This window comes from Cucumis sativus, chromosome 5 (assembly GCF_000004075.3).
Source record: "Cucumis sativus cultivar 9930 chromosome 5, Cucumber_9930_V3, whole genome shotgun sequence".
Lineage (NCBI taxonomy): Eukaryota > Viridiplantae > Streptophyta > Magnoliopsida > Cucurbitales > Cucurbitaceae > Cucumis > Cucumis sativus.
Window position 1 is genome coordinate 25282283 of NC_026659.2, and position 141642 is coordinate 25423924.

The 141642-nt window shown below is 31.5% G+C and overlaps 17 protein-coding genes, 1 non-coding gene and 2 pseudogenes across 25 annotated transcripts; 12 read left to right on the forward strand and 8 right to left on the reverse strand.

The window, feature by feature from the left end:
- The first annotated feature begins 67 nt into the window (after window positions 1-67).
- On the forward strand, window positions 68-2295 carry LOC101215975 (cytochrome P450 71B37). The gene is made up of 2 exons (XM_004135449.3): window positions 68-1055; window positions 1549-2295. Exons 1-2 carry the CDS (start codon window positions 141-143, stop codon window positions 2161-2163), a joined length of 1530 nt encoding a protein of 509 aa, XP_004135497.3. The 5' UTR covers window positions 68-140; the 3' UTR covers window positions 2164-2295.
- A 1830-nt stretch (window positions 2296-4125) lies between these two features.
- On the reverse strand, window positions 4126-6446 carry LOC116401644 (cytochrome P450 71B2-like). The gene is made up of 2 exons (XM_031885164.1): window positions 5442-6446; window positions 4126-4960 (listed from the first exon to the last, which is right to left on the reverse strand). Exons 1-2 carry the CDS (start codon window positions 6354-6356, stop codon window positions 4346-4348), a joined length of 1530 nt encoding a protein of 509 aa, XP_031741024.1. The 5' UTR covers window positions 6357-6446; the 3' UTR covers window positions 4126-4345.
- Window positions 6447-9407: 2961 nt separating this feature from the next.
- LOC101204104 (cytochrome P450 71B37) lies at window positions 9408-11682 on the reverse strand. The gene is made up of 2 exons (XM_011657295.2): window positions 10657-11682; window positions 9408-10160 (listed from the first exon to the last, which is right to left on the reverse strand). Exons 1-2 carry the CDS (start codon window positions 11578-11580, stop codon window positions 9543-9545), a joined length of 1542 nt encoding a protein of 513 aa, XP_011655597.2. The 5' UTR covers window positions 11581-11682; the 3' UTR covers window positions 9408-9542.
- Window positions 11683-16541: 4859 nt separating this feature from the next.
- On the reverse strand, window positions 16542-19325 carry LOC101203617 (cytochrome P450 71B26). Its single transcript, XM_004135233.3, has 2 exons — window positions 18279-19325; window positions 16542-17228 (listed from the first exon to the last, which is right to left on the reverse strand). The coding sequence occupies exons 1-2, from the start codon at window positions 19203-19205 to the stop codon at window positions 16617-16619; spliced, it is 1539 nt and encodes a 512-aa protein (XP_004135281.3). The 5' UTR covers window positions 19206-19325; the 3' UTR covers window positions 16542-16616.
- Window positions 19326-27617: 8292 nt separating this feature from the next.
- On the forward strand, window positions 27618-30366 carry LOC101215503 (cytochrome P450 71B10-like). Its single transcript, XM_004135447.3, has 2 exons — window positions 27618-28601; window positions 29486-30366. The coding sequence occupies exons 1-2, from the start codon at window positions 27648-27650 to the stop codon at window positions 30092-30094; spliced, it is 1563 nt and encodes a 520-aa protein (XP_004135495.3). The 5' UTR covers window positions 27618-27647; the 3' UTR covers window positions 30095-30366.
- Window positions 30367-33827: 3461 nt separating this feature from the next.
- On the reverse strand, window positions 33828-36183 carry LOC101203858 (cytochrome P450 71B37). The gene is made up of 2 exons (XM_004135234.3): window positions 35159-36183; window positions 33828-34659 (listed from the first exon to the last, which is right to left on the reverse strand). Exons 1-2 carry the CDS (start codon window positions 36080-36082, stop codon window positions 34042-34044), a joined length of 1542 nt encoding a protein of 513 aa, XP_004135282.3. The 5' UTR covers window positions 36083-36183; the 3' UTR covers window positions 33828-34041.
- A 7077-nt stretch (window positions 36184-43260) lies between these two features.
- On the forward strand, window positions 43261-48274 carry LOC105435699 (annotated as a pseudogene).
- A 4027-nt stretch (window positions 48275-52301) lies between these two features.
- Window positions 52302-54965, forward strand: LOC101215261 (annotated as a pseudogene).
- Window positions 54966-56066: 1101 nt separating this feature from the next.
- TRNAE-UUC lies at window positions 56067-56138 on the forward strand. The gene has a single exon. It is a non-coding gene; the product is annotated as a tRNA-Glu (tRNA).
- An 860-nt stretch (window positions 56139-56998) lies between these two features.
- LOC101215018 (pistil-specific extensin-like protein) lies at window positions 56999-58677 on the reverse strand. Its single transcript, XM_004135445.3, has one exon. The coding sequence runs from the start codon at window positions 58304-58306 to the stop codon at window positions 57245-57247; it is 1062 nt and encodes a 353-aa protein (XP_004135493.1). The 5' UTR covers window positions 58307-58677; the 3' UTR covers window positions 56999-57244.
- Window positions 58678-58832: 155 nt separating this feature from the next.
- Window positions 58833-63597, reverse strand: LOC101214780 (pentatricopeptide repeat-containing protein At1g13040, mitochondrial). Its single transcript, XM_004135444.3, has 4 exons — window positions 61695-63597; window positions 60640-60736; window positions 60229-60475; window positions 58833-59196 (listed from the first exon to the last, which is right to left on the reverse strand). Exon 1 carries the CDS (start codon window positions 63248-63250, stop codon window positions 61706-61708), a length of 1545 nt encoding a protein of 514 aa, XP_004135492.1. The 5' UTR covers window positions 63251-63597; the 3' UTR covers window positions 58833-59196; window positions 60229-60475; window positions 60640-60736; window positions 61695-61705.
- Window positions 63598-68009: 4412 nt separating this feature from the next.
- On the reverse strand, window positions 68010-78324 carry LOC101214537 (coilin). 2 transcript variants are annotated; one of them, XM_031885265.1, is made up of 14 exons: window positions 77958-78324; window positions 77636-77700; window positions 77302-77559; window positions 76618-76857; window positions 76127-76193; window positions 75534-75605; window positions 75118-75247; window positions 74891-74937; window positions 74594-74803; window positions 73924-73995; window positions 73689-73838; window positions 73300-73453; window positions 72320-73210; window positions 68010-68225 (listed from the first exon to the last, which is right to left on the reverse strand). In XM_031885265.1, the coding sequence occupies exons 1-13, from the start codon at window positions 78141-78143 to the stop codon at window positions 73023-73025; spliced, it is 1839 nt and encodes a 612-aa protein (XP_031741125.1). In that variant the 5' UTR covers window positions 78144-78324; the 3' UTR covers window positions 68010-68225; window positions 72320-73022. The 2 variants fall into 2 exon arrangements, with proteins under 2 accessions (XP_031741125.1, XP_031741126.1); XM_031885266.1 differs by lacking the exon at window positions 68010-68225 and having other exon boundaries at window positions 72601-73210; window positions 75118-75241.
- On the forward strand, window positions 68253-72634 carry LOC101203370 (protein-tyrosine-phosphatase MKP1). The gene is made up of 3 exons (XM_031885264.1): window positions 68253-68638; window positions 68875-71553; window positions 72262-72634. The coding sequence occupies exons 2-3, from the start codon at window positions 69073-69075 to the stop codon at window positions 72361-72363; spliced, it is 2583 nt and encodes an 860-aa protein (XP_031741124.1). The 5' UTR covers window positions 68253-68638; window positions 68875-69072; the 3' UTR covers window positions 72364-72634.
- Window positions 78325-81259: 2935 nt separating the features above from the next.
- On the forward strand, window positions 81260-86600 carry LOC101203125 (protein PECTIC ARABINOGALACTAN SYNTHESIS-RELATED). Of its 2 annotated transcripts, XM_004135231.3 has the most exons (11): window positions 81271-81735; window positions 82101-82151; window positions 82225-82315; window positions 82427-82503; window positions 82592-82680; window positions 83590-83709; window positions 84105-84221; window positions 84333-84476; window positions 84551-84674; window positions 84788-84979; window positions 85567-86600. In XM_004135231.3, the coding sequence occupies exons 1-11, from the start codon at window positions 81442-81444 to the stop codon at window positions 85924-85926; spliced, it is 1659 nt and encodes a 552-aa protein (XP_004135279.1). In that variant the 5' UTR covers window positions 81271-81441; the 3' UTR covers window positions 85927-86600. The 2 variants fall into 2 exon arrangements, with proteins under 2 accessions (XP_031741864.1, XP_004135279.1); XM_031886004.1 differs by lacking the exon at window positions 85567-86600 and having other exon boundaries at window positions 81260-81735; window positions 84551-84686; window positions 84788-84894.
- Window positions 86601-87326: 726 nt separating this feature from the next.
- LOC101202891 (GDSL esterase/lipase At3g26430) lies at window positions 87327-90260 on the forward strand. Its single transcript, XM_004135230.3, has 5 exons — window positions 87327-87740; window positions 88036-88245; window positions 88337-88509; window positions 88885-89155; window positions 89848-90260. Exons 1-5 carry the CDS (start codon window positions 87500-87502, stop codon window positions 90105-90107), a joined length of 1155 nt encoding a protein of 384 aa, XP_004135278.1. The 5' UTR covers window positions 87327-87499; the 3' UTR covers window positions 90108-90260.
- A 135-nt stretch (window positions 90261-90395) lies between these two features.
- On the forward strand, window positions 90396-94692 carry LOC101223159 (chloroplast sensor kinase, chloroplastic). 2 transcript variants are annotated; one of them, XM_004135229.3, is made up of 9 exons: window positions 90693-91328; window positions 91434-91595; window positions 91682-91996; window positions 92154-92219; window positions 92309-92377; window positions 92458-92550; window positions 93176-93393; window positions 93701-93974; window positions 94065-94692. In XM_004135229.3, the coding sequence occupies exons 1-9, from the start codon at window positions 90903-90905 to the stop codon at window positions 94323-94325; spliced, it is 1884 nt and encodes a 627-aa protein (XP_004135277.1). In that variant the 5' UTR covers window positions 90693-90902; the 3' UTR covers window positions 94326-94692. The 2 variants fall into 2 exon arrangements, with proteins under 2 accessions (XP_031741643.1, XP_004135277.1); XM_031885783.1 differs by lacking the exon at window positions 94065-94692 and having other exon boundaries at window positions 90396-91328; window positions 93697-93861.
- Window positions 94693-99896: 5204 nt separating this feature from the next.
- Window positions 99897-104831, forward strand: LOC101222926 (hypothetical protein). 3 transcript variants are annotated; one of them, XM_031884999.1, is made up of 15 exons: window positions 99897-100194; window positions 101354-101436; window positions 101527-101638; window positions 101755-101910; window positions 102859-102963; window positions 103041-103124; window positions 103206-103321; window positions 103401-103502; window positions 103585-103698; window positions 103809-103865; window positions 103963-104029; window positions 104114-104167; window positions 104263-104337; window positions 104424-104459; window positions 104593-104831. In XM_031884999.1, the coding sequence occupies exons 2-15, from the start codon at window positions 101417-101419 to the stop codon at window positions 104704-104706; spliced, it is 1212 nt and encodes a 403-aa protein (XP_031740859.1). In that variant the 5' UTR covers window positions 99897-100194; window positions 101354-101416; the 3' UTR covers window positions 104707-104831. The 3 variants fall into 3 exon arrangements, with proteins under 3 accessions (XP_031740859.1, XP_031740858.1, XP_011655601.1); XM_031884998.1 differs by lacking the exon at window positions 99897-100194 and adding an exon at window positions 100533-100665 and having other exon boundaries at window positions 101352-101436; XM_011657299.2 differs by lacking the exon at window positions 99897-100194 and adding an exon at window positions 100834-101097 and having other exon boundaries at window positions 101352-101436.
- A 2008-nt stretch (window positions 104832-106839) lies between these two features.
- On the forward strand, window positions 106840-108368 carry LOC101214299 (probable E3 ubiquitin-protein ligase XERICO). The gene has a single exon (XM_011657300.2). It carries the CDS (start codon window positions 107117-107119, stop codon window positions 107531-107533), a length of 417 nt encoding a protein of 138 aa, XP_011655602.1. The 5' UTR covers window positions 106840-107116; the 3' UTR covers window positions 107534-108368.
- A 1595-nt stretch (window positions 108369-109963) lies between these two features.
- LOC101222690 (hypothetical protein) lies at window positions 109964-113017 on the reverse strand. 2 transcript variants are annotated; one of them, NM_001308853.1, is given in 5 exon segments: window positions 109993-111090; window positions 111092-111099; window positions 111102-111503; window positions 112283-112566; window positions 112610-113008. In NM_001308853.1, coding segments are annotated over 4 exon segments (1176 nt in total). In that variant the 5' UTR covers window positions 112364-112566; window positions 112610-113008; the 3' UTR covers window positions 109993-110405.
- A 21552-nt stretch (window positions 113018-134569) lies between these two features.
- Window positions 134570-140141, forward strand: LOC101222450 (BTB/POZ domain-containing protein At1g67900). 2 transcript variants are annotated; one of them, XM_011657301.2, is made up of 6 exons: window positions 134570-134727; window positions 135047-135140; window positions 136671-137247; window positions 137349-137418; window positions 137512-138768; window positions 139376-139873. In XM_011657301.2, the coding sequence occupies exons 3-6, from the start codon at window positions 137189-137191 to the stop codon at window positions 139871-139873; spliced, it is 1884 nt and encodes a 627-aa protein (XP_011655603.1). In that variant the 5' UTR covers window positions 134570-134727; window positions 135047-135140; window positions 136671-137188. The 2 variants fall into 2 exon arrangements, with proteins under 2 accessions (XP_011655603.1, XP_004135274.1); XM_004135226.3 differs by having other exon boundaries at window positions 134575-134727; window positions 136401-137247; window positions 139376-140141.
- Window positions 140142-141642: the final 1501 nt, after the last annotated feature.

Consider the following 141642-nt stretch of genomic DNA (forward strand, 5'->3'; position numbering starts at 1 on the left):
ATGACAAAATCATTGTACAATAAAGTGAGATACAAGTTATATTGATTTATATTTCCTATATATAACCCTGCCAACAATGTCCATTACTTTGTGCCTTTCTTTCTCTTCCTCTCTCAGATGCTATAGTTGATTCATACACTATGCTTAGCCTTTACGTTTTTGTTCTCTTTTTCTTATGTTCTCTACTCCTCCTAAAAACCAAGAAAAATGTTGAACTTAAACACAACGATGACCATAAATTTCTTCCTCCTCCAAGCCCTCTAAAGCTTCCTTTGTTAGGTCATTTACACCTCCTTGGCTCTCACCCTCATCGCTCCTTGTGGAACCTTTCGAGAACACACAGCCCTGTTATGCTCCTCAAATTCGGCTTTGTCCCGACCGTCATCATTTCCTCCGCAAAGGTTGCAGAAGAGTTGTTCAAACGTCATGACCTTGCTTCATGTAGCCGCCCTTGCTTAGCGGCCACTGCAAAATATTCATACAACTTCTTGGACTTGATTTTTTCCTCTTACAATGATCACTGGAGGGAGCTTCGTAAGATTTGTATCGTCGAGCTCTTTAGTGCAAAACGTGTGCAATCTTTTCAACATATTAGAGAAGAGGGAGTGAATCAACTTATGAATTCCATCTCTCAATCCTCATCTTCTTCAACTCTATTTGATTTTACAGTAAAATCGTATTCTCTCACTGCTAATATCTTGACTAGGATTGTGTTTGGGAAGAGTATTAGAGAGAGTAAAAGTGAACTAGATGATAGTGATGTTGAGGGGGTTATACAAAAAGCGAGCATGGCAATGGGAAGATTCTCGGCAAGTGATTTCTTTCCTAGTTTCGGATGGATTATTGATCGGCTCACTGGTGTTCATGAGCAGCTTGAGAAAAACTTTCAGGAGTTGGATGCTTTTTTAGAACATGTAATCGAGGATCGTATTAACTTTAGGGCAGCTTGTCAAAAAGAAGAAAACATTCTTGATGTTTTGTTGAGAATGGAGAGAGATTGCTATGAATTTGGTTCAATCAAATTCACTCGAGATTGCATTAAGGCAGTTGGCATGGTAAATCTTAAATTTGTTATGCATAACACATAGTAATTTTATCTCAAAATCGTTTAAATTATTTTCTAAACCTATGAGGATCTTTATTAATCTTTTAATGTAAATTTTCTAACAAAGCCGATTGGTTTTGGTACAGTAATATTCAAAAGGTTTTATGTAATATTTATTGATTGTTTTAAAAGATAAAAAATTTACAATTAAGTTTGGAAACCAATTTTTTATAAATGAGAAATCCAAACAAGTAACAAGAGAGGTTACCAAAATCAATTTTTCTAACTTTGCATAGCATGCCAAGGTAATTAATTTTCTTGGTAGCTTACTTCGACTATCATACGAGAGTAATAGTAATTATGAGAACTGTGTGCAATGTCATTGTACATCAATATATGTTTAGTTTTTTCAATGAACATGGTCAAAGACCAAATTTTCCATATTATGAAATGAAAAATTTTAAATTCTTATGTTCATTTTCTTTTGGTGTGTGTGATTTAAGAATTTATTTTTAGCTGGAGTGGAAACAGGAGCAAACACACTTGTTTGGACAATGACAGAGCTAGTTAAAAATTCAAAAATAATGAAGAAGCTACAACATGAAATTAGAAGTACCATCATTCAACAAGATCAAGTGAAGGAGAACGAGCTCGAAAAGCTTCAATATCTAAAAATGGTGGTGAAAGAGGCTTTACGGCTTCATCCACCCATCCCACTTCTTCCAAGAGAAACCATGTCTCATTTTAAACTCAATGGTTATGATATCAATCCAAAAACTCGTATTCATGTGAATGCATGGGCAATTGGAAGAGACCCTGATTGTTGGAAAAATCCACAAGAATTTTGTCCAGAGAGATTTATGGAAAGTAATATTGATTACAAAGGACAAAACTTCGAGTTAATTCCATTTGGAGCTGGTAGAAGAGTATGTCCGGGTGTGAATATGGGGATTGCAACAGTAGAGTTAGCATTGGCTAATATGCTACTGTGTTTTGATTGGAAATTACCAAATGGAATGAAAGAAGAAGATTTAGATATGGAAGAGGAATTTGGTCTTTCAGTTTGGAAGAAATCACCTCTTCAACTTCTTCCAATTCCTTACATAAACTCCAATTAACACTCATTTCATCTTCATGTCATGGATAAAGCAAGCATGCTGTAATGTTGGGTTTTCCCTCTTTAGTTTATATTATTGTAATTTGCAATAATGATAATATATTGGTCATAAAATCAACTCTTATATTGGTCTTATTTATGCCTTTTTTTTTCTTTTTCATATTCTTTCTTTTTTGAAAAAAATATTAACTATAAGTACATATTAAACTTAAAAGTAAAATTACCTTTTCTATCTATCTTGCGTTTTTAGCTATAGGTTATTCGCCAATTTCACTGGAAAAAGATAGTAAATTTATAATTTGAAAATAGGAGAGTTTGCAAAAATGACAAAAAAAAAAAAAAAAATTGAGATTAAAAGAACTTATGTCATTATATTTTCTAAATTTATTTTTTTAGTAGAAAAACGACTATTTCATTTAATTTAGGATAACCGAACTTATGTCATTAGTTATTTTTTTTAAAAAAAATTTTGTCATCTAATGTAATTTTTGGTTGAAAAGGAATGCAAGATGAAATTAGATTTTATAGTAGATGACTTTTCTGAATTAAAATATCAAACATATAGCAATTATTTAAACAATTTGCAAATATAACAAATTATTTTTATTTTTTAATTATTTCAAAATTGTCCTTGGCTCTGTTTTATATGTGAAGGGTATAGTGGTAATTTGGCTCAAATGGTAAATTTGTAAATCTTTCATTCTCCTCCTCAGGTTTTTTTTAAGAAAAAGAAAAAAGAAAAGAGAGGATACAACCAACAAAACACAGTGAGAGAGGTGGAGGGTCCGAACAGTTACCCACTTTACGACGTTGAGTTCCAGTTGACGGCGAACGGCAGTGGTGCTACGGTATTAGTTCGGTGTCAGGGTTCGAGCGTTTTTCGGCGTTTCAGAGTCGTTTTTTAGCGTTGGGTTTCGGCGGGTCCGTTTCAACATTGGGTTTCCGACGGGTCTGTTTCAGCGTTGGAACCAATCTCGATATCGGAGCCATTTCAGTCGAACGTGAGTCTCTCAGTTTTTCTTGGCATTTGGTCGACGGTACAGTTGGATTTGTATTGTGGTTAATAACAGATTGCTATTTTGTTGAATTCTGTAATTGGTCGTTAATATGATAGTAATGATCTATTAGTTAATATGAGCACAGTGATATTAGTCTATGAATGATAGACTTGTATCTATCTAGTAGTCTATCAATGATATTTAGTCAATCGATGATATACTCTATCTTTTATAAATGATATATATGAGTGTAAGGCTAAGATGATAATTATATATATATTTTTTTCTTTTTTTACAGTAATTTATAATTATGATTAATGACTGTGATGGGTGTAACACTACCTCATTTGCAAGCTTCATACTGTAAAAAGGCCACGAAAACAAAATCATTTGCAAGCTTCATACTGTAAAAAGGCCACGAAAACAAAAGAAATATGATTGATGAGAAGATGAGGTCACAACTGCAAAAGTGCACACTTTCACTATTTTTACAACGATGTAACATTATGTTCTTGAGATAAGAATAATTTTGCTTGAAGATTAAGAACGTTTTTTTGTTAGCACTAAATACATTTTATTTGTTTGACTAAAACCTTACATAAGAACTTACCTTTACATGTAGGTGGCTTTCTCGTGTCCATACAAGTGGCAACCCCTTCAAAAAAATCAAAAGCACAACTTCAAACAGATTGGCATATAGACCATACGACGTCCACCACATAATGAAAAGCTTCAAACAAAATATTCATAATTAAGCAACGGCCCTAACAACATATCATCATCTTCAAGATCTAGAAATAGACACAACCAGAGATTTAATAGGGAAAACATGTTCCCCATTCAAAATCTACAAAGCATCAACAAATTAGAAACAATCCAGAAAATAATGAGTATACAGAATTTTTTAGATAATGAAAAATGAAGTCTGCAGAATAATATATCTACATATTCTAGAAGACATTGTGTGAGACACAATATAATTTCTGTATAAATATCACTAAAACAATCCGAGAAACAAAACTCAAACATTCTTGAACAGAGACCATAGCCAATTCCATAATCCATAACACCATGCAGTACTACATATGATTACATTTCATACAACATTAACTAATTTGTTATATCTACATTTGGGGTAATAATTATTCATTATTATTCTTCAATATATAGATAGCGATTAAACTATTAATCCAAACTTAAGTAAGGGATTGGAATAAGTTGAAGAGGCAGTTTCTTGGAAGCTGAAAGACCAGCATCTTCTTCCATATCCACATCTTCCTCCTTCACTCCTTTTGGCAATTTCCAATCAAAACACAACAACATGTTTGCCAATGCAAGTTCCACAATAATAATCCCCATAGTCATCCCTGCACAAATTCTTCGACCAGCTCCAAAAGGAATTAACTCAAAGTTTTGTCCTTTATAATCAATATTACTTTCTATAAACCTTTCTGGAAAAAACTCCAGTGGGTTTTTCCAAGATTCTCGGTCTCTTCCAATTGCCCATACATTCACGTAAATATGAGTTTTTGGATGAATATCATAACCATTTAGCTTAAAATGTGACGTGGCCTCTCTGGGTAACAAAAGTGGGACTGGTGGATGAAGCCTTAAAACTTCTTTAATCACCATGTTTAGATATTGAAGGTTTTGGAGATCGCTCTCCTTCACTCGATCTTCTTTAATGGTGCTTCGGATCTCATCTTGTAGCTTTTTCATTACCCTTGGATTTTTAATAAGTTCTGTCATTGCCCAAACTATGCTGTTTTCTCCTGTTTCTACTCCTGCTAGAAATATATCCTTGATGCAAACACACACCCCAAACAAAGGAAAAGAAAATTAGCTCAGGTAAAAATTAAAAGCAGAAAAGTATTTAGGTGTATCCTAAATTACTACAGGGATGCTCGTGTGTCCCACTAAAATTAAGTTTATTTTTATTCCATTTCTTAAATAGTTCCCATTTTAAAAAAAAAAAATTTATTGACACCTGTTAAAAGATTTTTTTTTTTAAAAAAAAAGTCTTAATTTCACTGAATTTTTTGAAACTTTGGTAGAAAGAGGATATAACAAAGTAAAAATTTAAAGGTGGAATAGGATGACTTATAGACTTGAGTTTCAAAGATGAAAAACAGAAAACCAAATAATTAGTCGCCATCTAAATTTAAGAAAGGTTTTTTCTTGTGTTTAACAAGTTAAAAAATTATAAACATATATCAATTTATGAGTTAGGAGTGTATTATTAGATATATAAAAGAAAGAAAGAAAAAAGTTAAAAATTTACCATGATAAGTGCCTTGACACACTCGTGTGTAAATTTCACAGTATCAAATTCGGAGCTATCTCTCTCCATTCTCAACAAAACATCAACAATATTTTCTTCACTTGATCGATAACTTTCCTTAAACTTGATTCGATCATCGACCACTTTTTGAAAAATTGCATCCATTTCACCAAAACTCTTCTCCAATGTCCCATAAGCTCCACTAATCCAATCAACAAGCCAACCCACACGAGGGAAAAAATCACTCACAAAAAAGCTTCCCAATGCAACCATTGATCTACGAATAATATGTTGAAAATTCTCATTATCTAATTCTCCACCACTGAACTTTTTCCCAAAAGCCATTCTAAAGATTACATTTGCAGTGAGAGCATATGAGGTTTTAGCCAAATCAATTGGAGTGCCAAGAGATGAGGAATTAGATATAAATTTTAATAGCTTATCAATTTCCTCTTCTCTTATATGATAAAATGATTGCACTCGTTTAGTACTAAATAGCTCGGTCATGAAAATCTTTCGAAGCTCTCTCCAACGCTCCCCGTGTGGGGATAAATTCAGATCTTGAAAGTTGTATGAAAATCTTCCAGTTCCCGTTAAGCGAGGGCGACTGCAAGATGCGAGATCGTGGTGTTTGAATAGCTCTCTGGCGGCTGTTGCAGAAGAGATGGCGATGGTTGGGACGGAACCGAGTTTCAGGAGCATGATGGGGCCATTTTTTTGTGAAAGGTTGTATAAAGAGCGATGAGGGTGGGAGCCAAGGAGGTGTAAATGACCTAATAAAGGAAGCTTTGGAGGGCTTGGAGGAGGATTAACAAGGTTGTTGTTTTTGTTGTGAAGAAGCTTTTTTGTTAAGAGAAAGAGGAGAGGAAGCCAAATGAAAATGCTACTCATCATTATCTCAATGTGATAATGCATTTTTCTTAAAGGTCTCTACTCTTTAGAGGGAGAAGGGGGACGATGTGTGGAATGAAGAAGTTGGGCAAATTAGTCTATATAGAGGGTCGTTTCTTCTATCATACTCATTATATATTGGGAAAAAATTAGTCTATATAGGTAACTTGCAAACTTTGATTTATGATGTTTGAAAATTGTGTGGCTAATAAATTTTGAGGAAATAATAAATGTGTACGTAAGAGAAATGTTGAAATTTTCTCTATATTTTTAGAAGTTAAATCAATGAGATATTAATTGAAAATTGTGTAATTGATCAGGCAAACAAGAAAAAGTAAGTGATTTGTAACATGACATATAATAGTTGAAGAAAAATACATATATTTGTGTTGGAAAAATACTTACAAAGTGGACATCCCATATGCATAAAAATTATCTAATCAATAATATGTTAGGTGACAATTTTTTTTCATTTCTCTTTAGATAATTCAATTTTTTTTTTGTGGGTATAATGGAAATGCGATACATATAGATATCAGTGCATTAAATGCACTCATTTACTGCTCTTTGTATCATTTAATTTACTTGGTTGCATTTGATTGAGTTTATTTTTCACATCGTTGAACTTTTTTTATCTTTTGCAGCAGATTCAACTCTATCTACCAATATATCACATAGCGAAATTATTATTATTATTATAATAGAAAAAGAATGAAGAAAAGAGTTTACTAGAAAATTGTAATGAAATACTGAATTATACCTAATATTGTTTTGGGTAATGTTAATTATTGGTAGCATATTTTCCAAGATAATAAGTACATAGGGAGAATCTAAAAAAAATTGTAAATGCCTATGGAGGTATCAATGTGAGCCAAAATCTCTATGGAGATCTGGGAGATTTTTCACAGAAAGGAAATGATAGCAGCTCAAATGCTCCTTGGAGATCCATACATAAAAGGATTGAGTGGTATATAAAAGCAACATGAAATGGAAAGTGAATGATGGTAAATACATAGCTAGTTTTCTGGCATGGAGCATGGAATTCTGAAATACCGCTGAAAATCAAGGATTCTTGACTGTTTGCTCTCTCAATGATCAAGAATGGAACAATCGCAGATGCATGGAATGAGAATATTGGTGATTGGTATATCAAGCCAAAAAGATCTTTTAATGATAGGGAAAACAATGCTTGGAATTCCATAAAAGCATCTTTTCCTAATATATCTAGCCATAGAGGTATAGACAAGTCTAGATGAAAGTGGAACAAACGTAGGGCTTTCTCTAACATGTCTCTATAAGAAGCCACATCCACTCCTCCATGCTAATTATGGCCACATAAACATCACTCTACATGCATTTATGGAAATCCAAAATCTCAAAAAATGTAAAGATTTTTTTATGGACTTTACTGCATAATGATGTTTTGTCCTCGAATTTGATTAAAAAAATAATCAAAATAGTGTGCTTAAGTCCAAGTTGGTGTGTTATGCGCAAATAAAGTAATGAATCTATCGAGCATCTCTTCATCCAATGTCGTACAACGCAATATCTATGGAACAAGACTGACATTACACAAGGATTACAACGCATCTCGGCTCCTCCAAATAGCCTTCCCAACAAAACCTCTAACAACCCAAAGTACAAAAGAGGTGCTATTTGACTCAATTTTGTGGTTGTTGTTCTATAGGTCATATGGTTGGAAAGCTCTATCAAGTTATGAAAGGATATATGCAATTATAGAGGCCTATGGACTTCAAAAGGCAAGTTTTTTTTTTTTTTTTTGTTAATTACACACTTTCTATCATATCAATACTTTGTTATTGTTGTATGGGTTTATCTCTAGCTTTAGAACATTTTGTTCCCCTATGCTTTAATGAATATATATTGGGTATGATAGAGGTTCTAAAAAGGTGTCCACCTAGTAGGAGCTTGGGTGCACCTACTAATCCACCGTTGGTATCCTTTTAAAAAAGAACAATAAACTAATTAACTATGAATAGTATTTTGAAGGATTTTGAAAGTTGAATATATATTATATACATTATTTAGAGGTAGCCTTTTAGAAAATGGGTGATTTGTAATACATATATATATAACCCAATCAAGAAGAGAAGTGAAGTAGAAAGCAACGAAACTTTCACATGGAGCGTTGAATTTTGGAAAAAAACTTGGTTGCGCAATCGGGATTAATAAAGTTCTTTATATCGTATACGTTGCTTTCAAATGAACTTCATTTCTAAATTTTTGAAGGACAATAGAGGACGTGATTGGAGAGTGATTAGTCACCGAAAGCAGGATTTGAACAACAACAGTAGTAGCAAATATTATCAACATTCAACCCAATTAGCTAACCTATATCTCCATCATCATATCGTCCTTTACTTTATTTTCAATTGATATAAATTGTCCATTACTTGTTTCCAATGCAAACAGCGGGTCCACTTCCAGAAAGCTCTAAAAATTGAAAGAGACTATAAGAAATGAAGTGATGTATATTATTTGAATTATTGAGGACAGTACTCTCCAATAATAAGAAAGAAGCCAAGCTAACAAAATATATATCTCATGCCTCCGTCCAAAAAACGAGCACAGACGTATTTCACGTGGAAGCATTATATTATTCATATTCCATTGGTCTGTTCTTATAATTGTGAACTAGAATTCACTGAGTATTTGATATATATGGGAATAGAAATTGGAATTGTTGTGAAGATAAAGTTAGTTTTGTCTTGTATATATTTGATGGATTTGATATGTATGAAGAAACATCTCCAACTTTATATTAATTAAAATCAAGGATGTAAAAATGAAACTTCAATCTGCAGTTTTAGGACTAGCCAGGGACATTAGTTTTTATTTATATAATTTGATGTAGTTTTATTATCTACCACCATCTACAAGTTACATTCTTTTTCAAATCATAAATTTATTATTTTAGACAAGTCAAATTAAGGTGTGTTTTTTATTGGTCAAATTGACAACAATAGAATAACGAACAGCTAAAAACTCAAGGATAGAAAAGATGCTTTAATATATGATAGTTGATTTTTTTCAAAGAAAAAAAAGAAACATAAATAAGACAAATATAAGAGTTGATTTTATGGCCAATATAATGTCGTTGCAAATTACAATAATATAACAAAATAGGGGAAGACCCAATACTAGAGCAAGTTTTAGGTTTGTATCCATGACAGGAAGATGAAATGAGTATTAATTGGAGTTGAAGTAAGGAATTGGAAGAAGTTGAAGAGGTGATTTCTTGGAAACTGTAATACCAAATTCCTCTTCCATGTCTAAATCTTCTTCTTTCATTCCATTTGGTAATTTCCAATCAAAACACATTAACATATTAGCCAACGTCAACTCTACCGTTGCAATCCCCATATTCACACCTGGACATATTCTTCTACCAGCTCCAAATGGAATTAACTCGAAGTTTTGTCCTTTGTAATCAATATTACTTTCCATAAACCTCTCTGGACAAAACTCTTCTGGGTTTTTCCACGAATCAGTGTCTCTTCCAATTGCCCATGCATTCACATGAATACGAGTTTTTGGATCGATATTGTAACCATTGAGTTTAAAATGAGACGTGGTTTCTCTTGGAAGCAAAAGTGGGACAGGTGGATGAAGCCTTAAAACCTCTTTCAAAACCAATTTTAGATATTGAAGCTTTTCGAGCTCGTTCTCCTTCACTTTATCTTGCCCAATTATGGTGCTTCTGATTTCATGTTGTAGCTTCTTCATTACTTTTGAATTTCTAACTAGCTCTGACATTGTCCAAACAAGTGTGTTTGCTTCTGTTTCTACTCCAGCTAGAAATAAATCCTTAAAACACACACACCAAAAAGATGAACACGAGTGTGCTTGATCATGTCAGTTGAAAAAACTAAATATATATAGATGTACAATGACATTGGAGACACACATATGATTGGGGGTAGGAAAGTTCAAAACATAGTTTTCACAATTACTAACACGCTCGGATGCAAGTTGAACTAAGCTACAAGAGAAAATTACTTACCTTGATATGCCATGCAAATTTTAAAAAAATCATTTTGTAACCTCTCTTGTTACTTGTTTGGAATTCTCATTTATACATATTAAAAAAAAAAATTCCAAACTTATTTATAATTTTGTATCTTTTAAAACAAACAATAATAAATATGACATGAAACTTTTGAATATTAGTATACCAAAACTAATGGGTTTTGTTAGAGAATCTGCATTCAAAAATTAAAAATGATCCTCACAAGTTTTAAGAAATAATTTAAACGATTTTGAAATGAAACTAAATGTCATGCATAAGAAATTTAAGATTTACCATGACAACTGCCTTAATGCAATCTCGAGTGAATTTGATTGAACCAAATTCATAGCAATCTCTCTCCATTCTCAACAAAACATCAAGAATGTTTTCTTCTTTTTGACAAACTGTCCTAAAGTTAATACGATCCTCAATTACATGTTCTAAAAACGCATCCAACTCCTCAAAGTTTTTCTCGAGCCGCCCATGAACACCGGTGAGCCGATCAATAATCCATCCGAAGCTGGGAAAGAAATCACTTGCCGAGAAGCATCCGATCGCCGCGCTCGCTCTTTGTATAACCCCCTCAACATTACCATCATCTAGTTCACTTTCACTCCCTCTAATACTCTTTCCAAACGCAATCCTAGTAAGGATATTAGACGTGAGAGAATACGATTTTACTGTAAAATCAAATAGAGTTGAAGAAGATGAGGATTGAGAGATGGAATTCACAAGTTGATTCACTTCCTCTTCTCTAATATGCTGAAAAGATTGCACACGTTTGGGACTAAAGAGCTCAGAGATATAAATCTTACGAAGCTCCCTCCAGTGATCGTCGTAAGAGGAAAAAATCAAATCTAAGAAGTTGTATGAATATTTTGCGGTCGCCGCTAAGCGAGGGCGGCTACAAGAAGCAAGGTCATGGCATTTGAACAGCTCTTTTGCAATCTTTGCAGAAGAAATGATGACAGTCGGGACAGAGCCAAATTTGAGGAGCATAATGGGACTGTGGGTTCTGGAAAGGTTCCATAAGGAGCGATGGGGGTGAGAGCCAAGGAGGTGTAAATGACCTAACAAAGGAAGCTTGGGAGGGCTTGGAGGAGGAAGAAATTTATGGTTATTGTTGTGTTTAAGTTCAACATTTTTCTTGGTTTTTAGAAGGATCAGAGAACATAAGAAAAAGAGAAGAGAAAGGACACAAATGGAAAGGCTATTCATATTGTATGACTCAACTATAGCATTTGAGAGATGAAGATCAAAAAGAAAGGTACAAAGTAATGGACATTGTGTTGGTAGGGTTATATAGGAAATATAAGTCAATTATATCTATATCTATATATATATATATTCGAATTCAATATAACTTGTATATCTCTTTATTGTGCACTATTGTAATAATTAATTCTTTTTTGTACACTTGATAGAAAATGGAAAGTCTTTCAACCTTCTTCTGATCTTTCAGTTTCTACTCTGCCAGAAAAAATATAATTTGCAAAAGATGTGAGGGATATGACTTAATAAACTAAACCATTTTCGATGTATTTTGAAATTTATTTTCTTGTTACCCAATATTTTTCACTTCTCTAATAGGGTAAAGGAAAGAGTGATGATATTATTGCAAATCATACATTTTTCTTTTTTCATTAAATTTATCACCATTCCTATCTTTTCATACTTTCTTATTTCTACTTTTCTTTTTCCTTTTACATAGATTTGTTGTTCCTCCTTTTGACACTCTTCCTCTCCCCTCCTCTATCTCTTTCATTCTCAATGTAATACCAAAAGATTGTGTCCATTTAATCACTTGAAAAAGGAGAACCATAAGTCTTGATTTACATAATAATACTTAACTTAATTAATTAGTTAATCACATTTAGTAAACTCTTGATTTGGATATCTTGTAGGGCTGATGTAGGCATTCCTGGAGAAAAAATGAATTGGGGTATAAGTTTGGAGATTCGTGAAAAGTTGTAGGATTTCTATAATTATATATTGTAACTTCAATAAGAAGATTATCATTAATGAAAAGTTGTTTCCACACACGTCTTGAACACATTTATTTTACATAAAAGTTTAAGAAAGATGATGATACTAACACTAAGAAATGGAATTTGTCATTATCATCTACTCCATCTTTATCCATTTTCAGTATTAGGCAACCAATTTTAGTCTCTTAATTTCTTCCAAAAAACCTAATCATCTTCTCTTTATCATCCAAACAAAACGCAACCCATCTACTTTTACTTTATTAACTTACTAACTACCATTTCAATTAATTATATTTCTTTTCCTTATGAAAAAAAAAGTAAATAGTAAATAGCTCTACTAATGGATAAATTTTTAAAAATGTCAAATCCATTCTTAACTGTCTATCCTTGATAGTCGCTAAAATCAACTCATACCACATCTCTCAAATTTACGTATTTATATAAATTATATTTATCATATATGCTTATGGTTTAATTTTCATCATTTGTGTGTTTAAATTTTATAGTTATGGCAACTTTGGGAGTTTAATTTTAACACATTTAGAAATTTAATTTTTCAATCATTGCTATTATTGAAAGTTTATGCACCATATGTTTGGGGCAGTTTTTGCATTGTACATCATTAAAGACACTCCTCACTTTAGGGTTCAAAATATAAAAAAGTCCAACAAGCGAAAATGAATATTAATTATTAAAGAGAAAGTAATACCTGCTGTGATATTATTCATATAACTAATTAATTCAAAAGTTAAGTTGATAGGTGAAGATGAATTTAATCGTATATTATTTAGAAAGGAATTTGGGCAAATTGACTAAAAAGAAGTGCTTAAAGCCTACCAAGAAGATTCAAAGGGAGAATGCATAATTGTAGACACGGGTACGTATCAAACTACTTCATTAATCAATGTCATACCCTTCGTGTTTGAATCAAATTTGTTTGTCCAATCAATTATTTGTTGAACTATGTAAATTGATGTAATCATGGCATTTAATCTATGAGACACACTAAACTAAAGATAATATAGATATTCATATAACATGGAAAATATGAGTTAGACAAAACTTACTTATTGAGTTCTTCGACTCATAATCTTATATATAGATGATTGAAACACAAACAAATATACAAATATATACATACATACATATGACAGACACTTTTGGTGATCCTCATCCTCAAGAGTTACGACTCGAAACAAATAATAGGCACAAGGCTTGTGGGTGTGGGAGGAAGATATAATGACTTTATTGGACTTATTTCTCATCTTCTCATATCACATCACCAACCTCGTTGAAAAAGATCCATCAGAAATAAAATCAAAACAAACATTGTGATATTTTCAAATACAATCTAAACAACAAAAATTTCACACATTGGACAGCCATAGAATTACACGTGATATTTTATTATAAGTGAAAATATATTTTTGTTTTAAAATAACTTTTATATATCAAAATAAGTTATTAATAGTTATAATGAAAATAAAGATAACTAGATTAAAGAAGTATTTTTAAAAATAACAAAATAAATTAAAATATTTATAAATTATACTAAAATTTTAGATTTTATATGATATTAGAAGTATATCAATGTCTATTATTGAAAATTATATTATATGTTGTAAATATTTTATCAAATCTATTATTTTTGACAATTCTTCCAAATTAAATAAGTCATCATCTATCAGTAATCTGTTATTGTCTGTCCAGCAGCTAGGAGATTTGGCTTTCACACCCAGGAGATCCGGGTTCATATATAAGTTTGGATTAATAGTTTAATCGCTATCCATTGAAGAATTATAATGAATTGATCAAAATGTAGGTAACAAATTAATCAATGTCATGTTGTATTAAATATAATCATATGTACTGCATGTGTTATAGATTATGGAATTGGCCACAGTATCTGTTTAATGATAATGTTTGAGTTTGTTCCTCGGATTGTTTTAGTGATATTTAATACAGAAATTATATATATTGTTTGTCTCTCCCAACACATTCAAGAATACGTAGATATATATTATTATGCAGAGACGACTTTAATTTTCTTTATCTGAAAAAAAGTTATGTATACTTATTATTTTATGGATTGTTTCTAATTTGTTTATCCTTTGTAGATTTTGAAAGGGGACCAATATGTTTTCCCGTGTTGTGTCTATTTAAATCTCGAAGAAGATGGTGTAAGTTGTATACTTACTTTAGGTTTCTTGGTAGCTAAAGATGTCAATGTTTATTCTTTTTGTATGTAAACTACATGGTTATTAGTCAATCCCTAGTGTACGAATATTACAATAAATAAGGCGCCATAAGACGGGTTCGAAGGCGCCTCCAAAGTCAAATTCTCTAATGGGCAATATTCTTTGCACCTTCCAGTCGCTTCGCGCCTTTGTAGTTAATAATGGGGATATGCTCATTCATATGGATCAAAATGAGTCATTCGCTCAATATCCTTTGAGCCTAACGATCAAAGAGAAATTCATACTATCAAGAATGACCGAAGCGAAGGTTCAACTTCATTCCTAGGGCATGCTCGAAGGACTATGAACCATATATTCGCTTGTGAGAAGGGGAGGACTCCTAGAAATAAGAAAATCTGATGATTATCTAATATAGGTTGGCCGTACTTGTGATGGTTCCCAAGGATCCAATATGACCACTTAGGTTTAGCGGGCAAGCTCGGCCTGGTTTTTTTGTCTCGCAACAACAGATAAAAGATGCACATTAAACTAAAACATCTAATAAAAATCCAACACAAACAAGTTAAACATCTTTCAAGTTGATAGAATCATATCACTGGAAGCTAAACAATAGCACATAAAAATGTACATTAAACTAAATCAAGTGCTAACATCCTGATAGTCTATCAGTGATATAAACATATCACCTATAGAACTTAACTTTAAGTAACAATACACAAATGGAAAAAAATAGCATAACCAAACAGAAAATGAAGAAATTGATTTCAAACAAATAGAAAAAGAAGAAAATCTATTTCAAACAGACTACGACCAAACGAAAAAGAAAGATATCGGAAGAACGAAAATATAACTTACAATTTCAAACGAAAAGCAAAGAAGTCTGGAGATGATGAAGTGGAGAAATCGAAAACAACATAGACGATGGAACAAAGGTACTGGCGGGAAGACCAAATGAAAGATGAAGAAATGAGAAGAAAGTGGAAGATGGAAGGAAAATGTGAAGCGGTGGAAGCGTACATGAAGGCACCAGAATTGGAAGATGAAGAATTGGAAGATGAAGAAATCAAAAGTGTGTTTGAAATTGGAATATGAAGTGGTGGAAGCGTGAGATGGATCTTCTCTTTTTGTTGTAGGGGTATTTTGGTATTTTACCTTAGGGTTGTAGTTGAAATTTGTCATATTTGCAACTTTTTACTCTTTGTTATATATGATAGTTGCAAATTTAGCAATTAGATTCAAAATAAAAAAATTGTAAATATAGCAAAATTTGTTAAATTCTATCAATGATATAAGTCTATCACCGATAGACCATGTTGCAAATATTGATCTATCGCTGATAGAAAATACGAAGAAGTCTATCAGTGATAGTTTTGCTATATTTGCAACTTTTTTTAAATGTTGTTATATCATAAATTATTATTCCTAAAATGGTCATCAATTGCAATTTCCATTGTTATATCCTAATTAATTAATTTAGAGTCAAATGTTATATCCCTAGTTGGCCCCTCAAATTAATTAAACAATAAATAATGTCCCATGCCAGTTCTAAAATGACACGATTGATTGAAGTTCATTTTTACATCTTTGATTTTAGTTAATATATAGTTTGAGACGTTTCTTAATACAATATCAAATCTATCACAATAAGACAAAACTAACTTATCCTTATAACAATTCCAATTCTTGTATATAATATCAACTTCTGACTGAATTCTAGTACACAATTATAAGAACAAACCAATTATACCAATCAACATACGTAACAATGCTTTCGGGTAAAATTCGTTGTCCTCATTTTTTAGACAGTGTGTTGAAAGTGTTGACGAGCCTACTCTAATTCACTTTAACTCTCACAATTTTTTAAAAGAATAAACTTGTTCTCTTATAAAACTCAAAAACACACAAGAGAAAGAATATTGTTCTCTCGAAACTCACACTCTTTTTCTAAACTTCAATATGCTTCAATTGATTTGATTTTCTTTTCTTTCTTGGATAGAAAGGAAATGAACTTTTTATTTGATCAATATATGTTTATTTCGTTCGGATAACAAATAAACTAAAAGGTAGTTTAAGCTATGTAAGGGATGGGAACAAGTTTAAGTGGTGATTTTTTGGCAACACTAATACCAAAAAAATCCTCTTCCATATCTACATCTTCTTCTTTCATTCCATCTCCCAATTTCCAATCAAAACAAAGTAACAAATTAGCCAATGTCAACTCTACTGTAAAGATTCCCATATTCATTCCTGGACAAACTCTTCTACCACCTCCAAAAGGTAATAATTCATAATTTTGTCCTTTATAATCAATATTATTTTCTATAAACCTTTCTGGGATAAACTCTTCAGGGTTAACCCAACACTCTGGATCTCGTCCAATGGCCCATACATTGACATGAAGATGAGCCTTTGGATGTATATCATAACCATTAAGCTTAAAATGAGACGTGGTTTCTCTTGGAATGAGAAGTGGGACTGGTGGGTGCAACCTTAGAACCTCTTTCACTACCATTTTTAGATATGGAAGCCTTTCAAGGTCCGTTTCTTTTACTTGTTCCTTTTTTATGTAGCTTCTAATTTGGTCTTGTAGCTTTTTCATTACTCTAGGCTTTCTAATTAGCTCTGCCATTGCCCAAACAATGGTGTTTGCTCCAGTTTCCACTCCTGCTATAAAGATATCCTAAAAAGAACAACACTTAAAATGAAACTTGAATTTTGTTTGATAGCAATAAGATTAAAAAATGAAAGTTGAATTTTGTTTGATAACAATTAACTTTTTTTTAAAAAAAAAAAAATTTAAAAGAATAATATTGACACACCCATTTTTATGTGTTAGACTCTTTCTAAGCCTACCGAAAAAACAATCAAAATAACTTAAAAGTAAAGTAAAGAATATCGAATAGTTTAATAGGATGGACAAAGGTATAGATGCACCTAAATCTTTCTATTTTGAAAATTAAACTTATGAACGTTATTTTATATCTTACATCTTTTTTTTTGTTATCTAATAATTTTTTCACAAATATTTCATAAAACCATTCAAAGTTCTGAAAACTAAATACCGCCACGTGCTAGAGACGATGCGGAACGGCCAACGTCCTCAAAAGAGCTATTTTTAAAAGAAAATAGGAGTTTTAATCTCTTGACACTAGTCTCCTTTTTTTAAAAAAAAAATTATGTTTAGACACATTTAGATGGGTTGCAGAAAATAAGTGATGCATGCATATAATTAGACACACTTATGTTTTTTTACGAGGAAAAAAAGACTTAGATACAACGTCAGATTGTACCTATTACAAAAAGAAGAAAAAAAAGATTAAAAACAAAAATTCATAACTTATGATTAGACACATTTAGATGAGTTGCACAACACTAACTGATGCATGCTAAAAAATATAGTTGGACGATGGGTAGGTTGGACCCATCTAATTTATGCAACTTTACTCAATTAAAAATTTTAATGTGACCCAAGTAATTTTGTGTGTGTGTGTGTGTTTTTTTTTATTGAATTGTTATTTTTTTGCTGTATAATATATATATGACAGCTCGGAGATAACTACTAATTGCCATTTTTCTTTTTGACTTTAGTTAAGAATTTAAATGTTTCTAAGGATGAACTGACCCCTCTATTATTGTTCCCATGTGAAAAAATCTAACTAATTTTCAAGAATGAAATGATTATAAAATACAGAACCACGTAATTAAAATTTTAAAATATTTAGCTTATTACCTTGATTATTGCTTTAATGCAATCTTGTGTAAGGATGAGTGCATCAGATTGAAAGCCGTCTCTCTTCATTCTCAACAAAACATCAACAATGTTTTCTTCATTTCCAGAAGTTCCCTTGTCCATGTTTATACGATCATCGACTACCTTTTGAAAAAAAGCATCCATCTCACCAAAGCTCTTCTCCAGCTTCCCATGAACACCACTGATTCGATCAACAATCCAACCGAAACTCGGAAAGAAATCGCTAATTGAGAAGCCTTTAATGGCGTCAATTGTTCTGCGCATAACCTTTTGAAAATTTTGGTTATCTAGTTCACCCCCTCTAAAGCTCTTCCCAAAAGCAATTCTTGTCGTAATATTGGCAGTAAGAGAATAGCTTTTGTCACCCAAATCAATTGGATTTGAAGAAAATTTTAAGGATTGTTGAGAGATTGAGTTTATGAGCAAACTCACTTCCTCTTCTCTGATATGATGAAATGATTGCACTCGTTTAGTACTAAAGAGCTCGAGTATGAAAATCTTTCGAAGCTCTCTCCAACGCTCGCCATATGGAGACAAACTCAGGTCTTGAAAGTTATAGGAAAATCTTGCACTTCCCATTAAGCGAGGGCGGCTGCAAGATGCGAGATCATGGTGTTTGAATAGCTCTCTCGCGGCTGTTGCGGAAGAAATGACGACGGTCGGGATGGAGCCGAGTTTCAGAAGCATGATGGGACCGTATGTTCGTGAAAGGTTGCATAAAGAGTGATGAGGGTGGGAGCCAAGGAGGTGTAAATGACCCAATAAAGGAAGCTTTGGAGGGCTTGGAGGAGGATTAGTAATAAGCTTCTTGTTGTTGCTGTGAATAAGCTTTTTTGTTTTGAGAAGAAGTAGAGAAGTTAAGAGAAAAAGGAGAGGAAACCATATGAGAATGCTATTCATCATCATCTCTCAACAGTGTAATAATGCATTTCCAATGTTTGGGCAAAGTCTATATATATAGGGAACTTTTATCATATATGTTTTTAAATACACAAGTGCACTAAGTAACTTACTGAATCTTCGACTTTGAGATGGAAGTCATGTCCATACCACCTAGACAAGCTCAGTCTACGACAAACACTTCTATCGTGCTCGTTATTTAAAAAAAAAAAAAAGAAGATAAATTTACCAGCGAGTGAAGCTACCTTACGAGTCTGGTAAAAATTAAATAAAATAGCACTTAATCATAAAAATTAAAATTAAAAGAAAAATTGTATTTGATAGCAAAAATAACCAACCATTTGAGATAATGAGATATTGTTGAGATATTTGCAATCTTGTCTCCAATAATTTTCACCTTTCCAAAGCTATTAGCGTCTGCATCCTAAAAACTCCATGAATTTTGATAGTTAAAGGATGACCACACACCACACTTAAAAGGGACAGCAATAGCCATTTTTAACAGGAAGGTCATGCTGCCTATAAGTGAATTATTGAGGTCAGTCTAAAAAGTCATCAAAGCAAGCTAACAAATATGTGTTCACAGAGCCAATCCAAACATCTCTGTTAGGGAGCATATATATATATATATGACACTATGTATACCCTTTCAGTCTTTTACCTGATCTTGTAATTAATTTTTAAAACTAAAAAGAATATGATAAATTATTTTAAGTAACAAAACTTTTGAATATATTAATAAATATAGCAAAGTATATTACAAAGGGTAATCTATCTTGATTTATATTCATTGTTCATTGTAAATAGACTATCATATCTTACTATATTTAAAAATAATAATCATTTTAATTAATTAGCTGTCGTTAATTCATCATTGCTATTAAAATTAAGTATAAAACGTTCTTCATTTTAAATTAATTAACTAAAAATAATTAATGTCAAAGATTAGAGAGTGAGGCATTAGCTAACACTTTTTTAGTGCAACGGGGATAAAAATCAAACCTTCAAAATATTGGTAAGAAGTTCATATTAATTATTATTGTTGTGTTAAATTAATTTTGATTATTGCACATGAACTTTATTTGGCTTCGTTGATGGCTCTAATCCAAAACCTGCAAGAATTCTTGCAGAAACTACCATGGGTGTCTCTCCATCTTCTTCATTCGACCCAACCGCTTCTGCCCAAACAACAACACCCACCCAACCAAACCCACTCCATGATGAATGGATTGCCAAAGATCATGCCTTCATCACCCTCATCAATGCTACCCCTCTCTTCCAGTGCCCTCTTGCCTACATTTATTGGCTGCTCCGCATCCAAAGATATATATGGCATACCCTAGAGAAACACTACCTATCCAACTCTCAAGTCAATGTGGTGAACCTCAAATTTGAACTCCAAACCATCTCCAAAGAAAGCAAGCGAATCAATAAACTTCTACATTTGAATGCATCAAAGAACTAAAAGATAAGTTGTCCAATGTATGTGTTATTATTGATTATGAAGTTCTTGCTATTTATACCATGAATGGATTACCCTCTAAATATAATATCTTTCGAACCTCAATGCGCAATCAGATCTACCTCAGTATCCTTTGAAAAACTCCATGTTCTTCTAATATCATAAGAATCTGCCATTAAGAAACAGATCACTACATGTGTTCTAAAATGGAATTTGTTGTTCTTTGTCATGTGCTAATAAGAAAAGAATACTAATGACATAAATAATATGGGACAAGTCTTAATATTGGAGGTTAACTTCCAAACATATATAAGCTTTTACGGGACAAATCTAGCTATATCCTAAATCCTTTACAATGTAATTTTTCTTTACTTATCTTTTTCTCCTATTAATTACTTTCAGTACCCATGACACCTCCCTTCACATGTGTGGTAAATTTAAGAAGAAACAAATATATATTGAACAAAAATTATTTTTTAAGAATTGACTTATATACAAGCTTAGTCTCTAGATTTTAAAACTTATATTTGGTGTATGAACCTTAAGAGAATGTTGTTGAACTTAATTTTAAGTTGTGAGGATTAAATCTTAGTTTTAAAATTTTGTGTCCAATCAATTTGATAGCGTTTTCCTTCACGGTTATTTTGTGTGCTATAAATTAATGCTATTGGGGATTGTGGTTTTGTTGTGGGTTTTTTATTGCTCCTTTAATGAAAGTTTATTTTTATTTTCAAAATAATAATAATTGCAATACTTAATTAATATTAATTTAGAGAAGAAAATAAATGGGATGTTGATACCCAAATATCTTTCTCATTTAATTATTACTTTCGATACATTATCTAAAATTTCAACGTTCAATTAGCTAAATGTTTGGAATATATTATGTGTGTGTATGTATGTATGAGAAATTAGGTGGCTGTCTTTCTCTAATCACACTAATTAATTATTCGTAACAAATATGGACAAAAACGTAAGAGTCTTTTCTCAATGATAACTATACAAGATAATCTTTTTTTTTCCCTCTACCCTCTTGTACTAAACTATAAATAAATCACATATATTTTGTTACTCTTAATCTTTTAAATTAAATTTGAATTAAATTTGTTAAATTTTTTATTTATTATGTGAATCACTTGAAAATTGGATATTTAATACCAAAAGATTGTGTCCATTTAATCACTTGAAAAAGGAGAACCATAAGTCTTGATTTACATAATAATACTTAACTTAATTAATTAGTTAACCACATTTAGTAAACTCTTGATTTGGATATCTTGTAGGGCTGATGTAGGCATTCCTGGAGAAAAAATGAATTGGGGTATAAGTTTGGAGATTCGTGAAAAGTTGTAGGATTTCTATAATTATGTATTGTAACTTCAATAAGAAGATTATCATTAATGAAAAGTTGTTTCCACACACGTCTTGAACACATTTATTTTACATAAGAGTTTAAGAAAGATGATGATACTAACACTAAGAAATGGAATTTGTCATTATCATCTACTCCCATCTTTATCCATTTTCAGTATTAGGCAACCAATTTACGTGTTTGTATCAATTATATTTATCATATAAGTTCACAGTTTAATTTTCATCCTTTGTGATTTCAAATTTTATAGTTATGGTAATTTTGGGAGTTTAATTTTAACACATTTAGAAATTTAATTTCTCAATCATGCTATTATTGAAAAGTTTAAAATGTTTCCAACCATACCACCATATGTTTGGGGCAGTTTTTGCATTGTACATCATTAAAGACTATCATCACACCCTAATATGGTTGATGACGACTTCAAATCTATTTATTTATTAAAATTAAATAAATGGAGAGGTCGGCCGTTATGCGTAGCGATCACGTCGCGACAAAGTTGATAGGTGAAGGTGAATTTAGTCGTATATTATTTAAGACATATAGTAGCTGATGCAAATTACGAACAAATATACAAATATATTGAAACACGAACAAATATACAAATACATACATACATATGACGACACTTTGGTGATCCTCAAGAGTTACGACTCCAAACAAATAATAGCCCCACAAGGCTTGTGGGTGTGGGAGGAAGATCTAATGACTTTATTGGACTTATTTCTCAATCTTCTCATATCACATCACCAACCTCGTTGAAAACGATCCATCAGAAATAAAATCAAAACAAACATTGTGATATTTTCAAATACAATCTAAACAACAATAATTTCACACATTGGACAGCCATAGAATTATATGTGATATTTTATTATAAGTGAAAATGTATTTTTTATTTAAAATAATTTTTATATATCAAAGTAAATTATTGAATAGTTATAATGAAAAATAAAGATAACTAAATTAAAGGTGCATTTCATACAATAACAAAATAGATTAAAATATTTAAAAACTATACAAATTTTTTGAATTATATTATCTGTTTAATGATAATGTTTGAGTTTGTTTCTCGCATTGTTTTAGTGATATTTAATACATAAATTATATATATTGTAAGTCTCACACAATATATTCTAGAATCTGTAGATATATACTATTACGTAGAGACAACTTTAATTTTCTTTATCTGAAAAAAGTTGTGTATACTTATTATTTTCTCCATTGTTTCTAATTTGTCTATCCTTTGTAGATTTTGAATGCCTATTCTCTCGTGTTGTGTCTATTTAAATCTTGAAGAAGATGGTGTAAGTTGTATACTTATTTTAGGTTTGTTGGTAGCTAAAGATGCCAATGTTTATTCTTTTTGTATGTAAACTACGTTTAACAGACGATGGTTATTAGTCAATCCTAGTGTACGAATATTACAAACTATATCATAACGTATATATATTAAAATGTTGACTATTTGTTTTTATATGAGTGCAATTTATTATAACAACTTTGTGATTGAACTGGTTAGCAAGACATATATTTTATTGTAAAAAAAATGTAGTAATTGAGAAATATACGACAGAAAAAAATGTCATAATATATTAGTTCATTACATTTTGTAACTGTCATCAATATAATGACATTTTATTTTATAGAAACGGTCACGATTTGCATATCCTTGACAGAGAAAAATGTTATATTATATGAATTAGTGACATTTTATAACTGTCGTCATAAAATAAAATATGACAGTTATTTGTTGTCATAAAATATTAAATAATAACATCTATTTTATGTCATGAAAATATTCATTGTGGCCATTTTTTAAAACGGTCATAGAAAAACTTTCTAAAACAATTATTATATTAAATATTACTGAATATATATTCTTTTTTTAAAAAATGTTGGATAAAAATGTTTTTCAAAAAACTTTTTAAAAAATAGTGCTGAAATACATAAAGAAAAGTTGTTGATTTCTCTTTAATTTTTTTGTTTTTTTTGAAATATAAAAAATACTCCAAGTTACTAAGATGTCAATTCATTAACAAAAAATCAAAATTGACAAATGAAATGTTGTTAACCTTTGTTAAAAAAATTCATGCAAATGTGATAATTGAACCAACTTAAGTTAAAAAAATCAATGAATGAAATTAAAAATAAATACATGTGTAAATGCATACAAGATTTAAAAGTGATGTTAATTTTAAAATTTCTAAATGATAAAGGTTTCCAATATAGTCAAAGTCATACATGACGACGAATTGACCAAGTTAAGTGAGAATTTTTCATGAGACTGCACGGAAGCATAAGATTCTCGAAGGTCAACACTACTCCGTTCTCAATTCTAATCTTATGAAAGTAAAATCTGGTAGGAAGCTCGTGATTGTGTGTAATAATTAAATGCATAATAAATTTAGAATAAAATTAAAGACTAAAATAATTCAAGATAAAAGAGAAAATGGTCAAACTCTCGAGGTAAAGCCTCCTTTCCCCAGCAGAGTTGTCAAGCTGTCGCCACGTGCCCGAGACAACGCGGAGCGGCCGACGTCCTCAAAAGAGTTAGTTTTAAAAGAAAATAAGAGTCGTGACCAATTTTTTTTACGGTGTGATTGGACACTTATAAAATAAATAGTTTTTAAAAAAAATGGTCTGCGAAGAATAGAGTTGAGTTCGAGAGTCATTTGTGTGTGGGGAAGGTATTAGTACCCACAACACCCATTTAGAAAAACGGTGGTCAAATTTCAAATCTTGAATTGAAAATATTTTTTAATTTATTTTAAAACCAATGTCTTATTTTACCCTTTATTACTCCAATGTTTGTAGCAATAATCTCATAAAATAAGTAGAATAATATTCCATTAATTATACTATATATTGAAGAAAAGTTTCACACCTTAAGAAAATGAGAAATTATTACAATTTCTCAAAATCTATCATAGGACTAGTCTTTGAATAAAGATTTTTTTAAAATATTGATTGAATTCATTTTTTCTTGGGATCAAATCTCGGACTCCCAAGGAATTTTGATCCCTCACCTCAAGAAATCTAGAAAATTAGACTTCCAAATTTCCTAGATTTCGTCGTAGAATTTTGTTTAACGAAAACAGTATAAGTTTTTAGAAAATATTGATTTAGAAAACCTTATGAAATCATAGGTTAAATTTTGAAGGTTTTGAAAAAACATAAAACATTTATAGCATTAGCGACAAATTTGCTAAATGATTAAAAAAAACTTTATTTTAAAACATTAAAAAATTTAAATACAAACAGTATCTAACAAATAATTATTATGATTTTAACGTGAATAAGTAATAGAAAAGAAACATCGTAACAACAAATAATAACAACAAACAAAATGGGGAAATAAAAAAAGGTAAAAGGAAAAGAATAAGGAAAGTATAAATTAAGAAAGAAAGAAAAGAAAACAGCAACATGTATAAAATTAAAAACAAAAATGAAGAGAATAATAGTAATAAATTACAATTATAATTATTAATAAGAAGAAGAATAATAGGTAAAAAAGAAAACAAAACAGTAATAGTAATAAAATAGTAATAATAACCATAAAAGAAAACAGTAATAATAAAAAAACAATAATGATAATAGCTATAATAATAATAAATTTTCATCTATCCTCGTCTTTCCCTCTATATTTTAGAGAAGAAAATAAAAGTTAAGAGCTGGAATAAGAAAAAAGTAAAGAAATATGTATTGTTATTGATGATTTTTGCATTCGTTGTTGAAGTTGAGTTTTCTATAACTATGGTAGATCTCCGGAGAGAGATTGTTAATTCAATATAGTATTTAGGGAAGCGTAAATATGATGAAAGTGAAGGGATCTCATTCTTAGAGGGAGCCATCTTGTCATATATTTTTGTGACGTTGTGCTTGATATTATGTTCTGTATTAAATACGTTTGCCTTTTCATATATGACATTTTCATTTCTCGTAAAAAATGAGTTTAACTCTAAAACATTTTTCTATATTAATAAATATTTACATTACTTAAAATAATTTCTCATTTTCTTTTTTATTTTACAAATTAATTACTAGATCACGTTAATATAAAGGACCGAAAGCGTATACATAGTGAACAAATGAATTAATAAATCTTCAAAATGTAAATTTTAAAAACTTTTTCACTGAAAGCAAACAAAACTCAAGGGTAAAAGTTCTGTATTCTAGATTTTTGGATTGGCTACTGTGAACACATATATTTGTTAGCTTCCTTTCGATGACTTTTAGACTGACCTCAATAATTAACTTATAGCAGCCTTCTTCCTGCTAAAAATGGCTACTGCTGTCCCTTTAAGTGTGCTGTGTGGCCATCCTTTAAGTATCAAAATTCATGGAGTTTTCAAGATGCAGATGTACCTGGCTACATATGTTTTACACCAGAATATAATGGGCCAATTGTCTTCAAAAGAGAACGAAGGACTCTACCTATTCATCAATGATGGTCCAATCTAGTAATTGTACTATCTAGCTTTTTTGAAAATATTAAGGTGGCACCCAATAAAAAAATGTGACATGTGACACTTTTTAAAAAAATTATTTGTTAATATTTTTTTTCTGTGGGTAAAGGTGAGGAAGAGAACAAATTCGACTGCAGGTAAAGAGAAATGTCTATGAGGAGCTAGCTCATACAATTTTAACGTCATTCCTTACGTATACCATATTTTACTAGAAACGTGCGCATCCAATCGAAGTTCCACATTGGTTAGATAAGGAGATAATCTTTGGTATATAAGTGAGAACAACTATCCTCATTGGGATGAGGTCTTTTGAAATGATATCAAAATCACAAGTCATGAGATCATGAGAGTGTATAACCAAAGTGGATAATATCATACATTTGTAGAGATATTTAGAGGTTTGCTATCCTAACAAAACGTCTAATATTAAGATAACAACTCTAAAAATATCTTCGTAGTTATTTTTTTATATTATTCATTTTGATGGCTAAAATTAATAGTCGTTGTAATGATTTAAATAAGACTTTTGTACCCATGTAACCTAAATATATTCATCTTAATTACACAATTGTCTAAGAATATTAATCATATATTATTCCTCTTTCTCAATATTTCATTCCAGCATATATCATGCAAGACTTTCTCTAATCAGTGATGGTAACAAAAATATAAACTAAATAATATAATTCTATAAGTATGCAAGACCAAAAGTAGATAGACAAGAAACTTAAATGTGCATGAAAGGTAAGAATTTTTTTTATAAATTTTAAGAATTGTTCAACATTGTCAAAAAAAATTTTTTAACAATATCTCAAATGGAAGTTAATAGCTTTGCAAAGGTGAAAATTATTGGAGACAAGATTGTAAATAATATGGTTTGTTGTTTTTACTATCCAATACAACTTTTCTTTTAATTTAAACTTTTATGATTGTGTACAATTTTAATTAATTTTTACCAGACTTGTAACATTGCTTCACTGGTTGGTAAATTTAATTATCATTTTTTTAAATAACGAGCACCATAGAAGTGCTTGTCATAGATTGAACTTGTCTAAGTGGTATTGTCATGACTTCCATCTCAGTGAGCTTCCTCATTCCACTTGTGTATTAAATATATATATATATGATAAAAGATCCCTATATATATGACCTTGGAAATGCACTGTTACATTGTTGAGATGAAGATTGATAGCATTTTCATATGGTTTCCTCTCCTCTTTCTCTCAACTTCTCTACTTCTTCTCAAAACCAAAAGGCTTATTTACAGCAACAACAAGAAGCTTATCATTAATCCTCCTCCAAGCCCTCCGAAGCTTCCTTTATTGGGTCATTTACATCTCCTTGGCTCCCACCCTCATCGCTCTTTATGCAACCTTTCACGAACACACGGCCCCATCATGCTCCTGAAACTCGGTTCTATCCCGACCGTCGTCATCTCTTCCGCAACAGCCGCGAGAGAGCTATTCAAACACCACAATCTCGCATCTTGCAACCGCCCTCGCTTAACAGGAAGTGGAAGATTATCCTACAACTTCCAAGACCTGGCTTTTTCCCCATATGGTGAGCGTTTTAGAGAGCTTCGAAAGATTTTCATACTCGAGCTCTTTAGTACTAAACAATCATTTCATCGTATTAGAGAAGAGGAAGTGAGTTTGCTCATAAACTCAATCTCTCAACAATCCATAAACTTTTCTTCAAATCCAATTGATTTGAGTGAAAAAAGCTATTCTCTTACTGCCAATATTACAACAAGAATTGCTTTTGGGAAGAGCTTTAGAGGGGGTGAATTAGATAACCAAAATTTTCGAAAGGTTATGCATAGAATAACTGGTGTCCTAAAAAGCTTCTCCATTACCGATTTCTTTCCGAGTTTCGGTTGGATTGTTGATCGAATCAGTGGTGTTCATGGGAAGTTGGAGAAGAGCTTTGGTGAGATGGATGCTTTTTTTCAAAAGGTAGTTGATGATCGTATAAACATGGACAAGGCAACTTCTGGAAATGAAGAAAACATTGTTGATGTTTTGTTGAGAATGAAGAGAGATGGCTTTCAATTTGATGAACTCGTCCTTACTCAAGATTGCATTAAAGCACTAATCATGGTAATAAGCTAAATATTTTAAAATTTTGATTAGATGGTTCTATATTTTATAATCATTTCATTCTTAAAAATTAATTAGATTTTTTCACATTCGAACAATTACAGAGTGATCAGTTCATCCTTAGAAACATTTAACTTAACTAAAGAAAAAAAGAAAAACGGCAATTTGTAGTGGTCTCCCATTGGAGCTGTAATATAGTATATAGCAAAAAATATTACTTAGGTTAGATGAAAAAATTTTATGGAGTAAAGTTGCATCAAGATGGGTGCAACATAGCCAGAAACCCAGATATACATATTTTATCATGCATCACTTATTTTTGTAATATGTTTAATCACAAGTTATGATAAACTTAACTTTACTTTTAAAAAAAAAATTATCATTTTATCTTTTTTTTCTTTTGTGACAGGTACATAATATGATATTGCATCTAACATATTTTTTCCTCGTAATATATATATATAGAATTTTTATAATAGTAGATTTTACAAAATATTTACAACATATAGCAAATTCTATCAACAATTCTATCAGTGATAGTTATTGATATTTTTTTTATCAATGATAGAATAAATTTTTTTATTATAACTTGTAAATATTTTAATTTATTTTTCTAATTTTAAAAATGTCTCTATATATATTCGTTTTCAAAATATATAAATGTTTAGGTGCATCTAATGTTTATGCATTTTATAAAATTATTCAAGTAGATTATTTACTTCTCTTTTAAGTTATTTTAATTATTTTTTTGGTAGGGTTAGAAAGAGTCTAACATAAAAATGTGTGTGTCAATATTCTATTTTAAGATTTTTAAAGCAAAAAAATCAAACCAAATTCAAGTTTCATTTTTTCTTTTTATCTCAAAGAAGTGTTGTTCTTTTTAGGATATCTTTTTAGCTGGAGTGGAAACAGGAGCAACCACCATTGTTTGGGCAATGACAGAGTTAATTAGAAACCCAAGAATAATGAAAAGGCTACAAACTCATATCAGAAGCCACATAAAAAAAGATCAAGTAAAAGAAAAGGACCTGGAAAGGCTTCCCTATCTAAAAATGGTAGTGAAAGAGGTTCTAAGGTTGCATCCACCAGCCCCACTTCTCCTTTCAAGAGAAATCACATCTCATTTTAAGCTTAATGGTTATGATATACATCCCAAGGCTCATCTTCATGTTAATGTGTGGGCCATTGGACGAGATCCAGAATGTTGGGATAACCCTGAAGAGTTTATCCCAGAAAGATTTATGGAAAATAACATTGATTATAAAGGACAGAATTATGAATTATTACCTTTCGGAGGTGGTAGAAGAGTTTGTCCAGGAATGAATATGGGAATCTTTACAATAGAGTTGACATTGGCTAATTTGTTACTTTGTTTTGATTGGAAATTGGGAGATGGAATGAAAGAAGAAGATGTAGATATGGAAGAGAATTTTGGTCTTGCTGTTGCCAAAAAGTTACCTCTAACACTTGTTCCCGTCCCTTACTTAGCTTAAACTACCTCTTAGTTTATTTGCTACCCTAATGGAATAAATATGTTGCTCAAATGGACCACCCTAGCTTTTAGTTATATATTGTAATTTAGAGTTCTAAAATGTTTATATGATAACCTACCTCTCTCTATATATATAAGAACTTATGTTAGAAGAAGATACATTTTTGGTTTTGGGGTTAGATTTAGTTATTTATTAATATTTTGTTTGTATGCTTATTTCACCCCTCAGATGGGAATTTAATTTCTATTATATGCCTAACTCTTTTAAAATGATATGTTTTTTTTTCTTTTAAGTTTTGAGTTTTTTTTTTTTTTTCTATTATCAACAATTGATCAAGTAAGGGTAAAAATTGCAACATTTGTTTAAGTTATTTAATGTTTAATTAATATGACGATGAAGTTAGAAGTGTTGATGGCAAAATCTAGACAAAGAGAGTCTATTGATCGACCTTTACCTGTCATGAATTTGTATTTTGGAAAGAGGTCACTTGCAAAGCAGCCAAAATAACATATCTTGATGTTTGCTTGCTCAAAGGCACTCTAAATTTTAAGTTGATTAGTCTTTGAGTAAGAAATTTAGGAGATGAGTTTATTCGATATGAAAGTTTAAAGGATTTAGACTTCATTTATCCTTTCAAAAATAAGACTCTGTCTGGGTTGGGTTGGACTAAACATATATAATAGTTGAAGAAAAATACATATATTTGTCTTGAAAAAATACTTACAAACTGCACATCCCATATGCATAAAAATTATCTAATCAATGATATGTTAGGTGACAATTTTTTTTCATTTCCGTTTAGATAATTCAATTCTTTTTTTTGTGGGTATAATGGAAATGCGATACATATAGATATCAGTGCATTAAATGCACTCATTTACTACTCTTTGTATCATTTAATTTACTTGGTTGCATTTCATTTAGTTTATTTTTCACATCGTTGAACTTTTTTTATCTTTTGCAGCAGATTCAACTCTATCTACCAATATATCACATAGCAAAATTATTATTACTACTATTATTATTATAATAGAAGAAGAATGAAGAAAAGAGTTTACTAGAAAATTGTAATGAAATACTGAATTATACCTAATATTGTTTTGGGTAATGTTAATCAATGGTAGCAATATTTTCCAAGATAATAAGTATATAGGGAGAACTGTTATCAATCCAAAAGATAAAGATTGGCCTTGGCATTACGTTAATCTCAGACACAAATTTCGCTCTACTAACCAAATGTCTATGGATGTATCAATGTGAGCCAAAATCTGTATGGAGATCTATCATAGATGCTATTCCAACTTGTTGGGAGATTTTTCACATAAAGGAAATGATAGCAGCTCAAATGCTCCTTGGAGATCCATACATAAAAGGATTGAGTGGTATATAAAAGCAACATGAAATGGAAAGTGAATAATGATAAATAATAGAGGCCTATCGACTTCAAAAGGCAAGTTTTTTTTTTTTTTTTGTTAATTACACACTCTCTATTATATCTCTAAATATCAATGTTTTGTTATAGTCGTATGGGCTTATCTCTAGCTTTTGAACTTTTTGTTCCCTTGCGCTTTTATGAATATATATTGGGTATGATAGAGGTTCATTTAGTATCTTTAAAAGGGTGCACCTACTAACCCACCGTTCGTATCCTTTTTAAAAAAGAACAATAAACTAATCAACAATGAATAACATTTTGAAGGATTTTCAACATTGAATATATATTATATACATTATTTAGAGGTAGCCTCTTGGAAAATTGGTGATTTGTCATGTAGCCACCTATTTTTATCCTACCAATAATTTTCTCTAAAAATAATATTAGTAATAATGGTTAAACTTTTATTTATTTATTTTTAGAAAAAAAGGTAAAAAATTTAGTAATAACATATATTATTGATATCTCATTTTCATTATTTTAGGACATAAAAATAAATCAACTTATTTTAAATAAAATATTTTAATATCACATCTATATTATTTGTACTATTTAAAGAAAAAAATAAATGAATTTGTTTTAAATAAAATCTTCTAATATCAATTTTAAGTATTTTATATCATTTTAGGAAAAAAAAGAAAATTAATTTCAAAAAAAAAAATCTTTTAATATCCATTTAATTTATTTATTTATTTTACAAAATCTCAAAAAATCGCATTTAGTTTAGTTTATTTATTTTAGGAAAATGAAATTTACCTTATTAATATAATATCAAATTTGGATTATTCTTTTCTTATTTTTTTTATTGTTATTATGTTTCCATTCTTTTACCATTCACGTTCATATATCATAATTATTGTTATATGCACTTAAATGTAACTCTTTGTATTTAAATTTTTTAATGTTTTAAAATTCTTCCAATTTAAAATTCTTTATGTTTTAAATAAAAGACATTTTTTTATAAAAAAAATCATTTAGCAAATTTGTCTCTAATGCTATAAATGTTTCATGTTTTTTCAAAACCTTCAAAATTTAACATATGATTTCATAAGATTTCCTAAACCAGTCTTTTCTAAAAACTTATACCGTTTTCCTTAAAAAAAATCCTACGATGGAATCTAAAACTTTCTGGAAGTCCGTTATTTCTAGATTTTTGAGGTGAGGGATCAATATATTTGGAAGTCCGAGATTTAATCTCAAGAAAAAATGAATTTAATTAGTATTTTAAAAAAATCTTTATTCAAAGACTAGCCTAGGATAGATTTTGAGAAATTGTAATAATTTCTCATTTTCTTAAGGTGAGAAATTTTAAATTTGTAATCTTAATTAATGGAATATTATTCCACGCTTCAAACATTGAAGCAATAGGGTAAAATAAGACATTAGTTTAAAAATAAATTAAAACATATTTTCAATTTAAGATTTTAAATTTGGGCACCGTTTTTTAAATGGGTGTTGTGAGGTGCTAATAACTTCCCCACACAAATGACTCCCGAACTCAATTCAATTTTTTTCGCAGACAATTTTTTTTGTTTACTTTATTTCGGTATCCAATCACACCGTAAGAAAGATTGGTGGCGACTCTTATTTTATTTTTAAACTAACTCTTTTAAGGACGTCGGCCGCTCCGCTTCGTCTCGGGCACATGGCGACATGTCATATATATATATATATATATATATATATATATATATATATATAACCTAATCAACAAGAGAAGTGAAGTAGAAAGCAACGACACTTTCACATGGAGCGTTGAATTTTGGAAAAAAACTTGGTTGCAATCGGGATTAATAAAGTTCTTTATATCGTATACGTTGCTTTCAAATGAACTTCATTTCTAAATTTTTGAAGGACAATAGAGGACGTGATTGGAGAGTGATTAGTCACCGAAAGCAGGATTTGAACAACTACAATAGCAGCAAATATTATCAACATTCAACCCAATTAGCTAACCTATATCTACATCATCGTCCTTTACTTTATTTTCAATTGATATAAATTGTCCATTACTTGTTCCCAATCCAAACAGCGGGTCCACTTCCAGAAAGCTCTAAAAATTGAAAGACACTATAAGAAATGAAGTGATGTATATTATTTGAATTATTGAGGACAGTAACCCAATCATCGTCCTTTATTTATATAATTTGATGTAGTTTTATTATCTACCACCATCTACATGTTACATTCTTTCTCAAATTATAAATTTATTATTTTAGACAAATCAAATTAAGGTGTGTTTTTTATTGGTCAAATTGAGTACAACAATAGAATAACCAACAGCTAAAAACTCAAGGATAGAAAAGATGCTTTCATATATGATACTTGATTTTTTTCAAAAGAAAAAAAAGAAGGAATATGAAAAAAAGAAACATAAATAAGACAAATATAAGAGTTGATTTTATGGCCAATATAATGTCGTTGCAAATTACAATAATATAACAAAACAGGGGAAGACCCAATATTAGAGCAAGTTTAGGTTTGTATCCATGACAGGAAGATGAAATGAGTATTAATTGGAGTTGAAGCAAGGAATTGGAAGAAGTTGAAGAGGTGATTTCTTGGAAACTGTAATACCAAATTCCTCTTCCATGTCTAAATCTTCTTCTTTCATTCCATTTGGTAATTTCCAATCAAAACACATTAACATATTAGCCAACGTCAACTCTACCGTTGCAATCCCCATATTCACACCTGGACATATTCTTCTACCAGCTCCAAATGGAATTAACTCGAAGTTTTGTCCTTTGTAATCAATATTACTTTCCATAAACCTCTCTGGACAAAACTCTTCTGGGTTTTTCCAAGAATCAGTGTCTCTTCCAATTGCCCATGCATTCACATGAATACGAGTTTTTGGATCGATATTGTAACCATTGAGCTTAAAATGAGACATGGTTTCTCTTGGAAGCAACATTGGGGCGGGTGGATGAAGCCTCAAAGCCTCCTTCACCACCAATTTTAGATATGGAAGCTTTTCGATCTCGTTCTCCTTCACTTGATCTTGCCCAATTATGGTGCTTCGGATTTCATGTTGTAGCTTCTTCATTACTTTTGAATTTCTAACTAGCTCCGACATTGTCCAAACAAGTGTGTTTGCTCCTGTTTCTACTCCAGCTAGAAATAAATTCTTAAATCACACACATCAAAAAGATAAACATAAGTGTGTTTGATCATGTCAGTTGAAAAAAACTAAACATATATAGATGTACAATGACATTGAGACACACCTATGATTGGGGGTAGGGAAGTTTGAATCATAGTTTTCACAAGTACTAATACGCTCGGATGCTAGTTGAACTATGTTACAAGAGAAAATTACTTACCTTGATATGCCATGCAAACTTTAAAATTTTCATTTTGTAACCTCTCTTGTTACTTGTTTGGAATTCTCATTTATATATTTTTTTTAAAAAAAAAAGTTTCCGAACTTATTTGTAATTTTTTATTTTTTTAAAACAAACAATAAATATGACATAAAATCTTTTGAATATTACCTTGCCAAAACTAATGGGTTTTGTTAGAGAATCTGCATTAAAAAATTAAAAAGATCCTCACAAATTATAAGAAATAATTTAAACGATTTTGGGATGAAACTAAATGTTATGCCTAAGAAATTTAAGATTTACCATGACAACTGCCTTGATGCAATCTCGAGTGAATTTCATTGAACCAAATTCATAGCAATCTCTCTCCATTCTCAACAAAACATCAAGAATGTTTTCTTCTTTTTGACAAACTGTCCTAAAGTTAATACGATCCTCAATTACATGTTCTAAAAAAGCATCCAACTCCTTAAAGTTTTTCTCTAGTCGTCCATGAACACCGGTGAGCCGATCAATAATCCATCCGAAACTAGGAAAGAAATCACTTGCCGAGAAGCATCCGATCGCCGCACTCGCTCTTTGTATAACCCCCTCAACATTACCATCATCTAGTTCACTTTCACTCCCTCTAGTACTCTTTCCAAACGCAATCCTAGTAATGATATTAGACGTGAGAGAATACGATTTTGTTGTAAAATCAAATAGAGTTGAAGAAGATGAGGATTGAGAGATGGAATTCACAAGTTGATTCACTTCCTCTTCTCTAATATGTTGAAAAGATTGCACACGTTTGGGACTAAAGAGCTCAGCGATATAAATCTTACGAAGCTCCCTCCAGTGATCGTCGTAAGAGGAAAAAATCAAATCTAAGAAGTTGTATGAATATTTTGCGGTCGCCGCTAAGCGAGGGCGGCTACAAGAAGCAAGGTCATGACATTTGAACAACTCTTTTGCAATCTTTGCAGAAGAAATGATGACGGTCGGGACGGAGCCAAATTTGAGGAGCATAATGGGACTGTGGGTTCTGGAAAGGTTCCATAAGGAGCGATGGGGGTGAGAGCCAAGGAGGTGTAAATGACCTAACAAAGGAAGCTTGGGAGGGCTTGGAGGAGGAAGAAATTTATGGTTATTGTTGTGTTTAAGTTCAACATTTTTCTTGGTTTTTAGAAGGATCAGAGAACATAAGAAAAAGAGAAGAGAAAGGACACAAATGGAAAGGCTATTCATATTGTATGACTCAACTATAGCATTTGAGAGATGAAGATCAAAAAGAAAGGTACAAAGTAATGGACATTGTGTTGGTAGGGTTATATAGGAAATATAAGTCAATTATATCTATATCTATATATATATACACACATGCATTCGGATTCAATATAACTTGTATATCACTTTATTGTGCACTTTATAATACTATGTAAATTTTTATCTAAAGGGAAATGGGGTTGAATTTAACTCCATACAACGCCCATTTTTTAACAAAAACAATAATTAATTTTTTTCGTCACATGACATATTTTAATTGGCTAAACCCTTTTGTACTTGAGATTTTTTGAGTTTACAAGAAAAAAGAAAAAAAATGATAATACATTTTTTATAAGTACCAAAATTTACTCCATAGTTTTTAAATAATTTATGAAAAAATGACGCTTTTAGCGTATTTAGTTGGGATCCTCTAATACCTACTAATGATCACACCAGCTTCGTATCTTCCTTCTGAAGTAGACAATCATAATAGAGTGATGATAATTAAAACTTAGTTATCATTAACCCGATCTTAATACTAATAACATAAGTTAACGTGGATTTGATACTTTAGATAAAATTTCAACTTTCAATTAACCAAATCTTTGTAATATATGTGTATGTATGTATGAGAAATTAGGTCGCTGTCTTTCTCCAATCACACTAATTAATTATTGGTAACAAATATGGACAAAAACGTAAGAGAATCTTTTCTGAATGACAACTATACAAGATAATCTTTTTTTTTTTCCTCTACCCTCTTGTACTCTATCAATATAGATTTATTTGTTTTTTTCCAAATTGAAGAATTAGGTTTGAACAGTGTTGCAAAAGTGAATGATTTGATTCCCCCAATTATATGTATATGGTTCTACAATTTTGGAAAGTTTTGGTCATTTTTTCTTTTTCTTTCATCCTTATTTAAAGAAATCAACCTTTTCAAATATAACAAAATTAATCAATATTTACCAAATTTTCATAGTGTTTTAGAGGTTGATCTGTAGAGTTGGTCATACTAGAAAAAGATTATGATCACCAAGTGTTCATCTATTAAGATGACATATTTTGCACATGTTATGCTTAGTTCTAAAAGCAATTTTTTATATACAAACATGGTGGATTTGAACTACTCGATGTGTAAGTTAAGCTAAATTCTTGATGTGATCATTTTTTTGATATATATTATAACCTATTTAAAATTTATATTAATGAACATATTTAATTTTTTATGGTTATTTAGGGTGATGATCCTAAGGTTCAGAGAAGTACTTGATGGAAAATTTAGATATATGCAGCGGAAATCGATCGAATTTTATTTACTTCATTGTTGTTTAATTTGCTTGTACTGTGTTATTTCAATTGTTTTATGAAGGTCACCTATTTTTCTATAATACAGATCTACTGTTGGTTGGTGCACATAATTAAGATCAGAGATTAGTCTCTTTGTCAAAAAAATTTCAACAACATTTTCTATGTCATCAAATTAGACATTAAACTTAAATAAATGTTAAGTTTTTTGTTTCTAAAGGTCGTCACGTGCTCGATTGAAACGAAGCATAGTGGTCGACGTCCTCAAAGTGTGTTAATTTTAAAATAAAACAAAAAAAAGTCGCTAACAATCTTTTTACAGTGTGATTGGACACCCAAATAAAGTAAAGTTTAAAATAAAATCATAAAAAAATGGTATGCAAAAAACTAGATTGAGTTGAGTTCAAATGAGGAAGGTGTTGGCATCCCACAACACCACTTTAAAAAGTCGTGGCTAAATTTCAAATCTGAATTTGAAAATATTCAATTTTTTAAAATTAATGTCTTATTTTATCCCACATTACTTCAATGTTTGAAGCAATGATTTCATAAAATAAGTGGAAAACATTCCATCAATTATGCTATATTGAAGAAAATTTTCTCACATCAAGAGAGTGAAAAATCAGTACAGATTTTCAAAATATGTCGTACAAATAGCTTTCTAATAAAGAGATTTTTAAAAAAAATAATTAAAATCAGTTTTTTTTATTGAATCTCGAACTCCCAAAGATGTAATCTCACACCTCAAGAATTCTAAAAATTCAAACTCCCAAATTTTCTAGATTTTTTTTGTTTAAAAAAAATTATATAAGTTATTAGAAAAAATTGATTGAAAAACGAATTAAATCATAAATAATTAAATTTGGAACGTTTGTAAATACATAAAAATTATAACTTCAAAGAAATTAAATTTCTGAATGATTTTTGAAAGAAAAAAATTGTAAAAGAATTTAAATGACAACGACTTAAAAAAAAATTCTAATGATTTTGAAAGGTTGTGAAATGAGCTATGGGGAAGAGAGGCAATTAAAATGAGTTGTCAATGGCCTAAGAAAGGAAGCATTGGAGGGGATGGAGGAGGAAGGAAAATTTTGTTTGTTCTTCTAATATTTACTTTATTTCGGTGTCTAATCACACCTTTTTAAGAGAGGCAATTTGGTTTGTGTTTATCTTGAAAAAGAGTAAAGAAGATAAGAGGAAGGTTATAAGGATATGGAAGAATCCATATGAAGTAAAATGGTATTATGCATTATCATGTGAAGATGACTATTTGGTCAATTTCTTAGTGACTTAGTTTAATGAAAAGTTAATGTATTTATGGAAAGAACGACGACCAGAAAAACATATAGGAGATTAATTTTCAGCCCTACAAAACAAAACCCTACATGATTTCTTTTTATATCATGTTCAAATGGTTAATTATAGTCTAATTAAATCATAACAAAAATTTCATTAACTAATTATAATATCACTTTATATCATATATTTTTTTAAGATTGAAACTCTTATATTTTTATTGACATCGATATTGTCGCCACGTGCCCAAGACGACGCGGAGCGGCCGACGTCCTCAAAAGAGCTAGTTTTAAAATATAACAGAAGTCGCCATCAATCTTTTTTACTGTGTGATTGGACACCGAAATAAAATAAACAATTTTAAAAAAATGGTCTGCAAAAAAATTGAGTTGAGTCCGAGGGTCATTTGTGTGTGGGGAAGGTATTAGTACCCCACGACACTCATTTAAATAAACCGTGTCCAAAGTTCAAATCTTGAATTGGAAATGTTTTTTAAATTTATTTTTAAACCAATGGTCTTATTTCACCCATCATTACTTCAATATTTGAAGCAATGATGTCATAAAATAAGTGGAATAATATTCCATTAATTAAGACTACTTTGAATAAAAGATTATTTTAAAAAAAACATTGACTAAATTCATTTTTTCTTGGGATCAAATTTCAGACTTCCAAAGATATTGAACACTCACCTCAAGAATCTAGAAATAACAGGTTCTAGATTCCATGATTTTTTTTAGAATGATAAAATTTAAAGATAAATACGATATAAGGAAAAATAAATAAATAATTGATATGAAATATCATGGTAATATTGCAAAGTGTAAAAAATATCCATAAATTTAATATTACATGATAATAATTATTATGCAGGCAAAAAAAGCAAGTTAAAAAAATAAATATAAAAGGAAAATACAATTGGTAGACAACTACAACGAATAAATATATAAATAATAATAATAATAAAAGATAAAAGGAAAAGAAAAGGAAGTTTTCTTTTTTTTTTAAACCTTGCCGCCACCCATATATATAATAATAATAATAATACACAAAAATCATCGATGAGGTGCGGATCCTTGGGAGTAAATCCCTACTACATGAACCTCCAACAAAGTGTATTTTAAAATGGAATTTGATTTGCTAAGGAGGAACAAAAACAAAAACAAAAAAAAAAAGTAAAACACTAATGTAATGAAATGAATAAGAAAACTCACCTTTTTAAGAGATTCTCTCTAAAAATTTAGGGTTTAGACTTTTTGTAAGAAAATTTTCTCCAAATAATTCTTTGTTCAAAAAAACTCTTCCCCAAAGAATTTTTTGTTTAAGAAACTTTCCTCCTCTTTTTCAAAATGACAAGGGTCCCTATTTACAGACCCTGAGTGTACCACAAATTAAAAAAATAATAATAATAAAATCAAATTTTGATATTATATTAATAAAAACAAATTTTTATTTTTCTAAAATAAATTAAATGAGATATTTTGAGATTTTGTGAAAAATAAATTAATATATCAAATGAATATTAAAATACTTTTACTTAAAATTAATTTTCTTTTTTCCTAAAATAATTTAAGTAAGTGAAAATTGATATTAGAAGATTTTATTTAAAACAAATTCATTTCTTTTTTCCTAAATTAGTACAAATATAATATTAAAAGATTTTTAAAAAACAAATTGATTTATTTTTGTTTCCTAAAATGATGAAAATGAAATATTATAAGATATTATGTATTATTAATTTTTTTACTTTTTTTTAAAGTAAATAAATAAATAATTTAGCAATTATTACTAATATTAGTATTTAAAAAAAGATATATATATGTAGGATAAAAATAGGTGGCAAGAGATATTTCGCCATGCTAACATGTTTGCTCGACCAAATGGACTCAAATTGACACCTCTTCCACTTGCACACTTTGTTTATTACCACACACTCCTTGTGGTGGAGAAGTCTATTAGTATTATTCATCCCATTTCCAATTATTATTCATTACATCATCTAATTTCTCTCATTTTTCCTCACAAAAATTGGCATCTTATCGATCAACAATAAATTATTTTCTAGATGAAATCTTTTCATACTTTCTTATTTCTACTTTTCTTTTTCCTTTTACATAGATTTGTTGTTCCTCCTTTTGACACTCTTCCTCTCCCCTCCTCTATCTCTTTCATTCTCAATTCAATTAACATCTCCTTTCCTTTGATTAACTGATTTAGTGTCATCAAGCTTAAGGGATTAAGCGTTTTAGTAAGTTCATTCTAGAAGCACAAGAACATTGTTACAATAAGAAGATTATCATTAATGAAAAGTTGTTTCCACACACGTCTTGAACACATTTATTTTACATAAGAGTTTAAGAAAGATGATGATACTAACACTAAGAAATGGAATTTGTCATTATCATCTACTCCATCTTTATCCATTTTCAGTATTAGGCAACCAATTTTAGTGTCTTGATTTCTTCAAAAAACCTAATCATCTTCCCTTTATCATCCAAACAAAACGCAACCCATCTACTTTTACTTCATTAACTTACTAACTACCATTTCAATTAATTATATTTCTTTTCCTTATGAAAAAAATTAATAGTAAATAGCTCTATTAACAAAATGGAGTAAAAATATTTACAAAAATAGCAAAAATGTTACCAATCAACGGATAAATTTTTTAAAATATCAAATCCGTTATTCAGTGTATATTATTATTGATAGTTACTAAAATCAACTCATACCACTTATCTCCCAAATTGAAAATTAATTATAGCTATTGTGCTATATATAATATTTTTTGCAAATATAATTATTTTATCACACCTATTAACTTATTACATACCATTCAAATGATCTTACTTCTCTCTATTTGCAGTATTGGATAACGATTATCGTACAATTATCTCGCCATAAGCTTCTCTCTATATCGTGATCATTGGAGAGAAGTTCGAAAATTTTACGTGATTTGTCTATAATTGTCTACGTGATTTGTAAATTTCCGTATCCTCCTTCCTTATTTTTTATAGTGAATATTCTGTTGGAATAAATGGTTATGATTCTTCATGAATGGTGTATCATGAGTGGATGCATCATTTCATGAAAAGTTGGAATAAATGGTTATGATACTTCATGAATGGATGCATCATTTCATAAAAAGTTAAATCATTTCATGAAAAGTGTCATTAACTAAAGGACATGACTTTTTGAATGGTCACAAAAAGTCTATAAATAAGTCATTTTGTTGAGAGAAAAGAACATAGAAAAAATCATTTGTCTTCAATAAACAAATTTCTCTCCATATCCACAATCTTAACGTTCGATAGATTCACAAGGTTTCGTTCGTAGATCTTCTATACGGGGTGCTACACTTAGAAGAAAGTTGATCAGTTCTATCTGGGAGGCAATTACTCTAAATTCTCAAGCACTAGGGTGAGTAAATCTGTCTTAAGGAGACAACGTGAATTCGTTGAGCTCAGATTTATATTTGTGTATGATTTTTCTGTTCACTGTGATAATAATATACCTAGCAATTGATAATCTATATAACAATCTTAAGACAAAATTTATATTTCACACATATACAAATTAGTTTGTTTTATATATACATATTGGTTAGATTTTTTTTTATCACACTAAGCCTATTAACTTGAATGTGTTAAATATTTTTTGTTATTCAAGTATCTCATTAAGAAAATTAACTTGATTTATTTTAATTATTTCTTTTTGTTTCAAATATCATAGTAAGTATATTAACCGTAAGATTTCATCTTTAATTATTTGTTTAACTTTATTTGTTTTGAAGATATGACTTCAACAAACTTTAATTCTCCTATAACTGGTGTTGCCCATGGGGAGAAACCAGAAAAATTTGGTGGTGTTGATTTCAAACGTTGGCAACAAAAAATGTTGTTCTATCTCACCACTTTAAATTTGGCAAAGTTTCTCACCGAGGATGCTCCCATTTTACCTGAGGGAGAATCTGACAAAGAAAAGCAACTTGCAGTTGATGCATGGAAACATGCATAATATCTTTGCAAGAATTACATTTTGAATGGGTTAGATAACACACTATACAATGTGTATAGTAGTGTTGATTCGGCCAAAAATCTATGGACTTCATTAGAGAAGAAGTACAAAATTGAAGTTGCTCTGTCGTTGGAAAATTTCTGGATTACAAAATGGTGGACTCCAAAACTGTAATCAGTCGGGTTCAGGAAATCCAGGTAATTCTACATGATATACATGCTGAGAATATGACTTTGAGTGAGTCTTTTCAGGTAGCATCAATAATTGAAAATTTGCCACCCTCATGGAAGGACTTCAAAAATTATCTCAAGCATAAACGCAAAGAGATAAAACTTGAGGAACTTGTGGTCCGACTTGGGATTGAAGAAAAGAATAGAAAGGCGGAAAAGTGTACTACGGATAGTACAATGGATCCCTAGGCCAACACTGTGGAAAGTAGATCACAAAGTAACAAGAAAATGAAGTTTTCTGGTGAAGGTTCAAATAAAAAACCACGATTCACAAAAAAGTTCAATGGCAAGTGTTACAACTGCAACAAAATGGGACATCAATCAAAAGATTGTCGTAAGACAAAAAATCTTCAGAAAAAACATGTCCAAGCTCATATCACAGAAGTTGATGAAGTATCAGATGGTGTTGCAGATATTGACCTTTGTGCAGTCATTTCAGAATGCAACGTGGTGGGCAATTCCAAGGAGTGGTGGGTAGACATTGGGGCTACTCGTCATATTTGTGCCAACAAGGATATGTTCACATCATATGTGCCAGTTTCTAGTGGAGAACAACTATTTATGGGTAACTCCTCTACTTCAAAGGTTGAGGGACAAGGCAAAGTGATTCTTAAGATGACCTCTGGCAAGGAACTCACTCTCAACAATGTGCTTCATGTTCCTCACATTCGCAAGAACTTAGTTTCTGGTTCATTGCTTAGTAAGAATGGCTTTAAGTTGGTCTTTGTATCTAATAAGTTTGTACTTTTCAAGAATGAGATGTACATTGGAAAGGGTTACTTGAGTGATGGTCTATTTAAATTAAATGTACTCACAGTTGTACCCAAAAGTATTATTAATAAAGTATCTACTTTTGCTTATATTGTGGAGTCATTTGTTTGGCATGGCAGACTAGGACATGTTAATTTTAATTCTTTGCGAAGACTAATTAATATGAACTTGATTCCAAAATTAACTTTTGACACAAATCATCGATGTGAGGTGTGTGGAATCAAAGATGACTAAAACACTTTTTCATTCAACTCATAGAATTACCAAACCTTTAGAGTTAATTCATAGTGATATTTATGACTTGAAATTTGTGCAAACTAGAGGTGAAAAAAAGTACTTTATTACTTTTATCGATGATAGCACAAGATATTGTTATGTTTATCTGCTAAAAAGCAAAGATGAGGCAATTGAAGTGTTTAAGCTTTATAAAAAAGAGATTGAAAATCAACTTAGCACAAAAATTAAGGCAATAAGAAGTGATCTAGGTGGTGAATATGGTCCTCCTTTTGAACAATTTTGTTCAGAACGTGGCATTATTCACCAAACTACTGCTTCTTACTCACCTCAATCCAATGGAATTGTTAAACGCAAAAACCGAACATTTAAGAAAATGATAAACGCAATGCTTATAAGTTCAGGTTTACCCCAAAATTTGGGGGGAGAAGCTAATTGCAATTTGTGTGCCTGAATGTTGATCTTTTTTAGTGTGGTGTGTGGCCATATTTATAGGTTGATCTTTTTTATTTCTAGAGTTAGTCGATAAAAATGGCTATTGCCGTCCCTTTTAAGTGTGGTGTGTGGCCATCCTTTAACTATCAAAATTCATGGAGTTTTTAGGATGCAGACGTACCTGGAGATCCGTTTTACACCAGAATATAATGAACCAATTGTCTTAAAGAAAAAAGGACAGTTTCTACCTATTCATTAACGATGGGTCCAGTCTTAATATTTCTTCTTTGTGTGTAAAGACGAGAAAGAAGAGAACGAAATTCGATTACACCTAAAGAGAAATGTCTATGTAGAGCTGACACAATTTTAAAATCATTCCTCAAGTATCTGATATTTGACGAGAAACTAATTGCAATTTGTGTGGCTGAATGTTAAGAGAAATATCACTGTAGTTGTTTGATATTATTCATTTTTAAAAACGTAGTTTTTTATGGCTTTATTTATCTCACAGATATTAATACAGTCCCTGTAATGATTTAAATAAGAGTTTCCTACCCATATAACATAAATATATTCACCTAATTCCACTATTGTCTAAGCATATTAATCGTTCTTCTTTCTCAATATCTATCATTGCAGCATAACATGCATATGCAAGACTTTCTCTAATCGGTGATGGTAACAAAAATATTAACTAAATAATTAGTACAATTCAATAAGTATGCAAGACCGAATGTAGATAGACACAAGGAACTTAAATGTTCGTGAAAAGTAAGCAAATTTTTTATAAATTTTAAGAATTGTTCAACATTGTCAAAATATATATATATATATGTATATATATATATTAATTAACAATATCTCGAATGGAAGTTAATAACTTTACTATATTTGCAAAGGTGAAAATTATTGGAGACAAGATTGCAAATATGTGGTTCGTTGTTTTTGCTGTTCAATACAATTTTTCTTTTAATTTCTTCTTTCTTTCGATTTTAATTTGTATGATTACGTATTATTTTATTTATTTTTTACTCGATTTGTAAGGTAGTTTCGTTCGTTGGTTAATTTATCTTTTTATTAAATAACGAGCACAATCGAAGTGATTATCATAGACTGAGATTGTATAAGTGCTATTGTCATGACGTCTATCTCAAGGTGGAAGGTTCGTCGGTGAGCTTCCTCACATTGCAAGTGTTTCCTATATATATATATAGACTTTGCCCAAACCTTGGAATTAAATGCACTGTTACATTGTTGAGACGATGATGAATAGCATTTTCATATGGTTTCCTCTCATCTTTCTCTCAACTTCTCTACTTCTTCTCAAAACAAAAAAGCTTATTCACAGCTACAACAAGAAGCTGATCATTAATCCTCCTCCAAGCCCTCCAAAGCTTCCTTTATTGGGTCATTTACACCTCCTTGGCTCCTACCCTCATCGCTCTTTATGCAACCTTTCACAAACACACGGTCCCATCATGCTCCTGAAACTCGGCTCCATCCCAACTGTCGTCATCTCTTCCGCAACAGCCGCGAGAGAGCTATTCAAACACCACGATCTCGCATCTTGCAGCCGCCCTCGCTTAACGGGAAGTGGAAGATTTTCCTACAATTTTCAAGACCTGGCTTTATCCCCATATGGCGAGCGTTGGAGAGAGCTTCGAAAGATTTTCATACTCGAGCTCTTTAGTCCTAAACGAGTGCAATCATTTCACCATATTAGAGAAGAGGAAGTGAGTTTGCTCATAAACTCAATCTCTCAACAATCCATAAACTTTCCTTCAAATCCAATTGATTTGAGTGAAAAAAGTTATTCTCTTACTGCTAATATTACAACAAGAATTGGTTTTGGGAAGAGCTTTAGAGGGGGTGAATTAGATAACCAAAATTTTCAAAAGGTTATGCGTAGAACAAATGATGCCATTAAAAGCTTCTCGATTACCGATTTCTTTCCGAGTTTCGGCTGGATTGTTGATCGAATCAGTGGTGTTCATAGGAAGTTGGAGAAGAGCTTTGGTGAGATGGATGCTTTTTTTCAAAAGGTAGTTGATGATCGTATAAACATGGACAAGGGAACTTCTGGAAATGAAGAAAACATTGTTGATGTTTTGTTGAGAATGAAGAGAGATGGCTTTCAATCTGATGCACTCATCCTTACACAAGATTGCATTAAAGCAATAATCATGGTAATAAGCTAAATATTTTAAATTTTTTATTAGGTTGGTTATATATTTTATAATCACTTCATTCTTGAAAATTAATTGGATTTTTTCACCTTCCAACAATTATTAAGTGATTTGTTCATCCTTAGAAACATTTAAATTCTTAACAAAAGTCAAAAAGAAAAACGTCAATTAATAGTGGTCTCCCATTGGAGTTGTCATATATTATGTAAGGATAGTTGCAAATTTAGTAATTAGATTCAAAATAATTGAATATATAGCAATATTTAAAAAGTTTGTCAAATTATATATTAATGATAGAAATCTATAACCAATAGACCATGTTGTAAATATTGGTCTATCATACAAATCTATCAATGATACAAGTCTATCAGCAATATAGTTTTGCTATATATTTGCATTTTTTCTTAAATGTTGCTATATCCTTAATTATTATTCATAAAATGACCATAAATTATAATTACCCATTATCTAGCAAAAACACTACTTGGGTCACATAAAAAAAATTTAATTCTCATGTGATCTTATTTGTTAAAAATGGGTGCAACCTAGCCACATGCCCGGATATCTTTTAGCATGCATCACTTATTTTTGTGCAACTCATCTAAATGTGTCTAATCATGAGTTATTATAAACTTCTTTTTAAAAAAAATATCTTTTTTTTTTCTTTTGTGACATGTACAATACGATATTGCATCTAAGTCATTTTTTTTTCTTGTAAAATATTTTTTTTTTTTCAGTTTTCAAAACTTTGAATGGATTTGTGAAATATTTTTGGATAAAATATTAGATAACAAAAAAATATGTAATATCTAAAATAATGTACACAAGTTCAATTTTCAAAGGTGCATCATACCTTTATCCATCCTATCAAACTATTCAATCATAATTTGTTATTACGTGTGGTAGATTCTTTACTTTCCTTTTAAGTTATTTTAACCATTTTTTCGGTAGGCTTACAAAGATTCTTAACACATAAAAATGAGTGTGTCCATATTATTCTTTTAAAAAAATTTAAAAGTAAAAAACATCAAACAAAATTCAAATTTCATTTTTTTCTTTTATCTCAAGGAAAGTGTTGTTCTTTTTAGGATATCTTTGTAGCAGGAGTGGAAACAAGTGCAACCACCATTGTTTGGGTAATGGCAGAGCTAATCAAAAACCCAAGAGTAATGAAAAAGCTACAAGACCATGTCAGAAGCCACATAAAAAAATATCAAATAAAAGAAATGGACCTTGAGAGCATTCCATACCTAAAAATGGTAGTGAAAGAGGTTCTAAGGTTGCATCCACCAGCTTCACTTCTCCTTCCAAGAGAAACCACATCTCATTTTAAGCTTAATGGTTATGATATACATCCCAAGACTCATCTTCATGTCAATGTGTGGGCCATTGGACGAGATCCAGAGCGTTGGGTTAACCCTGAAGAGTTTTTTCCAGAAAGATTTATAGAAAGTAATATTGATTATAAATGACAGAACTTTGAGTTATTACCTTTTGGAAGTGGTAGAAGAGTTTGTCCAGGAATGAATATGGGAATCTTTATAGTAGAGTTGACATTGGCTAATTTGTTACTCTGTTTTGATTGGAAATTGGAAGATGGAATAAAAGAAGAAGATGTAGATATGGAAGAGGATTTTGGTCTTGCTGCTGCCAAAAAATCACCACTTAAACTTGTTCCCATCCCTTACTTAGCTTAAACTACCTATTAATAATCACCACTTAAACTTGTTCCCATCCCTTACTTAGCTTAAACTACCTATTAATTTATTTGTTATCCAAATGGAATAAATATGTTGATCAAATAGCTTAAACCTTCTTGGTGTATGCTATGCAAATCAAATGAAGAAGATAGGAACCACCTTTTCATGAGCGAAAGGTATTTGGGAAAAAAGTTGGTGCTTTGATCGATCGATCTTTTAACTTTGAGGATTATGCCTCCCTTTGCAAATATATCTGAAGATCAAAGTCCAAAACAAAGAGGCATGTTATCTTCTTTAACATTGTTGTTGTCACCCTTTGGCCTATTTGGATTGAAAGAACTAAGAGGATGTTCAATGATGAATAAAGATCGCCTTATGTGTTGTGGGAAGATATCCAAACTTTAACGGTTTTTGGACTAGTCGCTCTCCTATTTTCATAAACTACATTGCTAGTAACATAACTTTAAATCTCAATGCTTTTTAATTCGGGATTTAGGATCTCTTGGGCTTCTCTCTAACCCTTTTTGTATTCCTTGCTTTTTGTACTAAACTCTTATTATTAATAAAGCGGGAATGATGATGACGTTAAGGAAGTGTTCACCTAATGGAGATGTTCTGGTGCACCTACTAACTTATCGTATCTTTTTCGAAAAATATAGACCACTTTTTTAATTATGTATTGTAATTTAGAGTTCTAAAATAAATGTTTATATGATAACTTACAAACTCTATATATAATGTAAAATATATATATTGAACTTATCTTAGAAGAAGATACATTATTTTTGGTATTGGGGTTGGACTTAGTTATTTATTAACATTTGGTTGGTATGCATATTTCATCCCAAAGATGGAAATTTAATTTCTATTTCATGCCTACGCTTTAAAATTAAATGTGTCATTCTTTTAAGTTTAGAGTTTTTTTTTTTTCTATTAGGCAATAATATATTGATAAAATGATGGTAAAAATTGCAACATTTTTTTTAAGTTTAACGTTCAATAATATGATGAAATTAGAAGTGTTGATGACAAAATCAAGACAAAAAGAGTCATTTGATCAACTTCTACCTGTCGTGAATTTGTATTTTGGAAAGAGATCACTTGCAAAATAATCCAAATAACACATCTCGATGTTTACTTGTTCAAAGGAACTCCAAAAAGTTTAAGTTAATTGCCATCATAGAAAGCTTTAGAGTAAGTAAATTTAAGGAGATGAGTTTACCCGATATGAAACTATAAAGGATTCAGACTTCATTTATCCTTTTAAGAATAAGACTCTCTAGAGTCGATCAAACCACACAGAGACCCTCGTACAGGAGCTATACAAATATAATTTCCATTCTAGTCTTTATCATCTATAAAAAAATGAATGTCGCAGGTTGGCAAGGGGACTAATTGGTCCACAACTTTTGATTGGCATCTTTAATTTTTTAAACGGTAAATGTAATTGATGACCATTCTATAAATAATAATTAAGAATATAGCAACGTTTTTAAATATATATATATATATATATATATATATAGCAAAATTATCGCTGGTAGACTTGTATGGTCTATCAGTATTTACAACATGGTCTATCGATGATAGACTTCTATCACTGATAGAATTTAACAAATTTTGTTATATTTGCAAATTTTTTAAAATGTTGTTATATACTTCATTATTTTGAATTTAATTACTAAATTTGTAACTATCCATTTTTTAAATGAACCCATTGGATGGAACCTAGATTTGACTCAATCCCACACCCTTTTAAGCACATAAGTATTAATCTTTTAACGAATAACTATGCGGGATGCCACATGATAGCAGCCAAAGTTAAATATGAGTGTGAAATTAAAAAATTTGCCTCATTATATCTAATTTGCTTGTCCTGGCCTTATATCGAAACCAAGCATCAATTTAAAAAAAAAAAAAAAAACAAACAAATAAAGATACAATTGTGTTCGTAGGTGCATCCAAGCATCCCTCCTAGATTGATACCTTTTTAACATTCTTGTCATCCCCTTCATCACACGCTTTTAGCAGAAAATGTTCGGAGATGAATATGAAAGCGCTAATCTATTGCTTCACATTTTGATTGGAAATTGCCGAATGGAATGAAAGAAGAAGATTTAGACATGGAAGAGGATGACATGGGTTAACTGTTATTAAGAAATCACCTCTTTAAACAGCTTATTCCAATCAACTTCTCGATCAAGAGTTTAGTCTCAAAGTTTTTAGTACATTTTATGTTACCAAGTGGATGAAAAATTAATCTCTTGTTGTATATTAAGAAATTAAGGACAAATGCCAAAAATTATCCCTAAAATATGGTAGTGATCATTAGTTACTATTGCACCCTTTAAATTTTTTTTATTTTTTTATTTAAACAATTAATGCCTCAAAACTTACATATTTATATATAAATTATATTTATCGTATGGATTTAGTTTTCATCGTTTGTGAGTTCAAATTTTATAGTTATTACAATTTTGAAAGTCGATAAATAATAATTTTATATGATCTTTCTCACATGTTAAGGGTTTGATTTTCATCCGTGAATTGTTGTACTAAAAAAGTACTAGCTAAATGCCTCTCTTTAGTGTTTGAGGTTAATTTTTATAATTAATTTCAATAGCAATGAAAAATTAACAAAATCTAAATAATTTAAATTGTTATTTTTTAATATAGCAAAATATTATAACAACAATAAATCAATATAAACTATTTATGATAGATTATGTTATATATTTACAAATATTTTCGTAAGTTTTGTTACTTAAAATAATTTTTCATTTTCTTTTAATTTTGAAAACCAATCACTAGATCACATTAATTAGTATAAAGGATCAAAAGAGCACACAAACTGAACAAATTAAATAAACCTTAAAAATGTAAATTTTTAAAACTTTTTCATGAAATGAAAACAAAACTCAAGGATAAAAATGTAACATATATTTTGTAACCTAGAATTTGTTTTTTAAGCTTATATATATGCTCCCCAACGTAGATTTTTGGATTGGCTACTGTGAACACATATATTTGTTAGCTTCCTTTCAATGATTTATAGACTGATCTCAATAATTAACTTATACCAGCCTTCTTCCTGCTAAAAATGGCTATTGCTGTCCCTTTTAAGTGTGCTGTGTGGCCATCCTTTAACTATCAAAATTCATGGAGTTTTTAGACGTACCTGGAGATATTTTGCACCAGAATATAATGGACCAATTATTGTTTTAGAGAAACAAGGACACAGCTTCTACTTATTCATCAATGATGGGTCCAGTCGAGTTGTATATATCATCTTTTGTGTTCAAAAATCAATCGTGACACACCACACTTATTTTAAATTATTTTTGTAATATTTTTTCTTTCCGTGTGTAAAGGCGAGGAAGAGCACGTAATTCGAAAATTATTGCTCTTACTGACATAATTTTGAAGTCATTCCTTACATATATGATATTTTGTGAGATTACGAAACTCATTGCACTTTGCATGGCTGAATGTTAAGATGACAACGATCCTCGAAATCATATTCGTTGTTGTTTGATATTATTCATTTTTTTAATGTAATTTCTTATGGCTTTATTTATCTAACAGATATAGATATTAATATAGGTGTTGTGTAATGATTTAAATGAGAGTTTTTCCTACACATATAACCTAAATATATTCATCTAATTACACAATTGTCTAAGCATATTAATCATTCCTCTTTCTCAATATTTCATTACAGCATAACGCATGCAAGATTTTCTCTAATCGGTGGTGCCTTTCGGGAGGTTACAAAAATATAAACTAAACAATACAATTCTATAAGTATACAAGACCGAATGTAGATAGACACAAGGAACTTAAAATATGCATGAAAGGTAAGAAAATTTTTATAAATTTTAAGAATTATTCAACATTGTCAAAAAAAAAAAAATATATATATATATATATATATATGTATATGTATATATATATATAAAAGTTCCCAATATATATAAACTTTGCCCAAAACCTTGGAAATGCATTATTACACTGTTGAGAGATGATGACGAATAGCATTTTCATATGGTTTCCTCTCCTCTCTCTCTTAACTTCTCTACTTCTTCTCAAAACAAAAAAGCTTATTCACAGCAACAACAAGAAGCTTATTACGACTAATCCTCCTCCAAGCCCTCCGAAGCTTCCTTTCTTGGGTCATTTACACCTCCTTGGCTCCCACCCTCATCGCTCTTTATGCAACCTTTCACGAACCCACGGTCCCATCATGCTCCTGAAACTCGGCTCCATCCCAACCGTCATCATCTCTTCCGCAACAGCCGCGAGAGAGCTATTCAAACACCACGATCTCGCATCTTGCAGCCGCCCTCGCTTAACGGGAAGTGGAAGATTTTCCTACAACTTTCAAGACCTGAATTTATCCCCATATGGCGTGCGCTGGAGAGAGCTTCGAAAGATTTTCATGCTCGAGCTCTTTAGTACTAAACGAGTGCAATCATTTCATCATATTAGAGAAAAGGAAGTGAGTTTGCTCATAAGCTCAATCTCTCAACAATCCATAAACTTTCCTTCAAATCCAATTGATTTGAGTGACAAAAGCTATTCTCTTGCTGCCAATATCATAACAAGAATTGGTTTTGGGAAGAGCTTTAGAGGGGGTGAATTAGATAACCAAAATTTTCAAAAGGTTATGCGTAGAACAACTGATGCCCTTAAAAGCTTCTGGATTACCGATTTCTTTCCGAGTTTCGGTTGGTTTGTTGACCGAATCAGTGGTGTTCATGGGAAGTTGGAGAAGAGCTTTGGTGAGATGGATGCTTTTTTTCAAGAGGTAGTTGATGATCGTATAAACATGGACAAGGCAACTTCTGGAAATGAAGAAAACATTGTTGATGTTTTGTTGAGAATGAAGAGAGACGGCTTTCAATCTGATGCACTCATCCTTACACAAGATTGCATTAAAGCAATAATCATGGTAATAAGCTAAATATTTTAAAATTTTGATCAGGTGGTTCTATATTTTATAATCATTTAATTCTTAAAAATTGATTAGATTTTTTCACATACGAACATGATCTTTAGAAACATTTAAATTCTTAATAGGTTTCTCCCATTGGAGCTGTCAGATATTAGCAGAAAAATAACAATTCAATATAAGAAACACACACAAAATTACTTGGGTCACATGAAAATTTTTATTGGAATAAAGTTGCATAAATTAGATGGGTGCAACCTTGCCAGCGTCCAGTTATTTTTTTAGCATGCATCACATATTTTCGTATGCATCACTCATTTTCGTGTAACTCATCTAAATGTGTCTAATTCCAAGTTAGGATAAACATTTTCTTTTTAAAAAGAATTATCACTTTATCTAGTTTTTCTTTTGTGGTAGGTACAATATGAATGTTGCATTTAAGTCGTTTTTTTCTTGTAAAAAAATATTTTTTTAGATTTCAAAACTTTGAATGGTTTTTTGAAATATTTGTGAAAAAAAATATTAGATAACAAAATAAAGAAGTTAGATATGAAATAATTTTCAAAATAGAAATGTTTAGGTGCATTTATATCTTTTTGCATCCTATCAAATTATTTAATCATAATTTGTTATGTGACAAATTCTTTACTTCTCTTTTAAATTATTTTAATTTATTTTTTTTAGTAGGCTCAGTGAAAGAGTCTTTCACAGTGTGTCATAATATTATTCTTTTTTAAAAGTTTAAAAACAAATAAAATAAAAAAATCTATCAAATGAAATTCAAGTCTCATTTTTTTTCTTTTATCTCACGGAAATGTTGTTCTTTTTAGGATATCTTTCTAGCAGGAGTAGAAACAAGTGCAAACACCATTGTTTGGGCAATGACAGAGCTAATTAGAAACTCAAGAATAATGAAAAAGCTACAAGACCATATCAGAAGTCACATAAAAGAAGATCGAGTAAAAGAAATCGACCTTGAAAAGCTTCGATATCTGAAAATGGTAGTGAAAGAGGTTTTAAGGTTGCATCCACCAGCTCCACTTCTACTACCGAGAGAAACCATGTCCCATTTTAAGCTCAATGGTTATGATATACCTCCCAATGCTCATCTTCATGTCAATGTTTGGGCTATCGGACGAGATCCAGAGAGTTAGGTTAACCCTGAAGAGTTTTTTCCAAAAAGGTTTATGGAAAGTAATATTAATTATATAGGACAGAATTATGAGTTATTACCTTTTGGAGGTGGTAGAAGAGTTTGTCTTGGAATGAATATGGGAATCTTTACAATAGAGTTGACGTTGGCTAATTTGTTACTTTGTTTTGATTGGAAATTGGAAGATGGAACGAAAGAAGAAGATGTAGATATGGAAGAGGACTTTGGTCTTGCTATTGCCAAAAAATCACCTCTTAAACTTGTTCCCCAGCCCTTAGCTTAAACTACCTTTTAGCTTATTTGTTATCGTATTTATTTGTTATCCAAATGGAATACTATATATATATAAGAACTTATGTTAGAAGAAGATACATTTTTGGTTTTGGGGTTAGATTTAGTTATTTATTAATACTTTGTTTGTATGCTTATTTCATCCCTCAGATGGGAATTTAATTTCTATTATATGCCTAAACTCTTTTAAAATGATATGTTTTTTTTTCTTTTAAGTTTTGAGTTTTTTTTTTTTTTTCTATTATCAACAATTGATCAAGTAAGGGTAAAAATTGCAACATTTGTTTAAGTTATTTAATGTTTAATTAATATGACGGTGAAGTTAGAAGTGTTGATGGCAAAATCTAGACAAAGAGAGTCTATTGATCAACCTTTACCTGTCATGAATTTGTATTTTGGAAAGAGGTCACTTGCAAAGTAGCCAAAATAATTAACACATCTTGATGTTTGCTTGTTCAAAGGCACTCCAAAGTTTTAAGTTGATTGTCAACACCCAAGGCCCTAGAGTAAAAAATTTAGGAGATGAATTTACTCGATATGGAAGTGTAAAGGATTCCGACTTCATTTATACTTTTAAGAATAAGAGTCTCTCTAGAGTTGGACCAAACAACACTGATACCCTCTTACACAAGAGCTACTAATATGATTTCCACTCTAGTATTTATCTATAAAAAATGAATGAAGCAAGGGGTAAGTTGGTTCAGGTGTCCCCTAGATTTTTGACCCAATTCCACACCTCTTTTTAAGTGCGTGATTTGTTACATTTAGACGTGAAACACACTTGGTCTCTCGAGATCAATTATGGCTCACGAACAAATAATAGCCCCACAAGACTTGTGGGTATGGGAGGAAGATAGAATGACTTTATTGGACATAATTTCTCATTTTCTCATATCACATCACCAACCTCCAATTAGATTCAAATCCAAATCCCTACGTAATACAAATTCTATGTTGAAAAAGGTACATCTTTTTGGTTGAAAAAGGGACTAAAGTCCCAAGTAAGACCAAAAGAGAGTCACTTAGGCACGGCTTAAAGATCTATCGTTGAAAAAGATTGATTAAAAATATAAAAATAAAACAAGCATCATGGTATTTTAAAATATAGTAAAATAAACCAAAATATCACAAATAGACGTGATAGATTACTTTTGATATTTTATTATAAGTGTACATAATTTTTTTCATTTAAAATAATTTTTCAAAAACCTTTATTGAAAATTGTCAAAAAAAAAATTAGCAAATTTAACAAAATATTTACAAGTTATAGCAACATTTCAAATTTTATCAGTTATGTTATACCTTATAGATATTGTAATTTATTTTTCTATTCTAAGATTTCTATCGAAATCAAAAGTTATAATAAAGTAAAATAACGCTTCATCTACCAGTAATCCGTTGTCGTCCAGCGGTTAGGATATCTGGCTTTCACCCAGGAGACCCGGGTTCGATTCCCGGCAACGGAACTTCTTTTTGTTGTTTCCCTCTGACCCCCCGGTTCCCATTGGGCAGTTTTTAGATTTGGAAGAGTTTAAGAATCTTGAAAACTTTGATGTATTTATGTTTATATGAAGCTTTTGAGTTTTCTTTCCATTATTACTAGCCATTTGCTGATTATAAGTGGTAGCCTCCACTTTTATGGGTAACTTGGCCTCTCATTCTAGTGTCCACCCTTTGAAGTCTTGTGGGTGGTGGTTTCATGGTAAAGCTAGGAATACAATCATTTGGAACAAGATAACTACTTCTTTGGCTTTGTTTTATGAGATGTAGAAAAATAACTTAATTTTCATTGTCAAATACATTATTTGTAGTTTGATGGGGTTCATTGCATTTTTGAGAGGCTGTTAAAATACTGCCCACTTTAAGAAGTATAGACACTGACAATCTTCCATATAAGAAGAAGTTGATATGCTGTTAAAGTCAATCTTCCAGTCTTCATCTCTTGGAATTCTTGTTGATCATGAGTGAGGAATCATGTACTTTCGCTCCAAATATAATAACGCCAATAGCTTTTGGGAAAAAAAAGGTTTAGAGGGGGTGAACTAGATAACGGAAATTTTCAGCAATGTGAAGTTTCTCCATGACTGACTTCTTTCCTAGTGTGGGTTGGCGTTAACAGGGGGGTGGAGAAGAGCTTTGCTGAGCTTGATGCTTTTTTCGAACAAGTAATCGAAGTGACTTCTCAGAATGAAGAAAATATTGTTGATGTTTTGTTGGAAATGGAGAGAGGTCACTCCGAACTTGATATGTCTTACAACTAACTAGAGATGCATGTAAATTTTTTCGAACACTCGCAAACATTTACTTTTTTTTTACTTGATTGAAATGAAGCACAATGTTGATATGCCTTATTTTTATTGAAGATGCTGTCAAAAAAATCTCGACTTTACATTTTAACTCCCTATAGACCAAGTACAAAAAAAAAATTGAGTCAGAATTCATCTATTTTAATGATATCTTATCTGTCCCCAAGAAGGTAGAAAACTTAAGCAAAGGAAAAAAGAAATAAACAACCAAATTCCACCAAATAATCAGAAGAAGCAAAAGCATGACACTTGGTTTTGACAAGGTCTCAATGTTTTGTTTTACAAGTACTTTTGATTAGAACACCAGTAGGAGGTCCACCAACAAATAAATGGCAATAACTATGCATCCAATAAGAGTATCTCAGCAAAGTACCAAAATTAGACCTTGCTCTGAAAATCCCTTTTAGCTCAAGCTTAATCCCACTTATCTCCAATTGTTTCTGCAGTCTTTGCCTTTCCAAAATTGGTAGTCTCACTTGACTTGATACCATATGAATATTAATCAACATTGATTCTTCTTTGTATGCTGAGAATGGTGCTATGAATTGGGTAGCAATGAGTGTGTTTCCGTAGTAAAGATAGAGTATCATTGAGCTGAAATCCACACTCACTTTCTTGTTTGGATTTGTGAAGTTTGCTAGTAAATTCACGTCTGCATTTAGTAGATACCCCATGTCGAGATATGCTGCGTTTAGGTTGGCTGTTGATACATCAAACCGTGGAGATTTGGGGCGGAAAATGAGGTATACAATGAGGATTACTAATCCTCCAACGATTACAAGCACCCAAAAGATTGCACAAAAGACTGCTCCAAACCACATTAATGGATTGGTTTGACGGGGTAGAGGCATAAGTAGGATGTCGTTCGGTTGATTTCTTCTATTGTCATTATCAATGACATCATTCCTTCGATGGCGATAAGGCTCTCGTGAATCGGATGGGTCTTGAATTTGCACTCTAGGACGTGGTTGTTGCACATTTTGTTCTGGTGATTTTAAGCTTGGCCCTCCATATGGAACTTGATGCTCCTTCTTCAAGCGTGGTGCTTTTCCATATGGATCTTGAGGTTGGCGCTGTAGTGGTTCGCGGTGGTCAGATGGCGGCGATTGAGTGGGCGGTGTAGGATATGATGGATTTTGACGATTTTTCTTCAAACGTGGTGCCTTACCAATAGTAGGTCGTTGTTCTGCCACTGGCCATGGAGTGGTTGGTTCGGGATCGGGCTGTGGCGGATCAGAAGAGTCTTGAGGCTGTAATGGGGGTTGCTGAGAACGCCGGTCAGGCTGCAAAGGTCGCCAGAAATGGGGGTTGGTTTCAGGACGATTCATGTTGGGAAGAAGTGTGCAGCAGAAATGAAAGGGGAGAGAATGGAAATGAGTGGAAATTTGATGTTAAGCCCATAAGAAGATTGCTTTGGTAAAGAGAATGACTTGAATATAACTTCAAGAATGATTTGTGGAAAGGCAAAGTATCAAACACAAGCCAACCCTGAGAGGCAACTCATCTGCCTTTACGCTTATAGACTACCTAGTCCACTACATGTGCCTAAATATTCTAGGATCAAATCTACGACGACGAACCTGATTGGCGGCCATGACGACTAGTTCTCGCCATCAAAATCGAGAGTATACGTCTAGATTAATTGAGTTAGCATCTATTTTATATCAAAACAAAGGTAATATTTTGAATAGGATTGAATTCATCTTGCGTTTCTTTCTTTCTTTCTTTCTTTCTTTTGCAAATTGAAAAGAAGGCAAGGTATCTTTCATATTGAATCCAACTTTATCAATTGGATTTATATATATTCTATGTCTTGCCCACTCTGCATAGAATTATATCAATGGAACTTGACAATGAATTCAATTCATGGATTTTTGTTGCAAATAGATAATACCTTAGATACTTCATGAACTCTTACATATACAAATACAAATGTAGATTTTTTTTTCTTCTGCAAATTTTTTAACTAACCAGAAATATACCTCAACACAAGTTCTCTTGAACAAGTTGGGAAAGAAAAAGGGTAACAATGTGTAACCCAGATCTAACTTGTTTATAGCAAGAAAGGGCCTCAACTTTGATCTTGATTCACAACTGCATTGCTGTTGTCTATGAATTCTATCGTTAGCGTGATGATGAAATGCAGTCCTCGGTCCTCGATTCTCGATTCTTGATCCCCAATCCTTGTGGTTTTGATGTCAGGCTAAGCTTCCCCAACCTAGCTTAGGAGGAAAAGAAATAAATAAGAGGATATATATTAAAAGTAAAAGTTTTTCTTTTTGTGGAAGAAAGTGAAATGCAACAAATAGAAGAATAACCCAAGGAAATATGATACACACCAACATGTCATGCAACCACCTGTAAATAGAACGCTCCTAAACTCATTTTTGATAACCATTTGGGTTTTGGGTTTTTTGGTTTTTTAAACTTAGTGTTGTTTTCGTATTTTCTTATTAACATATGGACTTTAACCCAAATGCCAAACACAAGAATTTTAAAACTACGGTCCCGTTTGGTAACCTATTTGTTTTTATTTTTTTAATTTTGAAAATTGAACCTACAAACATTTCTTCCACTTCCAAGTCTCTTGCTTTGACATCTATTTTACCCATGTTATGTCAAATTTTGAAAACTAAAACAAATAATTTTAAAAAAGAAAAATGGTCTCAAAAAATGCCAAAGAGATCAAGGTGATCCATGTCGCCACTTAAATAGGAATTAATTTCTAACGAGTTTCCTAGATACCCAAATGTTGTAAAGTTTGACGGGTTATCTCATGAGATCAGTCAAGTTGCACATAAGTTGGCCCAACACTCATAGATAATTATTAAAAGATAATGAAAATTAATATATATATATAAACAAAAAAAATTATTTTTGGAATTTGGCTAAGAAAGTAACTCTTTTACACAACATTGAAGCAAACCATAGAAAGAAAATAAGTTTAATTTTTAAAATTCAAAAACAAAAAAAAAAAACAAAACAAAAAGGTTACCAAACGAGACCTACATTTTTTAGATTTCAAAACACTCATAAAATGTAAAACACCACCACCACATAGGAACCCATAGATGAAAGTGGTGATAAGCTTGCTTTTCAAAAGAAAAACCAAAAAGTATCATGATTGATAATGCTTTGTTAACAAGCTTTAAATAATGAAAATTTCTACACGAGAAACCCACAAATTCATTTGGTGGTTGATAATGCTTAGTTAACAAGCTTTAATCTAATGAATAACAACGAAAAATACCTGACTTCGGCAATGATCACAAGTCCCGAGATGGGGTGGACGGTAGTAGGAATTTGACGATGACATCAGCAGGGAAATTTCCTCAAGACAGGTGCAATGCCGTAAAATTATGCACTTCCATGTACAATTATAACCCAACCCCTCCAGGAAACTCCAACCGGTTAAACGTATGTATAAGCATGCAACGTGGAATGGAACACCAGAAGTCAAAGAGCACGTCCAAGTCCCCAAGAAAGGAAGATCGAATCTGTTATGAATGATAACATAAACTTTAGATTCCATATTAGCTCTTCTTTAATGAACGTGAACTATAAATCTCCCTAGAAGAAAAATGCCCCAACGATTTTAAAACTACAAAAACATATAATTAAACAGGCTCAAGTGCAAATGGAGAGAAATGAAGTGGCTAACCTTGCAATTGCCAAAGGATCTCCCCCAATGATACCACAGATGAATAGTCACATTGCATCAAAATATGATTTATATCTTTAAGAGGCCCACTTGATTCCTGTGCAAATAATGTGCTTAACCAAGTCAAATCGTGCATTATTTTTCTACCCAGAAGTTCTTTTCAGTAGCATTGAGAAATATAGGAATGTGAATAAAGGATAGCAAGAATGGGTTGTGACTTGTGATGATATCCCACTTGACTTTTGATAGTAAATTGAAAAAGAGAGAACATGAAACGTTCAGGTTTTGACAAGTTCACTAAACATTCCTTTTCATTCTAACTAACCACCAACCAACTGGCAAAAATCTAGTTGCCAACATGTCATGCAAAGCTAAAGTACTTTTCCTTGACCTAGTTACAGCTAAGGTACCTTTCATTTTTTTAGAAGGTACTTTTCTGTAATCATAGAACATTAAAATGTGAAGAGTCTGAGGAAAAGGTAATGACACTCTTTAACTAACTAGAATTACATGCAAAGAAATGGAAGAACCTTAAAATTAAGAAGACAGACAAAGGTTAAAAATAAAATTAAGAAGAAGATAGACTCCACATAGAGGATAAAGGAGTTCAAGAAAAAGTTCATGGCTTCAGCAAATTCTTTTGCCATGGGCCCATAGGAACATCCTTCAAGTATAAAATTCCCTATCAACTACAACATTACAAATGTGAAGGACTAGTCTTTTTTTATTTTCTTTTTTGTTTTTTATAGGAAGGTTTAGTCAATTGTGAACCGCCCATGCCAATGTCTCAACAATCCACGAGGCATTTATTATGCAATAAAAAGTTGAATGAAACAATATTCAGGCAAAGAAAGATGGCCATAGCTCCATATATCTGATGGTGTCTGGTGATGATCCAAACTTCTTAAACAGTACAAAACTTGTAGGCTCAAGTTTTTATCTAGTTCATATACACGTAGAATCAAGCAACACAATATTTAAGCATGGGGAACTACTTTAAAAACATGGCAATGGCAACTAAGACAGAAAATAGGAAGGAAGGTTTGAGTACAAACTAGTTCCATAGTTAACCAGCATCCCTTGACCGAATAGCCTTAATGAGAGTCTCAGATAGAAATTTGTCAAGTGTATACCCCTTCTCCATCATCTGATCCCAGACCTGGCAAGCTAAAGAAAGTTCCTTTTTGCGTAAAAGACCTCCAATTATCAGTTTGAAAGTTACCTCGTCGGGATAGCATCCTCTAATTTGCATTTCCTCATATAGTAACATAGCCTCACTAACTTTGGAGGCCTTGCAAAGCCCATTTATAAGCGCATTATATGAAACCACGTCAGGAGAGATTCCTATTTCTATCATGTCACGAAAGACACCTTGGGCCATTTCAATCTTCCTTGTCTTACAAAAGTAATCGACAACTGTTGTATAAAATATGAGATCGGGTATCAAAACTGTCTGTGTCATTGTTTGAAGAAGCCCCTTCGCTATATGGGGGCTGCCTTCAATAAGAAATGCTTTTATAAGAGTAGCAAATGTTCCCACATCTGGAGCAACATCCTTCTGGCCCATTTCCTCGAACAACCTGTATGCTTTTCTAGTTGCAAATGATTTGCATAATGCACCTATCACAGTATTGTATGAAACAGTATCACACAACCCTTTTTCCCACATTGTATTCATCAATTTATATGCCTTATCCAGCCTATTAGCTTTGCACAGCCCCTTAAGAAGTTGATTATAACTATACACATCAGGCTCCATCCCTATCCTCTCCATCTTTTTCATAGACTTTCCTGCCAACTCTAACATCAGCCCGTCGCAGAAAAAATTCAGCAAAATATTATAAGTAATCAAATCTGGCTCACAACCATGTTTACTCATAAATGATTTGATAGCCAGTGCCTTGGAGATCCGGCCAGACTTACAGAACCCACTCATCAATGAATTAAAAATCAAGTTGTTGAACTTCATCTCACCCTTCATCTCACCAACCGTAAGCTCATAAGCTAAATCGACCTTTCCACCATCACAGAGCCCAACAACGAGAGCTGTACAGGCTTTCATGTCTGGACTAAGCCCCTTGTTAACCATACAACGCCAAAACTCAACGGCTTTATCATATTGTTTGGCTTTGCATAATCTATCAACTATGATAGTGTATGTTACAACATCAGGTTCCCTTCCTTTCGCAACCATTTCATCAAAAAATTTAAGAGCCAATTCTAACAAGTTCTCGCGGAATAAGAGATTCAAATATATATTAAATGCCCAAATGTCAGGAAGATATCCAAGTTGTTTCATATCTTCCAAAAGCCTTCCAATAAGCCCGAAATTCTTAATTTCACATAAAGCAGAAATGAACCTGGAATAAGTAAATGGGGTAAGAGAAAAACCCTGTGGTATCATTCTTGAGTAATAGCTTTCCGCCAAATCGAAACGTGAGCGGCTAATCAAAACACCAATGAAGCGATTGTAGTCTCTGCTAGTTACAGGGCAATCGGATTGAGTCATTTCATCGAATATCCGTATGGCTTCATCAATTAGACCAACCTTGACGCACTTGGTGATACTAGCTCGAAAGACAAGGCGGTTTGCGCCGAGTCTGTGATACATATCAGAGTTAATACATGTCAAGAGATAGGAATGCTAAAGCGAGAAAATGCTGAAGCATTCCCAAGAATCCATTAGAGAAGAATTTGTAGAAGCTCCAAACGGTTTGACTGTTCAGTGAAAGAGAATTGAAGGCTGAGTTGCAGAATGATGGAGGAAGAACCTGGCGATGGCGGAGAGGAAGAGCTTGAAGAAATGCTTAAGCAATGGGCCTTAATTTTGGGCCTCAAAGCATTTTCGTGTAAAGTGGATCCAAATTGATATACAGGTGGCCTGTATTCCTAATGGGCTCAAATTTTGGGCCTAGACATTTAGGTACATTGTAGTCGACGAGTAGACTATTCGTTTTTGAGAATGTTCATCTTCATTCTTATAAAATTAAATGATTAAAATGGTCAAAGTTATAGGTTAATATTTTTAAAATATAGTAATCAAATTCAACTAAATTTGAAAATAACTTATTTGAAAAGTTATTTGAAATCATTAAAATTCTTTTCTTTTTGTAATTAAAATTAGTTTAAAATACACTTCTAATCATTCAAAATCCAACGTCTAATTTTACATTTTAAAACACAATTTCATACTATTAAAATAAATTTTAAATGATTAAAAAACAATTTCAAAATAATTTGATTATTTCATAATTACACCCGAATTCTTCAAAAGTCAACCAAATTGCAATATCACAATCTTTTATCCATCATAAACTATGTCGGTGCTCAATTTCTTCTTTGGTACGTTGTTATTACAACTTGGACTCCATTTTTGAATTATTTAAAGAATGCTCAACGATGACCATGAGAATTTTGGTGGTTCAAAGTGTCCTTTTAGAATAGATTATATTTAAATTCATTTAAAATAAATTGTCCTTGTTCAATGATTTTTTTATAAAAGAAATTAGTAAACATGTACATTTATGATTAGTTGTTCCAACGAATCAAACTATGACCAAGAGCAAGTTCATCTAAAATTGTAATATTTTTTCATATAAATAAACACGAACATGAAAACTTGACTTTAAGAAACTGCATAATGCACGACCGACATGGATTGTTATCTCGGACTAAGATTATCGACTTTTCTTTTCTCTAAAACATGAAAGTGGATGGACCAGAGATTGGAGAAGTTGAATGAAAAGGAAAGAAGAAGGGTAAAGAGTCAAATTTGAACAGCAATATATTGTGTGGAGCAATGAGTGTTGTTTGTCCCTTTACATTTTGAACAATTGCTACTGTGTACCATTCAAATTGCCACCACATTTCCCACTTGTTATTGCTTTCATTTCTATTTTGGGCCGTATGTCTTATCTCACATGGCCCAATATTTCCTTTGGGCCCAATGTCTCCACAAACCGCCCATTCCAGGGCCCATCATTTCCTCCCCATTAAATGCATCATATCATGTAACCTTCTCCGGGGTAAATACTATACTATAGATTTAACTGTGTGGACCTTGATTGCACCCTAAGCTATGCAATAAGATTGCATGTGATAAAGAGTTGTTGATTGAAAGTGTTTCTTACTATTTAACGTATTGAAGCGTTTCAATCAAGTGTTGAGAAAGTTCTAATGCGTTTTGGTAGTAGGCGATCTAAGATTCCTTAAGGAAGTAGTTAACGGTGTCATTTCATATGTATAAAGGGCAATGCCCAGTTTTAACCTAGATGCTCACTGATGATTAGAATTTGGATGATGAGAGCTATGTGGAAGAACGTGATTTGTTGAAACTCGTTGTTGGGTAGAAGTAATCATTTCGGCTTGAAAATTCTCACCGGAGAAGTGTATAAATAAGAAAATTTCGGAAAATTAGTTTTAGAGTCTAATAAAAACTATGAGCTAAAGTAAGAACCGAAGAATTTATAAGGTGTTAGAAGATTTTTCAGAGTTATTACGTGTTCAAGGTTGACACGAAGTTTGACCAAGTGCTTATGTTTATTTAACATTGCCATTTGATTTATAAATGAGTATGTTTTGAAAAATGACTATGATGTATGCTTTGAGAATTAAGTTAACCAAAACTCTCTCAATTCTCTTACACGCACTCTTGTTCACTTGTTTTTAAATTCTTTCGCTGTGAAACTCATTCCAAGTGTTTTGTGCATTAATCTCTAAAGGCTTACTCGGCCTCTTTGACATCAAGATAGTCCAAGTGTCGCATGTTTGGTTAGCTGAAAACTATAACCACGGGACAAAACACCCCTAATCGACCTTCAATCCTTTTAGCTCACTTTTATTTTGAATTTTCATACGTTGTTCTCTTAAATATGTATTTTATGATATTTGTCAATTCGAACATATTTCAATAAATAATTATTCTACTTGGCTCTTAATCTTTTCATCTTAATTTTACTTTGAATATTTGTGTGTCACTTTCTTAAACATAGATTTGATGATATTTATCCATTCGAGCACAAATCAATTAATAACTATTTTTTATTGTATTTATTATTACTATTCCATAAAAACATAACCACCTTATGTATTTTAACATATTTTACCATGAATATATGATAACTATTTGAAAATAATAATAATAAACAACGAAAAAAACTTTGTTTAAAAATTAAAAAAAATACTGCAAAGGACAAAATTGTTCAACATATCTACAAAACAATAAATTTTTTTATGTTTATAAATGTTATATGAAAATTTACTATATTTCATAAATATTAAAAAGGGCAAGGTTATCCAAATAAATATTTAAATGAAATTCGTAAGAACATAGTCAAAGTTTCTTGAATGTACAAAAATGGGCCTAACTCCCAACCATCAAACCAAGTTCTTGATTTATATGTATTTAATCTATTTGGGAATCTATTATTATATAAGTCTATTTTCCAAAAATGGCAAGATAATGAAGTTAGATAAATGGAATTTCAATTATTATTTTAAGATGGGAGATTTAGTCAAACCAAATTTCATTGTTTACATTTCATATTTGGCATTTTCTACATATCCTATTACAATATTTACAATTACTTGTCATGATCTTCATTCAACATTTCACATCAACCCTTTTAAAAAACAGGGTAATAAATAAATATATACTATTTTACTTTATATGTCGATCTTCCATTTTATTTTATTATTTAAAACTCAATTTCTCTTTTTGAATGTTTTAAAAAAACAACGGTTTAACTTTCAAATTTAATCTATAAGGATTTGATCTCTATCCTTCAGAATTGCTAAAATTGAGTTCTCAATATGAAAACTAAAAGAAAAACAAAAACAAAAATCAAGAGTAATCTTTTATAGAAAATTGACTGAAGAAGATATTAATTTATTACGAATTCTAAAGGACAAAAATTAAATAATTATGCATTAAAGCAGATGGATTGCATAATTAGAAATTAAATTAGGTATTAAGAAAGTCCTAATTCAAACAAAAAAAATGAAAATTCCTATGTATAACTTCTTTAACTTTTTTTTTTTTTTTTTTTTTGTTATGAACGCTATCTAAAAAATAATTAGGAAATTTTGTTACTATCTGCCTGTTAATTTGCGACATTAAAATATATATATATATGACCAAAACACAAAAGAGACAAAGAAGAAATCCAATGGTATGGCCTACACACTGTGTGAAACTTATTGTTGTTTTTTAGTGCTTAATTTCCAAAAACTATGCCATTCAAATAAGTTGTTTTCTTCAATTGAAAAGTATGCATGGAAAAATCTAAAGCTTCTTTTTTTTTAATTCTTTATTTTTAAAAGGTCAAAGAACAGCAGTAGAAAATAAGTGCTTCTAGCTAATATCATATTATTTATTCAGCTTTCAAACATTTATATTTCTGATTTCTGCTTATTATTATAAGGAGTCCGTGACTATGAGACTTCTTATTCAAATTATTCCTACTATTTTATTTTATTTATTCGATTTAGTTTAATTTATTATTCAATCTACGGCTTGAAAATCATATGGGAAAGTAATTGGATAAAAACGATGATTTCGTAAATATGTTGATTCAAACTTTTTTGACAAAAAAGAAAAAGCCTACTTTTTCAACATGTGAACTTCTCAAGTATTATACTCATTTTATGTTTTACATTTTGGTTCTATTATTGAAGAAATATACTTTTCTTTTGTCCAAAATCTTAAATTTAAGTTCTAAAATATTGCATTTTTACTTACCTCCAAGTTCTAAATCTTGTTAGTCTCTAATTTTCACTTAGAAAGTTTCTAAGTTTCAAACCCTTTGACCCTTAAACTAATCTTCACTTTAGGTTGTGGTATGAGCTTTCAGTTAATTGATTTTAAATGGTTATGATGTAAAACGTTTAAATTAATTTAACAATATAATGTTAGTGAAAAATAATTTAATTATAATGAACAAAATTCTTGTACACTAATCAATAGACATTTAAAACAAGGACTAAAAGTGAGTATTGGTTAGTGAAAAATCAAAAGTTAAAAGTGAAATTTGAAACCTAAAGATCACATGTAAGCAAAAGTCAAAATTCAAATGTAAGAATATGTGACGAGAGAAGCTAAGAACTAAACAAAAGTTAAATTCAAAACTCAAAAGGCAAAATCTAGAACTAAATTAAAACTATACTCAAAATAATGCAAGTTGGGAGACATTCAAGTATTGCTCTAAAGGTATTTCTCCATAGAAAATAGTCTAAACTTCTAACGTACTTCTTGTGTGATAATAGTAAGAATCAGTCTAATATCGTACTCTGAACTCTAAAGGTAGCCCAATTGACAAAAAAATAGTTGCTATAAATAACTCATTAGCCACCCACCCCTAAGTTCATAAATAAAAACAAAAATTGCTTTAAATTTACTTTAGCTGAAATAAGTTACCTCTCCCATCAATTTCCTTTTTCAATAAAATCAACATTTTAAATTCAAATTATAAAAAAAAAATGCACCAAAAAGGAAGAAAAAAAGCTAATAGAAATTACCAACCATTTTCAGTCAGTCAAAAGAGCCAGAAGTAGAGAGGTTGGTAACCTTCTTGACCCCCAACCAAAACCTGCCACGTATACAGAATGTCAAAATAAAAACCCGAACAGTTGGGTAACCATAGCATCGCTCTCACCCTGGATTTCTTAATTAATAATAGTAGTCCATTATTATTATTATTATTTATTCATTCTCTTCCATTTTATTTTTTAAGAAAAGGTGAAATAATAAATGGCATCACAAGACTTGACATGCATGCATTCTATGACCATCCCACAACGACGTGGCTCTTTGACTCTCTCTCTCTTTCTCTCTCTCTACAAAGAGAAGCAATTTGATGTCATTGGCTTGGTCCAATTTGTGCGTCTAAGACCCAAAAAGCTTTCTTTTTTTTTTTTTTCCTCTCTAATTTGGCCTCCTCTTTTCAAAGTTCCATAACTCTGCTGCTACTCCTATGCAAATTCCAGGCTTTCGATTTCTCGAGTAAGCTATCCAGTTTCCAACAGTTCTCTATCTTTTCTTCAAATTGATAGCAACTTCTCTTCTTCTTTTTTTCTTCTTTAAATTTTCTTTTCCTATTCCATTCGACTACTCGTCTCTGTTTTTCATTTTAATTTCGGGATTGAAAGAAACACTTTCTGCTGAACGTGGAATTTTGATTACTGGGTCATACCTCCAACTCCTAATCATTTTTTCTCCTCACCTGACTATTTGAACAGAGAATTTCACAATTCTAGAGAGAGATAATTCTGGTGATGGTGTTCGTTGGGGAAGGAGATGGTCAAGGGTTTTAGGTGAGAAAAGGAAAAAAAAAAACTGAACGAGGCGGAATTTCAATAGCAGCTTATGATTTTTTTTTTCCCCTAGAAATAAGCTTCAAATGAATACGAGTCAAAGAGATGTTATAGAATTTTGAGATGGATGAAGAAAAAAGAGGAGGTGGGCTCGCCGGTTGTACTCGGAAGGCGTTTTTTCGGTCGGCGTCTTGGACTGACCGGTCGCCGTCAAAGCCTCATCATAGTCGAAGTTTAGTGCCTAATAGTAATAAAGCTCGATCATGTTTACCGCCGCTGCAGCCGCTTTCAATTAGCCGCCGGAATGTTGAGGAGTGGCCACGAGCAGGTTCTGATGATCTTGGCGTTTGGCCAAACCCAGAAACTCCGAGAGAGTTTGCTAATAAGTCGTCTCAAAGTTCTGAATGTGAACAACCTGTGAGGGAATTTCAGTTTAAGAAGGATAAACTTGCGTTTTTTGATAAGGAATGCTCAAAGATTCTTGATCATGTGTATTTAGGGAGTGATTCTGTGGCTAAGAATCGACAAATTTTGAGGCAGAATCGGATTACTCATGTGCTGAACTGTGTTGGGTTTGTCTGTCCCGAGTATTTTAAGGGTGAATTTGTGTACAAAACACTTTGGTTGCAAGATAGTCCTTCTGAGGATATTACTAGTATTCTCTATAATGTGTTTGATTACTTTGAAGATGTTCGTGAACAAGGTGGTCGGGTTTTCGTGCATTGTTGCCAAGGAGTGTCTAGGTCGACTTCTCTTGTGATTGCATACCTCATGTGGAAGGAAGGACGAAGTTTTCATGACGCTTTTCAATATGTAAAGGCTGCTCGAGGGGTGGCTAATCCAAACTTGGGTTTTGCTTGTCAATTATTGCAGTGCCAGAAGAGAGTACATGCAGTGCCTGCTAGCCCGAATTCAATTTCGAGGATGTATAGGATGGCTCCACATTCATCGTATGATCCGCTTCATCTGGTACCTAAGTTGTTGAACACTCCAACTGTTCAAGGACTTGATTCTCGTGGGGCATTCGTTGTGCACGTTCCTTCAGCAATCTATGTTTGGAAGGGGGAGAAGTGTGACTCTATGATGTTGAATACAGCAAAGGCAGCAGCATCGCAGGTTATCCGATATGAGAAGGCAAAAGGCCCCATCCTTGGCATCAAAGAAGGTGAAGAACCATTAGAGTTTTGGGATGCTCTTGTGAGTGGCCAAAACTCAGCTGATAGTTCTGAAGGGAAAGTTCAAAGACTTGATAGTTCGTATACCAGAGAAGATCGCATCTTGAAAATAACAAGTGTGAAGGTGGGTGGAAGGAAAGTTGAGGAGTATGATCCAGATTTTGAAATCTTTCACAGGGCGATTTCAGGTGGTGTTGTTCCACCTCTCGATCGATTCAATACAGAATCAGAGAATTTTCTTCCCAGTAGAGAAAATGGGTGGGACTCAACCAAAAGGAAGTTCGAAAATGAAACTTCAAAAGATATTGTCACATCTTTTTCAGAATTGGATTGTGACACTAGAGCACCATTTGATGCAATGGATGTGACAGCAAATATTGATGAAGATGCAGAAGTACCTGTTTCTTCAATTGATCTTGCATCTCCACCACTTTCACCGACTGCCTATTTGTGTGGTTCACCTGAATCTTTTGACCATTTTCCAAATAGTAGCTCGGATCGGGGAATAGAAAATTCTAACAAGGAAAGCTCAATCCCAGACGATTCTTTGTCTTTACCAATTCATCCTCTGGGATCACCAGATTCATTTTCCTGTTTTCAAGGAGGTACTAGTCCAAAGGTTGGAACCAAATCCCCTTCACTATCTCCCTCTACATCTGATAATTCTAGTTCTTTTACCTTTTCACCATCATCGTCTAATTGGTCCGACTTATCATATACATCTTCTCGGCAACCTTCACCATCTGACATGGACTCGTTGCATCCGGCTGTTCAAAACTCTTCCATCATAGATAATTTTTGTTTACATCACAAAGAAACACATCCTATCTTTGTAGAGTCCTTTTCCTCTTATCATCCTACATTAAAGCCAGAAAACACCAATTTGACGTCAAGAGGAGCCTCCCCTTCAATTGCAGAGCGTCGAGGGAGTCATCCTCCACCTAGGATGTTGCTGCCCTCCATTGAAGAAGCCTGCAAGGTTCAGAGGAAGATAGTTCGATCATCGTCATTTTCTTTAACCGACATAGACGATGATCTGTTGGAGATATCTGGGTGCAGACAATCCAAAGATAAAAACAGTTGTAAAGTTATGAATTTCGATATTGACAGATTTGGAGCTTGCACTGAATTAGAATGCAATTTTGAGGAAGGAAAGCCTCTGGTATTTTACCAGTGGCCTTCATTGAGTAAAACAGCAATCAATCAACTTAAAGGTCTTAATTCTAGATCAGTGTATATGTTGTTCGACCCAGATCTAAATTTGGATTCAAATGGCGGTAACAAACTATTTATCTGGTTGGGGCGTGAAGTTTTGCATGAAAATGATGACAGTCAACCGAAGAGTGACTACAGTGGTTGTCTCCACTGGGAGATGATCGGACATATATTCATCAATAATAAGGGAATTCCTAGAGATACCCGAATACAGGTACGTAAACAATTATTTCAGAAGATGTTTTTTTCTTTTATAGAGAAATATGTATAACATTTAACATGCTAGAGCAAGTAGATAATGGAAGACAATCTTTTATGCTATTTATGATGAGGGGAAGTGTTTTCCTATAAGCAAAGAATTTTTAAAAAAAGTGTATTTCCTTAGGTTAATGGTGTTTTGGTACCTAAATTTTGAACTTTTATCTGAGTCTACTTAGTTAATTTAGTTCATGAACTTTTAATTTTTTAAAAAATTAGAGATTTATTAGATGTTTATGAAAGTTCAGATACATTTCTAAAATAATTCCTTCCTGAGTTTTATTATTTTAGTAAATCAAGCACACTGCTTGCATGTATCTAAGTAGTCCGTAACTTGTTGGGTGACAACTAAAACCTCTTGTCAAGAAAATATGACCTAGTTGAATTAGATTTTAAGGCCTACTAGTTAAATATTGGAAGAATTTGACTCGATCAGTTAATAGGATTCTTGTACTACTAGCCATACCCTTCAACATAGGATTTATAGGTTAATCGTCCTTTTACCTTTCAATTGTTATGTTTATATATATATATATTTCTTTCTTTTCTTTCTTTCTTTTTTTTCTTTCTTTCTTTTTTTTTTTTTTTTTTTTTTGTGGATGTTATTTTAAATGAAAATATGCAATCAACTCAGTTCGTTTTGTGGAAAATGGTGTGTGAATAGGTAATAAGAGAAGGGGAAGAGCCCGAGGAGTTCCTTGCAATTCTAAACCGTTTATTACCTCAAAAAACGGAAGATGTTGATCTATGGTCTGCGAAAACATGATGGACTGTGGCGATGGGCCTTCCAAAAGGTAAAACTGGCATCCAGAGCAGAACTGATGTGATCTGCTTGTGAGATGTATATATATACGTAGAGAATCCAATCCTCCAAAGATCATGTATAGACAATGACGCCATCAATAGTCTGAATTTACCCAGTGATCAAATGAGTTCACCTGCTTTTGAAGAAATGTAGATGTGAGATTAAAAATTCAGATCTTAAACGAAAATCTTGTGTTAATTAGATTTGCAATTTAGTCCCCTTTGTTGTCGAAGTGAATCTTCAGATGCTAACACTACATAAGATAAGTTCATACTTAGACTATTTATATAGTTTCACAAGATATAAATATTAAAGCTACCGATATTCCCATGTATATATAATTTGAGAGAGCTGCTTTCCATTTTGACAAAACTACAGATTTACATCCTTCGAAGCTCCATCAACAGCTTAAATAAGATTTGACTGTGCAGGACCTTAGTTGGTCTGGCATATAATTCTACTCTGGTCGAATTTGTCACCCATTTCCAACCACAAAATGGCACTTCCACAGTTCGCAAATCAGTCTGAACTTGCAGATTCCAACAAACACAACCTCGACAAGAACGTGTTTTCTGGGCAGCAAATGTACATGTACGTAGTTTGGACCCAGGAGATTTTTCTTAGAGTTCTTTTTGAGATCTTAAGAGAGCCATTGTTGGACCAAGGGCGCTGCCTCTGAGTGCTCTATAGGACCAAGACTTCCTTCCTGAACTGTCTTCTTGATTCCAACCATTGTTCTTAGAAAGTTCCACTTTCTTTGCACTCAGAGCCTCGCTGATTTCATCCCACGCGCTTACTTTTCCATTACCTGAAGACCAAGCATAAAATAGCCGATTAAACATATAACCAGCTACCTAGTAAACTAATCGTGGCATGGCTACAAACTATAGTTGATACCTTGTCTAGTGTTGTTGGCATCTACATTGTTATGGACATGCTTGGAACTTTCTGCAATTTGTTTAGAAGTGATTTCCTGGTTAACTGCAGTTCTCGAAGAATCCAAGTTTCCTTGCCTGATAATCCGAAGATCAACGAGAGAGGCAAAATCTATCTGTTGAAGATCACTATTTGTCAGTTCATTGCAATCAAGGATAAGAAGCAGATTTAGCATGTGCATGCTAGAATTAGTGGCTCCTATAAATAACCATAACGTCCATAACTATGCTTCTGTTCGTAAACTACAACCCGATTGTTAATTACATGTATAAATGCCAATCATCTGACAAATTGAACGGAAAAAATGATTTGGATCATGGCAAACCAAAGAATATGCTTGTCAAGAATACCTTTAAAGAGCCATCTTCCCCATATGGGGTTGTATCCGGTTGTAATTCAGAATCCTCGTCTATCTCCTTCTTCACAGGTAGTGGATATTCTGGAACTGGTATGAGCATAATCCGATTGGATTCTGTATCGTACCATGATACTTTTCCAGCCTGAAATAGGAAAAGTAACTAGAATAACACATGGGCTGTGGTAACAAAGAATCAGACAGAAAATCACATTGTAGATGCACTTTACTCGAAAGGAGGAAATCTCAGGTGTCCAGGTTGATGATAACTCAATCAAACGATATGCAATTAAATCACCTTCCTGCAATAAGTAAAACAGAAATTATATAAAACTAAAGTCTAGAATAAAACAATAGTTCCATGAATAATACCTGTTAAATTGTTTATTATACAAATTTAGTTTTCAATTATTAATTGATTTGATAGCCAACTGACGAGTTGCCAGTCCTTTCCGCAAGATCCTCTTTTATAAAGAATCAGATTGCGCTTATTCAAGAAATAATGTTTCATAATCATACACAGATAAAATGGCAGCAAATAAATAATTTGATAACGAAGTAACAAATTATATTAGTTAAATAAATACATTTTTGCAATCAAACACAACATATAGAGTAAAATTCCAATCGGCCCTTTGTTTGGCACGTGTTAATCAATAAGAAGTTTGATAATCATTCGGTTTTTCCTCTTTTTGCAACTATGAAAAGTAGCTGCCTACATAACTATATAAAATTTGAGACTTATGAAATTGAGCCATAAAGAATAAGTTGGGACTTGGGAAATGAAAAATGTAATTTAATGAGAACTGCTAACATGGCTTGATTATTCCACTTCGCAAAACGTGCATGCCCAACTAAACACTTAAGAAAGCAAATGGAAGCTATCTGTGCAAACCAAACCTGAGGCAAGCCAGTGTATGGTCGAAGTTCATCAAAATTTATTGAACCAACTACAGGAACCGGAGTTTTAGGTTGCTCAGTTTCAGAAAGTAATTGAAGAGGTTCGCTGCTACAATCGTTAGAATTGTTCCTCTTCCAAGATGGAGTTTTCTCTTTGCCCCATTTTTGGCCCTTCTTTTTGTTGGTGATGCCATTCCAATGCAATGTTTCCTAAATCACAACAAATCAACAATAATTGGCTTCAGTGAACTTCAAGAGACAGAATAAGATATTGCCATATTGGAACATCACGGATACCTTAGGGAAATGGTTTTGCTTTTCCTGCCCAGCCTGATCCGTCACAACTGTAATGAAATATAAGTGCAATCATGAAAATCATAACTGTGTGATCCATGTAAAAGTTGAAATCAAACAAATATAACAAGAAAGCATACACAAGATATCCCACCCCCTTTTGGACCTTAAAAACTGTTCCTACCAATGCCAAAGCATACCAAGTCTAAAATAGAAAGAAATCACCCAACCTTTTCCAACTGGCTCAAATCGAATGTGACCTGGCTTAACTACCACAGGAACAGTGTCATCATCCATATCAACATCATCATTTTGACTTGGCCCTTGTTCTAAACTTGTTTCAAATAACTGTTGCTGTTGCTGCAAAAATATAGTTATCAGGCATCTACACCTCAAGAGAGTTATGAGCATATTTGCCAATGCTATTCTAATTCTACATGAGCATTTTTGTCAATTCAGTAGGACATACACATGAACTATATGTATGACAAGACCAAGTAGAGCTTCAGCTTTACACGTTCAAAATGATAAAAATAAATAATAGATACGTGACAGTTGTTTTCAACAAAGAAGAAATTTATACCCACCCCCAGGACACAATACACATATTTGAAATGAAAAACTGCCATTTGGGACATAAATTTACCTCTTCATTTTGAGCTCTTTCCCTCAACCAACGCCTTTTTGCCTTCTTACGGCGAGTACTTCTACTAGGAACCTGACAAGAAAGAAAAGAATACAAGCACAATAAGTTAGATGAATGATAACACAGCCACCAAAAGGGAACAATTGAAAACAGTAACTGTCTGAAAAGATTGAAAATCCTTGGATCTAGTTATGAATTTCAAAGTATTTCGTTCCGTTCTCTGTTGCTAAAGTCAAACAAAAGGAAACAACAAAGTTGAAACTGAAATTCTATTTCATTCTCTATACTCGCCTAAAGCTATACTTTGGTAGCAGCAACAGCAATAAAAAACAAAAACACAAAAATTTTGTCAGATCAAAATGAATCAGATCTGATATATCTTTTAGAAGTAAATTTATCATAACTAAAGATACTATACTGACGTATATAACTAATCCAAAGTACAAGCAATCATTCCAAACGGAAAAAACTACATTCTACAAGTGTAATTAACATCAAAATTAAAAATGGTAAAAACTGCTAACAAATAACCACAATTTTTAACAGCCATATAGTGATGAGAGTAATAGTAAACAATTCCCATAAATACAAACCTTTTTACTTTCACCAGCTGTGTCAGACAACTCAACATGTCTCCAGCCAGCTCCAAGCTGATCAACCCTAAACAACTATGATTTGTAAGATATCTTTCTAACCAAACAGGAAGATGAGAAATAAAGTGGTGCAACAATAAAAATATATAAGTATAGAAATAAAAATAGAACCTAACCGATGATATCTCAAACAATAACGATCATTTGCATGAAGCTACGTGGTCAAGGAAAATAGCAAAGTTTGACAAATTGTCAACAACAATTACAAATAACAAAATCAAAGCCCTATTAAACGACCATTCCCATATCAAAATACTAATAAGATGCTATGATATAAGCAAAGGAAAATCTAAAGAAGGTAGTATGATGAAGCAGTAGAAGATGCTAAATATTTCAATTTCGCAGATTTCACTACCAAAAAAATCAGTTAAAAGAATTTCACGAAGCTTGGAAGTTCATTCCCATTATTATAATAAAGCTGCAGGAACCACCTCTCTGCATTGGTAGTTGACTTAATAATATTGTTGCTTCTTCCACCAATTTCAACGTTGCTGGATGTATCGGAATCACATTCACTAGAACTGCTGGATGAATCCTTTTTGCTTACTAGGACCTTTTGTGGGAGGTCAGACTTCAGATGGTTTTTTTCTTCATGTTTTTCATCACTGTGCTGAACATCTGCTACGATAGTTGGAAATTCTTCAGTAGGGGAAGATTTATTTTTCTTCCTCCTGTAATTTTTAAATTTGAAATAAGTACCCAGAACATATAAACTGATTGCAAAAATTATAAGCGTTAAGGAGAAATTGGAATTAACAAAGTATATACAATAACTAATCTTTATAAGCACAAAAGAAGAAAAGGAATTAGAAAGCAAAGTGTACCACTTGAGTTCTGTTAAAGAAGACGGAAAACAAGAAGTATAAAGAACATAAAAACTCAAACATGGAAATATTGCTAGAAAACATAAAGACAGTTGTAGCCATTTTGATGAAGATAATAAGTTAGATTATTTTTAAAGTTTCATCACATTGTTAGTTGGAGGATCCAAGTTGACCAAATACCCATCTTCTATGCCAGAAAAGGCATACTTATTACTAGATAATCATGTTCACTCTCAGTGCTAGTCTCAATAGGCATCAAAATATCAGAGTTGATACAGGCACTATACGTACTTCGACTTGCGAATTATCTTCGAAGCTTTCCTTTTTTTGGACACTTTTTTTCCTACTGGCACAGCTTTCACCTGCAAAGTAGCATTAGCTTCATCTTCCTCTGATTGACTCTCATACCCATTAGATTCATTTTCAAACTCCTTATCAGCGAGAAGTTTCACTCCTTTGTCAACAGGTTTCCTCTCCCTGAACTCCTCGGTTTCGATCAATCTGTTACCGCCACCCAGAATAGTTGCCTTACTTTTCTTCTTCTTCACTCTGGTCAACAAAGAAGTTTTTAAATTCCAGCAAAAGAGTAAATGAAAACACAAACAAATGTCACTCACAAACCAACCTGACAATGTCCTTATCCTTCAAGATGCAAACTGACTCAAATGGAGGTAACACAAAGCCATCCATCTACCACAAAAACAAAGACAAACAATGTTCCAACATTACGAAGAGTGAAAACAATGAAAAGTAAAGCAAGAGAATAGAGAGAGAAAACAAATTCGTTCCACAGCGAAAATTTCCATTTCGTTTCTACAAGCGATTCAAACTTAATTCGAGTAGACCAGTTGAGCATATAGAATCGCAGATACTTCCAGGAACTTCATCCTTAGACAATCGTTGAGTAAAGTAACATGATCACAGAGAGAGAGAGAGAGAGATCTTACAGAAAGGATGACACCGTTGGGACAAGCATCGTGAAGACAGAAAATGGAGAGGATGTAGGAGGATAAGTCGGAAATAGTTCGGAGATGGGGTTTTAGGACAATCCAGCTCCGGCTCAACCCGGTGAGGGAATCGGTGAGTAGGTCCTTGTCTTTGAACGAAACTCGCAGTCTCACAGCCTCCATCATGCAGCAGAGAGGAGGAAAAATGGCAGCGAAGAAGGTTGAAGTGGCAATCGGAACAATGGAGTGCTGAGTTTCGATGTTGTTAAACCCCTTGTGCGTTTACAATGTCAGTCTATCGGCGGTCGTCACTCGGCCACGGGCAGTGGAAGGTTGTGTTTAGGTTGTGTCTTTTCGGCTTGGTAAGTTTTAAGGCGAACTATATAAAATTAATAATTAATTTTAGATAAGTACTTACTTTATAAAAGGATTAATTTTTAAATTTAAAAAAAAAAACCCTTAAAACTGTTTAGTTTAGGGCCAAAATGTCCCTAAATTTTCTAAAAAAAGTTTCATAAATACTTTTAAATTTTCAATCGTGGATTCAAAATACAAATGTATGGTTAATTTTGAATTAAAATGTTGAAATTTTGACCACCATTAAAAAATTTATAAATAGTAATTAATTTTTAGAAAAGTTAACTTTAATTGATCTAAAATTTACTTACCCACCCAAATTTTAACATGGTAGTTTTAAATTTACTCAAACAATAATTATTAAGGTAGTAAATAAATATTTTGTTATTTTTAAGTAAGTAAACATATCTATTGTTTATATTATTATTATTTTAATATTTATTTATGATGATTTGGGGAACTTTTTACGATATAATAAAAATATTAATTTAACTCTTTTAGCGATATCAAATCCATGAAAAATGTGAAAATGAAAAATGTGAAAATAACTATAGAAATATTGGTTGAACGTTTAATGATGGTTTTAACATTAAGTTTAACATTAACATTAAAAATCATTAATTTCAGTCTTTTTTTTCTGTATGTATTTAAATAATTTTGTTATTTATGACAATTCTGTTTTTACTTAAATCTCTACTTTCATGGTTATAAACGGTGTCTCTCTATTTTAAATACAATAGGCTTCTAAAATTAAGCTTAAAAAAAAGTTGTTATAACATTATTTTTAAAAACCTAAATCTTACGTTTTATTACCTTCCTTGTAACTAATGCTATTTAAAAGTTATTCCATACTTTGGAAGGTAAATAAATTTTGTTTTTAGAATTTCATTAGTTATTCCAACGTTTTTATTTAATGAGAGTCAAAAACCAAAGTTACAAAACTTATTCCATACTTTGGGAGGTAAATAAATTTTGTTTTTAGAATTTCATTAGTTATTTCAACGTTTTTATTCAATGAGAGTGAAAAACCACAGTTACAAAATTCAATAAACACATGTAAAAATTTTTAAAAATAAAATAAAAAATGAAGTCATTTTAAATCGTAGTGGAGTCTTTTTCATTTTTTGTTCGTTTGTTTTTTTAAGAACAAAATAACTAAAGAACCAACTTAGGCCAAAGAGTAAGTCAAAACATTATTTCAGTTGACGAGCACAAGTAAAAGAGACATAGCTCAAACTCATTTGTATAGGCTTTAGCCTAATAGATGAAAAAAAAAAAACTATTGTTAATTATGATATTCACATGTTATAATATGTAATCACAAGTATATATCTGTATGTATGTATCGTAATATTAATAACATATAATACATATATAACTCAAATTTCTTTTAAAAAAACTGTAGCCTAGACACAATCCAACTATTGCAACTTACAATTTTAGGTTGAACAGTCTAAGTTGTTTGGATTGCAGGTTAATTTAAATATACGTAATAAGAGTTTACTGCCTCATTTTATGTTATATGTGATTCGACAAGATGAAGGAAGAGTTATCAGAACTACGGAGTTGCCATTTTTAATATATTTCAAAGTATGAAAGGTCTTTAAGAAACTAACGAAAGAGGAAGACAAAGCGATTTGGGTGGAATCCATAGGAGACAACGAGAATTGCTCAAATAAGTGAAAGAGAATGATAAAAATGTTCATTGGAGCCCAACTTCCTCCTGAACAAATAAACTTCAATGGAACTTTTAAGAGCCAGCGAGAGAGTTAAGAAGATCATTTGAAAGAAGTTGATGTCCAAGGAGCAAGACGATGCTTGTGAAACTATAGAGTAGTGATCTCTCCTCTTTTCCACCCACGTAAAAATCTCATGCCTACACACCTAAGCAACAAATCAAGCGAAGAAGATGGAGTTAGAAAAAAGTTATAAAAGAAACATAACCAAATTGCTCGCATCTTATTTGATAACTATTTCGCTCTCCAAATTTCTTATTTTTGTTATCAATTTTCTATCGACATCTTCTAAAACCACGTTAAGTTTTAAAAACTTGAAAAATGTAGATTTTGGACTAGAGTTGCCTGCGTGTTATTATTGTGTAAGGGTCACTCTAACAAGAATCGTTCAAAGGAACAAATTTGGATGAAGAAATGTGGAGAAAATAAACTTAATTTTCAATACTAAAAAAAAACTCAAATTTACGATGGAACATAAATAAAATTATAAAAAGGTGAAAACGATGGAAAATATAATTTAATTAAAAATAGTGAGAATAATTTGACTTTGATATTACAGTTTGGCTCAAAAGACTAAATCCATATATGAATTTTGGATTACATTACAATACATTTCAATTCAATTATGGGTGTCCAAACACCGTGTTCCTAAAATGGAAAAAAGCGTCAATCTCTACTGTATGTGTTAAGAACTCACAATTTAAAATAATCGATACAATGTTTTGTTGATTTCTTAATTTCACAAATAAGCAACACTATATACTATACAACTTTTAAATTCTAAACTCGTGACTATGAAATGAATTTTTTTTACACGTGACTAACTATCAACACAGCAAAGGTTATTGTTATCGACCTATTCATGAAACAACAACATACTAAATAGAAAAAAGTTTAGTTTCTCAAATCTAACCCCTCTCTTATAAGTATGTCCCTAATAACGTTATCAAACAATTCTTAAAATATATTCTATCTAGTTTCTTACATACAAATATAAACAGTAATCTATCTTAATTTATGAGTGTATTATAAAATTTTGTTATTTAAAATAATTTAAAAGAAAATGAGAGGGATTGAAAACTATTTTGAATACTATTAGTAAGTAAGTATACTCAAGTACTTAACTAACTATAGATCCCAAGAGATCATGAGGGCCCTGTGATTGGATTACAAAGCGAGGCGACGAAAATACCCGAAACGAAAAGGTAATTTCACATAATGTCCTTTTAAGAGTTAGGCTAGTCTCGTCTCGATCCGACTGATATCCACCATCTCACATGGACCTTGGAAATCTTCATACAGAGAAGAAGAAACCATACCCAACTGAAGTTCGTTCCACAACATAAAAACGAGCTCACTCAATAATTCTGGCTTTCACTCCAAAGCGAGCCATGGTTGAGCTCAGGCATTCGAGCTCGCTTGGGAACAGAGCCACTTCTTCCCCAATGAAGCGGGACGAAGACTCCTCTCCCTTAGTCCCTGACCGCCAGTCTGAAGACCACGACGATCGTGATCGTCATTCGATCCGTGATCGTTCTTACTCTAGGCTCACTTTTCAATCCTTATGCCCTTACTTTGCTGATGATTCTAGGGTTTCTCCTTATAACTCCAAGATCTCACTCTTCTTTGTCTTTCTAGTAGTTGCTGCTGCCTTGATCGCTGTTTTTTCAATTGTTAGACGTTTGGTTAGTTCTCCATTGCCTCTTTGATTTGCGTTTCTTGCTGGATTTCGTCTAATTTTATGTGAAATGTGTGTATTGCTGTCTGATTCGTTGTAGCAATTTCCGTGATTGATAATGGGGAAGGAATTACTGGCTTTGTTTTTTTTGTTTATCTATTGATTTGGTTTGGGGAAATCCAATGCGTTTCTTCTCATTGCAATGCAAGGAATGAGCCGTGGTTCGACAAATTTCCTGATGCTAGATTTGAGAAGCTCGATGGAAATGTTTAAACTGTTCTAGATGTTCTGATGTTAGATTTAAGAAGTTTAATAGGAATGTCAAATTGTTCAAGTAGTTTCTAATGGATATGATTGGTTTCTTCATTGTAGAATTCCCCGTACTTGTGTGAAAAAGATGGCATTACTCTTCATTGTCCACCGGTAAGTTCTCGGGATGTATCTTCTTTTTCTCATTCTTGAAATATTTTCTAAAGAAATGGATTCGCCGCTTTAGGTTAAGGAACGTCCTTCACTCTGGGAGAATCCCTACTCGGCAACAACATCTTGGAAGCCTTGTGCTGAGCTTCGTGATTCTGAAATCTCAGGTAATCTTGGTTTAATATCGGAGTATATAGAGGAGGCTTTATTCTTTCTACTTTAGCTCTTCCTTTGTTCTTGTACGCTTCGAACTTAGAATGTTCTTTTGCTTTTGACAGATCTTCCGCCTGAAAATGAAACAAATGGCTACATATTCATCCATGCTGAAGGCGGTCTTAATCAGCAGAGAATTGCCGTGTGATATCTCCCTCCCAAACTTCAATATTAATAACCAAAATTTCCAGGATTTCTTGTCAATTAACTTTTCCTTTTCTTGCTTGCAGATTTGCAATGCGGTTGCTGTGGCTAAAATACTAAACGCAACACTTATTTTGCCAGTTTTAAAGCAAGATCAAATCTGGAAGGACCAAACGTAAGTTTTATCAACCATTTACACCCACGTTGTCTGCATGTGAAATAGAAGCTTGAATTCTCTGTTGCTATTTTTTCCCCTAACATTTCTAAGATTGTTCTTTTATTCTAGGTTTTTTAACTCTTAATGCTTAATGAAAAATTGAAAAACATACCGATGATCATTGTTGTAATTGTTTGAAAATAATCAACCAAGTGAAACTCTTTGCTCAATGTGGTAAATATTCTGCCAACATATCAACTCATTACAGTCACCCTAAGAATGTTTATTTGGTCTGCTTCCCAAGAATTCTTAAGCTTTTCATTGTTGTCTTCCTTTGTCAAGCTTTATTTGCCCAATTGGAAATGACTATTTTAGTAGTGTGGATGTTTGCATCAATACTTCTCAACTAGTCCTGCAAAGGCTGTGATGTTTGTGATCAGAAAAGTTTAGGACGGTAAAATATTATTGAGACTAGAAAGCTTCGTAGGACATTGCTTTTAATGTCATTATGTTACATTTTTAATGCAAGGTGGGCTTTCTTTAAGAGCTACACTTTCTAGTTTCTATATCAATGATTGAACGTGAAATATCTTTATACCTCTTAGACATCTGGCCAAGCCATGTTGGCACTTTGATTTTTTTTCATGGAGGTACTCATATGGTCATTTTGAATTTGCTTACCTTGGCCAACCCACCGTACATTAATTTTGTAAAATAAATTTTATTTTATATTTTCCCTTGAAAAACGGCTATGGAATTGTTGTTAATTGTATGAACTAGTCTCGGCTAGCTAGTACTCTGTGTTTTTCATTGGCCACTCCCTTAACTCCAAATAGATAAGGCAATTAAAACATTTGTACGTACATGTGTTTGAAGAATTGGTTTTTGGGGTTTCTTCACAATAATATATTATGAAAAACAATGCAGGAAATTTGAGGACATTTTTGATGTTGATCATTTCATTAACTATCTGAAGAATGATGTGCGGGTTGTTCGGGATATTCCTGATTGGTTTACAGACAAAACAGAGCTATTTACTAGTATAAGGTTCGTTGATATTTGGTTCTTGTGTCGTTTGATTTTCATCTTAGAGTTGTTAGCTGCACATAGACTATGGGAGGTGTACAGAAAAATTTTAACTTTTTCCCTCCAGAAAATATTGTTTACGGTCAATTGCTTAATGTTTATTTTGTCTGAGCTTTTGTTTATTGAAGTAAATAACTGACAGTTAAATTCCAATATAACATGCCGATTCTTCCTGGAGCCTTAGCTTATCTATACTATTCCCCTCCATTCCCACCTTGAAATTTCGTTACTTAGAGGGCTCAGATTTTTTTCTTCGCAAGTAACTGGCTAATATACAGCTGTGGTGGAAGAAGTTGCTCATATGATATACAGCTGGCTTGTAATTGTCATTGATCCTTGGATAAAGTTTATTGCAGACGTACAGTCAAGAACATTCCAAAGTATGCACCAGCACAATTTTACATTGACAATGTACTTCCTCGTATCAAAGAGAAGAAGATAATGGCACTAAAACCTTTTGTTGATCGGCTTGGGTAATTTTTTTTCCTTTTTCTTTCAAATGAATTTTGCTTTGTGTATCTGGATACTCTCTTTTCATGCATGCAATTTCAACCAAATTAACATCCTTGGCCTTATGGTATCAGGTATGACAATGTTCCTTCAGAAATCAACAGGCTAAGGTGCAGAGTAAACTATCACGCTCTTAAATTTCTTCCTGACATAGAGCATATGGCTGATGTATTAGCTTCAAGGATGAGAAGTCGCACAAACAGTTCAAATCCATATATGTAAGTATGGTTATAACGGGAATGCATAATTAATTATGCATTGGATTTTTGGGTCTAATGTAATCTGTCTACAGGGCTCTTCATCTAAGGTTTGAGAAAGGAATGGTTGGACTATCATTTTGTGACTTTGTGGGGACAAGAGAGGAGAAAGTCAAAATGGCAGAATATAGGAAAAAAGAATGGCCACGTAGATATAAGGTGACCTAGAAAGTAATTTGTTTTGCCCTATATGTATCAAATTGTACCTAAATATGAATAAACAAAAGTAGCACATTTGATATCCGTTCTTTATTTGGAAATTTGGTTTGCAGAATGGTTCCCATCTGTGGCAACTGGCCCTGCAGAAAAGAAAGGAAGGACGGTGCCCTCTTGAGCCTGGGGAAGTAGCTGTAATTCTTAGAGCAATGGGCTATCCAAAGGAAACTCAAATTTATGTTGCATCCGGTCAGGTGTATGGCGGACAGAATAGGATGGCACCACTAAGGAACATGTTCCCAAATCTGGTAAAATATTTTTGTCCTCTTTACAACTTCATATTCCTATTGAGAAATGTTCAAGAACTTGCCTAACTATTCATGTTTTACTTTCAACACTGCTTAAATCATTAATGTTAGTAGATGCATGACCCGGCTCGAGGATCCATACCAAGTATAAGATGAACGATATAATAATAGAGAACTTGTGTGACGTTGATGAACTTGAAAATCCAATGCAATTAAAACTTGAAAAGTTCAATGATCCGGTTGGAGTATCTATACCAAGTATACGATGAATGATATAAAAACAGAGAACTTATGTGACATTGATGAATTCAAAAAATCTAATGAAACTTTCACCATTTGATTCATTTCTTCAAAATTATAAGATTTGACGTTGATTTGACCATCTTTTTAAACAAATGTCTGTTACTTCCCTCTGTTTTTCTCTGAAGATTTGACCTCAAAGATTTCACAGAAATTGACATCTTTCCATTCATACCAACGTTTAAACTTGTTGGATACTCCAACTCCTTTCATGTTCTTTAGTTTTGAAATCAAACCATACAATTCCCTGTTCCCTATTTTGATATTTTGATCTTGAGCACTAACAGGTGACAAAGGAAGAGCTAGCTACCAAAGAGGAATTGGATAGCTTCAGGAAACATGTTACGAGTTTAGCAGCATTGGATTTCTTAGTATGTTTGAAGTCTGACGTATTTGTGATGACTCATGGAGGCAACTTTGCAAAATTGATTATTGGGGCACGCCGATATTTGGGCCATCGTCTAAAATCCATAAAACCAGATAAAGGGCTAATGTCAAAATCATTCGGAGACCCATACATGGGGTGGGCTCCTTTCGTAGAGGATGTCGTTGTCACCCACCAAACCCGAACCGGATTACCAGAAGAAACCTTTCCCAACTATGACCTTTGGGAGAATCCCCTCACCCCATGCATGTGCAGAGCTTAACTAGAACACATATCATATGGGATTTAAACCGATTTTTTTGTTTTGGAGAATCTCCTTCCATCAACACCATTTATTTCTTTAGCAAGTGGAAAGTTTCTTCCCCCAGAAAGATTGAACATGGGGTGGCTATTGTGAAATGGAGGTTGGAGGAATGAAATGGTTGCTGCTGCCTCCTCGTGAACTGCTGGAGAAAGTTGACGATGCCAATCTTCTGTGGATGTGTTTTTTTGTATCCTTAACGAGAGAACTTGTTTGAGCAGTTTTCTCCATTAAGGAATAGATGATTTTGCAGGTGTCCCAGTTGTACGCAAAATGTTGAAGGTCTGGTACGTATAATAAGCAACTTCTCCTAGGATGCATTATATGAACTGCCCCAAGCCCATGTACCATTTAACTTCCTTTTTTTCTTTTTCCTCCCTTCTTTTTGTAGTATGATTTGACTTTGTTTTTAGTAAATATGTTGATTAACGTTGTTGCTCACATCTTATAGAATAGCAATTTTTGTCTATCATGAAGTTTTTCGTTTATAGAACTTTGCCTTCGTGGCTGTGATATCAAATTTGGACCTTCCTGATGCTTTTTTGAGGTCCTTTTTAGGTAATTTGGGTATAGTTCAATGTATAAAAGACATTAATTACTATTCTAAAGTTTGATGATTTGATTCTAAAGAAAAAGATGCGCTATGGAGTATGTTTCTGAATTTTGTTTTGGAGAATGGATACAATCATGGTTAACTGTTTTATCCTCGTTAAGTTACTCGATTTTTTTCAAAGCTTTCAAAATATTCATTCGAGAAATGGGGAGTTAGGTTATGGTTTCACAAATTAAAAGTACACTAACATTTTTGTTACCATAAATAGGGATCTCAATTGTTTTTAAAAATTGGCTTATAGAATGTAAGGTTATTGGTGTTCTTGGTCTGCACACAAAATCACATTGTCAACCTCCCCTCTCTTGCTCGAATTCCTCCCAAACATTCTAAATTTGCCCGATTCCAAAATCGAGCAAATGCCGTATCAAATTCTTCACCTACTTCTTCGTCGTTGTTAAAAAAAATAATTAATAAATAAATGTTTCAATTTGATCTCTGAATTTTATCCATTTTGACATTAATTAATACACTATTAAATTAATAATAAATGTAAAGAGTAAAACCAAGCTATAATTTTTTTTTCTGAAACAAATTGAAAGAAAAAATTGTAACTTTGAAACTCAAATTGATAATAATAATAATAATAATAAATAAGTATTTTTCCTTAAATTTGATAAGTAAATAGAATAAACCTCTTCGATTACCAAATTAATCCCAATTCGCTATGAATCAGTAATTAATTAAAAAGTCAACAAATCATGCTACCATAAACCCTCCCAATCTTCCAAATACGCCGGTCATCTTCTTCCCGTTTTCTTTCTGGTTCTGTAGCCTTAATCTTGTTCTTAGCCCAAACAACTCAACCTTATCCAACCAAAATCCCCACAAAAGCTAAGTCCTAACAACTCCCACGCCTTGTTACATATATATATATGGATCTATGGACCATCATCTTTCACTCACTATCTCCCTATCTTTCTCATGGAGTCCCATTCCTTAATCATTGCTTTCACCACTTTCCTTGCACTCTCACTGACTCCTTGGCCTGCCCTCGCCAAAGACCCTTGTAATTTCCCGGCGGTGTTCAACTTCGGCGACTCCAATTCTGACACTGGTGGCTTATCTGCTGTCTTTGGCCAAGCCCCACCGCCCAATGGCAGATCCTATTTCCCTGGCCCTGCCGGCCGCTACTCGGATGGCCGCCTTATCGTCGATTTCATAGGTACCCATTTCCCCTCTCCCCTTCCACATTTCATTTTGTTACTTCATTCTATTTTCTAGTACTCCGATAAAATGTAGCTATCACTCCTTGGGACAAGACAAGAGAGTAGAGTTGTGATCTTCAAATAAGGAAGTTTAATGCGTTAAGTGAAAAAAGTCGATGTTTATTAGTACTTAGTAGTAGTAGTAGGGTAGAGTATGTAATCAACCAACAAAGAAAAATACATCAAAGAAACTCCCTAATTTCTTTACTGCTCTCCCTCAATTTCTCATGTGTTTGATTGAATTAATTTCAGCGGAAAGCTTTGGGTTGCCACATTTAAGCGCATATCTTGATGCATTGGGAGCGAATTTCAGTCACGGAGCGAACTTCGCGACAGCCGGTTCAACCATTAGACTCCAAAACAGAACTCTTCAGCAGAGTGGATTCAGCCCTATATCTCTTAATGTTCAGTACAACGAATTCTATGACTTCCGACGTAGATCTCAAACTCTTCGAAATGGACGTAAGTTATTTGTTCATTTATTAAAAAATAGAATTGAAGCTGTCTCGGTCTAGATTTCATTTATGTTTAACTCTGATCTCTTGGGTGTCAGTGGGTGGAATCTTTAAGCAATTATTGCCAAAGGAAGAGAGTTTCAGTCGGGCCCTTTACACATTCGATATTGGGCAAAACGATTTGACGAGTGGTTATTTTGCCAACATGACTCTCCACCAAGTTAAACTCTATGTTCCTGATGTTCTTCACCAATTCTCCGAGATCGTCAAGGTTAGTAAATGTGGCTAATTAATTGCTCCTTTACTTATTCATTTTTTGTTGTATTTTTACGATGGATGTGTAGATTTTTTCGTTTAATACAGTCTAAGTATTTGAATATTTTAAAAAAAAATTCATTTAAGTCTTTACCACATTGATAACGTGACAAAAGGTAGAGACAAATGGTGAGACTTAAAAATTGAGAATTTATGTTATATTAAACATAAAATACTTCCCTTTAACCTATATAACAATCTAACATTAAAAAGAATTAAAACTCAAAGAAAAAGACAAAGACTAAAATCTAAGCCCTAATTTGTCATTTTTCTTACGATATTATTAACAATGGACCTTACAAATTGATCATCCTCGCGTGCCTTAATTTAGTGGGTGCACAGTCAAGGGGGAAGATTCTTCTGGATCCATAACACGGGGCCAGTGGGGTGCCTTCCCTATGTACTGGACCGCGAGCACGTTCCAGCGTCAGACTACGACCAGTATGGGTGCGCCACTCCTTTCAATGACTTGGCTCAATATTTCAACCGTGGCCTCAAACAAGCCGTCGTGGAACTTCGCAAAGCTTTGCCCGACTCTGCCATTACCTATGTTGATGTTTACTCTCTCAAATACGCTCTCGTTTCCCAACACAAGAAATATGGTAACTTCTTGTTACTTTAACTAATTCTTTTGCTAATACTTAAAATAAAATTTGTAATAATTATAAATGACTAATTTTAGTATTTTTAAAATAAATTAAAATATTTATAAATTATTGCAAAAATTTATATTCTATAACGATAAAAAATGATGGTTAAAATAATATTTTTTAACAAAAAGAATATAAGTGTTTGGTTTTTGAATTTTGAAAATATCAAAATACAATTTTTAATTTTTTAAGTAGGGAAGAGTTTATAAAATATATGCATTTAATTTTTAAAATTTTAAAATGTATCATTTTAGTGTTTCCTGTGATGTTGAGATAATTTTTATTTAAATAATTGTTTTGAAATTATCTATCTTCTTTAAAATTACTTTTCTAATTTAAAATGTCATTTTTAATTGTTTAAAATAATTTAAAATTTTACTTCAATAATTTTTCGAACCTATAGTAAAAAAAGCTAGATGGTTAAAAAAGTAAGTCACATTTTGAAAATTTAATGTCCACATACTCGTTTTTCAAAACTCGAGATGGAAAAGATAATTTCCAAGTTTAGGTCTAGTTGGTTAGATGTGTAGGTAGGCACTTGTTATAATTTTTTTTAGACATAAAATTGAAACTTTATAACAATTTTAAAATGTAAAGAGCTTTATAAAACTAATGGTTAAAGATGGGAATGAATTGAAATGTAGGGTTTGAGTATCCATTGAGAACATGCTGTGGACATGGTGGAAAGTACAACTTCAATGTGAATCTTGGTTGTGGAGGAAAGAAGGAGATAAATGGGAAAGAAGTTTTGATTGGAAAATCATGCAAAAACCCAGAGGTTTATGTGAATTGGGATGGTGTTCATTACACTCAAGCAGCTAACAAATGGATCTTTAATCAAATTAAAGATGGTTCTTATTCAGATCCACCTATCCCTTTGAACAAGGCTTGTCACAAAACTTAATCTTAAAACTTCATATTTAATTAATCCTACTCTATATTAACTATTACCCACCCATCCACTGCACTGCACCCCTTTCTTTTCATCTTCTGAATTTTTGGTGTTGGTTCCATAATTATTATATCAATATCATCTCAACCCTAACATTTGACATCACTTTCTTATACTACAATTATTTGGAGATTTGAGCAAAATATATATCAATTAAGGTTGAATTATATCCATTTCGATAGAAGAAGAGTATAAATTTTCTAGCATGAATATAACTCATAATTAATAAGTAATTCATGATAGGTAAATATTATTTTGATTTTATTATAAAATTTTGATTAGACTTGAGGCAAAATAGATATATAAACAACTAAATTTAACTCCCAATCAAAGTTGAAGTTACTAAAATGAACTGCAGTGATTGATTGATTGATGTCATTTCCAAAAAGTACAAGCAACATCTCATATCAAATTTCATTTACACATTTATAGAGCTTATAATATAATTAATTAATACTCGTTTCATCACTGAACGAGTTAAAATCTAACTTCAATTACACATAATAAAAGAAATGAAATGTGGTGGATGAAGTAATTACCAAATCCTTTTTAAGTTAAAATTTGAATTTCTGAATCCTCCTTTGTAGTTTAGTTTGTATTATTGAATTTTAAAAATAAATAAAATAGGAAAAGAAATGGATTTATTAGGTATCGACGTTGAGGTCCATCTGATCTGCCCGGCAAAATCCGTTGCTCATCATCTTCCACTCCGTCCGACTTCCGTCTCTTAATCCTCTGCATATTCCGATGCTACTCTCTTCTTCACCTTCTCTCCAAAATCCTCTCCATTCCTCCAATTCTTCCTCCTCCCTCTTCTTCCCTTTCTTCTCACACAATGCCCTAAAACTCCATTCTTTCATTCGCCTCAAACCATTCACCTTCAACTGCACTTCCTCCTCCCTCACTGATACTTCCTCCATTCCAGACCCTACCCTCCTTCGCCACGTTTCTCATACTGTACGCGACACTCACGACGATGGCTCAATGGTACCCTCAGCCTCTGCTGTCGCCTCCGCCATTCTCAAAGCTTCCACCTCCCCTGTCGATTTTGTGCATAGGATTGAAAACAGTCAGAATACTGGGTTGGTGTTGCCGAGTCCTGACTTTCAGAGGCTTTGCATCGAACAGTTGGATTTGTTTCGCCGGATTGTTGATCCCGATGCCCTACTCTCGGTTTGTGTTTTCCTGAAAAACCTTTATTTGGGTTAATTTATAAATTTGAGCTGTTATGTCGGTTAGCTTATAGGAAAGGGTTTTCGATGTTATTCCCTTTTTTAGGTTTATGTAAGACCTGCTGGTAGCTATGTGATGGACCGTCTTGAGCTGCGTCGTGTTGCATCTTTCCCAGGGGTTAATGTTACTGATGTTGTGATATTGGTCGGAAATTTTAGTGTTCCTACTGGTTTACGTGCTGCTGAAGCTGCTTTTTCCAGTCAGCAAGTATGGTTTTCTAGTGTAACTGACTGATGTGTTTTTGGTTTAGATGGTTAATCGTTGAACTTTGAAAAAGACTGTTTAAACTGTAGGTTGAAGTTATCTCAGAGCACAAGGCTATAGTTTTTCCAATGGTGAAACACCCATTTGTCGTGGGGTTCTTGGTTGCCGAGCTTCCGAACCTGGAAATGGAAACATGCCTGGATATGCAGAGTGCTGATCGTGATCCGTGGTCATACTCATCTCCACACGAAGCCGGTGCTCTTGTAGCTGGCTCAGGAATAAGTACACATGGATTTCATAATGCTACGAATGGATCATTGAAAACGTACATGTTTAATGCAGATAGTCAAGAAAATGCCTTCCATATTTCCCGTTCTCTTGCTATGGCATATGTTATGGATCAGGTTGGTTGGATCTTTTTTATTCAGTACATTGCCATCGATGGCAAACTTTATTTACTCTTGTAATCTGACAATAAATCCTGATTTTAAACGTTGTTCTTCTTAGGTTCCACTTGTAGTTTGTCACGTAATTTAAGATGAAACCTTTTTTCTTCTGTAGAAAGCAATGTTGCTCCAGCAATCATCATGGCAGAACAATTTGAGGATGACCAATCTGGTTGACCAAGTAAGGGTGCTACTTGACTTGTTTCTTCATTTTGTTCTCACGCACCCTAGTAGCATGTTAATTTTCCCTCACATTTTACTCTATTACAGATTCGTGGTTCTCTTTCTAGCATCCAAAGTTTAAGTAAGATGTTATCTGTTCACATGAAGAAAAATGAGGTGATAGTTTTATTTCTTTTAGATGCTTGGTCACTTCAATATGTTTATATGCCGTGTATTTTGATGGCACGGTTTTGCAGATTGCATATGAGATTTTAGAAGACATACTTTTACAAGGGGATTATATGAGAAATACTCTTCAACAACTACAGGATGCTGTTTATTTGACTAAGGCACTTGATCTTTCTCTTGCTATTGTTGCTAAAATTACCTTGTGCGCTTCAATCTATTATTATTATTTTTGAAGTTGCTATATCATTTCACGATACTCCCTTAAGATTTTGTTTATTCGTACAACTTGGTCTGGTTTGCCTATTGCATTATGTTAGCAACCAAGGTAGGGCCTGTTTGGATTCATTCGAGAAAAAAATGTTTATAAAAAAACTTAATTTTATTTAAACTTGTTTAAGTTACACTTCAAAAGCTATTTTTAGTGATTACTAAACACTCTGTATTTTCCCAAAATGACTTATTTTTTAAAATTAAAAACTCGAGAATATATTCAAGATACACCTGTAGTATGAGATGCAATCGCCTCACATTGGTGAGAATGGGACCACCAATGTGGCACTTAAGTGGCTTGGCTCTCCCACCCCAATAGCTGGCTTTTAGGGTGTGGTTCTCCAAGGTTCTTGAATACCTAACACATTTCAGTTCTAATCGTTTTATCAGAAAGATAAATACAAACTAAAAGTTGCAGTCCAATGTTATAGAAGATTACTCTCAGTGAAAGGCTGTTCCATGTTATTTTTTATGAAATGCAATTACAAGGCTAACAATTTTTTTTGTTGTTTCTAGGCAAATATTGTACACTATAATGAAGAAACACTGAAGAAAATGTACAAGTCTTCAAACCCTTTGTCGGAATCAGTGAAAAACCAACTGGATAACTTTCCAACAGATGCTTCCAACCCTAGGATGAAAGGGGGGTTAGTTTCTTCTAACAATACGGTTAGGGACATGGAGATGCCCATGCCACCTACAATACTTGCTCCTATTCAACGACAAGGAATAAGGTAATGGATTCCATGTCAAATGCCGCAGTATTATGAATACCCTCGGTTCTTTAAAACTTTGCTATATCATGTTTTAGCCATACTCTGAGTAGTCTGTCTTACAATGCTTCCTCATCACTAGGGTCGTTTTTTTGGGGGGGAGGGGGGGGCAATTTCAGTGAGACTGGAGATTAAAAAAAAATCCCCAAACAGTTTACTTGTTCATCACTAACAGATAACATTTCTCAAATGAAGTCAGTTTCCTGCATTTGGAAGTTATAATATCAAGTTTACTAATCTCATAATTTTTAAATGTCATGTCAGGAAGGTCATGCAACGTTTCTGATGTTCTGATTGATTTGGTTGAGGCAGTGAAACCTCTAGCACGTAAACAGCAACGTATAGTAGAACTAAGTGAACAGGCTTGTTCTATGCAAATTGCCGTGGAGGAATCTTCACTGCGTCAGGCTTTGAGCAATTTAATTGAAGGCGCGCTATTGCGTACACGTGTTGGAGGAAAGGTAGAAATTATATCTACTGCAGCACCAGCAGGTGGTGCACTTATAGTCGTAGATGATGATGGCCCAGATATGCACTACATGGTTAGTGGTTTCACATTTTTACTTAACTCATGCATACCTCTGTTATGATCTTTACCAAAACTTGATGTTTGTTGGTGCAATTACCTCCAGACACAGATGCATTCACTCACACCATTTGGAGCAGATCTCTTGTCCAAGGAAAGGGTGGAAGACAACATGACATGGAACTTTGTAGCAGGGCTGACCGTTGCTTGTGAGATACTTGAGAGTTATGGGTGTGTGGTGCGTGTCATTTCACCCAGGTGCTCGGATGCAGCACTCGGATCTGGTGGAACTCGCCTGGAACTCTGGCTCCCTTCCACTCCAGGTACAACACTGCACAATCTCGAAATTCCCACTCAGAGTGCATAGTGAGTAGATAGATAAACTGCCCATTGTAGATACATCTCTGGAACTGATGAAGAAGTTGCAACTAGTCTATATGAGATTTGAGATATGTGAGGTTTTGTATAGTGTACTGCTAGGCATCCTATTAAAAAGTTTGTGTATAGTATGGTATAATATAACTAGCACCCATAACTTGTTATTAGCTTGCCTGATTTTCATCCTATTGGTAGATATGGGGGTGTGTGTGTGCATAGAGAATTGTTTTGCATGGGAGTCATGAATCAGCTTCGAAGTTGTAACTTCACAACAATGATTTTGATTGAATATTCTTATGTTGGTCGAATTCACTTCCTAAATGAATATCAGTTATTCAAAATGGTTTGTAAAGAAAGTGATCAGCTATTATGGAACTGAGAATTATTCAATTCTTACATTTTAAGCAGAGGTCTGATAAAATAGTGTAGGTTAGGTTAATTCTATATTGAGTGTGCGTGTGGAAATCTAATATCTGATTTCGGTAGTCAACTTCACCTAACAAGTGTGGTTTAGACTCTGGAAGGATTATTGGAGGTGATGAATGTTTGGATTTCTAACTTAAAATTTTTTATGTTTATTTTCTTTTTTTGTTGATTTTTTTTGAAGTCTTGGTTTAACATGCGGTTGACTGGAGCATAAAATTTGGGTCAACACATCAAGAGGTTGAACTAATTTTTCTCTTTAAATTCTTTTCAAGGTGTGTATAAAAATGTCTCAAACGTGTCCTCAGGTGCTTGAATTAAAAAAGACATGAAAATGCATTTTTGGAATGGAGTGTTTGTGTCACGTAGCGCTTCATTAGTCATGATTTGTTCAGAAAAATGAACAATCCAAGAACTTGAAGACAGAAAATCAAATTGAATTGTAGATTACACCAATGGAAAGTGATAATTGATACGTTCGGGCGTGTTTATAAAATGCCAAAGATCGATTCACTAAGATAGAAATCTTGAATTGCATCAGCAATGATGTGAACCTCATAGCTGAAATTAATCTATTAAATTGAATTTCTTCACAATGCTAAGTAAAGTTGGTAAATGTATCCATTCATATCTAACAAATCAATTAAATTTTTAAATTTTTAAATACATGTATCCATTAAATACAAAACTGAAAGGTTCAAAATTTGTAAGATATTTTTTAACTTTAAAACTAATTAGATACTTTTCTAAGATAAAAGAAAGCTAAAACTAATATTCTATGACTAAATTTATAACTTAAAATAGAAAACTCTAACCGTACGAAGAAAAAATTGATTGAAAGTATGAAACAAAGTATCAAATCCTATTTTGGTCATGAACCACTTTTAAAAAGTATTTTACAATATTCTATTAACTCTTGGGGATGACGCGAAAGAATCATGCCAAAGTTTGTAACAAAAACCACAAGTAAATAAAATTACTAAATCAACCATAAATGATTCAAACTTACATAAAACAATATTTAAACTTAAAATTCATTGAAAATGATCTATAATTGGTGGAGGAAGAAAAAAGGTCCAAAATAGCTCTTAATTTTGAGGCATTTGTAGGGTAAAATTGAGAGATTTTGTGTTTGATTCATATAGGTAAGAGATATTATTTTTATAGGAAAGGTTAGGATATTCTATTGGGACAAACAAGAAAACAAATTTGAAAGTTTTGTAAGTTTAGTCATGAAAATATAAATAATTAAATTAGTTTCACTTTCACATCCTTTTAAAGTTCAAAATTAAATTAATAATAATAATTGATTATTTAAAATAAAAAAAGTCAAAGTTGAATTAAGGATTGATTTGTTTATTTTCCATTTACAATAAATATATTGTTTGGTAGAATATTCAAAGATTGAGATGTCTACTTATGGATGCAATCAATGAGACCCATTCACCACTTCTTTTTAAATCAACATGCCCTTAATATTACATCAAAGTGGAAACCCACCCCTCCCCTCATTTCTCTTCTTTTCTTCTTTTCCTTTTCTTTAATTAATAAATTCTTTATTACTTTTTTTCGCATCAAAATATTTATATATATAACAAAATTTTACTTTCAAGTACCAACTACAGCCTTTATCGTCCAATTTTATCATTTAAAATATTTTTATTAATAAATTAAGAGATTTTTTAAAAAGTAAAAGAAATCACTAACTATTTATTCGATATAAATCAAAACTAGTGAAAAACAAAATTCATTACCCTTAATTTTTTGAAGAGGCATTTTTTAAAATAACAAAATAAATTAAAATATTTACAAATTATAGTAAAATTTTAGATTTTATTAATGATAGTCTTATATCACTTTGACTTTAAAAATTTATTATATTTTATAAATATTTTCATCACATTTATTCTTTACAATGAATTTTCATACTGTATAATCATTTAAAAAATATTTACATCTTATAAAATAATTTTCAAATATGAAAAAAGCACATTCCAATGAAAAATTCAACAAATGTCATCGTTGATTGGAAAACGATAGTTAAATTTGTACCGTAAATCTAAACAATTTTTAAAAAAATTATCATTTAGATTTGACTATTCAATATATAAAATATTTTTTCTCATGATATTTTATAATCGTTTTAAAAAAATTAAAAAAATCTTTTATATTTGGTTATTTGTGGAAGAAAATAGAAAATAGAAAGAAGAAAAAAAGAGTACACGAAAAAGGACAAACTTGAAATATATATAAAAAAAAAAAAAAACAGTCGGTTGTAATGAGTTTTTTCGTTTAAATATTATGTAAAATTTTTAATATTTATAAAAATTAACCTATAACGATTAAAAAATGATGGTAAATAGGAAAATGATAAAAATATAATATTTTGAGTATGTATAAGGAGAGAATCTGATAAAAATATTTTAATGAAAATAAAATGCGGGTAGACACTTAGGTGTATATATATAATAATAATTAATAATGAATGATTGTATGAGAGAGAGATAGGCAGGTGGGAGAACGGCGAGTAGGGCTGAATGTGCGCAATGCCCGACTTCGTGCTCCGTTATGCCATGTGGGTTTCTGATAGCAACCCTTCCCTTTCAATTACCATTTTCTTCTTCTTCTTATTCAACTTTTCCTTTATTCTTTCTATTGCTTTTTACTTAAATAAATCTTTTAATCTAATCAAACCCATGCCTTTCTTTTCCCTAATTACTTCCATTTCTATAATTATTATCTTTGTAATTGGATTCTTTTTACTATTTCTGTTTTCTTAAGACATGGTTTTCCAAATCTACAAATACTTTTCAAAACTAATGGCTCATATTCATTTCTTATAATTTTGTTTGCTTCTCTCCATTTTAATTATTTTAATTTTAATACTAGTGTTATCAAATTAAAACTATTTATAAAATATAGAGAAAAATAAAGCATAGTTTTTGTTATATTTTTGTAAATACTTTTTCATCCATTTTTTAAAACCATTATCATTTGGCTATAAATTCAAATTAATATGGTAAAATTTAGGAGAAAAGAAACACCATTTTTTAAAAAAATAAATTAAATAGTTATGGTTAAATATAGAAAGTATGAGTTAGAATAATGATCCATTTAAGGAAAAATAGAGTAAATTATGGAATTTGATGTCAATGTAACGTTTTGCCAAAACCATTCCAACAATCAAACTTAACATTTGCCAAAGGGTTTGAAATTAAGCAAAATCAAAGATTCAACCATTTGAATTTGAGTGTAGAGATGAACAATAGCTCCTATCATGGTGTGAGATCACATTCACTCTCTATTTTTTTTTCTAAACAACTATTAAATATATTAGAGACGTACAAACAACAAAATAATTTAAGAAATCAATAACTCGTTGGAGATTGAACTTTAAATTAAATTGTCAAAAGATGAAATCTTTAAACACGATAACAAAATTAATTTAAAGACTACAAAAGCTTGAACCACCGTATATCGTTCATAGAAATATTTTCGAGATTAGATTGTTTACATAAGCCATCAGTTGGCTAAAGAATATAAATGACCTTTATCTAATTTTGAAAATAAAAATAGAAAGGAAAGGTTTGAAAATTGAATGTTACTCAACATTCATGATAAATTATTTTGTTCCCTGTAAATTTTGATAGGAAGAAAAAAATATCAAACCATCCATAGTAATAACAACAAATAAAAAATAAAAACATGAATAAATTTCTATCACGGGTATACACATCAATATACTATTATCAACCTCTATTAATAGTAGATTTATATCGTCTATATACTTCTATCACTTTATAAATTTGTACCAATTTCTATCGATGTTGATATATTTCTCTCAACGTAGAAAACATAATAGAAAAGATTAAAATAAACAAAAAGAACCCTACAAAATAACAACAAAGATAAAAAGCAAGTCCATAGTCTGCCAAACAAGATACACAAGTATAACTAAGAAACCTATCAACTCTTTATTTATGAATTAATATTTATAAAAGGATGAATCTAGCTATATGAAATATTAATGTTAATTCAGTTTATATACACACTAATGTGACGTACCTATATACATGTATTATCAAATTAATGGTTTGAAGAACGTTGTTAAAAATCTTTAAAGCAAAACCTTTTAAATGATTATACTTTTAATTAAACTAGTAATTCAATAAATACATGTATATATCACATACATTTGTAGTAAAGTTTAAGATGCAACCTAATTATAAAAGATTGAAAATACAACTATAAGTAAAAATGTCAAAACTAAATTCATGGAAGAGAATAAAGACTTGATTATTGTCTTTTTAATTTCAAACTTTAATTTAATTGTTTTCATTTATTGGATGGTTTTAATTCTTATAGTGAAATTTTCATTTTCAAAGTTGCTAAAACACTATTTAAATCAATTAAATATTATACAAATATATAGACCCATAACCCTAGGAATTAAAACCATCAATCAAATTCATATTTGAAAGTTAATAACAAAAAATTCAGGTTGGTTTGGATTATTTCAAGTGATTCCATCAACAAATTAATTCATAAGTTCTTATTTATTTAAACTCAATCAAATTCAAAATAAGGTGATAATCTAATCTAACCTAACCAATTTGGTTTTTCTAACGTCTTAACAAAAAGAAAAAGAAAGCTTCTAAATTACTAAGTGGTTGAAAAATGGTTAAAATTGTATAATCAAATAAGTGTAAATCTTTTTTCAAAACAAAATAAACAAACTTATATTTTAAACCAAACAAATTTCCAAAAATACAGAATCCTCCACCCCAATAATGCAGATTTAATTAATATTAACATCGAATTTAAAAACAATAAAAAGTGATAATTAGTTTATTTGTTTGAAATATAAATTTTAAAAAAATAGAACAAAGAAAATATGAACTACATTTGTCAAATATGCATATATTTTATGTCACAAAAACCGGCGATGGTAATCGGTTTATAATTTTATAAATTTTAATACAATCTCATTTTATTTATTTTTAGATTTAGTACTTTTGGATATTTGAAATGTCAATAATACCCCTATCTAAAAACAAAAAAAAAAAAATCGCTATTTAACTAATTTTCTTCCCAAAAAAAGAAGAAAATAAACAACTGATTAAAAAAACGAAAAAAGAATAAAAAAAAAGGAATTTGCAAAAACCCCTTTTCTGTCCCGCTACTGTAACAGCAGAAACCTTAATTAGAAAGGCCTTGAAAGGTTTTAGCGTGAACAAATACACATGAACACACCTTTCATTTCAATTTGTTAACACCTCATTCCTCCTCTTCCTCTCCCGCTCAACAATTTCTTCTCTCTTCTTCAACTCCTTTTTCACACCCCAACGCCCTGGCGATCTCTGAAGAAGGATTTTCCTCGTGATTCCGAGGTCGCGGAACAGATCTTTGTCGTTTTTTGATTCTTTTTATTTGGTAACTTCTTCTTCTTTTTTTTTTTTCTTTTTAATTCTCTCTTCTCTATTTCATTTCTCTAATTCGAAATGGAAAACGTATAGTGCTGAAAGGTTTTTTTTCTTAAGTAATCAGTGTTCTACAATCACCTCCCAGTAATTGCTGTTTAAGTTGATTCTTCGTTTTTAAATCTTTAAGTTACTTCAGCTTTAAGGTATGGAGTTTTGTGAGTTTTTTTGTTTTTGTTTTTTGTTTGATCGTTGACTTGTTTAATTATATATGCTAGTTGCCTGTAGCTAATTATTGCTGGATTAACTTCTGTACTGGCTGTATTTTGTGGTACTATTGGAATGGAGTTTATTTATTCTTGGTAATAGCGGAGACTTTGGGATCTCCATGAATGTCAAAGAATTTGTTCTGAAGTTTTGAGCTAACTTTATGTTTGGGTTTTTGGTTTTAAATCGATTCTCTTTGTATCTTTAATTGGACGCAAGGTTAGTTTTTTTTTCTTTCGTTTGTTGTCTTTCTAATTTTTTGTTTTACCAAATTAATTGAAAAATGTGCCTCAAGACTCGAGATCGTCTTTTTGTCAAGTTGTTCATATTGAGTTTAATTGTGTAAATCAGAAAAGCCGGATTTTGGGTGCTTGATTCTTCTCTTCTGTTGATTTACTCAAAGGAAGCACATGTGTGATTGCTTAAGAGAGTCTCTAGTATAAGTTAGACAATGAAAGAGCACATGGTTGCGGAGTTTTCTTTGTTTAAGGTTTACATGTATGCGTTGAACATCCAAGAGTAGGGAAAAGAGAGAAATCGTTAAATGGAGGAGTTAAATGGAGGGGAAGAGGGGAAGAGCCTCGCTTTATAGAGTACTTGTGAAATTTTATAACAGAACCTGATCTACAGAGTTGTTTCAGCTTTTGTTGTGTGAGTTTTAGCACTGCAATCATAAGTTCTTTTGATCTTAAACGTACTTTGTTTACTTTCCATAGAAATTATGACTATGCACTGCAGCCACAAATTAGTCTTTCATGTCTGTAGGATTTTCAAATTTGGATTTCATTTGCAGCATATTTAGACACATCTCTCTATTCATGTGGTTTAAATTTTCCATCCTCTGTCATGGAATGCCTTCGTTGTCTCTTGTTTCTAACGTAAGTCTATTTTTCTCTATCATACAGGTCCATTCTCACTTTGTACATCTTTGACTAAGATCAACTTTACAACTTGGAAGATTGTAGATAACATGGGAATCCTTTATCGCAGGTGCATTATGTGATAATTTAATTGGAAAAATCAACACATTTTTTTATTTCTTGTGTACTGACCTGTAAACCTGCATTTTTTTTGTTTCAGTTCTGTGAATAGAAAGCCAAACGATAGCATGAGGCTTATTATAATAACTTTTATGGGAGTATTTTTGGGCTTTTTGATAGGAATATCTTTCCCAACATTATCACTAACAAAGGTTGGTGTTGAAGTCTTAATGCTCGTTAAATTTCTTCTCTTTGCATAACTATTTGATATAGATTCTTGGGTATATACTAAATCACATATGTGCCCTTTGTTTAATGATATTGGCAGCTAGGTATCCCCTCCGGTCTTATCCCAAAAATTGATGAGATGTATAATACTGACATAAAAGCAGGCTCATCTACCCAAACATCTCAAAACTTTCCATCTACAACAACTGGTAGTGGAGACAAGAATAATTCTCACAATCGGAATGGTACCTCAGAGGTATAGTTTTTCCTAAATACTTACTTTCAAGTTTTGATGAATTATAACCTTTTGGCTATTGATGACCTATTTTATGGTTTCTTAATTATATGTTTGGTGTTAGACCCATAAATTTCATGCAAAGCAATTTTATTACTGGTTTGATCATTCCAAATAATTTTGTGGACTTTGTTGCCTGTTTTAAGTTGAAGTATTTGACCCCGCTGGTACTTTGAAGAATAATGTTCAGATTTAACAGGCTGGCTGCAAGCCTACAACATAAATGTGGTAAATGCTTTAGAAGGTGAATTAGCTAAAGGTTAGGATGAAGGCCGACCATTGCTGTTAAAAGAACCTAGGCCATAGTAACACCCCCTTGTGCCCACGGCCTAGCATCGCAGTGTAAATAGGCCATTCTGTCATTGTCTGCCAATAAACAAGATTTAAGCTAGGCCATATTTTTCGAAATTGACCTTCTACGCATCCTTTTTCTTCCTCTGATTACTAGTTTATTGGCTTAAGTTTTTTAAGGTTCTAGTAAAACATGGTAGGGGATGGATGACTTAAGTATGCAGGGATCCTTACTGAACTAAATAGTTATGACTAGACAAGACTTGCCTTTTGAAATCTTTCCCTTCCATATAAAGAAACCTGTCACTCATGAACTTTATGATAATATCACAATTTTGGAGTTTGGGCTCCTTTACTTCAAATTATTTGCATAGTGGGAGCATGAGAATATTGACTTTCTATGAATATGTTATTTCAACTTCTTGATCTAGACAAGCTTCTTTAAAAAAAAATTGTGTATCTATATTGCTATCGGCTATTACTTGTATTTGGTCTTCAGTAACTTGAAAACCTGGTATGATCAAAACATCAAAGCAGGTGCTTCATTATTTTTCTTTATATAGTTTATTTGCCTCAGGCTCATGCATCCTACTTTCATCTAAATATGATATCATGCAGATTTGGGTTCCATCAAATCCTAGGGGAGCTGAAAGACTAGCCCCAGGAATTGTTGCAGCTGAGTCAGACTTCTATCTACACAGATTGTGGGGTAATCCCCATGAGGTGTGTTTTGATTTTGCACAACATAATTAGGTTTGTTGTAGTTTCCTTGTTGTACTTAATCAGATAAATGTTTTCAGGACTTAAATACAAAACCAAATTACCTTGTGACCTTCACTGTCGGTTATAAGCAGAAGGAGAACATTGATAAAGCAGTAAAAAAGGTCCATTTCATCCCCAAAACTTTAAATATACTATCAACCTTCTCTTTGTGATCATACGAGACTGAATATGATTCCTCACAGTTTTCAGAGAACTTCACAATTCTTCTGTTTCATTACGATGGCCGAACAACAGAATGGGATGAATTTGAATGGTCGAAAAGAGCAATTCACGTGAGCGCTCGAAAGCAGAGTAAATGGTAAATATTGTTCTGTTACAATGAATGTAATAAAATTTTTGCTGCATATTAGATGACAATTTTAAATCTTGCTTTGAAGGTGGTATGCCAAGCGATTTTTGCACCCTGACATTGTGGCACCTTATGACTACATCTTTATGTGGGATGAAGACTTGGGAGTTGAGAACTTCGATGCTGAAGAGTGAGTTATTTACAGATGAGCTTAAAAGACACCTGCCTTCTTTCAAATGTCTAACACTCCTATTAATCCTCTTTCAATCCAGGTATATAAAGTTGGTGAGAAAGCATGGCTTGGAAATTTCACAACCTGGTTTGGAACCTACCAGAGGGTTAACATGGCAGATGACAAAGAAAAGGGATGGTCTTGAAGTTCACAAGTAAGACTCATGAAACAACTGTGTTCACTTTCCTTAAATATCTGCATTGTGAAAATCATTCAACTAAACCTGAAATTATACCATCATTGGTTTCTGTGAATTTCGTGCAGAGATACGGCGGAAAGGCCAGGATGGTGCACTGAGCCAAATTTGCCTCCTTGTGCCGCGTAAGATTCCCCCAGAAGAAGAATGTGAATGCTACCCTATCTGATTTTTTCTTCAGCTGATAGAGTATTAACATCTGTCCTTGTTTCCTTCCAACAGTTTCGTAGAAATCATGGCTCCAGTTTTCTCACGAGAAGCTTGGCGTTGCGTCTGGTATATGATTCAAGTAAGAACCAACTCCATTCCTGTCAAAACTTAACTTCACCGCAGTCCAAATGGTTTCTCTAATTCCTGTTACATGGATCTGCAGAACGATTTAATACATGGCTGGGGCCTTGATTTTGCCGTTAGAAAATGTGTAGAGGTCTGTACTCAACTCTCTCCTATATTTTGACGGTACTGTTTTGTTGCTAATTTACCATAGACTTTTTCTAACACACAAAATTGTCCAATAATCAGCCTGCACATGAGAAGATTGGAGTCGTTGACTCTCAGTGGATCGTTCATCAAGGTCTTCCTTCACTCGGAAGCCAGGTAAACTCAAAATCTTTTCTCTCAACCACATTCCTAAAAAACAAGAGAGTCCAAATACTAATCCAGTTTCTTGTTTTTCTCTGCAGGGAGAAACTCAAAATGGGAAAGCGCCATGGCAAGGGGTACTCTCTCTCTCTCTCTTTCACACTTAGATGTTGTGAACTCACATCACACAAACAAAAGTTAAAAGTTGAAGACTAAGTTGCTTAATTCGAACTAATGATAGCTTATAATTTTGTGTATTTTGATTATCAGGTAAGAGAAAGGTGTCGAAAAGAGTGGACAATGTTTCAAAGTCGGTTAGCAAATGCGGAGAAAGCGTATTTCAAGTCATTGGGGATTGATCCTTCAAATTCACCCAAACAGTAGGACTCACTTAGATTTTTTACATCCGTTATTAGCCACAATATTCCCTTACCATTTCTCACTCCGTTGTGTAAATTCGTTAAACATCATAATAATAATTAGAATCTTTGAGCTTTTACATTATATTATTTTTCTCTTATTTCTAATAGTTAGATCATATAATATTAACTTTTATCTTCATCCCTTAACTTAAGTTTCTGCATTAGTTAGTTATTTAACATAGTATACACACATTGGTCTAAGAAATTTCGTTTTCAACTATCTTTTTCTTTTGTACATTATTTATCGGATATTATAGCAACTTGAAAATTAGGTGTCAATTTGATGGAAATGATTAGATTTGAATAAGTTTTTGATCGAACATAGGGAGATAAGAAGGATTAATTTTCTTATTTTGGACACTTCACAAGTAAGATGAACTTCACAAGTAAGATGATTAAACTAATTTGGATGTTCTCGACCTATTCAAAACTAATGTTCTTTTCCCTTAACCTAACATGTTTCCTTAAAAGACTTTTAAGACTAAAATCTCAAATAAAACATACAAGTAAAAAAGTAAGGTATGCTTGCAAATAAAATAAGATTAATATAATGAAAGTTAAAAAAGTAATATCCAAATGAAATTTTGTAACCTTTTGATTGTGTTCATTGCATATTCTTGGCATAGGTACCACGTGAATGTCGTGATTCATATCATAACAAGTTTTTGAATCAATCAATAATTTAATACTTCATCAAAAGCCTTATTTCATTTTCACAAACAAACTTTTACCTCACCCAAATATTGTGTGCATTTGCATTGCTTTTAGGCTGGAAAAATGAGAGCCAAGTCAAGGCATTTCAAAAGATAAAAATTAGTATATATGCAGTTGAAACAAGAAGATGTAAGGATCTATAAACATAAACAAAAAGAAGGCTATTGCTTGCAATGGCATATATTCACATTCAAGAGTATGCCAGAAGACTACAAGTATCATCACACAGCTGTTGCTCTTTTGTCCATTGCCAGAAATGAACAATATGGGAATAAGTATTTTTAGGATAAAAACATATATCCTATAACTTTATATACATCATCACATGGCTGACTTTTACATTTTGGTTCATAAAATTGTTTTACATTATTATTGGGCAAAGTCAATGATGAAAATCTTTTTATTTCTCAGAAAGGAAAAGAAAAAATTCTCTTTTTCTTTTTTTAAATTTCATTAGACTCTTTCATCTTAAACTTACACTCCTTTTCTTTTTAGTTTAAATAAATTAAAAAATATTTGAACCGTGAACTTCTTGATCTTCAATATACACCAATATAAATTGAACTAAGCTTTTTTTTACAATCAAATTGATTTATCAAGAAAAATATAGAATGGTGCAATGTTGATTCTATTTAGAAAATGGATCAAAATATCTTTCAAACAAACAAACCACTATCGTTATTATCAAGGTTAGATACAAAACGTACCACATATTACTCAACAATCAATAAATAAATATGATTATTTTTCACTACTTTGAGCACTGTACAAAATTTTGTCTAAAATGAATCTAATAGGAAGGTTAGAAAAATCCCCAACCTTAAAACAATACCACTAATATATGAGTAATTATAATAGGTAACAATTCTATGAACATTTATAAAAAGAAAAATGCAAATATAGCAAAATTTATGAATAATAAACTTTTATAGTATCAAGGATCAATATGATCTACTATCGTTATATTTATAATATTTTTAAAATGACTTTGAAATTAAATGTTATTTTTGGGATTGTATCTAAAATAATACATAAATGGTATTTAAACTTTAATAAAATGATGATGAATCATATTATAAAAGAAGAAAAAGAAAATAAAAATGAAGGAAGAGTTAAGATTAGAAAAGAATGAATGAATAATTAAGATAAAGAAAAGAAAGTCGAAAAAGGTGAAAAGGGTGAGCCAACATGGAGCTACTCAAATCAGGAAAGTTCCTAAAACGTCATCATCATCTCCACCACGTGTCACTTACAAATTGGTGGTTTCAATTTCATACTGACACGTGGCGATACAGATGTTCCCTTCATTCTTCCCAATGTGTTTTTTAAACTCTAACACTCAATCAAAACACCACACGTATCACCTCTTCTTTCCTCTCTTACCTCAACCCCATCCCTAACCCAACTAACCATGGTTAACCATTCATGCTTATATAACCTCAGTCAATGTATAAATTCTATATTTCTCTTCTTCCCCCAACCATTTGGATACATACATATATACATACATACACACATATTTGCATTTTGGGCTCTTTTTTCTTCTTCTTTCTTCCTTCTTAAGCCTCAAAACCAACCTATTTCTTCAACCTTGAAACAGATAGAACAATAAAAAGAAAAGAAGAAAAAAGTTTCAAATTTTGAGGTGTTTTTTGAAGATGGGTCTCTCAAATTTTCCTCCTTCAGCTGAAGGGGTGTTGCTGTTGCCAGTTTTAGTGATGAACACTGTAATGTCAATGGCGTTTTTGAAGAATTTTGTGAGATCTGTTATACAAATGATGAGTGCCAGTGGGAATTCTTCGAGTTCTGAGGAAGAATACGATTGGGAAAATAGAAGAGAAAGAAGGATTTCAATTACTCAGTTCAAAACTTTGGGGCAAAGCTTCAATGGGGAAACAGAGGAGGAGTTTGTTTCGAGGTGTGTTATGGCAGAGTGTTGTGTTTGTCTTTGTAGGTTTGAAGCTGATGAAGAAGTTAGTGAGTTGTCTTGTAAGCATTTTTTTCATAAAGCTTGTCTTTCTAAGTGGTTTGATAATAAGCACTTTACTTGTCCTCTTTGTCGCTCTATCGAATAATGTTTTTAACAATTTTAGGGGTTTTTTTTAAAAAAATTTCTTTCTCTATCTCTCTTCCTATTTCATTTTGAGTGAAAGAGGATGAAGTTTTGAAACTGCTAAGTGATATATAATTAAATTCACTATACCTACCCATTGTAGTTTAAGTTTTTGGGTACTGGTGATTTATGTTCAAGTCGTGTAATATCATTTCCTCTTTGAACAAAAAAATTGTTCGTATCTCAAGCTATGAAAAAGTGATTTAAGAGCAATACCAACACTTTGTTACTTTGTATTTGTAGTATTAAAATAGGTGGGGGATAGTGGAAGTGTTTCTTTTTCTTTTTTCAGATAAATCATTTACTGTTTTATTAAACTCCTAGCCATGCTAAAAAAAATACCCATAGAGACCAATTTAGAATTAAAAAGGATTCTAAATTTCTTAGAGGAGTTGGGCAGTAGCATAAAAGAAAGAAGAGTAAAAGCAAGGAGGTTTAATTGGCTTGGAGCAATTGGGTAGTCACATTAGAGGCAATTCCAAAGGTGGGACCTTTTTTCTCTTTTTTTGTCTCAAGTAAAAAATCTGGTTCAGAACTCATTCATGATTCAACACAAGAAATGGTATGTGCTGGCCAAATTGATGACCAGAAGTTCAGGAATGGGGCCTTGTTGGGGTACACAATTAGAGGAGAATTTGTGTCAAATGTTTTGTTACTTTCTCTATCTATCCACAAAGATTTGAAACTTGTCTGTACTTACTTATATTGAACCTTGAAGAATGATCTGCAACGAACCAGATGTGTCTTTCTTGTATCTATTTGATTTGATATCCCAAATATGGAGCTGTTTAATTCCACCATCATGCTTCAATTCTTTTCTAAAGTGTTATCAAATCAAACAAATAAAAATAAGCAAAAAAACAAAAGAAAAAAAAGAGTAGAAAATCATATAAAGATTTACAGTGTTTACTAATAATTGGTTAGGTCTACAGGATCTACAGGATCAAAATGATTGATGGCATAAATATGACATGTATGAATACAACTCTGATTCAAAACATTAACCTTATGACAAATATCCAATCTTATTGGAACCCTGAAATTCTTGGCCACTCATTTGAAGCAGTAATATAAATGAAGATCTTAAGTTAAATAACTTCTTTGATATGAGTGACTGTCTATAACCCAAAAGAAACTGTCATCTTCATGGCCCAAACAGACAGACCTGAAACCTTTGGCCAATTAGAAAGAAATAATAACATAATGGTATATGAAGTCCACAGTTTAATTATTTTTTATAATTCTCATAGTCAGTGCCATAAAAAGACTAACATAAACAGTCTGTATTATTGCTGGAACTTTGAAATGTTCACATAGGAACTATAAATATTTTAACAATTGCAAGGAGCTCTGTAGCATCAGAGCATTATTGGGTCTTGTGAATATCACCAATTGGAACAGTTTGTTTCTATTAGAATTTAGAAGTCAATAGACATCTGGTTTTGCTTCAGCCTAATGAACTCTTCGGCCTCATCATTGATATCATCCGTGTAGAAATGAGCATGGTGGTGTTTAGAAGTCTTGTGAACATCAGATACCTTGTTATTGCCGTAGCTGAATGTTACGTGAGGTTTTTGGTTTTTGTGGTACTTTCGAGTCTCGAGCACAGAGTCAGAAATGTAGCCACCATAGTCATCTGAGGAATGAGTTCCATGATCAACGTTGAACTTGAGCTTAGAATTTCTAAAAGACATTTCTAATCGGCTAGAGAAGCAAATATGATGGTTTCTTTTTTGTGAATGTATATTTGAATGCCTCGTAAAGTGGTCATGTAAAGAACAATTTTATTCCATGAGGATGAGATTTGAATCCAATACCTTCTCCTCTGTTGAAAGAAGGGGTCACAGTGAGGTTTTTTCATTTTAGGTGGGAAATGAAAGAGACGTCGCTTAAAAAGCTGGGGTAAAAGTTATTCAGTTCAAGAATATCCAGAACTTTGAAAAGGCAAAATAAAGTTAAAAGCCTTTTTGTGGAATAATCAACTTGAAGAAGACACTTCTCTATTATTTACAACTCATGTAACACAGAAACAAACCTTACAAGGTTTCCATCATACCAAAAAATCTGACCAGATTTGTCTCAAGCAACTGGTTCCAAGAGTAAATTTGGTCATTTAGTTTGCAACTAGGACAGTAAATGTCCACATCAGAAATAACATGTCATTGATGGAAAACCTACCCATCAGGCAGCCTAATAAATATCCATAAGTTACAACCATGACAAAAATCTTTATATAAATAGACACTTCGTCTATGCCAGTATTCAACCGAAAAACTAAAAAATAAATGCTTGTCAAGAATGACCGTCAAATGTTTAAAAACAAAGAACATTTTCTAAGCACTTAAAAAATCATTCCAAACAAGCTCAAAGTCACAAAGACAAGATCAAGGAATGTATCAGAACGAGAATTAGAAATCAGGTCAACCGCAAATATGAATACATGATATAAATAATAGTCGTGTATACAAAATTTCCCAGTAAAGGGAAGAAAGCACAACAGCCTCAAATACAATGGCAATGCAAGGGGTTTTTCTCTAAAATATGCTGCGGCTCCTATAACAGCAAGTTCGCCCACCCAATGAATATCAAACTTCTTGAACCAAACCAACCCAAAGAAAGCAGATATCTACACATAACTTCCACCCATGGAATTAGTTCAACCGTCCAAGCAGTTACAACTTCCAAAAGAATTAACATTAGCTTATCTGGAGGCAAAAGATCACCACGGTTGCCTGTATATCGGTCAACAACTATCGGGATGGAAGGTCCACGAGGTGTCAGACAAGCCACATTGCAACTAACCTTCACAGGGAGGTAGACGCCGAAGTTAGAGATCAGCCACTCTCTCGTATGCAATTCCCAGGCAAAAGGAATTTGTAGTCTTCTGCATTTTCCAGCAGATACGATGGCAAGTGAACTGCTGAGAAGGAATGAGGAACTGGTCCCATTTTCCCAATAATTTCTTTGAAAGTGTACTCCTCAGGAAGCATGTCAAATAGGTCCGAACCCTTGCAAATAATCTTCTGAATTCTTTTGGGATTTAAGTAACTAGAGAACCTAACTCTGTCATTATGGCTGTATGCTTTCATCTTAAAGACAAAGTCGCTGATACGTCGGAAACAGAAGCTACAGTGCCACCCCGAATCTGCCAACAGGTCATCCGATTGGCGATAATGAACATACCTTGTCTTACCAGATTTGTATCTATGGACTGAAGCCCTCCAACTATTGTCATCAACATGGAACTCAAAAGAGTACAAATAGTTCTTAAGTTGTAAATGAAGAACTTCTGGTATGTCATCACACCATCTCAAGAGATTAATTGTGTGCCTGCTTGGAATTTCGTCAACATCAGACATTATCAACAAGTCATCATCAGTGATACCAGCAATTCTGAGAAGCTGATCAAGTGCAACCCGCTGAAATGCCTCTTCGACAAACGGGTTTTCCCCTTTCTTAAATCTCCCTCCAACAGTGCCATAAGTAAATCTTGACTCCACAAACTTGAATTTGTCCCTATTGCGAGCAAAGTATAATGGCTTTGGCTTCCCAGTAAATGTTGAATTTGCCTCCAGAAGAACAAACTGTGTAATGTAAGGGTAGAGTTCTTTCCATCGCAAGGTGAGCATCTCAATCTCATTACTGAACAGCACAGCATCATAAACACGTCGTGGAAATTCACGGACTTTCCAACCATGGAGTTTGCATAGGTTCTCCATAGATACATTCCCATCATAGTAGTGAGTAATCATATTGAATTCTTTAGGTGGGGATTCCCATAGCGGCCGTAAGAAGTATGAAATCTTCTGTCCGTGCAAGTAAATGATCAAGATGCATGTTGGCACCAGTGCAAAAAGAATAAGGAAGGTTTTCACATCATATCCACGAAAAATGCAGCGAAGTCTAGACATCCCCAATACTCGATTGGATTCCTGCAAACAGAAAAGAAGTCTGGTCAATATCTTAAACATCAGCAAAGATAGGAAAAAAAAAAAAAGAAAAAGGTCCACAAAACTTGGAATAATGATAAGACCAACTTCAAAATTTCCCTTCATACCAATAATCAAGCAATCAAACCAATAATGATTACGATGTACTTCAATACATTTAAACTTTAATTAGATTCTCAAAGTGTATAAAAAATTAAGTCGCATTCTCCATGGAAGAGAAATATTTCTCACAAATACCCAAAATTCTGAAGATGAATGCGAAACAATCCCAAATGTATCACCTAAAGGGCAGCCACCAGGTTTGAGACTCAAAGTTATGGCAGTAAAGATTAAATTTCAAAAATCACATCAACAAATACATTTCGACAAGGGGCAGATTTTACTCTCTGTTAAATGTTGTGTAGGAATGCCCCAGTAGGTTAGGACATTCAAAGTTCCCACAGTCAGATCTCCAGGTTAAATAAGAGCAAACCCAACACAACGGAAAAGAAACAGTAAGTTGCAAAGCTATGGCCCTCGCATTTGATAAGACAATTTCCCACCCCCCAAAAAAAACCATCCAACAAACAAATAACTACAAAGCCCTAAAATCACAAGACTCAATCAAACACCGAAGAAACAGACGGAACAAAACGTTGTTTCAAAGCATATATTCCTCGATCATCAGAAATAGCATAACAAAAATCATAAACAAAATTCCTCAACGACGGAAACAAAAACCAAGAAAAAAAAACAGATCAAAGAGCAAAAATAGCAAGTACCTGATCACAAACATCGCCACAAATATCATCAGATTTCTTGGAACAGTAATGGCCTCCACCTTCACCCATCATCCACCACATTTGTAGATGCGAAAGAAACAGAAAACCAAAAAACAACAAACTGGGTCTTCTCCTTTCGTGGGGTACGAAATTGGGTCGTGAAGGATTAAACAAACAGTGAAGTGAAGGATTAGCAAAAATGGAGAGAAACAGCGGCGGTGGCGGCGGCGGCGGCGGCGGCGAGGGCAGAGTTAAACCAGAATCAGAAAAAAGAAGAAGCGAAAATTCAGCAGATTCAGTCGAAAGCGAAGAAACGGAAAGTATTTAGGCGTTTCCCTCAACCCTTTTTGCAGTGGCTAAATATGCAGAGAGAGATCCCTAAGAATTACCGAAATGAATAGAGAAAAAAATGGGAATAATTGAGGAAGAGAGAGAGAGAGTAAAAGAAAGAGGCCAAAATCGAGGGCTAAGAATTCGAGGGCCAAGAACAAAGGCCTTCTCTATCTATCTGTCTTGGACAATGATTGCTGCCACTCTCTTTTACATACACAAATTACAACATAGAGATGAATGGAATGAAATAAAATGAAAGCAAAGCAAAGCAATAAGAAAAGGAAAAAGAGAGCCGTTTCTCTTTGTCTGTCGTCGTTGTTTTACAAAAGAGAGAGAAAATATAATGTTAATTGTAAAGGGCTTTGGGAATTTTCTTTCTCTTTGTAAAGGGTCTTTTAATTCCAGTTAGATAACGTGGGTATTAATACTGATTGTTTTGATTGTGGGCCCACGCGCTCCATTTTGACTCGCTCAAGCCGACCTCCCTCCACTGAGTCGTGACCGTGTCATGCACTTTTTTTTTTTTTTTTTTTTATTATTATTCTTTTCCTTAATTTGTTCATCTAATTTGGAAACTCATTTCGGGATTTAGGTTACGGAGGTTTTGATTATTTCTCGTTTTCCCCATTTTTACCAATTCCTTGACGGCGGAAGCCCGACTTTTACTTTATCTTCTTTGCTTCCTCCGCCTCCCTCTCATCATCTCTTTCTCTTCCTGGGCTTTTCTTTTAGGCCCAATTTCATTTACCCTTTTTTTTATTATTATCATCATTCGTTTAAGGTTTCAAGTGAGGGTTTTTGGAAAGGGTTTAAATTAGGAAGCACACATTCAAGTTTTCGTTACAAAACTATCCCTATTTTTGGTACTCTTCCCAATTTTTACATTTTTTTTATAAAAATACAAATTTCTTTACCAAAAATATTCCATCAAAATTCTACGTAATTTTTTAAATAATTACTCCACTTTATATTTTCCAAATTAGCTTACCAATTATCCTAATCAATTTTTATATACATCTCAATATGGGATTTTTAAATTTTGGAAACAAATTTAGGTTAAATATTGGTGGATTCTCTTAATTCCAATATCAACATGCTTTAAAATTATCTTAGTAATTTATTTAAGTTATCAAAAAAACTAAATTTTGTTAAATATTTTTAATAGTTTACAAAAACAAACTTAGTAAAATTTGAATATGGATACATTTGAATTAAAATACCATAATGATAATAATAAGATTAGTTAAAGCGATCTTTCTGTGTTTAGGTATTTTTGTTTCGTAGTTTCTTTCGTCCTTCCTACTCACTCTCTCTTTTACAATGACTAAGTCATCATTTAGTCTTTAATTCAAACAAAAGAAAAATCAAATTAGAATAAAGTCTTTCTTTATAATAAAATAAGTACACAACGTACAAAAGAAACAAAATGTCGTCTTTGTCCTTCGTTTTTCTTGGGGTAAATCCTATTCATCATTGCTTTAACATATATATTTATTTTCTTTTATTTTTGCATATAATCTTCCTACAAATTTAAATCTTCACACACGTCATATATTCTTTTCTTATATTAAACAAAATCAATATTGATCCTAATTTCTTAATTTATAAATCAAATAAAAATAATAAAAATGAGTAGTTGATAAAACATACCTAAGTAAGAGAACAATAAGTTTTTTTGTTACCTTATATGGAGCATAAGAGAGTGTATTTATAAGATATGAATTTCGTAATCCTTAACGAGGTAGGATCAAATCTTATCTTTTATCTTTTACTATTTTGTATTATATTATATTATTTGGATTTATTCATCAAATTTTACTTCTCTTATACCACTAAGCATCATTAAAATTAGGAAAATAGAAAGAAAGTATTAAAATCTCATAATTACTAATTTAGTAGTAATTCAAATTTTAGTCACTTCGTTTAGTGGAGCTGTGGAATTTCAAATTGGTTTTGAACACTTACAAAATTTCTAGATATGAATCTCATTTTCAAGTCCTAATTCCAACAATAAAATTTTAAATAAAAATTGGTTTTTTCTTGTAGAATAAAAGTTTTTAGGGTTTGTTTTGTTTTAATAGTTTTGAAAAGTTTAACGTTTGAAATTCGTTATCATCTCGATATGAGCTGCCAATTAAATTAATCAAAATAAATATACTCATTATCTTCTTTGAAGTTGAATGTACAAATTTATTTGAGTAATTGAATATAAACAATTTTTTCATGCCTTACAAACTACGGGTCAAAAAAGAACCCTATATTGCCACTAGTTGGAAAGTTTGATTATTTGAAGTCAATAAATTAAATAATGAAATATCTAATTGAGAAGAACAAAATAATAATAATGATGTTAACGTTAAAAAAATATATAATATAATATAGAAATAGTTTACAAATGAATAGAGAGATAAGGATAGGAATGAAGGGGAAGGTTGATGTTGTTTGTGGAATGACAATTCAAAGGAAGAGGTCTAGTTGCTCCCAAGTCCACGAAAAGACCTCCCCAAGTCAAGATTTTAACCCCCACAAAACGAAAATTTTATTTAACTTCCAAATTCAAACTTACATTTCTTTTTTTCTTTTTTTTTGCTTAAAAAAAATGTTTAAAATACTATTATTGTGCTTAATACCCTTTTAATTTCACTTCATTTTAAACTATTTACTTTCTACGTACACATTTTGACCACTATTACATCAATTTTGATTCGTGTTGATTTTTGTATTTAGAAAAAAATGATCATTTTGATTTATTACTTTTATAGTCGAGATATTACCACTTCTTAAAAGTTAAAAAGACTAAAATATAATTTGAATGTAGGAAAAAAGTAAAATAAGTATTTTAAAAGTATAAATACCAAAAATCATTTTTGAAAAAATAAATTGTTAAAAATAGCAAATTTGATGAATATTTACAAATTAAAGTTAAATTTCAAATGATAACAAATATTTATAGACAATTCAACAATGATCACTGACTTTTAAGATTATTCTCTAATTTGTAATTTGATATTTTAATAATTGTTTTAATTCTATATTTCACCGTACAATAAATTCTATATCAAATTTTGTTATATTTTAAAAAGAAAATTATTTTACATTTAAACCTAATTTTCGCTCAAAAGGAAAAAATCAAAGCGCGTGGACTTCCACGAAACGGGTGGCAGTTCGTCCACCCGAAACGGCAGCCATATGACGACTTCAAACCGACGTCGGATAATCCAACGGCTACGAATCTCGCACGTGGCTTATATATATCATTGAATGCTCATCTTCATGGATTGATTTGTTTAGAAATAAATATTTTAATAAATGCGAACAAAATTTATTTTTTAATACTCTTAAGAAAAATTATCATAAGCTTTTAATTCAACCAAATTAAAATTTAATCTTATAATTATTATTGCAATTAAGAGAAATTGTATTTTTTAATATTTTTTTCTTGATTAATTGTTAAAATTATGTAATCTCCCATGCATTTACTTAATTAAAACACATATAAGCTGAACATTGTAAATTTGGAAAGATTTAATAAATGGTTAATCTTGTACATTTAACTTCACTTAGTTTAATGCATTACTTCTTTTAGGCAATAATTTAATGTATTGCTTGAATTATATCAAAATTACTCAGTCATGTGAAATTAGTGAATAGATGTAATTAAAGTTAGCTTAAACAAGGTCTTTGAATTAAATGTATAGTAGGGATTTTTTTTTTAAGGTTAAAAATCATTTTAGTATCTAAGCTTTTTTAAAAATAACAATTTAGTTTATTTTACAACAATTTTAGTCTTAAAATAATTTAATTAACCCTTATTGTAGAAATTAAAGTTTAGGTTTAATGAGATGTCTATAAATAAATAAATCGACTCAATATTTTTATAAAATATAAAATCTACATCACTAGATAATAAAAATTGATATCTAATTTCAAAGTTTTTCTTAGATTAAATTGTCACAAATTCAAAAACAACATTTTTTATTACATAATAAACTTATACTAAACTAATTTAATTACATCCAATTAATTTGTTAGTACTAAAATTTAGGAAGAAATTAAAATTATCCTATTGTTTTCTTAAAATAATATTTTTGAAAAAATCTAAACAATTTAGATTTAATAAAATATCCATTAATAAATAAATCGATAATAAACTAACTATAGACTCAATATTTTCATAAATATAAAATCTACATTGTAAAATAATAAAAATTAACCTATAATTTTAAAGTCTTTTTAAAGACTAAATTATCACAAATTTAAGAATACAATTTATTAAATTGTTATAAATTTAAAATTATATTGGAATCAGTTAGTTTCCAGCTAAAATTTAGAAACAAAAAGTATAGAATCTTATTCTAAAATGTGAACAAAAAACGGTTAAAGGAAATAATATACTTTTGGGAGTTTTTTCTTTTTCTTTTCTGAGGATTTAATATGAAATTATCCTATTGATTTTCGAAAAATACTTAAATTTAATTTTCTAAGAAGTTGACAAGTTGGGGATATTTCCCAAATAAAAATATTAAAAGTATATAATATATTTTTCTTCAATATATAAATATATATATTTTTAATTTATTAAAGAAGTGTTTTATTGGGTCAATGTCAACTTATTACATATTCTGATGACCCCTAGCAGTTGGTGGTTCCTAATTTTAAGAAGTAATATAATGGATATTGATATTATCATATCTTAATTCCCAAAAATTGTTAATTAATTAAACTCCTACATGCATGTGAGAGGTGAATTAGATTTGAATTATATAACCCTTTCAACCCATCATTTTTAATTAATCATTATTAATTTAATCTAATTAATTGATTCTTTTCTTAAAAAAATACATCATTCATTATGGTCGGGGGAGCTACCTACTTATACCAATCATTAATTAATTATCAATGACTAATCTACGAACTTCTTATTTTGTCTCTCTTCTATTATATATAGTTATGTTATATTTTAATATTTACATTCTAATTTCTCAAGTGGACAGTATAATGGATTGATAAAAATATTGTTCATTTCTTATTATGTCTTAGATAAAAGGATTGTATTTTTAGTGGAATTCTAAGAAACAAAAAAACAGATTTGTAAGAACTATTTTTTAGTTTTCAAAACCTACCTGTGTATGTTGGACTGACCCTTTAAACTATGAAAATTAATTAAACTAATTCATTTTAACATTCATAAGATTTGAATTGGGTTGAGCATGATATCATTTGTTTTGAGGTCGCTGTTCCATATTATCGAGTAAAAGAAAAGTATAAAACAAGTGGTTATGATATATCTTTAGAGACGATGTTTGAATTATGGTATTAGATCAAATTTAATGCATATGAACTCAAGTCTCGTCATATAGTTATTTGTTTCATTTGTTTATTATATAAAAGTTACCTTTGTTCAACTAACTTAAACTCATGAGTCAATTGATAATTTATGATAGTATCTAACCTTATTTAAAACTAATTAAATTGCTATATTATTTTATCTCTTAATTTTTTATTTTGTGATTAACTATATTTTTCACAAGAAAATTTTTATTTAATTACTTTTAATGTTGTGGGTTGTTTGGTTTGAGTAACTAAATCAACTAGTTAGATTAACTATGGTAGATGGAAAAATACTAAATGAGGTAACTTTTTAATTTTGGTTTTGGTTGTCACTCTCCATGCCATTTTAAGTGTATACAAAAAAATGTTATTTTAAATTCAAAAAATGTAAGTTTGCAAAAATAACAACAAAATTTATGATAACAGAGCTCGTGTCGTTTACACTTTCAAAATTACAAAAGCAACAAATTTAAAAACATATTACCATATGATTATCGTCTAACTAACGTCATATTTGTCAATTTTGCAATATGAAAAAAAGATGTGTTATGAGCTATTTTTTTCTAAATTTTTTTGTCATCTAATGCAATTTCTCTTAAAAAAAAACTAGCAATTTGAATTTTTAGCCATTTGAAAAGGATTGTTTGACTATAAATAAATAAAGACAGACCTTTTAAAAAAAGTAAGTCAACTTAGATATGCATCATTTGTTTTCACAAGTGGGTTAAAGTAAAATTTTACCTAGTCCATATTTTGACTTAGTAACAATAATAGCCTTGACGTTGTATACAAGTTGCAAAATGACCATTAATATTAAAATTCCCAATAGAATGTAGGAATAAAATGACAATGACTACGAAGCTTGAAACGGCATCTCAGACACATTAACTATCATTCTAATGAGTTTTCTATATCCGAATGATAGTCTAATACCTTTATCAAAGGTCAAAGATAGTATTACAACATCTTTAGATTTAGTTTTTGAAAGATGTACGCTTGTTTCTCTAAATTTCATTACAATACTGTTCACTTGTAAACAATTGAATTATTAATCGAATTCTAAAATGAATAAAAAGATTTTTTTTTTTCAAATTTGGAAAACATGAAATATGTGATGCATTTGGAAATAGTACATGTATGGGCAAACAGTAAACATCAAAAGATGTTCGATATTAACTACAATTACACCCTTAAATTTTCTGTTGTAAAAAGTAATCTCTATAATTTAAAGTGTTATTATTGGACTTGTAAGGATAACAATTGAACTCTTAACCTTACACCTAATACAATTTTTAAATTCACCTAAGTTTGAATTCCAATTTTAACACTTATATAAGTTTGAAAGTTCAATTCTTCAATTAAAAATTTTTCTAAAAAATTATATATTTTCTCCTAGATTTCGACTCCACTTTCTATTTAGTCCTTAAATTTTACAGTATTACATTTTTAATCCTTAAATTTCGAATTTAATTTCAATTTAGTCATTAATTTTGAAGATGTTATAATTCATCCTTAAAATTTAAACTTGGTTTCTATTTGTTGATGTGAAATTCACACATTTTAAGTTTAAAAGTTTCACTAATTACCCCATTTTAATTTTTATTGTTAATTTATAATTATAATTAATTCAGTTGGACTGTTTTCGTATCACCCTGTTCAAATACTTTGGAAACATCCCTTCATAATTATTTCAAACCAACTAGTAGACATTAATACTCGAATTGAGGGTGAATATTAAGTAACAAATCCATATTAAGTATAAAATTTGAAATCTTAACAAAATTAAATTAAAAAAAAAAACTCAAATTAAAAATTAAAAATTAAATTTAGAACTAAACAATTATACTGAAATCAAACTCAAAATTGAAAAACTAAAAGTCTAATTCATCAACTTCAAGGATATAAAATATACATAGACTTAAATAAAAAATCAATTATTATTACTGTTCTTAGTAAAATAATTGTGTCAAGAGAAATTGAGAAAAGTTCACGTCAATCACCAATAAATCAAGAAATTGTTTGCACCCACAATAAAATTAAAAGCATTGCAACCTAATATAAAATATATATTTGAAATGAGGGTTTCGAATTTGAATTATAATATTAAATTTATTTTATTTCAACCATTTTTATTTACACTATTTTCCATCCTATTGGCTTTTTAGGATTTTATTCCAAAACTCATAAAAAAAGAAAAAGGAATAATGATAAGACTTAGTCATTGGGGTTGCGATGGCTAAAAAAGAGAACCATTTGAAGTAAAAAACAAACGCAATTGGAGGATTAGAAAAAGTCTAAAACAGTGTCCACAGAATTAGAGTTCCGCAATCAATTGCAAATGGACTCCGCAAAACACAAACACTCAAACTTTCAAAAATGCCAATTCAATTGCCACCACATGCCTTCCCCCCATTACCCATTATTTTCTTCTTATTATATACACACACACACACCTCTCTCTTATTATGATTACTTCCACGAAACGATGTGACGGTTTCCAAAGACCAGCACTTTACGACTTGTCGTTCCATTTGACTTTCATCCTTTCCTTATCATTGTTTTTCAAATCTAAATGGTAACTAAATTACAAAAAACTCATTTTCCACGAAACATCTCTCTACACTACTAATTCTCCCCCACATTCATTTTCATGTATATAAATATAGTAAATATTTCCCCGTTCTTCCTCGACCTTTTTTCATCACATTTGGCTTATTTCACTAATCACTTAATTTAGATTCTCACATATATTTTTCTTTAAAAATTATTCGTGCTGATCTATTCTATAAAAACTAAGGTCTAACGTATATTTAATTATTAATACATTGATCAATTTCAAATGTAATCATAATAAAATATTTAAATTAATTGAATAATGCAAATTTAAAGATTAATTAGCTCAAACTATAAGTTTTACTCAATGTAGTTGTTATTATTTTTTATATATATGTGTGTGAGTGTTCGGGTCAGTCTATTAATCTTTACGTGACAACCCATTTGACCCTACAACATTTAGTTGTAAAAAAAACTAACCACCATTGATTGAACCTATGACCTCTTAGTTGGATATTGAGACTATATTTCTATTTTTACCGCTAAATCAATCTAAAATGATTTACTTAAGGTGGCTATAGGTGGTTCTTCTCTTTGTTTGAGTTTCTTATTTTCTTTATCTCGTGGCCGTTGCTTTCTGACTAGAAATTGATTCATACCCAACTTTTTTGTTGGGTGTGTTTTACAATTGGAATTGCATTTTCTATTTTTCCTTATTTTTAAATTTATTTTTATTTTCTCAATTTATAACTTAAAATAAAAGTAACGCTAAGGTGTAGTGATTGCTTTATATATAAACTCATAAACTTTTAGAGTCAACTTAAAGTAAGAGTTGACTTTTAATACTCCAATTCTCTTCTTTCGTTAGTTTACCAAAAATTATAGATAATAATTTGAAAATATACCCCAATTTAAAAATACTAGTCAAACTTATAAAATATTATAGAATTCCAAATTTATCTTTGGCAAATTGAAATATTAGATATATTACTAGTTGATAGAAACTATTTGTTATTGAATCTGATAGCATATTTCTCAAATAGAAAGATATTATTGATAACAACCGTGTCACTAATAGAGCTATCCATATTCATTTATAACAACCATTAGTAATAGCAATTGATAGCAGCTATCAATGAATCAAGTGTGAACTGTTGAATCTTTTATCAATTTTTGTGTTATATGTACTATACTATGGTTTGGTTGGCCTTCTATACGATTTGGGCTTTCAAAGTCCAATTTCATCTCATTCCAAGGTTAGATAGCATTGAGTTCATCTCCCCCGGATTTACTTTTTATTACAATTTTTCTTGTGGACTAATTTCTTAGGTTTGAAATTAACCACAAAAAGTTAACGTGATAACTAACATGAATGTTTAACTCCTTTATCTCAAAGTTTGATATTAAATTGAACACAAATTAAAACCATATCAAATAATCACAAGTAAATAAGTACACTTTTAAAAGTAATAAAAATCAAAATCATCATCAAGCAAATTTTAGAATTGTAGCTTCCAATTTACCTACTATGATCGTTATTTGGACTCAGGGGTCAGTATGTTGCCAAGTGGTCATGGTTTCACACATGTTAATTGACTAATTGGGGTTTGGAAACTTTGGATAAAGTGGGTTGTTAGGTTAATATTCCACTTATTCTGCACTAAAAAACAATTTATTCAATCCTCTTAAAATCTGAAATGTGCTATATTCATATTAATCTTCTTTAACATTGTATGTACAAAATTTGTCCAAACGAGGAAAATATTATATATTAACAAACACGAAATGTCCTAATTGAGGAAGATAAGCAATAACTAAAAGAAAATTGCTATGACTAAAAATATAAATAGAATCAGAGATTACGAATGTGCTGAGAAAATTGCTTGATGTATATTGCAATGATAATATATTTGGTATAACTTCTAAAGTTTGGTAACCAAACTAATGTTAATTAGTGATAATTTAGTTGGGAAACTTCTTTGATTTGACATTATTGTATAATAGTTCTGATTCTTTCCTTATGGCTGAGCCATTCAGCAAAGAAGCCCATTAGGCCCATACATGATAAAACTAATTGGGCTTGATCCACAATTTGATGGTGTGGTTTCGAATAGAAGGCCCAAGAATAATAACCCTGACCCAAAGCTCATTTACGTTCAATTGAAATTAGCTTAGGAAATTAGACATTTTAAGAGTTAAAAAAGAAAAGAGTTTGGGCCAAGGCTCAAGCATTTATGCTCAACATTGATCAAACGAATACGTGAATACGAAAACGTAAATCAATTCTCACTCACAAGGTGTACACAATCTAAACATTCAACTATGTAAAACAAGAAGTCGTATCATCTTCGTCTCCAATAGATAAAAACAATATATTGGAAGTCGCACGTGCGGAGTGGGGGAATGGAGTGTGTTAAGGGGGTGAGGTAGATGGGACAATGTTCCCTTACCAACTGGCCAATTGGCTGTTAGGAAGGGATTTGTGATTTCATTTGATTGAAAAAAGCAAAAGTCCATAATAATACTATTCACAATTTCATGAGACAAATTTCACATGTTGGGACTCCATGTGTCCTTAGGCAAAATATATATATATATATATATATATATATGCAAAATACCAAATGAAAATAGTATAGTAAGCCAAATTTAATGCTTCTATGCATATTGTTGTGTCTATTCAATTCAACTTTATGTCTTTTAAACTTAATTTTGTCATTTCATAATCCCAACTCATCAAACTCATACAACAAATAATACACAAAAAGACCCATGGGGTTCCCTTTGTCTCTTATTTTTCTATGCATTATTATAAAACCCATCTCCTCATTTTAGTGTTATGTGTGTAAATTACTTTTTTGATACTCGCACAAAACATTTCCCCTTCCTTTTTATCATTTTTCCCTTTTCTTTTGGGACCCTTTTGTTGTCTAATGGTCTCACAACAAACAATAAACTCTACCTACTACATTATCCTCAATAAAAACCACAAATTTTTATGTGATATGGAAACTTTGCCTAAAAAATACAGAAAATAAGAGGAATATTAATGAGACTATAAAGGTAATTTACCTATTACATAATTAATTTTATTTATTATTTTCCTATATATATATATATATATAAAGTTAGACCAAAAGGGCTTGATTTTTTTAGTGTATTTGTGGATGTTGATTATTGTAACATTGTAACATTGTTAGGTATGGGACCTTCTATATACTATAATTGGCCTCCATTTTTATTTATAAAAGAAATTGATTTTGTGAGGGTATCCACTTTATGTTGAATATAATACTAATCTATAGGCTAATATGGGAACCCATTTCCTATTTCCATCAAAATTCAAAATACCGAATTGTTCTTTACAAAAAAGCCTACCGATTTGGACATCTAAATCTAGGGATCAAATTGCCTTTCGAACTAACATATATTAATTATTAATCATATATATCTTCATTTTCCTACTACATGGACTTGCCATCCAAAATTTTAATTAGTTTTATTTATTTTAAAAAATAATACTGGATTGTTTTTTAGAAAACGAATTAAGAATCTTAATTGTGGAAAGGTTCAAAATGGGATGGAATGAATTTTTTCTTACCCTAACTTAAGTTCGGATTTGTTTGATTGTACTTGTAATTTGACCAAATCCCTTTATTTAGTATTTCCCATTTTGATTTAAATCCACCCATAACATGCATATATATACATGTGTGGGATTTATCTTCATTTTCATAATGATTTTATTGTATTCTTCCTTTTTAAAAAGTTGTGGATAAATTTGTTTCAATATTAGTTTGCTGTATGGGCTAAAATTAAGAGGATGACACATCATGATCTTGTGGGTAAATGATTGTTTTATAGTGTGGAAATAATAATAATAACTTAATTAACATATGATTGAAATGTTCCAAATTAAATTTCAAAAAAGTAAGCCAATCAAATGAAGATACCATTTAAAGACAAGCAGTATTGATATATCTTAATGTATAGCAATATTTTCTTAGATAGATGAGCCAATATGAACAGAAAAAAGTGAGTTGCTTTCTTTTTCTTTTGGATTATCTTCATCTTCACCACCCCAACTTTTTCCCTCCCTTTAAAGCCAATCAATTTGTCCTACCAATAATAAAAAAAAAAAACACCCACTTTTTCTTCTTTCTAATTCGGTTCTTTTGATCTTGAGAATTGATGAATCAAAATTATCACAATGTAATTGTATTTTCATGACTAACAATTGAAAATTGTTTATTATATATTGTAGTGGTTTCATCAAACAATTTCTTTCTTGAAAGATGATTGGATGTTGATATCAATGTATATATCATTTTACTTTTTATTTTTCAACCTTGGTAAAGTTAGGTAATTTTCTTAATTCACCTAAATAAATTAAACACAAATAGAAGAATATTCAATTTGTGATATGGAAAAAGCATATATAAATTAAAGAAAAGTTTGGATCATCATCCATAGCTTAAGGTAAATTTGATATTTTCCATCATATTGTTCATACAACAAAGAGGCATCACATGTATGTGTGTGTACATATTTTTACAAGGAAATTGTCAAAGAAAAAAAATGAAAATATTGAACTAAATTATGTGATTTTACATTCCAAAATCTTGATTGAGATGAGAAGAAAGATTGCATGAGACATCTATAACATCAGCTCAAATTCATTATTTAAAAAATTATGTGCCAAAGTTTGATGTATATCTGTTTATGAGAACAAGATCAACACATAATTTTAAAACATATCTTCTTGTGGAACAATGACCTTGAGATAAAGCTTAGGGTTGTAATGATGGGATACAACCCTAATGATTAAAATTATAAAAAGTGAAAAATAAAAAAATAGAAATCACCCTTTCACAAATTATACTATATAGTAAAATTTCAGCTTTAAAAAAAAAATCTTTATAAAAGGTGAAGTTGGTCATTTACTATTGAGAGAAAAAAAAAATGTAAGATTAATTATATTAAATTTGTGTTTTAATTATTGTTAATTAAAGGACGAAAGAAATTAAAATTAATATCCAATTATTTGAACAATTATTACGAGATAATTCAACAAATCAAATCATATTATTATGAGTGATTAAATATTTATTAGTTGATTCTCACATTGGAAAAGGAGCCTATTCAATAAATCAACCATATATATATCATCATTAAAAACCCTTTCTATCACTCATTGCTCACAATTTAATTAATTATACTTACCCTAAACTTCTTTTTTCATTTAATTTCCCATTTTCAACATTTCCCAAACCACCCACCATTCCTTGTCTTCTCATATCATCATTTCAAAACACACATCTTTTGACATAATATTATCCTTTTCTAAGGAGTAGGTCTAGTAGAAAAAAAGATGAGCCATAATAAAAAGGATTCCACAAGATAGTTTATAGAAGTCATTGCCTACCCACGGTTTATAAAGAATAATTTCATTTGAAAAAAATATTTTGACATGAACATGTGACAAATATTTTATTTGAATTGAAAAAAATGAAAAAATGAAAAAAAAAAATAGACATCTAACGTTCAAAGTTGAGATTTTGTTTCTAACCATTCTATTTTTTTATGTATAGTTTTACTTGTCGTAGAGTATTTTTGACAGCGATGGTATAAATTATGTGACATACCTAAAGTCATATATTTTATTTTCTAAAATTGTGAGATTTGACACTTACGTGAAAGTGATTTTAATTAGAAGTCAATAATTTGAAATGTAATTTTCAACTCATTTTTGTTATACCATAGTTAATAATTTTCTTTTGAAAGGAACTGTTATGTATTGCTTCTAATTTTTCACTCTTTATTAAAAGAAAATCATTTTCTTACTTTTATAATTATGGAACTAAAAAAAGATATAGGTCTTTATTTTATGTTTAATTAAATGCATTATTGAACATTATTATGCTTCTAATTAATTTTCTCCTATTGCTAAGTTGGCAAAGAGAGGATTTATGTGCCTATATATATTAAAAAGCATATGCATAATTAATTAGTAATTAAATCGCACCCATCGATAATAACGCGGTCTTATAAGATTTGCTTTGCTAATCTTAAATAAACAAAGATTATATATATATTAAACAACTCCCAATACTATTATTAGCTATAATTACTTGAACCTTCTATATACAAGAAGAACATTATTAAAGGTAAAAGAAAGAACATTGTGGTTGTTGTTATTATAACTTTGAGATTTTGATGAAAGGATAAGAGTTGTAAGGAAAGGAAAGTACTATTGGACTCATGATTTTATGATATGATTAAGGAAGAAAGAGAAATAAAATAATAATAATAATTAAAAAAATTTGCCAAAACGCTCTCTTCTAATTTGGTCCAAATCCCAATCTTTTTAGGACTAATAATTCATACATAGCCGAAAAGAAACCTTTACTTGGAAAAGATATATATTCATATACATCAATTAATTATAACATTTTATGATTTGACTAATACAATCATTAGAGTAAATCCTAATCATATGATATATTTTTTGCATCATACATGCATATATCTCTTTTTCTTGGATATAGAGACTTTTTAGGTTAACACTTTCTACATTAAATTAACAATGGATCTTTATAGCTGGATCTTTGGTTAGTAGAATTTGAAGTTGGAAAGTGTAAAGTGATGAATTTGACACACTTTAAATTTTTTGGAATTCAAAACGTTTGTAATTTACATATAATTCTTAATAATATATATAAGCACACCAAATTTGTGAAATATCAGGCTGCAAGTATAGTTATGTTATAGATGTATATATGTGTCATTGAAATCCTTATTTTTTGCGACATGGACTTATGGTAGAAGTTCCATTAAGGAATAGTTTTTTACCGTGACGTTCATTTCATTTCAAAAAAGTAGAATAAATGAAGAGGAATAAAAATCAAATTATTACCAGAAAAATTAGATGTGTTTCTTAATTATGAGGTTCGTTCAATTAGATGTTTTCGAAATTTGAAAAGTTTCATTTCAACCTTTAATTTTTTTTTCAAAAAAGCAATTATCAAATAAATTTATGTTTTTAGTGAGATCAAAACCTAAAAAGATGAATGTTAAGGCTCACATATTTGGTAAATAGTTTTTTTTTATTCTTTGAATTTTAATTCTATTTCCTCTCAATTTTTTATTTATAATTATTTGGATTTTTCTTAGGTAAAAGAGTCAAATTTTAGTCCAAATTCTAAGTAACAAAATCAAAATTAACAAAATCTATATTATTTAAAAATAAAATCTTCAAATTTTGGTTTCATTTAATTATAAACACGAGTAAAAAGGGAATAACAAACTATCTCGTAAAGGAGTGGTTCTTGAATTTATAAAGCAACAACAAAATCATATATTACAATTATAGGCCATTAATTTTACTACAAACACTACGAGAAAATAGAGATTTTGGACGCTTAAAAACGTCGGAAGATATATGAAAAAGCGTCAGAAAAGGATTTTTTGATGCATAAATACATGTAGGGATTGAAGTCGAAAAAAATATGTCAAAAGATCTCTCGACGCTACATTTTATGCATCAGAAGATCCTCTATTCTTTTTAAAAAAATACTACAATTCAGAATGTAAAAATACAAACTATATCTTTGGTGGTTTGTCACTAATAGACCATACAAATCTATATCATCAATAAATGTTACTATATTTACAATTTTTTTAATATAGTCGATCATTATCTTTGAAAATAGAAGAAAATAATAATGAGTGATGCTATATACAACCAAAATCATTGGACATAAACTATTAATACAGAGGAAGCAACCCCACGAGATGATGAAAGCTCCCTTCAACTTTTCAAACCCTTTTCTTATAGTTTCACTGTTGGTGACGATGACGACGACGATAATAATAGTAATTGCTAAAATTTAGTACTGTAAAGTAACGGAGGAAAAGCCAATAACCTAATTGATGAAGATATGATAGATGTAACCAAATTAATTCAATTTTCAAAAAACGGTTGTCTTTTCAATGTATGTATCATAAAAGAAGGGTACAAAAATTTATTACATATATAATATATGATCATAAGTGTGGGAAGAGAAACAGTATATTTAGAAACTGTGTTGGTTAATTAAATTATATTATTGAAAAAATAGAGTAGAGCTTGTTTAATTTTAAATAGTTGGTTGTTTTTAAATATAGAAAAACAAACTAAAATATCACCGTTTATCTATTACTATCTATATATCTATTTATGATAGGACTATAAAAATGTTTGTTTGCGTTACATATTAAAATTTATTAAATTTAAATTTAATTACAATCCAAATATAAAGGACACAAAATGGAGGTTTCTCTTCTCCTAATTTTCCTTTTAAACCATCTTCTTTTAAATAGAAAACTTATTGCTGAAAATATAACTTCTTATAAGCATTTTTCTCTCATAAAACTATTACTTCCTTTTACAAATTCATTGATATTTGTTCAATTTATTTCATAAAATAAAATTTATGTTGAATTTCGTTGGACGGGACCTTGGAAGGTAGATTCCTGTTTGTGACTATCTTTTTCAGGATTCTATCACGATAATGAATCTATCTCTCTTGTTTTCTTCATCATAATAAAGAATCTAAATCAATCTTCATCCGAGAACACATAAACTCTTTATAACCTAATACCCCTCTATGACTTGTGACAAATTAAAACAATGTAGATCAATAATTTAATTTAATTTGATTCAATAATTACAAATAAACTTCTATTACTTTGTATGTACTACGACACTTTTTTTTAGAGACAAGTACTAATTGGACTCAATTAAAATAGTTTCAAAGATCATTAGAAACAACCTAACAAAAATTAAATATCTAACGCATATAAATAATTTAGGTACTAAAATAGTATTTATAAACTCTTAACTTTTTTTTCCATTTATTATTATTATTATAATTAACCATTGCATGTTCCCTTTCTTTCTTATTCACTTTTCCTCCATGGAAATGTAAAGATCCTTTCCACTTGTAAACGACGTAAAGACTAAAATACAAATAGGAATTGAGTGGGAATTTTTGATGAAGTAAATGCATTATATATATATATATATATATACATATTTACAGCTGTCTAAGTTGTAAAGAGAGAAATTTAGGGTATGGATTCTATTCTAAGTTGTAGCCATATAGGGTTCACCCTTTATGAAACACAATGACCCCACGTATATATCTATCTATCTTATGAACCCCCAAAGTTGTGAGTGACAAATAATTTCATTTTTCTTTTCAGTATATAAAAACCCAGAAAGAAAAGAAAAGAAAAAAGCAAATTTGAAAATGACTTAGTGCAATAATAATAATAAGATTCGTAGGTCGAGCCAACTTCCAACTGCATTGCGTTTGAGGTCCCTTTGGACCTCCTAAACTTGACGGCAACTCTTCATAGCTAAATCATCATCTTCTCTTCATTCATTTCCAAACCTCCTTTTTATTCACTTTTCTTTTTAACTACTTTGCCTTTCTTTCATTGCTCCTTTTCTTGCTTCTTTTTTCTTTGTTTTTGTCTGATATATATATTTCCAAATAATGTGTCGTTACGAATGAAATTAAGCGCCTCGTGATATGATAGGACCATATAACTCATTCTCTAGCCTTCTTTGCAAGTTTGACGACAACTTATCACCTTTCTTGACCCCGAGTTGCACTACAATAAATAACCCTTTTTTCGATAGCATATATGGTCGACAAAAACTAAAAAGACATAAAACGACCTTTCATGATGTTTGTTGAACTGTTGTGGAGTACTGTCGAGGAAGGCTCTACCAACGTCAAAATGTTCATTTCTTGGGATAAGATAGCCTCGCAACACTAGTTTCTTGGGTAGCCATATGTTGACGCCAAGGAAGTGGTTTTGGTAAAGACCTGTTTTACCGACACTAGAATGTCATTTTTTTAGCACTGACAACTTTTTAAAAAAATGGAAAATTTAAGTTATTGTTATCGAGAGATTACGGACTTTCTTATGACGCTGTACTGATATGGTGTTGTCAGAAAAAAAAATTCATGACAATTTAAACAACATACAAAGAACGAACATGCATCTCCCAACAATTTTTCAGGCGGCATCTGCAAAAATTTTGTCGAGAGAACTAAATTTCTAGTATTGAGATTAGGTCCAATCTTGAATGACTTTACTTCAACTCAACTCAAATTTTATTTTTAAAACACATCGTTTCATTCTAAGAAGAGAAGAAGCATCTCCTAGACAAAGCTCGCAAAACCCTTACCTCTTACAACAACCATTTTGAAGCAAATGTTCACCCACATAGACATGAACGTGAAGTGGTCGACACTACATGAGTGCCAAATTTGTGCATCAACAAAGAAGATGGTATAGTATTTACAAAACTAAAACAGTTTTGTTTTTGTTTGGGCCAACAACAGACAACAATGAAACAAGGGTGTGACAAATGATAAATGGGGAATATAGAGTGGAAGATGAGATTTATATTTATGAATTTATGAGCTGTGTTGCTCAAAAGGACATGTATGATAATATGTATATATACTATATAATGTGTTTATTAAGTGTTGAAGTTGAAGTCCTTTTTGAATTTTATTCCTATGGAGATGCAAAGAGAGATGAGATTTTTCATGTAAGTCATTATTTTGGGGCAACAAACTCAGTGGTTGATGTTGGTGATAACTGTGGCCGGACAGGCCACACTTTGGATTATTTAATTTGTTTCCCATTCTTTTCAATTATTATTTTTTTTCCATATCACTCTCCCTACACATATAGTATATATAAAAGCTTCCCTATCCAGAAACTTTTTTAGTCTATTTTACCCATTTGATTTGATTAGAAGTATTTTTACTATCAAATATTTTGTCATTCAACTTTAGTGAATGAATATTAAGTGATTTTTAATTCTTTCTCTTCGTTTCTCTAACTATTTCAATATTTGATTCAAAAATATTTATTACCCTAACCAACTTCGTGGGTGGTGGAAGAATTTTTATAGGCATGATAATAAATTCAAGGAAGTCTTTTAAATTAATTCTCTAACTCATACTTTCTACCAATTTATTCAATATAAATCTATGGTATCTCTTGCTTACCTGAGCAAAAAATCTTTATTAAGTGGAGAGAGAAGTGTAACGAGACAAGAAAGATAAGAAGATAAATATCAATAGTGAACTTAGAAAATCAAATTACAATTAGGAGAAGAGAAAAATGCAAGAATACAAGATTTATTTTTCGTGTTAGAGATTCTATCCAAATATTTTCTTTCATTTACTTATAAATAATATCTAATTTTCTATTTGTTTTAAACTATTTTAAACTATTTTCTTTTTGTTATTTTTTTAGTTATATCAATGAGCATAATGAAAAAGAATCTTACATATTCTTTTCTATTATATCATCCTTTCATTTTTCTAGCTAAATGAGAAAATAAAATGACATTAAAGATCTTATTTTTTAATATAACTTTATCTTAAATTAGTATATCTCTTTGTTTTGCTTTTTTTTAGATCACCATTCTAACATTTGTGACATTTTTTTTGAAGAATGTATTTTTAAATTTAAAAATTAATATCATTTTAGATGATAAAATGCTAATATTTAGACATAAACACAAAACTAAAAGAGTTTGGAAATAGAAATATGGCGAAACTAAATTCAAATCAAGGATTTTATTACACATTTTTAAATTCTTAACTTAAAAATATTGTATGAGTTTTATATTATATATTAATTATGGATGACTTATGAATATTTGTTATAAATATTCAAATTCTAAAACACTAAAATCGTAAAAACCAAACATTTTATATATACGCATATTTTCTACATCAATAATTATCTAAGAGTAATTGCTATCATGTTTATGTATATTTCTTAAATCTATTTTTCTTCTTTCCTCTCTATAACATATACTTATTTCAATCATCTTCAATAATATGATTTAATTTAAAAATATTTTATAATTTTTTTAAAATAAAATAAATATTATCACTACATAACTAATCTGGAAATAAAGAGACTAACTACCAAATAAAAGTTTGTATTTTGAAACATGTCTATCATTAATTATAATTAACAATGAAATATTAGTTCTAAAAGTAAAAAATGATAGAGATATAACTAGGTAAATATGAAAATATAATTATTAATGAAATGCTACTATAATTTATATTTTAAAAGATAACATACCATCTCTAGCCCATTTTTACTTTATTTATAATACAATATTAATTAATATTATAATTCAAATATAAATTTGTATCTATATAAAGGTGCTTAGTTAATATTTTAGTTATGTTTTTGTAAATATATATTTTTAATTATGAATTCTACGTTTTTAAAATTATTTAGAATATTACCAAATCGAGATCATAATTACGTGGAGTGACCAAAATTAAAATTTGATCACATACATTAAGTCCCAATTACTTCATTGGAATTTTTACAGATTTTCATTTTTGACAGTAAAGAATTTTTCGAAAAGAGTGGAATGTTTTAATCAATTTTTTTAGACTTCAACCAAAATTTGAGTCTCAATTCTATCTATACACAAAATACCAAATATTTTTTCTTTTTATCTTACAATTAAACAATTTTTTCTCAAGTTTCCTATATCAACCTAGTAAATTCCAAAGGCATTTTGATTTCACATTTTCTAAATTCTTCTTTTATAATAAATCATTTTCCTTTTCTTCTAATACACTTGAGTAAATCATGCAAATTTTTAGGTCCCTTTTATGTGTTTATGTTTTATATCGTGGATATCCCATAATTAGTAGTGCAAAAAAAATTAAAAAAGAAAAGTCAATCCATTTGTTTGATTTAAATTTTTAAAGATAATTTTGAACACATTCAATTGTATTTAAAGAAAACAAAATATTATTAATTTAGATTGGTTTTTTTATTGAAAAAACCAAAAACCAAACAATACAATTCAAAGAAGAGGGTGTATACATACCCTTAAATAAAATATATACCAATGAATACTTTTAGGTATTTTATCAAATTTTTTTTTTTTTGCAAATGTATTGTATTAAATGCTGGGGTGGGGATTTGAATCTGGGATCTCTTGCCACAGGAAGATACAAGTGTCAGTTGAGCTAAACTCTTGTTGATGTATTTTATCATTTTGGATAAACGTGGATTTAATTATTACTTTTGTTTTTAGTATTTTTATTACTTTTAAGTATTTTATCATTTTAGATTAATGCAGATTTAGTTATTAGTTTTATTTTTCGTACTTTAATTAGAAAATTTGTGATGACAAAGAAAAGAAATGTCATAACACCTCTTTTTTTTAATTTAGAAAATATAACTAATAATGAATGGTAATCTGCTTTTAAATTTATTATTTTTGTAATTTAGAAAATGTACGTGATATGTGTTCTATTATCATAATTTTGAAAATTCCTTTTTAATTATTATGGGCATGTATGTTGGTCATTTAGAAAATATGATCTAAAATAAATAAAAGATGTGAATTTGGAAAAAAGAAAAACAACCGAATTTAAATTGAGAAAAGTAAAGAAAAAAATTAGTAGTTAAAAAAAAGTATGAAAGAGGTAAGTAAAAGTGTGATTAGAAGGTGTAGATATAGAATTGATAATTGTAGGGTTAATGAATGAATTAGTTGAGATCTATATTAGGGGAGAAAAGAAAGGGTTGAGTTCAAGTTCACGTATTGCCAAAACGCCTTTCTAATTGGGAATATGACTCAACGCTCGTGCAATCTCAAAGAGAAACGAAATAAATAAATAAAATTTAAGAAAAAGGAGAAATGTAAAATGAGAAGGAAATGGGTCCCAGCAGAAAAGAAAAGGCTACGGAGGGAAAGGAGGGTCCCACTGTGTCGAGTGGCGCCCCGTTTTGGCGACAAAGCCAAACTCAATTAACGCAAAACAAAATTTTATTTAAAGTAAATATATATATATATATATATATTGTGGCTAATGGAAAATCCTTTCCCTTTTTCTTTAATTTCACTTACGACAACGGAATGTGTCCACACACCCCCACTCTATCTCCTTTACACAGTCCCGTTTTCCATTCCTATCCTCCGTTTTCTACTCTAATTACTAAACTACCACTGACTTTGCCTTCACCTTCACCCCCTTTCGCCCTTTTTTTCTGATTGTGCCATTACAGGGCTACGTTTTGGTATCTGGAAGACACTGATCGCGCCATTTCACTAAACTTGCGCCCTACCTGTTTGTGAAAATGCCTCAATGGGTTGCAACATTCTGGTTGACAATTATTGGACGTTTCTTACCTTTTTTTTTTTTTTTTCCCTTTCCCATATATCGCATTCTTCTTTGCTTCTTTGTTGCTGTGCCTCTTTTTCTTAAGTTTTTTGTTTGCTTCCCCCACATATACCCATCAACTAATTGTTAAATTCTTTGTTAATTGATTATTGAAAATTAGCTCTTTGTTTGGTTTAAGTTGGTGGGTTTGTGATTGACTTTCTTGTTTAGCATAATTAGCATTCTTTTTCTGGAACACCCGCAAATGCTATTCAATTTTAATTGCTTGAGAGAAACTTATATGGGTGAGTTATTATTGCAGGCATTTCAAGATGGTGCTGCTAACTGACTCAGCCGACCGATTTTTGTGCCTAAGTTTAACATCTGTCAGAATTTATGCGCCTAGATTTCATGAGGTGATTATGTTCTGACTCATCGGCTTCTTTTTTTATTTGTTAGATTTCCTTATCCAATTCAATATATTTGTGTTGAGTATTACGTTTACAACCACACAAGTAAAAGGGGTGTGATGGAATCTTATCATGCGGCTAGAAATCACTTGATCAGAGGCTAGGAATCGGTTATGTAGGACCTACATTAGCCTCTCAATCTCATCAGTTGTAGTTGACAAAGGGCATCAAAAGGCCATAAATATAAAGTTTATGTATCAGCAACCCACGAGAATCCGATGCAGAAACAATGTTGAAGATGACTTCCAACCGCCTAATAAATGCAATTTTTAAGCATTCATTAATCAAACTTTACGACCAAAACAAGCTTTCACTTACCTCACCCTCACATCATTTCTTCCATTTTCAATCAATTTATTAAGAAAAGGGGAAAAATAGCTCTTCCTTTCCCATCTTTCAAAGTCACACCCAAATTATTCTTCCTTGTTATCTGTCGTGTATTTTATGTAAAAATGCCTTCTTTTACTCTACGGTTCGTTTTACAATTCTAGTATTACTGCTCACGACATTTCCTCTTTCTTTTTGTCTGTTTGTTAAGAATGTTCGAAGAATTTGTCATCCCAGTATGTTTTTTTACAGTGGGAAATAGAATTAAAGCAGATCAATGCGAAGGGTCCTTCTGTTGTTATACCAACACACGAGGGCAGTGTTAAATTAGAGGGGGCCATGATCAGCATAGTGACATGGAGGGTTTTGTTGAGGATTTGATAGGGATATGAACATATCTTAATTTCTGCTTTTGGACACCCTTTACTATCTTTTTTTTCTTCTTTTAATAATATTTCTAGATACTTGAAATCAAAGTTTGAGGCATAGATTTGAAATTTTAATTTAATTTATAAAAAAATGAAACTCTTTTATCCTTTTTAATTTTGCTCTAATATTCGCCTTTTGAAATTTAATAATGGAGTGGAGGACTGAGGGGGAGGGGTACGATGTTGCGTATAAATTAGTGTTTGACTAAAATAATCTTTGTGAGAGAGCCCACCGTAAAAAAAATTGCTGTGGCAATGATGAGAGCGAGGGCCCGCCGGTGGGCGCTGGATAAGCACGTGGGCTTCTCCTTGTGAAGTGCACGCTGGCAGAGCGATGCCCTCATGGGACCCTCGAAAAGTAAAACTATATTCGCCTTCAAGTAACTTAGAAAAAATTATCAAAATTCCCCTGTTTATTGTTTTTGTATATATATTAATATATATATTTCAGACTTTTCCCTGATGATTGGTTGGCCGATTGCATATCTGGAGAGCGTTAAAAGGGTTCAAAATCTCAAGCGTCAGGGTTGTCTTGTGTATCTCCAATGTCAATTTCCTTTGCATTTTATCAATGCTTTCTCTCACTTTTTCTAGTTTGAGAAGTTATTTTGTACTGTATATTTAATAAGTGAGTTTGATGTGGGTAAGTTTTCTGTGCTCATTTTTTGGGTTTTGATTGATGAGGTGGGTGTGCTGTATTTGTATTTTGTTGGGATTGCAGTGACTTCGATTCGTTGTTTTCCTGTCCTAATCACATGGGGTAGAGAATTTGACTGAAAGGACAAGGCCATGTAATGTTTGATCTTCTGGGTTTGTGTCACTTTGACTATTGCTGCTGCCATAAATTCTATATATAAAAAACACATATTATATCACCCCCACACCAACGAAAGGCTCTTGGTTTTTCCATTCTTCTTGGAGCCAATCCGTTGTTCAAGGAGAGTCTGTGTGTGTGTTTTTTGTACTCCGAAGGTTAAATTTCTCAGATTTGGGAGTTGGAAGATAAGCTTCCATAAGTTTGGCTTGGTTGGGAAAGTGAAGTACGAGATATTGGTGGTCTTTATAGTTCCTGTCTGGAGAAATTTGTCTGCTGAGGACCCCCTTATGCGGCTGTTGGTGAACTTAAAGGGTGGCCTTTCATTGTCCAGAAGCAGAATAATTCCTCTGATGCATACACATCAAGAGTATCTGATGAATACCGAATCTTAGAAGAAAATAGGAGAAGAAGAAACATTCAACATGAAGTTTATGAAACTTGGATCTCGACCAGACACTTTCTATACTGCGGAGGCTGTAAGGTAACATCCTTTTTCAATCTTGTTGTTGGAATTAATCCCTTGAATAATTACTGATTTGGAACGATCCGAAGGGGAATTTTATGACTTTATTTCCAATTCAGGTCAGTCACCTCTGAAGTCTCTAGTGATCTCATAATTCAGGTGAAAGGAAGTAGATATCTGCTTCACAAGGTAAATTCCAGCACTTTTATGGAAGAATTGTACCGTGTGAATGTGTGTTAGTGGGATCCATTTGAGCTGATTCTTATGTTTCTTGGCACACAGTTTCCTCTTCTATCCAAGTGTTTGCGCCTGCAAAGACTATGTGCCGAGTCCTCTGATTCCCCACAGCATCAAATAGTCCAGCTTCCTGATTTTCCAGGTGGGCTCGAGGCATTTGAATTATGTGCAAAGTTCTGTTATGGCATAACAATTACTCTCAGCGCCAACAACATTGTATCGGCTCGATGCGCTGCCGAGTACCTTCAGATGACAGAGGATGTTGAAAAGGGAAACTTAATTTACAAGCTTGAAGTTTTCTTCAGTTCCTGTATCCTTCATGGCTGGAGAGATACCATTGTGACATTACAAAGCACTAAAGCGTTTCCTTCATGGTCAGAGGAACTTGGAATCACAAGCAAATGCATAGAAGTGATTGCGTCAAAAGTACTTATTCATCCATCAAAAGTGAATCTTTCCCATAGTCATTCCCGAAGGCTTAAGGACGATATCTCGTGCAACGGTGCGGATAGCCAGAGACACAAACAGGCAACCAGGGGTTGGTGGGCTGAAGATGTTGCAGAATTGAACATAGACCTCTATTGGAGAACCATGATTGCTATAAAATCAGGTGGGAAAATGCCTTCCAATTTAATTGGCGACGCATTAAAACTTTATGCTTCAAGATGGCTTCCGAATATAAAAAATGAATCTGTTAAGCAGTTAGCATCCGACTCGGATTCAGACAAGGCAAACGAGTTGTCTGCAAAACACAGACTGCTGTTAGAATCATTAATAAGCTTACTTCCAGCCGAAAAAGGTGCTGTTTCCTGCAGTTTCCTTCTCAAACTTCTAAAAGCAGCCAACATTCTTAATGCCTCACCCTCTTCAAAAATGGAACTGGCCAGAAGGGTGGGAGGCCAATTAGAGGAAGCAATGGTCACAGATTTATTAATACCCTCTATGTCATACACAAGTCAGATGGTATATGATGTAGATATAGTCATGACCATAATTGAGCATTTCATGTTACAGTGGCAGAGTCCGCCAACAAGCCCTCCAAGATCAAGGATAGGTTTTGAAAGGAGAAGGTCTCGTTCGGCTGAAAATATTGATTTCGAGTTACAAGAAAGTAGAAGATCTTCTTCAGCTTCACATAGCTCAAAGTTGAAGGTTGCAAAGCTTGTGGACAAATATCTTCAAGAAGTTGCTCGAGATGTGAATTTGCCCTTATCCAAGTTCACGTCGATTGCTGAGTCGGTGCCAGAGTTTGCAAGGCTGGATCATGATGATCTGTACAAAGCTATTGACATCTACCTTAAGGTAACTCAACGATGGTATCCACTTGCTTTCCATAACTTCTACCATTGACATTATTTCCAAACAAATACTTCTAAAAAGGTTTCAACATCTCACTTTAGGGTGTGGGGGCACCGGTGCAAGTAGATAACCAACTCTATTGACCTTAAAATCTTGTCATTCTCACCATTTATTAGCAGTTGGGATAAGGCTGACCCACAAGAAAAATTAGTGGAGTTTAATTATTCTAAATTTAACTGTAATATCTTCGTGTTTGCATCCGAGCTTCTAAGAACCAACTGGAAAATTCTTGGTTCAAGGTTTAAGAATGTTTATGTTTCGCGTGCCTATGTCTTGACACTGTTATTTATGACTCTTTACCTACATTTTATTGTAGTGTTTCATACATACATTTTCAAGCCATTATACTTGAGGAGCATTTCCCTTCATCCTTACTCTTCATATGATATGAATCATTGGGCTTGTACTTAATGGTTTTCTTTTGAATCTTAACTTCGAAGAAAAACCCTTGAGCTAACTTTTCCAATGTATGCTAGATTCCACAATTATTTTCCTTGTAACAATCCATTGAGGTCGAATCACAGTTAATTTATTGTAATTGATAATTCAGGCACATCCAGAAATGGGAAAAGGCGAAAGGAAACGACTGTGTCGAATTCTCGACTGCAAAAAACTATCTGTTGAGGCTTGTATGCATGCTGCACAGAATGAGCTTCTCCCGTTAAGGGTGGTGGTCCAAGTTCTATTCTTCGAACAAGCGAGGGCAACAATGGGTGGCAGCAAAGTCGCCGAGCTGCCAAGCAACATAAAGGCGCTTCTGGCTGCCCATAATATTGACCCATCAAAGCCACCAGCATCATTAAGTACTACCACAAGTGTTCAAGCGGAGGACCAACTGAGCATCTCAGGGTTGAAATCACCAAAATCCAAGATTTCTACATTGCAGATGAAGCTGGCCGAAGACGAAGATTTAAACGAAAACAGTATACACTCTAATGGAATTTCAAGGTCCTCTAAGTTCAAGGCTCTCTGTTCTCTCCCTTCTCGACCGAAACGGATCTTCAGTAAGTTATGGTCTGCTAACAGAAGTATCATGGAAAAGAATTGAGATAATTTTGTTGATTTTGGGGATGGAACATGTCTATTAAAGGAGTAGCATATTCTCTCTTTCTTTTGGCTTTAATATTAGACACCTACTTTGTAAGTTGTAACCTTTTAGAAGAAAGATTTAAGAATCTCAATGTGCATTGTTGGTGTAATCTATTATAATAAGAATTCAAATTCTCAAGAATATGGATCTATTGTTTAGCCAATATTCTTGTTCATGTTCGAGAACAATAATATATAGACAGCACTTGCTTCTTGTTTTGACATTATGTAGAAGTACCTCATAATGGAGCATGTCCTCCTCTTTCATTTTTGTTTTTAATAGTATTCCAAAAATAGATAATTAAATTTGAAAAGATTTATTTGTTCAAGATGCCTCCAAAAGATGAGCCAAATGAAATTGGCTTAAAACACTATGGTTTTGGATCTGATACTAAATGATGCGTTGTACTGTCAATGGATTCAACTCTCTTCTATTACTTGTGATTTGTGGCAAAATTAATTTGTCTCTTGTTTATTAGTTCCTATTAGAGATAAAAGATTCCATTTTGATCAAATCAATTATATAACTACATATAATCAAAATCATAAATTAATTATAAAAAATATTTTGTTTTAACCGGTTAACATATAGTAGGTATAATTGATCAAGAGGTTTGTTATTCAAATATTCAACCATATTAAGAACTTATTTACAATTTATTTCAAGTATGTTTGGAAGCAATTTTGGAATTACCACAATCACTTTTGACGTGCCTAAAACGGTGATTTTAACAAATGAGGAGAAAATAACTTTTCATACATTCATAAATCACTTAAGTGATTCTCTATCAATCACATGAAGAAAATGATACGAGTCCGTTTTTGTCACGTAACTCATTTAGTAACTTATTTTCTTGAGATTAATGAAACATTCCCCGTATTTCACCTTATTTTGTCCTAATTTTTTTAAAGAAACATTGCATTTTTTAAAAAAAGAAAATTAGTTTCATTTTAATCTTTACTTTTCCTTGCAAATCTCTAGTTTATTTCTTCTTTTAAACTTGTATTTATTTTCTCTTACTTTAATCTCAAATGTGACTTTGATTACCAAGGAGAAAAATTATCAAAAATAGCAAATTTGATTAAATATTTACAAGCTAAGCAAACTTTAAGATTCTATTAATAACAAACATTTGACAGCACTGTTAGTGACATTGGTAGTTGGTGATAGAATCCAAAAAATTTGCTATAGCTTAAATATTTTAATTTATTATACTACTTTTTAAAATGTTCGTGTAAACAACCTACAAACGTTAATTCTTCGTAAATATTTTTAATTAAATTTAAATCATTGGCAATTCCAAATTAGTTATAATGAAATGATATAGTTGTAAAAGTCAATTTTCCCACCATGATTTTAATCCATTAAAAAACACTTTTAAAAGTGTTAGAAGCAAAGATTAAAACGATGGCATGAAAATCACTTTTAACAAATAAATCAATTTTGGTTTCACTGGAAACATGTCCTGAATTATGATGTTTGAACTCCAAAAAGAAAAAGAAGAAGATTAATTTGAAAGGTGGCAAGTAAAAATATCTCTAGAATTTGCCAAATTCTATATCTCTTCTCATTACTTCCCTGTTTTGTATCCCTCTTTTGAGTGTGAGCAAATTGTACATGCAAAAGAAAGGGAAAAAAAAATAATTTGGATTTGACCTCCAAATTTATATATGTATATAAAGCAGTCTTGAGAAAATATGGGTAGGTACGTCGGGTGAGAGCGGAAA

What these genes read in the sequence shown, in the direction of transcription:
- LOC116401644 (XM_031885164.1), bottom strand. Translation starts at nt 6,356, where the DNA reads ATGCATTATCACATTGAGATAATGATGAGTAGCATTTTCATTTGGCTT. An exon ending in GTGTCAAGGCACTTATCATG is followed by an intron (nt 4,961 to 5,441) that starts GTAAATTTTTAA and finishes GTTTGCATCAAG; the next exon opens with GATATATTTCTAGCAGGAGT.
- LOC101222690 (XM_004135227.3), bottom strand. Translation starts at nt 112,363, where the DNA reads ATGTGGTGGATGATGGGTGAAGGTGGAGGCCATTACTGTTCCAAGAAA. An exon ending in GTGGCGATGTTTGTGATCAG is followed by an intron (nt 111,504 to 112,282) that starts GTACTTGCTATT and finishes TTCTGTTTGCAG; the next exon opens with GAATCCAATCGAGTATTGGG.
- LOC101203125 (XM_004135231.3), top strand. Translation starts at nt 81,442, where the DNA reads ATGGTTGAGCTCAGGCATTCGAGCTCGCTTGGGAACAGAGCCACTTCT. An exon ending in CAAATCTGGAAGGACCAAAC is followed by an intron (nt 82,681 to 83,589) that starts GTAAGTTTTATC and finishes AAAACAATGCAG; the next exon opens with GAAATTTGAGGACATTTTTG. An exon ending in GGAACATGTTCCCAAATCTG is followed by an intron (nt 84,980 to 85,566) that starts GTAAAATATTTT and finishes GAGCACTAACAG; the next exon opens with GTGACAAAGGAAGAGCTAGC.
- LOC101214299 (XM_011657300.2), top strand. Translation starts at nt 107,117, where the DNA reads ATGGGTCTCTCAAATTTTCCTCCTTCAGCTGAAGGGGTGTTGCTGTTG.
- LOC101215018 (XM_004135445.3), bottom strand. Translation starts at nt 58,306, where the DNA reads ATGAATCGTCCTGAAACCAACCCCCATTTCTGGCGACCTTTGCAGCCT.
- LOC101204104 (XM_011657295.2), bottom strand. Translation starts at nt 11,580, where the DNA reads ATGAATAGCCTTTCCATTTGTGTCCTTTCTCTTCTCTTTTTCTTATGT. An exon ending in GCATTAAGGCAGTTGTCATG is followed by an intron (nt 10,161 to 10,656) that starts GTAAATCTTAAA and finishes GTGTGTTTTAAG; the next exon opens with GATTTATTTCTAGCTGGAGT.
- LOC101203370 (XM_031885264.1), top strand. Translation starts at nt 69,073, where the DNA reads ATGGATGAAGAAAAAAGAGGAGGTGGGCTCGCCGGTTGTACTCGGAAG. An exon ending in CTAGAGATACCCGAATACAG is followed by an intron (nt 71,554 to 72,261) that starts GTACGTAAACAA and finishes GTGTGTGAATAG; the next exon opens with GTAATAAGAGAAGGGGAAGA.
- LOC101222450 (XM_011657301.2), top strand. Translation starts at nt 137,189, where the DNA reads ATGAAGTTTATGAAACTTGGATCTCGACCAGACACTTTCTATACTGCG. An exon ending in TATACTGCGGAGGCTGTAAG is followed by an intron (nt 137,248 to 137,348) that starts GTAACATCCTTT and finishes TTTCCAATTCAG; the next exon opens with GTCAGTCACCTCTGAAGTCT. An exon ending in CTATTGACATCTACCTTAAG is followed by an intron (nt 138,769 to 139,375) that starts GTAACTCAACGA and finishes TTGATAATTCAG; the next exon opens with GCACATCCAGAAATGGGAAA.
- LOC101222926 (XM_031884999.1), top strand. Translation starts at nt 101,417, where the DNA reads ATGGGAATCCTTTATCGCAG. An exon ending in ATCGGAATGGTACCTCAGAG is followed by an intron (nt 101,911 to 102,858) that starts GTATAGTTTTTC and finishes GATATCATGCAG; the next exon opens with ATTTGGGTTCCATCAAATCC. An exon ending in GGAAAGCGCCATGGCAAGGG is followed by an intron (nt 104,460 to 104,592) that starts GTACTCTCTCTC and finishes TTTGATTATCAG; the next exon opens with GTAAGAGAAAGGTGTCGAAA.
- LOC101215503 (XM_004135447.3), top strand. Translation starts at nt 27,648, where the DNA reads ATGACCTTGGAAATGCACTGTTACATTGTTGAGATGAAGATTGATAGC. An exon ending in GCATTAAAGCACTAATCATG is followed by an intron (nt 28,602 to 29,485) that starts GTAATAAGCTAA and finishes TGTTCTTTTTAG; the next exon opens with GATATCTTTTTAGCTGGAGT.
- LOC101214537 (XM_031885265.1), bottom strand. Translation starts at nt 78,143, where the DNA reads ATGATGGAGGCTGTGAGACTGCGAGTTTCGTTCAAAGACAAGGACCTA. An exon ending in AAGGATAAGGACATTGTCAG is followed by an intron (nt 77,560 to 77,635) that starts GTTGGTTTGTGA and finishes TTTGTTGACCAG; the next exon opens with AGTGAAGAAGAAGAAAAGTA. An exon ending in CTGAGATTTCCTCCTTTCGA is followed by an intron (nt 73,839 to 73,923) that starts GTAAAGTGCATC and finishes TTCCTATTTCAG; the next exon opens with GCTGGAAAAGTATCATGGTA.
- LOC101223159 (XM_004135229.3), top strand. Translation starts at nt 90,903, where the DNA reads ATGCTACTCTCTTCTTCACCTTCTCTCCAAAATCCTCTCCATTCCTCC. An exon ending in TTCACATGAAGAAAAATGAG is followed by an intron (nt 92,378 to 92,457) that starts GTGATAGTTTTA and finishes ACGGTTTTGCAG; the next exon opens with ATTGCATATGAGATTTTAGA. An exon ending in ATTCAACGACAAGGAATAAG is followed by an intron (nt 93,394 to 93,700) that starts GTAATGGATTCC and finishes CATGTCAGGAAG; the next exon opens with GTCATGCAACGTTTCTGATG.
- LOC101215975 (XM_004135449.3), top strand. Translation starts at nt 141, where the DNA reads ATGCTTAGCCTTTACGTTTTTGTTCTCTTTTTCTTATGTTCTCTACTC. An exon ending in GCATTAAGGCAGTTGGCATG is followed by an intron (nt 1,056 to 1,548) that starts GTAAATCTTAAA and finishes GTGTGATTTAAG; the next exon opens with AATTTATTTTTAGCTGGAGT.
- LOC101203617 (XM_004135233.3), bottom strand. Translation starts at nt 19,205, where the DNA reads ATGATGATGAATAGCATTCTCATATGGTTTCCTCTCCTTTTTCTCTTA. An exon ending in GCATTAAAGCAATAATCAAG is followed by an intron (nt 17,229 to 18,278) that starts GTAATAAGCTAA and finishes TGTTCTTTTTAG; the next exon opens with GATATCTTTATAGCAGGAGT.
- LOC101202891 (XM_004135230.3), top strand. Translation starts at nt 87,500, where the DNA reads ATGGAGTCCCATTCCTTAATCATTGCTTTCACCACTTTCCTTGCACTC. An exon ending in CCTTATCGTCGATTTCATAG is followed by an intron (nt 87,741 to 88,035) that starts GTACCCATTTCC and finishes AATTAATTTCAG; the next exon opens with CGGAAAGCTTTGGGTTGCCA. An exon ending in TCAAACTCTTCGAAATGGAC is followed by an intron (nt 88,246 to 88,336) that starts GTAAGTTATTTG and finishes CTTGGGTGTCAG; the next exon opens with TGGGTGGAATCTTTAAGCAA.
- LOC101203858 (XM_004135234.3), bottom strand. Translation starts at nt 36,082, where the DNA reads ATGAATAGCCTTTCCATTTGTGTCCTTTCTCTTCTCTTTTTCTTATGT. An exon ending in GCATCAAGGCAGTTGTCATG is followed by an intron (nt 34,660 to 35,158) that starts GTAAATCTTAAA and finishes GTGTGATTTAAG; the next exon opens with AATTTATTTCTAGCTGGAGT.
- LOC101214780 (XM_004135444.3), bottom strand. Translation starts at nt 63,250, where the DNA reads ATGTATCACAGACTCGGCGCAAACCGCCTTGTCTTTCGAGCTAGTATC.